General features: G+C 49.1%; 1 protein-coding gene across 2 annotated transcripts; it reads right to left on the bottom strand.

The window, feature by feature from the left end:
- Positions 1 to 9,438: 9,438 nt before the first annotated feature.
- Positions 9,439 to 75,459, bottom strand: LOC144826891 (uncharacterized). Of its 2 annotated transcripts, none has more exons than XM_078685350.1 (4): positions 75,326 to 75,459; positions 21,600 to 21,722; positions 15,947 to 16,123; positions 9,439 to 9,659 (listed from the first exon to the last, which is right to left on the bottom strand). In XM_078685350.1, the coding sequence occupies exons 1-3, from the start codon at positions 75,375 to 75,377 to the stop codon at positions 15,948 to 15,950; spliced, it is 351 nt and encodes a 116-aa protein (XP_078541476.1). In that variant the 5' UTR covers positions 75,378 to 75,459; the 3' UTR covers positions 9,439 to 9,659; position 15,947. The 2 variants fall into 2 exon arrangements, with proteins under 2 accessions (XP_078541476.1, XP_078541475.1); XM_078685349.1 differs by having other exon boundaries at positions 9,439 to 9,662.
- Positions 75,460 to 144,179: the final 68,720 nt, after the last annotated feature.

The following is a 144,179-nucleotide window of genomic DNA, read 5'->3' on the forward strand; positions in this document are numbered from 1 at the left end:
TAGTCTAAGAATACTGGGGATTATATGCCCACCGATGTAGTTTTAAAACAAGGCCATCCATACAATACTGAGTCCAGTTTGATGAGATCTCACTGACATGACATAAAAAGGGGGGGACGATGGTCTGATTCCTAAATGAAAACTCAGTTTTTAGAAGTTAATTGTCATTGTCTGAGACCCAGTTAGTCATAGGGTCGAGCCAACATGGGAGTATGTTATTTGGCGCAGAGGAGGTTGAAGAAAATTGATCATCGCAGTTGGCTCCATGGGATGGAGTCATTCAAACCCGTGGTGTCCGTGCCCAGACGGAACACCCACCTCTGTTCCTTCTCAAAAAGACCAACATCAGATGGCAGTTGTTCAATCACAGTCCAGTGTAGTTCATTTACACAATGCTGTGCCTCCAAAAAATGTGCTGCCATCTTTGTAGTCGATTTTTTGCATCTTACGTTGCTTTTATGCTCGTTTATTCTGGTCATTACGGCTCGTGTGGTCATACCCACGTACTCCTTGTCACACGGGCACGTGATGAGATAGACCATGTTCCTGCTGTTGCAGTTAGTGAACGCTCGTTGTTCCCACTTGGCGCCATTCTGAAAGGTGAGGGTCAGACTTTTTTTAGTCAGATGGCAACTATTGCAATTACCACATGGGTGGTGTCCATGTAGGCCTTGCAACCTGGTCTGTTGAGTCACAGTGGTTGGAGGTCTAGTATGTACAAGGATGTCATTTAAATTTGTTCCTCTCCTGTGGGCAAATAGAGGTTTTTCCAAGTCTAGAGTGCCACTTGTCAGAATGCGCCAATGTTTATTCACCAACTTTGAGACCTGGTTGGAGATTGAACTGTATGTCGTAACACAGACTGTTCTATTATTTTGAGTTTTCTCTCGGAATTCTATCTTCCAGAAGTCCTTCTCGATTGTTATTGCGAGCCCTTTTCATTGCGCTTTTAATGACTCTATCTGGATATCGTCTCTGTTTAAGTTTTTCACTCAGGTCTTGGGCTTGGGATTTATACTTTGCCACGTCGCTGCAGTTGCGGCGTAGACGTAGGAACTGTCCGTATGGTAAATTTTCTCTTAAGTGACGTGGATGGAAACTGTCAAACCTAAGGAGGCAGTTCCTCACCGTGGGTTTGAAATGAGTCTTGATAAATGTTTAAATCCAAAAACACCATTGATTCATTAGACGGTTGGTGGATGAATTTCAGAAAGGCGTTTTTTGTGTTAAGCCAAGTCATGAAATCCGTGATAGATTGGTCATCCCCTTCCCAGATGACCAGGACGTCATCAATGTAACGCCGCCAGGTGCGGATTTTGCCCCTGAAGGGATTACTGGGATGAAGGACTTTGGTAGCTTCCAGATGGTGTACGTACAGCCCTGCCAGGCTCGGCGCAAAAGTACTACCCATACTGGTACCATGACGTTGCAGATACAAAGTGCCTTCATACTCAAAGAAGTTCCTGGTTAGTGCTATGGAAATACATTCCATTACTACCCCTCGTGGGGTTTGATAGTTTTATGAATTTGGGTGGAGCACCTCCTCAATGAATAGAAGTGTTTCATCATGTAGAAGGCTGGTGTAGAGGCTTTCCACGTCAAGGCTCAGCAACATCTGAGAGTCTGGGTCAAACGGTTGGTTTTGTAATAGCTGAAGGACCGCTTTGGTGTCCCTCAGGTATGTGTCTGTTGCCTGTACCAGAGGCCTCAGGAAGGCATTGGCGAATTTTGATAATGGTTCAGGTATGGATGAAATGCCGGACACAATTGGACGGCCAGGAGGATTTTGTAGACTCTTATGGACCTTTGGTATTGTATAGAAGTAAGGTATACAAGGGTTTCTTTGTGTCAGAAAATCCGACTCCTTCTTTGTAAGCCAGTTGTGGGCCAGGGCTTCCTCAGTCATTGCCCCTATTTGTATACGTAAAGAGTCTGTGGGGTCCTCTGAGAGGATCCGGTAGTTTCTCCCATCAGAAAGGAGTCTCCTACATTCTTGGTCGTATGCAGTTGTTGTTTGAATCACCACTGCCCCGCCTTTGTCTGCAGGTTTTATAGTGAGTTGTTTGTTCTGCGAGAGTTCCCTTATTGCCTCGTTTTCCTGTTTGCTCATATTTTGAAAAACCTTCTGGTTGAGGTTTATTTTTTTGAGTTCAAGCATAATGGCCTTCTCAAAAGCCATCACTTCAACAGGGAGTTGATTGTCCAATGGTGTGAAAGATGACTTAGGCCTTAAACCCGTGTCCGAAGGATCCTGGGTAGGCTCTTGGTTCTTAAAAAAGGCTTTCAACTTGATAGTTCTCACAAAGTCTTGGATCTCTTTGTGTAAGCGGAACGTGTCCGGTTTGTCTGTAGGAACATACCCTAGGCCTTTGTTGAGTAACTGCTTCTGTAGGTCTGTTAAGGGCCAAGGAGATATGTTAATGACTGGGTTCCCCTCTTGCTTGTTGAATCTTGGTTCGCTGTCATGCTCCTGGTATGGACTCTGGGGTCTTCTTCGTCCACCGGTTGCCAGGTGACATTGTTCCCCTTCCTGTTCCTGCCCCTGCGGGGTCCTGGGCCCCACGATGAAAAAGGCTGCTGGTTTTGCGGTGCGGCAGTTGGGTCCTCCCCCCATTGTGGGTACATCGGTCCCATTTGCGGTGGGCCATATTGATATTGAGGGAACTGGTAAAGGCCTTGGTAGGGGTTGAATTGTGGCGGCCCTTGAAAGCCTCTCCAGCCTCCTTGGCGTGGGAATTGGGTTCTCTGCTGGCGGTAGCCTCCCCTTTGTTGTTTTCTATGTTGGAAACCACCCGAGTTGGTGCTGGTGGAGCTACCATCTGAGCTCACGCTGTCAGCATCACTCATGTCTGCATTGGCCACATAGTCAGCTTTTGTGTAAGGGTAAGCCCTCTCTGCCGTAAAGCAGTCTTTGTCTTTCTTTAGTTTATTGAACTTGCTTTGCTTTAATGTGGCCTCAAAGTCAGTCATTTGTTGATTAAGTTCTTCCAACCCTTTCTTCAGGGCTGCCGGTGAAATGAATGCTTTGAGTTGAACCTCAAGTCTTTGAATCTCTACCTTCAATTTTTGGGATTTTCTTGTGGCTGTGTGTACTATCAGTACCAGCCAGTCTCTGGAACAGTGCCAGGATATCAGGGACCAGGCTTTTTTAAACACAAGATCGTCTTGAAAAATGAAAGGTTCAGTTTTTACTATGAGGCCCTGAGGGGCCATCTTGTTCCTTAGGTATTCCCTCATTAGGAGACCGTGCAAGGCAGCCCTAATCTGGACTTTTCTTAGGTTGGTTAGTTCGTCCCAATCTGCCACTGCTGGGCCTGGGTCATTGTTGCTTAATCCTTCGAAAGGATTTACTTTCCGCAAGAATCCTGTCAATGTCGTCCTCACTGAAGGTAAGGCCGTGTTCATCCTCCATTGTGATGTCAGTTTAGGGAGAAGTGGTTACTTAGGCGTTGGATGTAGTGTGTGACGTTTGTCTATAGGTGTCCAAATTAATTGGGAGGGGCTCCCACAGCTGTGCGCTGTCTAGAACAAGAAATGAACAAAAGGGGGAGGGAGAGGGGGAAGTGGATTCTGTCTCCCCTAGCACTTTATCTAAACAAAAAGGAATCCACTCTGGTAGTGGTGGTGATCCCTACAGTGGTGGGGAGCACACAGTGTTGTTTTAAATACCCCTCACACACCAACAGGCCCCTTGGTGTCATGCTTCATCATCGGGGTCTTCGCACCCCTCTACGGGATGCGGCGTGCTGCGACTCACAACTACGTAGGAGCACTGAAGGTGGACTATGTGTTGATGTGTGTGAAGTTGATAAGTGTGAGTGGTGAAGTGGTGAAAAGTTAAAAGATACCTGGCTCGTAGAAGAAAAAATAAAAAACTGTTTATTAAGCCCTCGGCTGATATCGTTAAAAACGTGCAGGTGAGGTTGTATGTTACTGGTTAGGGTACGTCAACCTCAAAAGTGCGTCGACATGTTTCGGAGTTGGAAAACTCCTTCTTCAGGACGAGGATATGCACAGTGATCCTCACCTTACTCACATGAAAATGTAGATGTCAAAGTGTGCTATACAAAAATTAAAAGGTGAAATGTACCTAATCGTGTTATATTGAATGAAGTCTGTTGCGCCCAATTGGCGTTGATAGTACAGAACTGTGAATGATCAAAAAACATCATGAAACATAACATCACATATGGACATTTATTTATTTATTTATTTATATTCTTATAACGCGCCTGAATCAGCCCCGAAGGGATATCTCTGCGCGCGGCTCCTGAGTAAGAGGGATAGATCATATTAGGGGAATGACAGAGGAAAAGATCAAATTAACCAGATGTAAATAGGAAAGTTTTTAATTCCTTCCTAAAAGAGAAAAGATTGGAAATTAGTCTCAGCTGTGTAGGTAGAGAGTTCCACAGCAGGGGGCCTTTTAGGGAGGGTGCTCGACCTCCCTGTCTAGCTCTGGTAACTTTTGGTATATGTAGCAGCATAGTGTTGCTGGATCGCAGAGCACGTCCGGGAGAGTAAAGGAAAAAAATATCTTTTAAATATTTAGGACCAGACCCATAGATACACTTGTGCATAATGCAGCAGAGTTTAAAACTCACCCTCTGTCGCACTGGAAGCCAGTGAAGGTGGCAGAGGAGGGGACGGGAAGGGGTACGAGGGGGAGCATTCAGGATGAGTCTTGCCGCGGTGTTCTGCACCACCTGCAGTCTGCGTAGTTGTTCATGGTTGGCGGAGCTAAGGAGACTATTGCAGTAGTCTACCCGCCCAAGAATCAGAGCCTGTACCAGCGTTTTCCTATGGATGTTCGGTAGGAAAGGGAAGATACGCCGTAAGAGACCAATTGTGCGGAAACACGTTCCCGCAACCTGACTGACATGATCTTTCATAATCAGATTTTGGTCCAGTCGTACCCCCAAATTTTTGATGGTCTGTTTAGGCGATGGGACAGGTCCTAACTCAAGTGGCCACCAATCCGGCGACCATAGCAGGGTGGCCCCTCCAAACAACATGACCTCTGTTTTGGTCACATTGCACTGGAGGAAGTTCTGGGCCATCCAACCAGCTACCGCCCTCATGCCATTTTGAAAGGATTGCATGACTGCAGGTGTGATGGTTTGAAAGGGAAACAACAGCTGAGTATCGTCAGCATAGGAAATTGGTGAGAACCCGTAGGATCTAATAATCTCGGCCAGAGGGGCCACATATACGTTAAATAACGTAGGGCTCAGGCATGAGCCCTGTGGCACACCTTTGGTAAGCTTCCTGCAGACAGATTTATGGGGGCCTAGTTTGACACCCTGTTGTCTGCCTTCAAGAAAGCTTTCAAGCCATGCAAGAGCGGTCCCCCTTACTCCCGCTCCCTTCAGACGGTCGAGAAGAATTTCATGCGACACCGTATCGAAGGCAGCGGATAAGTCCAATAGCACCAGAATCACTGAGCTCCCCCTGTCCAGTGACATTCTGATGTTATCTGTCACTGACAGGAGGGCTGATTCGGTGCTATGGTTGGGCCTAAAACCAGATTGCGAGTGGTCTAGGCCACCCGCTGCCTCGATGTAATTCGACAGGTGTGCATTTACATGCTTCTCGACCATCTTGCTGTAATATGGCAGAAGGGAGATGGGACGGAGGTTGGAAAGTTCCGTCCACGGGAGAGCCGCATTCTTGCGAATAGGGTTCACCACTGCAATTTTCCATTCAGTTGGAACTTTCCCCTCTTTGAGAGACTGGTTAATTACATCCTGAATGTAGGGAGCTAACAGGGTAGGAAGGGAAGTTAAGATTTTAACGGGGATGAGATCATCCGGTGAGCCAGATTTTATTTGGGTCATTATGGTGTGGAGTTCATCAATGTTAACAGGAGGAAATGTGGTTAATGTAAGGTTGGCATTTCTGCTGGGGGGGGAAACATTCATAGTGGCACTATTTAGTTGGGATACTAGAATTTTTTCATGGATGGTCTCTATTTTGTTTTCAAAATATAATGAGACTTCATCACATAGACTTTGTGAAAAGTCATCAGGGCTTATGCAAGCCACAGGTTTTACAAATGTTTCCAGAATCCTGTACAGTTCTTTCGGAGAATTTCCGGCTTCCACGAGCTGTTGGGCAATATTATTTTTGCGTGCAGCTTTGATGTGTTTATAGTAATTGGTTTGAGCTGCTCGATGTGCCTTATTGTTCTCCTCCGTATGTGATCGCCGCCATCTCTTTTCTATCCTCCTACATTCTTGTTTCTCTTTCCTGAGAGCCTCAGTGTACCATTTTTCTTGTTTGGCCACAGGTAGTTGTCTAAAAGTTTTCAAAGGGGCGATTTTGTCTATGGCCACAGTTAGAGAATGCTGAAACATAGTTAACTTATGTTCTACATCCTCAGTATCTCTGATCTCAGGTTTTTCCCACACCTTTTCTAGCGACTCTAGCGTAAGTTTCTGCCACTGTCTACGTATAGTGGGGGGTAAAAAAGTCTTCTGAGGACCATTGTTAACTTTAAAAATAGTAAAGTGTAATAAAAAGTGATCTGACCAATTGACTTTAGTGGGTTTGTAACACAAAATATTATCAAAATTAGTGTATATCAAATCAATACAGTGTCCACCTTCATGAGTGGGATCCTGATTCCTTTGTGTAAGACCAATGGTAGCCATATCAATAAACAAACCATTAGTCCCAATGGAATCAGGTTGGTCAGTATGAATATTAAAATCTCCGAGGAGAAGAAAGTCTTCGTTGGCCCGTATATAGGGGCCTAACATCTCTAAGAGAGATGTAGAGAAGCTGGGACATGGAGAAGGTGGTCTATAAACAAGAGCACCTTTACTGGTCTTTCTGTTAGGGAGGGTAATTCTAAAAATCATGATTTCCATTTCCTTGCTACATTGTTTATCTAAAATGTCTAGTTTAAGAGAATCTTTATAGATTATAGCGATGCCACCGCCAGTTTTATCAAGGCGGTCAGAATGTTGAAGTTTGTAACCCATAGGCACTCCTACATTAATGGCAGATACCGTATGTGGCTTTAGCCAAGTTTCCGTAATGAAACAGAGATCTGGGGTCAAAGAGTGTATTAGGTCCCAGATCTCAATTTGGTGCTTGGGCATCGAACGAACATTAATAAGAATGCAATGCAAATCATGTGGTGACTTAATTGGTTCTTGGGAATCAGGAAATTGCATTGAAGAAAAATGACATTTTTTGCATGAGAATGGACCTCCAAAACACGGTCTATTATTCTCTGGATAGCATGGGGAGGAGAATTGCCTTAATGTTTTCAGCTGCAAAGCCTCATACCTGATATGGATGTTAGCACTAAGAGCCGGCATGATGTAAAAATACCGCCCCGGCGCCCCGTCCTGTCGCGGACGGGCGCAGACGGGCAGCTCTTTGGCATTGATGTTCAGAAAAGGCTATGCTGATACATAGGAGGGTAATGAAGAACTCAAAATTGAGGTCCAGGAACCCTGTAAAAGAAAAGGACATACATATAGACAAGGACACACATTGATTTACGATAATGTCGCCATTATGTTCCCTTAGATGAAAAAACACATATTTATACAGTGCTTACTTCTGGACAAAGGCTAACTGGCCTCATGAGCCAAAGCGTTGTTATTGGGGCCTTGGTGACCTCCCGGCTGGACTACGGTAATGTGCTCTACCTGGGGGTCACTAAGGCAGTTACCCGTCGCCTTCAAATGGTCCAAAATGCTGCGGCGCGTCTACTTTGTGGCTGCAAGAGAAATGAACCCATGACACGACATCTCAGGGAACTTCACTGGCTCCGAGTGGAGAATCGTGTGAAGTTTAAAGCTTTATGTTACATGCATAAAATAAAAGCAGGAACGGCGCCAAGATATCTCCAATCCCTGGTGTCAACGTACTTTCCTACCCGTACATTGAGATCATCCACCCTAGAATTTTTCTGTGTACTCAAGGTTAGATTTGCCAGGATGGGCGGGAGGTCCTTCGCCTTTATGGGCCCTAGGCTCTGGAACTCCCTCCCTCTGGTCATTCGTGCAGAACGCTGTCTCAACCGTTTCCGGAAGGCAGTTAAGACTTGGTTATTTAACCAATAATTTTCCTCTTACTGTACGCTACGCCAGCCTTCATTTTAGCGCCGGGAAACCCTTTTTGGGTAGCTGTCGCGCTTTACAAGCTGAAAAAATAATAAATAAATAAATAAATGAAACAACACCCTAGTAAGAGGGCACTGCTGGATTTTATTGAAGATAGACCTACTTACTTTCAGGAGGACTTGTACCCAGAACAACTGTAAGATGTAATAGTAAATCATTTCATATCATGCTATGAGGGGACAGTAGCCCCCACAAATGTGGAGGGGGGTTACACTTTGGGTGGGCGTGAAGAACCTGAAGATGGTCTACACATTAGCGAGTCCGTTGGTGAAAAATTCCCATGGATGGACAGAACAAGAGTTAAACAAAAAAAAAACGGGTCTCTGGATTAAGAAACAGTGGGGTCTCAAACACAAGGAATGTCACTGGGTGAAACCAAATGAATAACATTCCCAAAGCGACATGGGTCTGAAGATCATCTAGAGTGGGTGCGGTGGAGAGCCACCCTCACAGCAGATTTTACGATCATTTTACCGGTAAGGAGGACCTCAGGTTCCATGAACACAGGCGCTCAGGAAGCAGGAACAGGGGTGGGAGCACAACGCTTCACCTCCCAGCAAGGGCGTAGTTCGCGAAGTAGCGCTACGCGAAGCTACTCAAAGTGCACTTCGCACTACGCGAACTTCACGTAGCACTACGCGAGCTGCATAGTAGCATGTTCGCACTGTGCAAGATGCGTTTTCAATGATTGCACAGTGTGGACAAGCATCCGGCACTGTGCAAGCATTGAAAACGGCATTTTGCACAATGCGAGCTGTAGTTTTCTGCTGCTCGAGTAGATTATTACTCGAACAGCAGCTTTCTCAACGCGAACAGGTAGTTTCTCATTGAGAGCGGTCACGAGCATGCGCAAGCACTCACAATGAGAAACCTGACCTCCTCGCGTTGAGAATCTCGCCGGGACGTTATTTTGCTTGCTCGCGGTCACGAACATGACGTTCAGGACCGCGAACAAGCAAAAAATGACCGCTGCACTACGCTACGCTGCACTATGCATGTTCGCACTGTGCTACGTGCAGCTCGCGTAGTGCGAAGTTGCGAAAACTTCGCAAACTCCGCGAGCGTAGCGTAGTGCTTCGCCCAGGGTTAGTTCTCCCCTGGCATTGTGGTAAATGCAGTTTCAGTTCCTTTCTTGCTTCAAGAGTGTTTGAGTGTTTCCCCACTGTTGGCACAGATAGTGCTGCTCTCTAGACACATGTTTCTGGTTCGTTAACCATCATCAGTTGTGATTACAGTCTTTGGAGCTCAGGAAGACCAATGGGGAGGCATAAGTAATCACTCAACCACACAGTTCGAGGACATCTTTATTCATATTTATTCTTCATTTACCGATTTGGTGAGTGTCAGAGTTTGCATTTAATGATTGAATGTACGGATCTGCCGAAGGAGATGAGGGCTCCATCTGTCTTCTGATTGCAGCTGCTGTCAATAGCTCCCTCTTTCATGTGGCTTCGGTATGTTCAGTATGGCACGTGCAGCTGACTGAGAGTGATGAGCAGCCTGGAACCACCTCTACTCCTGCTTCAGAGACACAAGACAAGAACATTCAATATGGTCGCCAAAGTAATGTACGTTTCATACCGCAACAATATCATTCTTCTCAGAAGTTGAAACAAGCACCATTTACATGTTTTGACCAGAATCCTTAGGTTTCTCTGATTTCTTTTATTTTTGCATTTTATGCAAAGCTATAGTGGACATGTCTCTCTTGTCAGATGAACTGCTGACCTCCAGCCCTTATGGTACAGGCTACCCTGGGTCTTGTCCACCTTCCAATGAGTTGGTTGTAACTATCCTTATGTCACAGACCTCCTTAGTTCAGACCCAATCAAGGTTATTCCAGCGGAGCTGCGCCACGTCTGCTTCTAGCCACACCTCAAACTCCCAGAAGGAGATGATCAGGGACCTTGATTGAAAGTGAAAGGTGAGCTCTGAATCCGACCATTTGCAATTTAAGAATTTACCAATCCTTATACTTCGCAATAATGATGGTGGTTGAGTGAAAAATAATACCTTTCAGGATGGGCCCCATCTCTGGCTCTGACCTGGGACCCTTGCCTAGGGCTCTCTGCAGGAGACGTTTTAATAAGAAAAGGTTAGTTGGGAAAATGTCTACAAGAGAGTCTGTGGCTGCAGTGAGGGCTCTGCCGGAGGTTGTGGTGTGAAGAGGGGGGACTTTGAGGTAGTATATGAGATGACCCCTTCTCCCAAACCTTGGTCTTGGTGCTATTGTGTATTTGTGATACTTTGGTCTGGATCCTATCTTATATGTGTGATACCTTGGTGTATATGTATGACACCTTGGTTGTATGTGTGAACCCTTGTACTGGGTGCTGTCTTGTAGGTATCATAACTTGCTCTACATGTGTGATACTTTGGTCAGGATACTGTCTTGTATGTTTGATACCTTGACCTATAGGTGTGATACCTTGATTGATTGGCACCTGTTTACATATCATCATGCCTGGATGCTGTCCTGCCTGAATGCTCTTTGCTCTAGTGTGATGTGATGTGATGTGGCATTTTTATATAGCGCACTATCACTCCAAGGAGCATCTTGGCGCTGCGACTCCTGATTACCAGCAGATAACCACAGCTGGACTGCCCATGTTGGAAAGGAAGGATCATAACGGGGCTTTACAGCCTGTGTCTGACAGTGTGTAAATCCATGTTTCCAGTATTTTTCTGAACCAATGCTCCGTGGTGGCTTCCCGAAGGAAGTGGGGTAATTTGTTCCATGCTTTAGCGCCAATAACTGCTAGGGATTTTCCTCCTTTGGTTGTCAGCCTAAATCTAGGAACGGAGAGGAGATTCGCTGTAGAGGATCTAAGTTCTTGCGTCGGATGATATTGTATAAAGTGCCTACGCAGGTACAATGGGCCCTGATGATGACAGGCTCTGTAGGTGATAATAAGGACCTTGAACAGGATGCGCTTTTGTACCGGGAGCCAGTGTAGGGCATCTAATGCAGCAGAGGCCGAAGATTTTCTGGGCCGTCTGAGGACCATTCTGGCGGCTGCATTTTGAACCATCTGAAGTCTGTGCAGGGCAGATTTATTTAACCCTGCATACAGACTATTACAGTAATCTAGTCTAGATGTTATCAGCACCACTGCAACCGTCCGTCTGGCACTCTGTGGGAGCAGGTCGAAGAATTTCCTGAGGTTTCTAATGATGTTAAAGCAGACACCTGCCACTTCTTTTGCTTGTTGTATAAAGGACAGGGTGTTGTCAAATTTGATACCCAAATTTCGTACTGCATTGATAGTCTTAGGTGGAGCCTCTGTCTCCTTAGGCCACCAGTCGTGAGGAGAAAAACAGTTATTAGGTCCAAAAGGCAGAATTTCTGTTTTCGCAGAATTACACTTTAAATGATTGTTTGTAATCCACGTAAAAGTTGCCGATAGCCATTCCCTCAGGGTCATTTCCGCATTGGTTTGGTTCTTATCAAGAACCAGTACCAGCTGGGTATCATCGGCATATGCAATCGTACTTATACCGAAGGAGGAGATCAGTTTAATCAGGGGAACAATGTACAAGTTGAACAATGTGGGGCTCAAGCTGGAGCCCTGCGGAACCACTGTTTTCAGCACTTTCTCTTTGGAACAAAAATTTCCCAACATAATGATCTGGCGCCTATGAGATGGATAATTTTTGAACCATTCGAAAACGGTTCCCGCTATGCCAGCATTTGCTAGGCGATGTAGGATAGCGTGGGACACTGTATCGAACGCTGCAGAAAGATCTAACAGTGCCTGTCCTGTCTGGATGCTCTCTTGCTCTGGAACCTCTCATCTCTCGATGATGTCACAGCTTATGGTTAGCCTGCTCTGTTGCTCTTAAGTCTAGATTCTCTCAACTCTCGATGATGTTATGTCAGGTTGTTAGCTTGCTCTGGGTGCACTTGACTCTAGATGCTCTCATCTCTCGTTGATGTCACATCTGGTTGTCACTTGCTCTGTTGCTCTTGAGTCTAGATACGATCGTCTCTCAATGATGTGATGTCTGGTTGTTAGCTGGCTCTGTTGTTCTTGAGTCTAGATGCTCTCAACTATCAATGATGCCACATCTGGTTGTTTGCTTGCTCTGGCGATCTTGAGTGTAGATGCTCTCATCTCTCGATAATGTTATGTCCGGTTGTTACCTTGCTCTGTTGCTCTTAGTCTAGGTGCTCTCATCGCTCGATGATGGCACATCTGGTTGTTCGCTTGCTCTGGGTGCTCTTCTGTATAGACGCTCTCATCTCTGGTCGATGCCATATTTTGTTGTTAGCTTGCTCTGGTGCTCTTGTGTGTAGATGCTCTCATCTCTTGATGATGTCACATATGGTTATTTGCTTGCTCTGTTGCTCCTGAGTATAGATACTCCTGTCTCTCAATGATGTTATGTCTCATTGTTGAGTCTAGATGCTCTCATCTCTCGATAATGTCACATCCGGTTGTTAGCTTGCTCTGTGTGTTCTTGAGTCTAGATGATCTCATCTGTCGATGATGTCACATCTGAATGTTAGCTTGCTCTGGTGCTCTTGAGTCTCGATGCTCTCATCTGTCGATGATATCACATCTGGTTGTTTGCTTGCTCTAGTGCTCTTGAATCTAGATGCTCTCATCTCTCAATGATGTCACATCTGGTTGTTAGCTTGCTCTGGTGATCTTGAATCTAGATGCCCTCATCTCTCGATGATACCACATCCGGTTGTTATCTTGCCCTGGTGCTCTTGAATCTAGCTGCTCTCATCTCTCAATGATCTCACATCTGGTTGTTAGCTTGCTCTGGCGATCTTGAGTGTAGATGCTCTCATCTCTCGCTGATGTCACATCTGTTTGTTAGCGTGCTCTGATGCTCTTGAGTCTCGATGCTCTCATCTCTCGATGATGTCACATCTGATTGTTAGCTTGCTCTGGTGATCTTTAGTCTAGATGCTCTCATCTCTCGATGATGCCACATCCGGTAGTTATCTTGCTCTGGTGCTCTTGAGTCTAGATGCTCTCATCTCACGATGATGTCACCTCTGGTTCTTAACTTACTCTGGTGCTCTCAAGTCTAGATGCTCTCATCTCTCGATGATGTCACCTCTGGTTCTTAACTTACTCTGGTGCTCTTGAGTCTAGATGCTCTCATCTCTCGCTGATGTCACATCTGTTTGTTAGCGTGCTCTGATGCTCTTGAGTCTCGATGCTCTCATCTCTCGATGATGCCACATCCGGTTGTTAGCTTGCTCTGGTGCTCTTGAGTCTAGATGCTCTCATCTCTCGATGATGCCACATCCGGTCGTTATCTTGCTCTGGTGATCTTGAGTCTAGATTCTCTCATGTCTCGATGATGTCACCTCTGGTTGTTAGCTTTGTCTGGTGCTCTTGAGTCTAGATTCTCTCATGTCTCGATGATGTCACCTCTGGTTGTTAGCTTTGTCTGGTGCTCTTGAGTCTAGATGCTCTCATCTCTCGATGATGCCACATCCGGTTGTTAGCTTGCTCTGGTGCTCTTGAGTCTCGATGCTCTCATCTCTCGATGATGCCACATCCGGTTGTTAGCTTGCTCTGGTGCTCTTGAGTCTAGATGCTCTCATCTCTCGATGATGCCACATCCGGTCGTTATCTTGCTCTGGTGATCTTGAGTCTAGATTCTCTCATGTCTCGATGATGTCACCTCTGGTTGTTAGCTTTGTCTGGTGCTCTTGAGTCTAGATGCTCTCATCTCTCGATGATGTCACATCTGGTTGTTAGCTTTGTCTGGTGCTCTTGAGTCTAGATGCTCTCATCTCTCGATGATGCCACATCCGGTTGTTATCTTGCTCTGGTGATCTTGAGTCTAGATGCTCTCATCTCTCGTTGATGTCACATCCGGTTGTTAGCTTGCTCTGGTGCTCTTGAGTCTAGATGCTCTCATCTCTCGATGATGTCACCTCTGGTTGTTAACTTACTCTGGTGCTCTTGAGTCTAGATGCTCTCATCTCCCGATGATGTCACATCCGGTTGTTAGCTTGCTCTGGTGCTCTTGAGTCTAGATGCTCTCATCTCTCAATGATGTCACATCTGGGTGTTAGCTTGCACTGGTGACCGTGGGCCCGATTCACCGAACTAATTTAAGACAAAATCCTAAACTTACTACATGGATGTACTCTAAATATCCCTCGAACCTCGTCTACACACATCTCGCCACAACATTTGTTTCCTGAGTAATGTGGTACTCTAAGTTTGCCAGCGCTTCTTAATTCTGTGGCCCCTTGACCCATTGTAACTGCTCACTCACTCACTTTAGTCCACAAGTGTAGCAGCACCTGTGGAATCTATGAACAAAATGGTGCCCAGCACACGTTAATGCTGTACTTTACCGGCAATAGCATTACCACCAACATTTGTTGTGTTGGGACAGCAGAATCCCAGGCAACTGAAACAGTGACCCAACTGTCAATTCCCCCCACAGCAGTGAGAGACATTCATGCCAGTCTGACTGTCCCTAAGATGGCCGCCACGAGTGGACTTTCCACAATAGCACTCTTGTCTCCCCTTGTTGGCGAGGGATCCAGCATTTGTTCTCCAGGGCTAAAAGGACCTCTCCGAGAGTGACGACAGCAGCAAGGGAGACACACTCAGAAGAGGATTGGGAGCGCTCCCACTGCCACTGGCATCCTGCACAAATGCCAACATTCACTACTGCTGCTGGAAATGGGGAAGATCTGCAGACTTTGGAACTGTGCCTACCTACCACCTCTCGTCTCACCACTCTTGACCTGGGGGCAAGCTGCAAGACAAAGCGGATGGCGCTCCCCAGTAACACCTGGACTGGTGCTTTTAATGGAACTATAGAGATGCACCCAGGGAGGAAACCATAACTGTCTGTACTTATTGTGGAGCCCAAGTAACATTGCCGGATGCCCTGTGGTGCTGTCCTATACAGCTATAGAGGAGTTTGGCTCTGATTCCCCCCTTGGTCTTCATCTACCCAGCCGGACATCGGACATTGTTTTCCTCATCTCTCCCGTTGTGTTTCTTTTCGCTCTCACACCTCCTCCCTCTGTGACTCCCTCTCTTTGTATTCTTTCACTGATACTCAGGTCGGTTTTGTCTGTCTCCCACTTTGACCGCTGTGTTCCCCCTGAAGTACTTGTCCCCTTTGCCTGTCTGCCTGACTCTATCTGCCCTCCTTAACCCTGTTTACCATTCCCCCTCTCCCTTTTATTCCCCACAAGATGTGTGTCTTGTTATGCCAGGTGCTAATAAATCACATTATTGTGTAATCTCATTTTTTCTTCTTCTATGTCTATACTTGGCTCCTGTAATTGATGTAAGTATGTAACCTGTAATTCAATGATCCTCATGTATAGCGCTCTAATACCTCCGGGTCTAACCAGCGCTATGTAAAACTTTGCAAATGAATACATTAAAAAAAACTATGGGTTGTAAACGTGTATACCTTGAAGCACAGCTTTGAGTGGTAGGACACTGATCCCTCCTCACTGCCTGGCAGTAACTGGGGCGCAGGTTGCACCCCTATTTCCCTTACAGAACAGCTTTAGGCAGGAGGGCACTGGCCCCTTCAGAGAAAGCGCGGGAACCATTTGTCTCTGATGCCCACAGGTAGCACCCCTGAATAGCATGTACACAGACTCTTGTGGAGACTGGTGTGCCGGTTCTACCCCACACTGTACCTTACAGCATATCTCTCAGTCAGGGGGCACTGTCCACCTGCTGCCTGGGGGTGTCCTCTGGTTGTGTGCCCCCTTCCTGTGATACCACTGGAGACACCACAAAATCAGCATGTACATGTAGTCTGACAGTGACAGGTGAGTGCCTCCTGCTTACCTTACACAGCAGCTCTCAGTAGGAAGACGCTGACCCCTGCTGCCAGGGTGAGCAGAGGGTAGCTGATCTTCATGTTAGTGGCTCCATTGCAGTAATAATCTCCGCAGCAAGTAACGGTCATGGTGTTTGTGATAATGTCCGTACACGTGCGCTCACATGTCTTGGTGATGCGTCTCACTGCAAAGAAAAGAAGTAAAGGTTGCTGTGGTTCTACTTATAGGTTCCATGTCTTCTTGCCGCTATATAACAAACATGCACCCTCCTGTTGCCAGCAGTGGAGAGCTTGTAACATTGGTCTCAATTGATGACTGCGTTTAGAGGCCTCCAAGTGCTTAATTTCTGCCGGTGTTTGCCAGTGCTAGACATCTGCACTTATTTCACCACACTGGCACAGATTTATGACATTTCACCACATGATGGTGCTGTTCATCTATTTTTGAAAAAGCACATGAGCAAACGGTTTAAAAATGCAATATACAATAAACAAATAAACATACCAAGGTGCTCCTGCCTTTCTTACCGCTTTGTGTCACCTAGTCCAGTTCGAATTGTCACAATTGTTGGATTGTTGTGGTAAGTATGTGCCGTTGGGACTGGTATCAGGCAGCACTGACAAGGACCGCAGGTGGAGCAAGCTGCAGTGGCCTCCTGAGAAATATCTTGGGTGCTGGCACTTAGGCCCTTATTTCTGGGGATGTTCGCACAGGGAAGAACCGTAAGTTTTGCCACGCTGCTTTACGCCACTGTGGAAGGACAGGAATGCACCGTACGCCTGTGCCCAAACTGCTGCTTAGCGCCAAATGCAGGCACCCTTGAACCGTGGTGCAGGGGGGCCTGCATTGCAAGCTGGATTGTTTTTGTGCAGGAAGTGCCTCCAACCTGCACAAAAATAATACTGAGATGCATTTTCCTCTTTCTATGTGTGCTGCACAGTGCGGAACAGATGGAAAGAGGACAAAACAGGGAGAAATAAAAAATATTCATTCTTATTACGCCTGCTCTGGGGAGGGGTACGGTTTGGCGCTGCCCCAAGTTTACGTGATCGAGTAAATCTGAGGTAGCGTCAAAATCCATGGTTGCTGAGTGGGAAAACTCACTTGAATGCCCGTGGAACGCCGCATTGACGCAGAATAAGGCAACGCAGGGCTTTGCACTGACTTGTCTTACTCCATGGCCATGGATGTGAGAAGTTGGCCTGGTATATGCTGCTCACTAGTTCTAGTGATCACCTTGTACCATGCCAAGCAACCCTTATGATAATTGGTTGTAAGTCAACCTTATAGACAAGCTATCCTAGGGGTAGCATGGACAAAGCAGTCTTAGGCTAAACTCTGTAAAGGCATGTAAAGCAAGCTGTTTTACCATACACAATCCCCTTGAATACCAAATGAAAGGACATCACACAGATATATATTGAAAATATATATAGATTTCTTTCTACAAATATCCCTGATACTCTTTATGAGCACAGAAGCAAATGCGTTAAAACAAAACACAGTTTAAATATACAAAAGTTGCACAATATGGATGAGCCCTAGGGGCCACCTAAACCATATACTAAAATAGTGGTATAAGGACCACTAATCGAAAAGGAAATAAGCCTAGGGCCTGGGGAATCGCTGGAGCTGTTCGGGACTAGCAGTGAAGAAGTCGGGAAAGGCCCGCAGGACTCGGGTGCAGCGCTTAAATCACACGCATGCACCAATGCAATGTCAATGGTGTGTAAAAGTTATAGAGTTACTGTTTTAGGAACCTTCCGACTGACCTAGAAGGACAAAACTTTAGATCAAGGCACTAGAGGTGTGTACCAGTGTGGGAACACCGGCGTTGCTGAGTTACCTCACCCACAGGAAGCGGGTGCATAGGTGCCAAGTAGTGTCGGGTTTCGTCACGCAGGTCGATGGTGCCTGGAGATGAAGATGCTGCAGGCGGGTCGTCGAGGAGGATTCCGGTGGATTCAAGGATGGATCTGAAGAGGTGAAGACCTGAAAGCAGAGGGGACAATGTACAAAGTCACTAGCCAGTGACTACCGTGGAACCAGGATGGAACCAGGCGATGTTGGGTGCCAACAGGTGAAGAGGGGTAGCTTGTCTCCACAGCCACGTAGACACGAAGAGGCCGAGGACGTCCAGGAGTTGATCACGAGCTGTCCCACAAAGGCTCTAGCTGATGGCGGTGTCGGAAACGTGATTGGAGCAAACAGGCCTTGGCTAAAGCAAGCCACGCAGGAAGTGAAGAAAGCTTGTTACTCGGAGCAGCAAGGTCAGAGCGGGTGCTCCTTTTCAGGGGAGCGAGGGCCAGTGTGGTGCAACCAGACCAGTGGTGTTGTTTGTAGATTTCATTGCCAAGATGGCCACCAGCCAACGGGCTAGCGACCAGGATGATGCGTCAAGTGGCAAAGTGCAAAAGGGCCCCACGCAGATCGTGGAGATGCTGGGGGGCTGATCTTTGATGCAGATTCTGCTCGGTGGTGGGGCTTCCTAAACCCCAAAGCACAGTGTTGAGGGTGCCTCGGGTGCTACGCAGTCAGCTTCTCAGGGGTCTTTTAAGATGGCCGGTCCCACGTCTCTCGGTGCCTCCACGGGTCTCTTCTCTTTAGGGACTGTGGATCGGGCTGTGAGATGTTTGGTAATCCAGGTCTTGTTGGGCTCTGGGCTCCGGCTCCGGTGGGAGGCGGCGGTAAAGCAGACGTTGAGTTGCTGGTTGGTGCCTGTATTCACAGGGTGGTCACTCCTTGGCCACAAGGGAGATTCTCTCCAGTCTTCTGTGCAGCAGAATGACGAAGTCCAGTTTTCTTCTTAGTTTCAAGTCGAGTTCAGGATGATCTGAAGTCTTGGGACACAGCTCCTACTCTTATTCCAAATCTAGGGTACCGGATTACCTGCTAGGTCCCTCCTCTGGGTGGGACCAGGAAGGGGGGTGGTTACACCCCTTTCCTTTGTCCAGCTTCGCGCCAATACTGGGGCTGGAGAGCCCCAGCACCGGTTTGAACTGGCATATGCACGGGGACACCTTGTGTGCCCCAGGCATGTCTCATTCTATTCAGCCCTGTCCTACCCAATACACACAATCCTGTCTGGGGAGGTGCTAGCACCTCCCAAGGCAGGTAACCCTTTGTCCAAGCCTCCCTCGCTGGAAGGACTCCCAGCAGCAGGAGGTCAGACTTGTGTCTGGCGTGTCAGCATCCATTTTGTGATGCTGAGGCTCATGTTTAACTTTAACCGGGGTTCAGGTTAGGTACATGTCGTGTCCCTCTAGAAGGGTGGAATGCTACCCCCGTCGCCAGAACTGGCGAGGGGGTAGTATTCCAATTTGCATGACACCTTACTCAACATTTTTTGATAAAGCCAAACCAAAGATAGCATTTAACCGCGAGGTTCATAATGCACTTAAGAGTATATGGTATGGCAGTATCATGGAACAGCTAAAGGACGTGGTTCCGAAAGCTGCAGACAGGCTCGGCTCATGCCAGAGCACCATCTCACATATTTCCAAGCACTCTGCCTCCAGAATTGATGAGGCCTACCATAGGAGTGACTGATAGGAACATATGTGTCCATTTTAGGTTAGGTATAGGCATACTATACCTAAGTAAGGGGTGATTACACCGACTTACCCCAGCTGAGAGATCAGCCAGTTGTGTCAAATATGGAGGCCAGGCCAGGGGTGGCATAATACCTGCTGCAGCCCCTGGTAGGCCTTGGAAGCACCTATGCCCTGGGTACCTGGGGTACACTGTTACAGGGGCCAATAAGGTGAACCAGTTCCAATTTCGTAAAGCACCTAGGGTGCATTGGTATTAATTTAGAGAGAGAACAGCAGGCTGTGGGTCTGATTAGCAGGCCCACAGCCACATTAAGTCATAAACCAGTGAAGCAAAAAGCAAAATTTTGGGGTGACCATAGGATAGCAGACCCTACTCTCTTACAATGGAGAGTCGGGCAGGGTGGCTTTTTGTACCCTCACAGATATAATTAAGGGTCTTGCGTTGCTGGTTTATCAAAAATAGTGACGCTTCGGTGGTGCAAGCCGCTCATAAATAAGTACTGTATTGTTTCACAAACTAAGCACTGAGCTCACTCCCGGGAAAGGCACCCCCAAGCCAGAGTTTATAAGTCTATACTGGTGAGGTGTCCGGAGGGCAAACAGAATCACCCATGAAACATGGTTACACATAGCTGCACTCTCCCGGTCCCCAGTGCCTGCTTCTAATTCGTTGCCCCCTTGTGTAGAGCTGGGTGAAATTTCAGGCATGGTGAATGTGGGGTTGGACTGAAAACTAATCTCAGCCCCATGTTTAAACCAGCCCCAAACTACAATAAACCACAGTTAGAACGAGGTGATGGTGGCTTGGCTGGGACATGGACACTCGTCCTGTTCTGAGAGCTCGGCTTGCCTGCAGGCTACCTAGGACATGCCAGAATGGTCAGCTTGTCCTCTCCCCAGGTATGTCTTCCTGAGTGCAGGGGGAAGCCTCTGTAGCTGCAGCAGGTGCAGCTGCACCAGGGCCCAGAGCCCACCTGAACTCAAGTTGTCACAGAAGCCAGGGGAGACCTTGCCTCCCTTCCACTAGGGCCCAAGGCACACTGGCTCGGCCACTACCCTTCCCTGCATGGCTTAAAGCTTCCTTCTCACTTCACAGACCACTGGTCTGTAGAGAGGACTCCGCTGTCGGTATACCGGGGAGGGAGGTGTTTGTCGTGCAATGACTTTAGCTGTAGCTCCTACATTTGTTGCGTAGAAGATGCAGATCCCCTAAGTGTTGGGGGACTTCTTGGTCCTATAGGGGGGCACTCAGACACCTTTCATCTTCAGCCCCTTATGTTTGTACACCTCTGCACCCCTGCTGCTACTTTCCACACCTCTCAGCTACTGTTACACCCCTGCTTCCCAGAACCCTTAGTTGTTATTGCACCCCTGATTCCAACACCCACTCAGCTTCAGTTACACCCCTGCTTTTCTGCCCATTGTAAGGTTTCATTTCACCTCTGTTAGCTAGCTACTACTCCCAACTCTTCTCATTACACCCAACCTTACTAACCTTACTAGCCTCCATTAGCTTTGGTTACACCCCTGCTTAAAAAGCATGTCTTTGATTTAAATAAACGCCTGCTTACTAGCCCTGCCTCAGGATTCGTTACACTCCTGCTTCCCATTCCGCTCAGTTGTTGTTACACCTTTGCTTCCCAGGCTACACTTCCCAACTCTATCATATTTCATCACACACAGCCTTACTAGCCCCTGGCAGCTTTCGGTTCACCCCTGCTTGCCAGTCCTGCTTCAGGTTTGGTTACGCCCCTGCTTCCCATCCCCCCTAAGCAGATGCACACCCCTGCTTCTCAGCACCCTTTCAGGATTACATCTCTGTGTCCTAGCCCCCAAACACACTCAAGTTTTGTTAAACCCATCCTGCCAAGATCCCCTCAGGATTTATTATATCTTTGCTACTCGTCCCACTGTCAGGGTTCGATGTATCCCTGCATACCAGGAACTCCTCCTACCCAGTCAACTTCACTAGGTTTCATTACACTCCTGCTCTGCAGCTCCCTCTGGTTTCATTACACTCCTGCTCTGCAGCTCCTCAGGTTTCATTACACTCCTGCTCTGCAGTCCCCTCAGATTCTTTTACCCATGATCCTGTGCACTGCTTACCATTTGTGCTGCTGTTGGTAATCATGGTCTGGCAGAATTGTGAGGAATCCGGGCACTCAAGAGGATCCATGCAATTATCAGATATAGGCCGGTCGGTGCAGGTGAAGCAAGCCAAGTTACAAGCTGCAAAACACAAAGAGAGAAGGCATGTAATTAGGTCTCACCTCACACACAGGGTGGAACTGAGCACCCTTGGATCTTTGTGACATGTAGGTAAGGTGCTTGTTTGTTCAGCATCCCTCTCTCACACAGGCATGCATAGATCACTCTGAACCATGCAGGTGTGCTCCAGACTCCACTCTCACACAGGGCATGCATAGATCACTCTGACACATGCAGCTGTGCTCCAGACTCCACTCTCACACAGGCATGCATAGATCACTCTGACACATGCAGGTGTGCTCCAGACTGCACTCTCACACAGGCATGCATAGATCACTCTCACACATGCAGGTGTGCTTCAGACTCCACTCTCACACAGGCATGCATAGATCACTCAGACACATGCAGGTGTGCGCCAGACTCCACTCTCACACAGGGCATGCATAGATCACTCTGACACATGCATGTGAACTCCAGACTCCACTCTCACACAAGCATGCATGGATCACTCTGACACATGCAGGTGTGCTCCAGACTCCACTCTCACACAGGGCATTCATGGATCACTCTGACACATGCAGGTGTGCTCCAGACTCCACTCTCACACAGGCATGCATAGATCACTCTGACACATGCAGGTGTGCTCCAGACTCCACTCTCACACTGGCATGCATAGATCACTCTGACACCTGCAGGTGTGCTCCAGACTCCACTCTCACACAGGGCATGCATAGATCACTCTGACACATGCAGGTGTGTTCCAGACTCCACTCTCACACAGGGCATGCATAGATCACTCTGACACATGCAGGTGTGCTCCAGACTCCACTCTCACACAGGCATGCATAGATCACTCTGACACATGCTGGTGTGTTCCAGACTCCAATCTCACACAGGCATGCATAGATCACTCTGACACCTGCAGGTGTGCTCCAGACTCCACTCTCATACAGGCATGCAGAGATCACTCTGACACATGCAGGTGTGCTCCAGACTCCACTCTCCCACAGGGCATGCATAGATCACTCTGACACATGCAGGTGTGCTCCAGACTCCACTCTCACACAGGGCATGCATAGATCACTCTGACACATGCAGGTGTGCTCCAGACTCCACTCTCACACAGGGCATGCATAGATCACTCTGACACATGCAGGTGTGCTCCAGACTCCACTCTCACACAGGCATGCATAGATCACTCTGACACATGCAGGTGTGCTCCAGACTCCACTCTCACACTGGCATGCAGAGATCACTCAGACACATGCAGGTGTGCTCCAGACTCCACTCTCACACAAGCATGCATAGATCACTCTGACACCTGCAGGTGTGCTCCAGACTCCACTCTCACACAGGGCATCCATAGATCACTCTGACACATGCAGGTGTGCTCCAGACTCCACTCTCACACAGGGCATGCATAGATCACTCTGACACATGCAGGTGTGCTCCAGACTCCACTCTCACACAGGGCATCCATAGATCACTCTGACACATGCAGGTGTGCTCCAGACTCCACTCTCACACTGGCATGCAGAGTTCACTCTGACACATGCAGGTGTGCTCCAGACTCCACTCTCACACAGGCATCCATAGATCACTCTGACACATGCAGGTGTGCTCCAGACTCCACTCTCACACAGGCATGCATAGATCACGCTGACACATGCAGGTGTGCTCCAGACTCCACTCTCACACAGGCATGCATAGATCACTCTGACACATGCAGGTGTGCTCCAGACTCCACTCTCACACGGGGCATGCATAGATCACTCTGACACATGCAGGTGTGCTCCAGACTCCACTCTCACACAGGCATGCATAGATCACTCTGACACCTGCAGGTGTGCTCCAGACTCCACTCTCATACAGGCATGCATAGATCACTCTGACACCTGCAGGTGTGCTCCAGACTCCACTCTCATACAGGCATGCATAGATCACTCTGACACATGCAGGTGTGCTCCAGACTCCACTCTCACACAGGGCATGCATAGATCACCCTGACACATGCAGGTGTGCTCCAGACTCCACTCTCACACAGGGCATCCATAGATCACTCTCACACATGCTGGTGTGCTCCAGACTCCACTCTCACACAGGCATGCATAGACCACTCTCACACATGCATGTGAGCTCCAGACTCCACTCGCACACAGGCATGCATAGATCACTCTCACACATGCTGGTGTGCTCCAGACTCCACTCTCACACAGGGCATGCATAGATCACTCTGACACATGCAGGTGTGCTCCAGACTCCACTCTCACACAGGCATGCATAGATCACTCTGACACATGCAGGTGTGCTCCAGACTCCACTCTCACACAGGCATGCATAGATCACTCTGACACATGCAGGTGTGCTCCAGACTCCACTCTCACACAGGCATGCATAGATCACTCTGACACATGCAGGTGTGCTCCAGACTCCACTCTCACACAGGCATGCATAGATCACTCTGACACATGCAGGTGTGCTCCAGACTCCACTCACACACAGGGCATGCATAGATCACTCTGACACATGCAGGTGTGCTCCAGACTCCACTCTCACACAGGGCATGCATAGATCACTCTCACACATGCTGGTGTGCTCCAGACTCCACTCTCACACAGGCATGCATAGATCACTCTCACACATGCTGGTGTGCTCCAGACTCCACTCTCACACAGGCATGCATAGATCACTCTCACACATGCTGGTGTGCTCCAGACTCCACTCTCACACAGGGCATGCATAGATCACTCTGACACATGCAGGTGTGCTCCAGACTCCACTCTCACACAGGGCATGCATAGATCACTCTGACACATGCAGGTGTGCTCCAGACTCCACTCTCACACAGGGCATGCAGAGATCACTCTCACACATGCTGGTGTGCTCCAGACTCCACTCTCACACAGGGCATGCATAGATCACTCTGACACATGCAGGTGTGCTCCAGACTCCACTCTCACACAGGGCATGCATAGATCACTCTGACACATGCAGGTGTGCTTCAGACTCCACTCTCACACAGGGCATGCAAAGATCACTCTCACACATGCTGGTGTGCTCCAGACTCCACTCTCACACAGGGCATGCATAGATCACTCTGACACATGCAGGTGTGCTCCAGACTCCACTCTCACACAGGGCATGCATAGATCACTCTCACACATGCTGGTGTGCTCCAGACTCCACTCTCACACAGGGCATGCATAGATCACTCTGACACATGCAGGTGTGCTCCAGACTCCACTCTCACACAGGGCATGCATAGATCACTCTGACACCTGCAGGTGTGCTTCAGACTCCACTCTCACACAGGGCATGCATAGATCACTCTCACACATGCTGGTGTGCTCCAGACTCCACTCTCACACAGGGCATGCATAGATCACTCTGACACATGCAGGTGTGCTCCAGACTCCACTCTCACACAGGGCATGCATAGATCACTCTCACACATGCTGGTGTGCTCCAGACTCCACTCTCACACAGGCATGCATAGATCACTCTCACACATGCTGGTGTGCTCCAGACTCCACTCTCACACAGGCATGCATAGATCACTCTCACACATGCTGGTGTGCTCCAGACTCCACTCTCACACAGGGCATGCATAGATCACTCTGACACATGCAGGTGTGCTCCAGACTCCACTCTCACACAGGGCATGCATAGATCACTCTGACACATGCAGGTGTGCTTCAGACTCCACTCTCACACAGGGCATGCATAGATCACTCTCACACATGCTGGTGTGCTCCAGACTCCACTCTCACACAGGGCATGCATAGATCACTCTGACACATGCAGGTGTGCTCCAGACTCCACTCTCACACAGGCATGCATAGATCACCCTGACACATGCAGGTGTGCTCCAGACTCCACTCTCACACAGGGCATGCATAAATCACTCTGACACATGCAGGTGTGCTCCAGACTCCACTCTCACACTGGCATGCATAGATCACTCTGACACATGCAGGTGTGCGCCAGACTCCACTCTCACACATGGCATGCATAGATCACCCTGACACATGCAGGTGTGCTCCAGACTCCACTCTCACACTGGCATGCATAGATCACTCTGACACATGCAGGTGTGTTCCAGACTCCACTCTCACACAGGGCATGCATAGATCACTCTGACACATGCAGGTGTGCTCCAGACTCCACTCTCACACTGGCATGCATAGATCACTCTGACACATGCAGGTGTGTTCCAGACTCCACTCTCACACAGGGCATGCATAGATCACTCTGACACATGCAGGTGTGTTCCAGACTCCACTCTCACACAGGGCATGCATAGATCACTCTGACACATGCAGGTGTGTTCCAGACTCCACTCTCACACAGGGCATGCATAGATCACTCTGACACATGCAGGTGTGCTTCAGACTCCACTCTCACACAGGGCATGCATAGATCACTCTGACACATGCAGGTGTGCTCCAGACTCCACTCTCACACATGGCATGCATAGATCACCCTGACACATGCAGGTGTGCTCCAGACTCCACTCTCACACAGGGCATGCACAGATCACTCTGAACCATGCAGGTGTGCACCAGACTCCACTCTCACACAGGTATGCATAGATCACTCTGACACCTGCAGGTGTGCTCCAGACTCCACTCTCACACAGGCATGCATAGATCACTCTGACACCTGCAGGTGTGCTCCAGACTCCACTCTCACACAGGGCATGCATAGATCACTCTGACACATGCAGGTGTGCTCCAGACTCCACTCTCACCCAGGCATGAATAGATCACTCTGACACATGCAGGTGTGCTCCAGACTCCACTCTCACACAGGGCATGCATAGATCACCCTGACACATGCAGGTGTGCTCCAGACTCCACTCTCACACAGGGCATGCATAAATCACTCTGACACATGCAGGTGTGCGCCAGACTCCACTCTCACACATGGCATGCATAGATCACCCTGACACATGCAGGTGTGCTCCAGACTCCACTCTCACACTGGCATGCATAGATCACTCTGACACATGCAGGTGTGTTCCAGACTCCACTCTCACACAGGGCATGCATAGATCACTCTGACACATGCAGGTGTGCTCCAGACTCCACTCTCACACAGGCATGCATATATCACTCTGACACATGCAGGTGTGCGCCAGACTGCACTCTCACACATGGCATGCATAGATCACCCTGACACATGCAGGTGTGCTCCAGACTCCACTCTCACACAGGCATGCATAGATCACTCTGACACATGCAGGTGTGCTCCAGACTCCACTCTCACACAGGGCATGCATAGATCACTCTGACACATGCAGGTGTGCGCCAGACTCCACTCTCACACATGGCATGCATAGATCACCCTGACACATGCAGGTGTGCTCCAGACTCCACTCTCACACAGGGCATGCATAGATCACTCTGACACATGCAGGTGTGCGCCAGACTCCACTCTCACACATGGCATGCATAGATCACCCTGACACATGCAGGTGTGCTCCAGACTCCACTCTCACACTGGCATGCATAGATCACTCTGACACATGCAGGTGTGCTCCAGACTCCACTCTCACACAGGCATGCATAGATCAATCTGACACATGCAGGTGTGCTCCAGACTCCACTATCACACAGGGCATGCATAGATCACTCAGACACATGCAGGTGTGCTCCAGACTCCACTCTCACACAGGCATGCATATATCACTCTGACACATGCAGGTGTGCGCCAGACTGCACTCTCACACATGGCATGCATATATCACTCTGACACATGCTGGTGTGCTCCAGACTCCACTCTCACACAGGCATGCATAGATCACCCTGACACATGCAGGTGTGCTCCAGACTCCACTCTCACACAGGCATGCATAGATCACTCTGACACATGCAGGTGTGCTCCAGACTCCACTCTCAGACAGGCATGCATAGATCAATCTGACACATGCAGGTGTGCTCCAGACTCCACTCTCACACATGGCATGCATAGATCACTCTGACACATGCAGGTGTGCTCCAGACTCCACTCTCACACAGGGCATGCATAGATCACTCTGACACATGCAGGTGTGCTCCAGACTCCACTCTCACACATGGCATGCATAGATCACCCTGACACATGCAGGTGTGCTCCAGACTCCACTCTCACACATGGCATGCATAGATCACCCTGACACATGCAGGTGTGCTCCAGACTCCACTCTCACACAGGCATGCATAGATCACCTTGCAAAGACCTCAGAGCCCTGCTGGCGCTGTCGCGGCTCGTCCTCTCTAAGACCTCGGAGCCCTGCTGACGCTGTCGCGGCTCGAGCTTGAACTCGCTACCATCTGAGCCCTGCTGACGCTGTCGCGGCTCCTCTCGAACTTCTCCGGATTGAGCAGGGCTCAGGTGGTTCAGTTCCGTGTTGCGAAGAAGGAGCAGCGACAGCGTCAGCAGGGCTCAGCGATACAAGGTTGAGTTCTTCTTAGGGTCAGCCACGATCAGATCAGCAGGGCATCAGGTCCAAGATACAACTGCCCGCTAGTTGTCGGGCGGGCCCTGATATAGTCCATTCGCCCTTTGATGTCCGGACCCTCGCAGGCGGAGGTCTCATGCCTTGGGGGCTGGTCGTTGGAGAGGTCCGGCGGTTGGCTCTTTGATCCTTTAGAAGATGCGTCCGGGAATTTCCAGAAGCCCAGCAGGTCTGGAGCCAGCACTCAGGGAGGCCGGAGGTGCAATCAAAACTGGCCCACAGGGGGAGGCTAAAGGTGTGATCGAAACTCCCTGGTTTATCTCACTCGGGGAGCCCCTTACCCCCCAGCCGGGACTGGCGCACTTTTGGAGTCTGGGTTGTGCTGGGGCCGGTGTCACGCTAGGCCCTGGGAGTCAGGGATCTTGGGAAGGGAAGATGACTGCCGGGCCTTATGGGGCATGCAGGGTTTAGGCGCACGGAGCCGGGAGTGGGACGGGACACGTGGGACTGGTCGTCGGTTACGGGGTCTGGGCGTACAGGAATCAGGACGACCAGGGAACTCGGGGTGCAGGCTATGCTAACGGGGTGCTGCACAGGGAACTCTGTGTGCATGGCTATGCTAACGGGGTGCTGAGGAACGGGGGGAACCACGCCACGAGGCCATGTCCAAAACCCTAGGTATCCGGGGTACCATTTACCAGGAACATAAAGGGATAGCAGAAGTTGTGCTAAACGTAATACAGTGTTTGGGGTAGAGATGTGGCATTGGGAACCTGGCAAGGCCATCTGCATTGGCATGGGCAGTCCCTCGCCTGTGTTCCACTGTAAAGTCCATTCCCTGTAGGGAGATGGACCACTTTAGCAATTTGGGATTTTCTACTTTCATCTGCATGAGCCATCTGAGAGGCCTCTGGTCAGTTTGGACAAGGAAGTGAGAACTAAACAGGTTTGGTCGCAGCTTCCTCATGGACTAAACCACAGGAAAGCCTTCCCTCTCAATGACACTCCAATGTTGCTCCCTGGGGAGAAGTCATCTGCTGATAAAAGCAACAGGTTGGTCATGGCTATCATCATGGGTCTGGGTTAGGACCGCTCCTATCCCATGTTTAGAGGAATCAGTCTGCACCATGAAGTGCATCGAGGAATCTGGAGATTTTAAAATGGATGCTGAGCGCATCACTTCTTTCAAAGTGTCGAAAGCCTTTTGACAGCTCACTATCCACTTCAACTTTCTGGACACTTTCTTAGAGATAAGTAAGTAGGTAAGTAAAACAAGTAGTAGAGTGCACAAATGCCGAGGCATCTTGGTGCTGAGTGTAGCAAGGACGTAAGTGAAAATAGGGAGATACCGCATGGTTCCTGTGAAGGGGATAGCCGTGTCCTATGCATCTTCCTAAACAGGGGTCTGGTAGATCGAAGCCTGATGATGCCGGCAGCAGATTCCAGAGTTTCGACGCTCGATAGGACAGGATTCTACCTCCCTATCCAGCTTTATGGATTTTTGGGACCTGGATTAGACCTTTATTGGCAGATGTAACATTCCACCGAGGGCAATACGACTGAAAAGGTTTCTATAAGTCAGATGACCCTCCACCATAACCAAGCTTTATGCACCAGGCCAAGCGCCTTGAACTCAATGCGCTGCTTGACCGGTACCCAGTGAAGCTCCCTAATGCTGCTAGAGATATGGCGGTATTTCGAATACTGAGCAGCACTCGCGCTGATGCATTTTTGCAGTGATTGAAGTTTTAGTAGCTGGTGATTATCTAAGCCCAGAAAGAGGGCTTTACAGTAATCAATCTGGGAGAGAAGTAAAGCGAGTTCAACAGTTTTTTTAGGTCAAGTGGACTAAAGTGCAAAATTTTGCGCAAGGATTTTAGTCGAAAAATTATGTCAAAAGGTAGATGTGTCCTGCAAAGTTGATTTGGACATCAAACAGGAGTCTCAAGGCTCCTCGCTTTAGCCGCAGAATTTGGACAGTGACCTGGTTCCATCATCACCAAGATGGGTTCCAGGGTGGTGGTCCATTCCCAAACTCCATGACTTCCTTTTGTCTGTGTTAGTTCCGATGCATCCAACCCATGAGGTGTTTCGAACAGATAATAATCTACGTGATATCGGCATATGATACCAGCGAGAAACCGTGAGCCCTTATCAGTTTGTCCAGAGTCGCAAAATCGATATTAAATAAGGTTGACGATAGTGCTGAGCCTTGGGGAACACCACAGAGGTGAGTTCTGTGAGGGGAACACCGTGGGTCCATATCCCTGCTCACACCTCCTCAGGTATGCTCTGGAGCAATCACAGGCTCTTGGAGTACCTCTGTCCCCGGAGTGCACAAGAGCACAGTTTGCAGATAAAATAGAAACATGCTCTACCTGCGGTTTCTGTTTCACACCTAGACTGGAAATCAAAAAGGATAAACAACATTCCAGTACTAATCAATTATCCTCTCAAAACAAACTCTTCTCTTTCATCAGAATAAATTGTCGTTCCCTCCCTAAACACAAATTTGTTGTATTTGACTTGCTAATTAACCATCAACGTGACGCAACCGTTCTCACAGAAACCTGGCTCAACGAGGGCTCAGGTCCTGACCTTGCTGCAGCGCTTCCCACCAATGATGCAATAGTCAGGAAAGATCGCAGAGTAAAAACAGGAGGCGGAATAGCAGTTGTTTTTAGGAAAGACTACCAATGTGTATTTGAACATCTCCTTTTCCCCAACTATGCGGCAGCCCTTTTCAAGCTATCCCTCACCCCAAAAGTTTACCTTTTCAGGGATACTTGTCTATCGTCCTGCCACCCCCTCTTCTTCCGGGACCTCGACATTTCCTGAACTCATAGCTCCTCCGGCTATGAAAACAGCCAACTTCTCACTTTTTGGAGATTTAAACCTTCACTTTGAGAACACAGCATGCAAAAATAGCTCTCATTTTATTTCTGACTTGGCCTCCATGAATGTCCATCTATTAAATCCTGGGCCAACACAGGAGGCAGCCCATTTCTTGGATCCCATATTTTCTAGCCTTGCAGAGATCAATTTCCTTCTGGCTCTTCCAACATGTTGGTCGGATCATTATTTAATTAGGTTTAACCTTACACGCCGGGATCCAAGAGAAGCCCCTGGCCTGGACCACATCCTTCCTCTATGGCAGAACCCAGAGCGTCTGCCTCCCACCCTTCCGCTCCAAGACCACCGAAATCATCTGCGGCGTTCCACAGGGATCCTCCCTCTGCCCAACGCTGTTCAATATCTACATGGCACCACTCGCCCATGTCGCAGGGCAACACAGCCACAATATCATCACCTATGCCGACGACACACAGCTGATCATATCCCTCACCGAAGACCCCCACACCGCCAAAGCCAACCTCCACAGAGGAATGAAGGCCATCGCCGAATGGATGAAGGACAGCAGGCCAAAGCTGAATTCAGACAAGACGGAGGTCCTCATCCTCGGCCCACCCCATCAGCCTGGGATGACTGCTGGTGGCCTACTTCGCTAGGAACAGCCCCAGAACCCACCGACCACGCGCGCTACCTTTGGGTCATCCTTGACTCCGCCCTCTCAATGAGCAGGCAAGTCAACGCCGTCTCCGCGTCTTGCTTCAACACCCTCCGCATGCTCCGCAGGATCTTCAAATGGATCCCACCCGACACGAGAAAAAATGTCACCCAGGCCCTCGTTACCAGCAGACTGGACTACGGGAATGCCCTATATGCAGGAACAACAACTAAGCTCCTGAGACGGCTGCAACGCATACAGAACGCCTCGGCACGACTGATCCTCAACGTCCCCCGAAGCAGCCACATCACACCCCACCTGAAAGGCCTGCATTGGCTCCCCATCGACAAGAGGATAACCTTTAAACTCCTCATCCACGCTCACAAAGCCCTACACAACGCCGGACCAGCATACCTCAACGATCGACTTAGCCTTTACACCCCCACCCACAGCCTCCGCTCCGCCAACCTCGCCCTCGCCACAGTTCCACGCATCCAGAAATCCACCGTTGGTGGCAGATCCTTCTCCTACCTCGCCGCCAACACTTAGAACACTCTCCCTACTGACCTACGACAGACCAATGACCTACTGGCCTTCAGTAGACTTCTTAAGACCTGGCTTTTCGATCAGTAGCAGTCCCCCCCCCCCAGCGCCTTGAGACCCTCACGGTTATGTAGTGCGCTCTACAAATGTAATGATTGATTACACTTTCTGTATACTCTGTAGCCACTTCCTCTGCTTTAGAATCACAAATCAGGAATTGGAAAATATTAGATATCTTTGCCCTCAATACATTTCTGAATACCCATAGACCTTTTTCTAAACAACAGACAAATCCCCGGTCATCCTCAGTGCAGAAATGGCTTTTTGATGTCATCAACACGTGTTTACCTCTCTCCAGCAAAAGAAGTAACAACCATCGGCCACCTGCTCCTTGGTTTGCCAAGTCACTGAAATCAGAAAAAGCTAACTGTAAAGTCATGGAACGTAAGTGGAGAAAAAACTATACGCTCAAATCGAAAACTGACTATAAAAACACCTTAAAAAACGTTCACAAATTTTGCAAAAGCGCCCGAGCAGACCATATCTCCATCACCATTTCGGATGTTCTAAATTGTACCAAGACTCTTTTCAACACAGTCAAGGAACTCGCTGGTTCCAAATCCCAAGCGTTGCCTCCTGCACTCAATAAACAGAAATGCGAGATTCTGGCCTCCTTCTTTGTCCAAAAAGTAGATAAGATATATCAAGATATTGGGCTGGCACAAACAGAGAATCCTTCCCCCACCTCTTTACTTCTTTCACCCCGTGAAACGGATGACGCATTCTCAATCAAGTAGAGTCACCTGATATTTCTGACCACCTCCTCGAAACCTGGCCTTTGTTGAATATAGATACTTTAGTTAAACTTCTCAATAACACAAAATCAGCATCACCTAAATATCCGCTGCCCATTTCTGTATTAAAGCAGCTGGATTCACCTTCACCATCCGTGATAACTGACCTTCTACATGCCTCTCTGCAGGAAGCCTTTATCCCATCGGAATGGAAACATGCCATGATACACCCCCTTCTCAAAAAAGCAAAGGCCGACCCCGATATCCCCTGCAACTATCGGCCCATATCACTATTACCTGCTTTCTCTAAAATTCTGGAAAACCATATCCATATACATCTATCTCAGTTTGCGGCAGCCCAAGGACATCTTCACCCTTCTCAGTCAGGCTTCAGAGCAGGTTTCTCCATCAAAACCACCTTATTAGGAGTAACGGAAAACATACGTCACCCCTTCGACAAGGGAGACACCGTAGCTCATATCCTGTTAGATCAGAGCGCTGCATACGGAGTCTCACTATGTCCTAATCAAAACTCTTAGGTCATTAGGTATCTGTGGCTCAGCTCTGGATTGGCTCATTGCATTCCCTACTAACCGCACCTTTCAAGTTTTCTCACGTACAGCCTCTTCAGAAGTCCATTCCTTTGTTCATGGAGTGCCGCAAGGCTCTATCCTCAGTCCGCTACTTTTTAATATATATGTAAGAACTCTAGCTGATGTGGCGGAGGAATCTGGGCTATCTCTATTCTCATATGCCGACGATTTCCAAATAATTATTCCTCACAAAACAAGAATGCTCCTTTCTCGCTTAAAACTGGTCTATACAAAATAGCATCATGGATGCAACAAAATGTTCTCAAATTAAACGGAGAAAAAACAGAGGTACTTCTATTGGGCAAAAATAAAGATCTCTGTGACTCCCAACACTGGCCTCGCGACATGGGCACTCTTCCCTCTCCTTCCACCAAGTCCGCAATTTGGGCATTACGTTTGATGATTCACTCAACATGCATTCCCGAACAGTTAAAGTAGCAGCGATATGCTTCGCTATTCTCAAATGGTTAAAAAAACATGTGTTGGATGTTACCAGAGTCCACTCAGGAAACCGTGGTCAATGCCTTCATAACATCAAGGCTAGACTACAGAAATGTGCTGTATTTGGGCTTAAACAAAACGGTAGTCCATAGACTACAGATGGTGCAGTCCTGTGCGGAGTCCCGAGGGCCACCTCCATTGCTGCAGATCGACATAACTTGCACTGTCTCAGGGTGGAAAACCGAGTAAAGTTTAAAGCCCTGAGCTATATGCACAAAATCAAAACTGGTCAGGCTCCACAATATCTTCAATCTCTGGTTAGTCCCTGCTTTCCCTCTTGAAACCATTTCTCTGCCACTCACGGGAGGTTCATTGTCCCCAAAATCAAACTAGGTCGGACGGGCGGAAGGTCTTTCTCCTATCTTGGTCCCAAACTTTAGAACACATTGCCCACAGCACTATGCAACAAAACGGACTACGTTACTGGCTACGTTAAATTCCGCAAGTCCTTAAAGATGTGGCTTTTTGATAAATAATCGGCCTCTCTAGTTTTCTATTTAAATCCTGGATTTGCACCCTGCGCCGGGAAACCCTTTTTGGGTAGCTGTTGCGCATTATAAATTTAAAGTCATAATTATAATAATAGTACCCAGTCCTGCCAAGGAATGCCCTGACTTGGGTCTCAGTGGTTGGAGCTGCTCAATCAAGAATGCTCTGGATTTTGGGCTGTAGTATCTGGACTTAAGGTCGCATAACAATATGTGTATCATAAGGGCGGTATAATCATCACTGGTTTGCTATATATTTCCTTTATCTAAATCTGTTTATGTATTCCCTACGAATAGCAAACGAAATTATATGTAGGGGTCCCCATTTTTCCAATCAGTATCTGGACTTGAGCTCCAGCCACAAGGTGACTGAAGTATCCAACCTTGCCCGGCCCTATGTGGCCCTTATTTGCCTCGATAGTGAGGCTGGCCCTCTGCAGAGCCTTCATGACCTATTGGAAATGGGTAATGTCATTCAGATAAGCTTCCCTAAGGATTGTAATCCAGCAAGGACGTTATTCACCAGCCTGTGATGGATGCTGAGGTAAGGAGGGACGGCCACTTTGCGCGCTCTGTCCTCCAAGATTTCCTGGTATAACAGAGTGGACACCCTCCTCCGGGAGTGAGGACTGCTGTGGGACTCTATTCACAAGGTGAGGAATCCACACGGCAGATATATCTATCAGAAAAACAAGTTACTTACCTTCGGTAACGCTTTTTCTGGTAGATACAGTATCTGCCTGTGGATTCCTCACATGCCCACCCGCCTCCCTGTTGTCCACTCTGCTATACCTGGTTTTATGTATTTATATTTTCTGGTTTTTGATTCCTTTGCTATGCACTTTGTGTGTAGTTTTGATTTGTATGTACTGTGTACACTGTATATATGTATATTTACTGGCGTTGGTCCGTCCAGGTGCCTCGAAGTGTTAGAAAGGCGATCCCGGGGGAGGCAGAAGATGTCTGACTGACCACCCCTAGGTCCACCCCGCCTTCTTGGAAGTGGCAGAGTGTTGTCGAGAGGCCTCCGGCGTGAGGGCCCTCTCCTATAATCGTACAGCAGAGCAATCACACCACTACGAATGGACACCACACAATGATAATTTCTTTAGGCTTTATCAAGAATAAAGGGGTAATAGCTTTGGTAATATGTACAAGCGGATCGAGAGATCCGTAAAGTCTCGTAACAGGGGATAGGGTAGCGGGACAGTCTTAGTACTTGTGGGGCGAAGGGATACCCTGCGCACAGCTCTCAATCCTCGAGCTGGGGGGTTCCGAAGGGTCAAGCCGCGACAGCGCCAGCAGGGCTCGAGTCAGGTTCGGCGAGGTCGGGCCGCGTCAGCGCCAGCAGGCTCCGAAGGTGGTTCGGCTAAGATGGACCGCGGCAGCGCCAGCAGGTTCCCAAGATGGTTTCAGCTACGATGGACCGCGGCAGCGCCAGCAGGTTCCCAAGATGGTTTCAGCTACGATGGACGGCGGCAGCGCCAGCAGGTTCCCAAGATGGTTTCAGCTACGATGGACTGCGGCAGCGCCAGCAGGTTCCCAAGATGGTTCGGTTACGAGCAAAAGAGTTCTTCACAGGGTCAGCCGCGACAGCGTCAGCAGGGCTCTCGACTCCAGAATACAACTGGCGTCCTACTCCAGGGCGAGCCCAGATATAGGACTTTGATGTCCGGACCCTCGCGTCTGGGGGTCAGAGGGGCCGGGATGATAGTGTCCAGACACCCAGCAGGGGGGTGGAGCTAGCGCCCAGGGAGGCTGGAGGGTGATCGATACCAGGCGTCCGGGGATGGCTGGAGGGCCATCGAAACCCCCATCCCCTTTGGATTCGTTGAGTGGCCACTCTACCCCCTGGGAGGATCTTGGTGCCTCGATGTCGGGGCTTCGCTGGGGCCTTGGCCGGGGTCGGTCCGAGGCCACGTGCTCAGGACGTGATGGGCCCAAGATGGAGTCGGGCCTGAAATGGGGGTCGGGCGTGGACGCCGGACCGGCAGCGTTGCGGCGTGCAGGATTTGCCGTGTTCGAGGGGGGAAGAGCCGTGAGTTGCCAGGGGGGCGGCTCTTGTCGGTAGTCCGTGTAGGTCGTGCCATGGGCCGACCGGGGCTTGATGGAGGGCCGATGTCATCCTGGGCCCACCAGGTGGGAGGGGTAGGACCACGCCACGAGGCGGGGTCCAACACGCGTCCCCCCCAGCTGAAGGCAGGGGAGAGTCACCCATCTTCTTGGGGGTTCTCCTCGCCGAGGCGGAAAAAACCGGGACAGGCCATCAGCATTGGCGTGGTCATTGCCAGGGCGATGCTCCACAGTGAAGTCCATCCCTTGGAGGGAGATGGACCAGCGCAGCAGCTTCAGGTTCTCGCCATGCATCTGCATCAGCCACCGCAGGGGCCGGTGGTCGGTCTGTACCCGGAAGTGGGTGCCGAAGAGGTAGGGCCGGAGTTTCTTTAGGGCCCATACGACGGCGAAGGCCTCCCGCTCGATGGTGCTCCACCGCTGTTCCCTAGCCAGCAGGCGCCGACTGATGAAGGCCACGGGAAGGTCGACTCCCTCAGGGTTGACTTGGGATAGGACCGCCCCAATGCTATGCTCCGAGGTGTCGGTTTGGACCACAAACTCTCGGCTGTAGTCACGGGCCTGGAGCACAGGGGCGGTGCACATGGCCGTTTTTAGTGTCTCGAAGGCTGCTTGGCACTCGGGGGTCCAGCGCACTTTCTGTGGTAGTTTTTTGGAGGTCAGTTCTGTGAGGGGTCCCACAATGCTCCCATAGTCTTTGATGAAGCGCCGGTAATATCCAGTGAGCCCCAGGAAGGCTCAGACAGCTGTCTGGGTGACCGGGGGCTCCCAGGCCACGATGGCGTCAATCTTTGGTTGGAGGGGAGCTACATGGTCGCTCCCCACTTGGTGTCCCAGGTAGGTCACTGACCCTTGGCCTATCTGGCACTTGCTGGCTTTTATTGTCAGTCCGGCCCGTCGGAGGGCCGTCAGGACCTTCCAGAGTTGTGTCAGGTGTTCGCCCCAGTGGAGGCTGTATACCGCAATATCGTCCAGATAGGCGGCACTGAACTCTTCTAGCCCCGCCAGCACTCGGTTCACTAGTCTCTGGAAGGTAGCCGGGGCGTTCTTCATGCCAAAGGGCATCACCTTGAAGTGGAAGTGGCCGTCGGGGGTCGAGAAGGCAGATCGCTCTTGGGCACCAGGGGTGAGGCCGATCTGCCAATACCCGGCCGTGAGGTCGAAGGTGCTGAGATACTTGGCGGCCCCCAGGCGATCGATCAGCTCATCGGCCCGGGGGATGGGATGGGCGTCAGTCCTGGTGATGGCATTCAGCCCCCGGTAGTCGACACAGAACCGGAGCTCAGGGGGTGTGCCGGGGGCGGCCGCTTTAGGGACCAGGACAACCGGACTGGCCCAGGGACTGTTGGAGGGTTCGACTACCCCCAGAGCTAACATCTTGGCCACTTCGGTCTGAATGCAGGCCCGAACTCGGTCGGGAACTCGGTAGGCCCGGTGTCGCACGGGCGGGCTGTCCCCGGTGTCGACATCGTGGACACACCACTGCGTGACCCCGGGGGTCAGGGAAAAGAGGTCTGCAAATTGCCCCAGCAGCTTCCGGCAGTCTTGGTGCTGGTCTGGGGTTAGGGTAGAGGAGAGTCTGACCCCTTCGACGGAGCCGTCCTTCTTGGTGGTGCTCAGGAGATCTGGTAGGGCCTCGGAGTCGTCTTCCGCTCCGTCGTCTGTAGCTAGCAGTAGGCTCAGTTCAGTGCGGGCAAAGTGTGGCTTGAGCCGGTTGGCATGTAGAACCCGGAGGGGGTTTCGGGGGGACTCCATGTCCACCAAGTAAGTGACGGGGATCTTGCGCTCCACCACCTTGAAGGGCCCCGTCCACTTGTCCTGGAGGGCACAAGGTTCGACCGGGGACATGACCCAGACCTGTTGGCCCGGCTCGAACTCGATGGACGAGGCGTTCTGGTCATACCAGCGTTTCATCTCCTCCTGACTAGCCTCCAGGTTGGCCTCGGCCAGGTCCCGGAACTTCCGAGTCTGGTTGCGGAGGGTCAGGAGGTACCGGTAGACATCCGGTGGAGCATCTCGGACAGCCGTCTCCCAGCCTTCTTTGACCAGGCTGAGGGGACCTCGGACAGGGTGCCCATACAACAGTTCGAAGGGGCTGAACCCCAAGGACTTCTGGGGTACCTCTCGATAGGAAAACAGGAGGCAGGGCAGTAGGACGTCCCATCTGCGTCGTAGCGGTTCTTCTAGGCCCTTGATCATTCCTTTCAGTGTCCGGTTAAACCGCTCTACAAGTCCGTTCCCTTGGGGGTGGTACGGGGTGGTGAACTTATACATGACCCCGCACTGTTGCCAGAGGGACCGCATATACTTCGATATAAAGTTTGTGCCCCGATCACTCACGACCTCTCGGGGGGAGCCGACTCTGGAGAAGATCTCCATCAGCGCTCGGCCCACCACGGGGGCCGTGATGGTTTGGAGGGGGATGGCTTCTGGATAGCGGGTGGCATGGTCCACCAGAACGAGGATGAAGCGGTGTTCTTGAGAGGTGCGGGGGTCCAGGGGCCCCACAATGTCGATCCCCACTCGCTCGAAGGGGGTGGTTACCACGGGAAATGGTTGGAGCGGGGCTTTGACTTTCCCCCCGCTCTTCCCGCTAGCTTGACAGGTTTTACAGGTTCGGCAGTGATTGCTCACGTCGTTGCGCATTTTTGGCCAGTAAAAATGGGTCACCAGGCGGCTGTAGGTTTTGTTCTGCCCTAGGTGCCCGGCGAGGGGCACGTCATGTGCCAAGTTCAGGAGGAAGTCTCTGAATCGGAGGGGGACGACCAGTACTCGGCTGGCTCCTAGTTCGGCAATCTTCTGTTCGCTGTAGAGGAGGTCTTGGTCCCAATAGACCCAGTGGGACCCCGAGGGGTCTCCGGCGGCTTGTGTGGCGGCTTGTTGTTGGATTCCCTCGAGGGAGGGACACGTTTTCTGTTCTTGGCGGAACTGCTCGCGGGTGGGGCTACCTTCTTGGCGCCATTGGGCTAGTTCGGGAAGGTGGCCGAGCTCGGTGAGGTCTTCCTGGCTGGGCCCCTGGGGCTCGAGTTCTGGGCCGGCGTCCTCGGGGACGGCGGGCGGTGGAGGTGCGGGCCACTCCGGTTCTTCAGGGGGGTTGGCTTCCTTCGGGGCAGGGGCCAGGGTGGTCATGGATCGAGTCGTCGCGCAGACCCACTCGGGAAGTCCTAGCATCCCCAGATGCTCTCTCCGCTGGACGTGGGCCCAGGGGGAACTTTCCAGGTCATTCCTAAGGAGGCAGTCCACGGGGGCGTCGTCTCGGACGGTCACCTTTAGCATGCCCGACACCACTCCCCATTCGAAGGGGATGCGTGCCATCTGGCACAAGCTCTCGGAATTGTCCAATGACCGTACTGGGCACAGGACGTTGAGTAGGATTTGTTCAGGTGTCACAAAATGGCAGCGGACCGCCGTTACGCTGGCCCCAGTGTCACAGGGGGCCTCAGCCCGGTGTCCATTAATGGTGACCCACTGGCGGTACTTCTGTGTGTTGCCTGGGATCGTGTCTCGGGGGATCATGTCTCGTTCGCCCAGGCATGCCAAGATCATAGCGGCGGGCTCCCACTCAGCCTGCTCGGGGTCGTCGTCCTCTTCTTCGCCTCACTCTTCCCCCAGGGCGGCGGCCGCGATCTGGCGGTTGGGAGGACCGGTGGCGCCGGGTCGCTGATTCATCGGGCAGAGAGGATCACTGGCATAGTGACCCGGCCGCTGGCATCTGTGGCACGTAACGTTTGGGCGGGGCCCCGGTCGAGCTGGAGGGGCCCCCCTTCGTCCCAGGGCTGGTGAAGTGGAGGTGGGGGAGGACCCCGTGGGGGCGTCTCGGCCTCGGTTCTGGCCTCCTCTGCCTCGTGGTCGGTGGTTCCCCGGGGATCCCCGGCCGTAGTCTCCCATCGGGCTCCGGGGTACTCGGGTGCTCACCCATCTATCAGCCTCGACAGCGAGTTTTCGTGGCTCTGTCAGTTTGCTGTCGAGGAGATGCTGCCGAAGTTCGATGAAGCAGTTGTTGGAAAGGTGTTCCCATATAATGAGGTCGACCAACTGCTGGTAGGTGGTGACCTGACTGCCCTTGATCCACCCTTCGAAGGCTCTGCTATAAAAGTTCACGTACTCCACCCATGTGGTACCGGGGATCTTTTTACAGTCTCGGAATCGCTGCCTGTACATTTCGGGGGTGAGTCCGTAGCGAGTGAGGAGGGCGGTTTTCATGTGTTCGTACGAGGTCATCTCGGCATTGGGAAGCTCTAGGAGGGCGGCTCTCCCTTCGTTGACGAACTTCCCCCACAGGCCGGCGCCCCAGTCCTTGAGGGGTACTTGATGGGCGGTCATGGCGACTTCATACGCTTTGAACCACTGTTGGATGTCGTCTTTCTTAAAGTATTCTTTGACGACATCCTTGGGTATGTGCACCTTCGTGTCCGCAGGAGGGGGCGAGGTCTTACCCCCGGAGGCGCTGGCCTCACCCGTTCTGGCTTTAATTTCAAGTTCCTTTAAGCCACGTTCGTGTTCGAGCATGAGTTTCTTTTCTTCGAGGTCTCTTTGTCTTCGTCTTTCCTCTAGGTCTCCTTCCAGTCGTAGTTGTTCGAGGGGTATTTTTCTTTCTGCCAGCTGTAGTTCTCTGTCTTGTCGGAGTCAGGCGAGCTCCAATTCGTGGAGCCGGTTCCTCTCCCGTTCTCGGGCGTCTTCGTGGGAGAGGCCCGTGTCTAGGTTTGCGGGTCTTTCCCCCGCCGGGGACGCGTTGGTCTCCGGGCGTCCGTTCGGGCCCGGGTTATCTTCATTCTGGGGTGGCGTGTCTCCGGCTTCCACCCATGCTTGCAGGGCCAATTTAAAATCTTCCTTGGTGCTTAGGCCAGTGGTAGCGATGCCCAGGTCTTTGCAGAATTGTTTCAATTCTTTATGACTGTACTCCTCCATTTTCTCTTTCCGGAATTCTGCAGTCGGTGTGGTTTCTTGAGTAGTCATGGTCGCCGTGTGTTTTTCTCGGTAGCGGGTAAATCACTCTCTGTACGATTTGCGTGGGCTCGGATCGCACCGCCTGCCACCAATGTTAGAAAGGCGATCCCGGGGGAGGCAGAAGATGTCTGACTGACCACCCCTAGGTCCACCCCTCCTTCTTGGAAGTGGCCGAGCGTTGTCGAGAGGCCTCCGGTGTGAGGGCCCTCTCCTATAATCATACAGCAGAGCAATCACACCACTACGAGTGGACACCACACAATGATAAGTTCTTTAGTCTTTATCAAGAATAAAGGGGTAATAGCTTCGGTAATATGTACAAGCGGATCGAGAGATCCGTAAAGTCTCGTAACAGGGGATAGGGTAGCGGGACAGTCTTAGTACTTGTGGGGCGAAGGGATGCCCTGCGCACAGCTCTCAATCCTCGAGCTGGGGGGTTCCGAAGGGTCGAGCCGCGACAGCGCCAGCAGGGCTCGAGGCAGGTTCGGCGAGGTCGGCCGCGGCAGTGCCAGCAGGCTCCGAAGGTGGTTCGGCTAAGATGGACCGCGGCAGCGCCAGCAGGTTCCCAAGATGGTTCGGTTACGAGCAAAAGAGTTCTTCACAGGGTCAGCCGCGACAGCGTCAGCAGGGCTCTCGACTCCAGGATACAACTGGCGTCCTACTCCAGGGCGAGCCCAGATATAGGACTGGAGTCCTTTGATGTCCGGACCCTCGCGCCTGGGGGTCAGAGGGGCCGGGATGATAGTGTCTAGACACCCAGCAGGGGGGTGGAGCCAGTGCCCAGGGAGGCCGGAGGGCGATCGATACCAGGCGTCCGGGGACGGCTGGAGGGCCATCGAAACCCCCATCCCCTTTGGATTCGTTGAGTGGCCACTCCACACCCTGGGAGGATCTTGGTGCCTCGATGTCGGGGCTTCGCTGGGGCCTTGGCCGGGGTCGGTCCGAGGCCACGTGCTCAGGAGGTGATGGGCCCAAGATGGAGTCGGGCCTGAAACGAGGCCGGGTCCAACACGAAGGCACTGAAAAAAGGGCAGAACTCACGTCATCACACCGACGTAGGTCTAATAAGGAGTCGGTGACGTCAGACGGAGTCGCGCGCGGTGCCGTGCTCCTATGACGTCGTCCACGCCGGCGTGCTATGAAGAAAAATTCCGAACGTTGCTGACACAAGGGGGATATTCAAACCAAAGGGCATCAGGGGGAACTGGAAGGGCCCATCTGGAGTGGAATATGCAGATTCATCTTTGGCTCCAGGGGTCAGACATCTCTGCCAGTACCCAGATGGGAGATCAAAGGTACTCAGATATGTGGATGCCCCCAACCTGTCAATCAGCTCATCAGCTCATCACCTCTTGGAATCGGATTTGCCTCTTTCTTAACGTAGAAAAGTGCCTCCTTTTGCATGGTGAGCTTCCTCTCTTTTGCTTGCTGCCTGATGTGATTTTGAATGGAAAGTGCACCGGGTCCTTGCTAACCAGGTTCCCAATGCCAGGGGCCAGATATACGACCATTCTTTGTGGTCGCAAATGGGTAATCGGCCCATTTGCGACCGCTGAATTGGTCTGCCCTATGTAAAGTCCAGATAGGATCCGGGTTCCTTCTACCCCTTTAGATCTGGGGCCCTTCTGCCTCTTTGGATCTGGGGGCCCATCTGCCCATTTAGTTCTGGGGGCCCTGATGCCCCTTCAGATCAGGGGCCCTTCTGCACTTTTACATCTGGGGCCCTTCTGTCCCTTTACATCTGGGGCCCTTCTGCCCCTTTAGTTGTGGGGGCCCTTCTGCCCCTTTAGATCCCGGGCCCTACTGCCATTTAAGATCCGGGGCACTTCTGCCCCTGTAGTTCTGGGGGCCCTTCTGCCCCTTCAGATCCCGTGCCCTACTGCCATTTTAGATTCGGGGCCCTTGAGCCCCTTTAGATTCGGGGCCCATCTGCCCCTTCGGATTCAGGCCCTTCTGCCCCTTCGGATCCGGGGGCCCTTCTGCCACTTTAGATCTGGGTTCCTTCTGCCCCTTTAGATTTGGGGGCCCTTCTGCCCCTTTGGATCCGGGGGCCCTTCAGTTGCTTTAGATCTTGGGCCCTTCTGCCCCTTTAGATTTGGGGGCCCTTCTGCCCCTTTAGATCTGGGGCCCTTCTGTCCCTTTAGATCCGGGGCCCTTCTGCCCCTTTTGCTCCTGGGCCCTTCTGCCCCTTTAGATCTGCATCCCTTCTACCCCTTCAGATCCGGGGGCCAATCTGCCCCTTTAGTTCTGGAAGCCCTTCTGCCCCTTTAGTTCTGGGGGCCCTTTTGCCCCTTCAGATCCCTGGCCCTTCTACCCTTTTAGATCCAGGGCCTTTCAGCCCCTTTAGATTCGGGGGTCCTTCTGCCCCTTTAGATTCGGGGGCCCTTCTGCCCCTTTAGATCCGGGGCCCTTCTGCCCCTTTAGATCCGGGGCCCTTCTGCCCCTTTAGATCCAGGACCCTTCTGTCCCTATAGATCCGGGGCCCTTCTGCCCCTTTAGATCCGGGGCCCTTCTTCCCCTTCAGTTCTGGGGGCCCTTCTGCCCCTTTAGATCCGGGGCCTTTCTGCCCCTTTAGTTCTGGGGGCCCTTCTACCCATTCAGACCCCGGGCCCTTCTACCCTTTTAGATCCGGAGAGTAGACAGCAGTTGTGGAACAAAAAATATACAGCCATTATCAGGAGTAACAGAGTTTGGTCTAAGCTGAAAGATGTATGATAAAACAGTCCCCACTTACTGACACCAATTCATATTGTTTTATGTTTCACAGTGAGGCCACCTCCAGTCCATGTCCTGAGGAGAACCCCAAAACAGAATCAGGGTTCGAAACGCGTTGACCTTGTGCTGGTATTCAAACTGTATCGGGCGCTACAGGAATGCAGTTTCAAAAAATCTCTCCAGAAAGCTGACACCCCCTTTTTTTTAAAAAACTGTTTCCAGCACAATTAACAAGCTAGCCGATATGAAATAATAATTGGCCGCTTGTTTATGTATCTTACATTAGGACTGGTGCCCCATAAATGAAATGAATTGAGGCATCCTTACCCCTCCCCCACTTTTGTTTATGGTGTCTATATCAATGTTGTTTATTTATGATTGTGTGTAATGTATTGTTGTATTAATGGTGTAAAAAGTCTTGACAAGTGTGTTTTGTTTTTGGTCATATGTAAATGTTTTTCTAAAAGAAGCAAAATAAGTAAAAAATGACTCAAATGAAAAGGTCGCCCGCTTAGGATTTGTTGGCTAGGTGTGGTGTAAAAACGTCAAATGCATCTATCTGGCCATCTTTTTGTTTACTGAAGTAGTGGGGTCTAAGCCAGGTAGTAACCAGACCCAAGCCTTTATTGGTTCCACCATTTCCTGTATCTTATGCAGTGTGAGGATGGCATGGCACACAGGGCCGTGTGCCATGCCCACTAAGTTTTCTCTGCACCCAGACACGCAGTCCAAGATAGCAGCACCACCTGATCCAGTCAAGGGGTCCCAAGGGGACCTTCATCTGTCCTCATGCCCTGGGCACCAGACGTGCAATGCACTGGGGGCTCACAGAGGAAGATATGGCAATCGTGGTACAATTTTACGCAAATTAGATCTGGCACTGGGAGCCTGGGCAGCAGGGACTTAGTGCACTTACAGTTCAAAATTACATCCTACATAAGGGAAAGAGTGGGGGGGCTAACCATGTCAAAAGAGGCACTTTTCTACAAAGAGGCAACAGGTGGGTTCATAATCGTATAATGAGTAGTGCACAGTAGCTGAGGATGAATGCACAGTGTGAGAAGTTGGCCTGATATGTAGTGCTCACTATTCTAGTGATCACTTTGTATCATTCCAAACAACCCTTATTGATGATTGGTTGTAAGTCAACCTTATTAGACCAGCTATCGTAGTAGCGTGGACAAGAGCAGTCTTTAGGCTAAACTCTAGAGGGCGTGTTAAGCCAGCTGTTTTACCATCACATATACCCCTTGAACACCAAGTGAAAGGACACCACACAAGTTGTTATAAAAAAATAGGATATTTATTAATAACAAGTCTACCCTGATCTCTTTATGAGTCAGGGAGCTAAGCACAATACAAAACTCTTATGAAAATGCTATAAGTTGCACAATTTACACAAATGCCCGAGGGGCACGAAAAACCATATACACAAAAAGTGGAATGCGAAATACTAGCAGGTAAGTAACAAGATCCAGAGGCTTCAGGATCGCTAGGACTACACTACTGAACCCTAAGGTTAGGAGCAGGAGGCCTAGGGAGATCGGGTGCAGAGTGTGCACTCTCATGCGGGATGCGGGAAGAAGTCTATGGATACTAGATTTCGTAAAGTTAGTGTTATCGGACGAATCCGACTAGTTAGGCTGAAAATGAAAAAGGATCTGGACACTTAGATAGTGAACCTACGTTGGAGCACCGAAATGCTCGAGTTACCTAGCCCAGGGGCTGCGGCTGCATAGGGTTCAAAAGACGTCATGAATCCTCATTACAGTCTATGGAGCCTGAAAGAAGAAGTTGCTGGCAGGCGACCAGTGATGAAGTTCGATGTGATCCAAGCCTGGATCAGAGTTGAAGATGACCTGAAAGCAGAGGGGACTCAGTTGTTGATCACTAGCCAGTGATCAGATGGGCACCAGGATGGCACCGGATGAAATCACCTCGACCAGGTGAGTGGGCGACGCTGGGCTCTGCAGTCTCTCGGACCAGGAGGCGTTGTCGGCGACCAGGATGAAGGGGCGAGCTGTCCCACGAAGGTGTCTGCTGTCGGCGCTGCTGAAACCAGGATTGGAGCAACAAGCCTTGGCAAAGTCAAGCCCGCGCGGTGGACTCAAGATGGCGTCTGGAGTGGACCAGGAGAGTCCGGGGTGCTCCTCTGTTGGAGGGGAGCAAGGGCCAGTCTGAAGCAACCAGACCAGCGATGGAAGTGTCGTAGTTCGTCGTCAGGAGGGCCACAAGCCAGTAGGCAAGTAGCCAGACAACGCGGTGAGCAGCAAAGAGCAGAAAGGCCCCACGCAGATCTCGTGGATGCTGGGGGACTGGACTTCGGTGCTGGAGCTGCTCAGGGTTAGGGCTTCTCAAACCCCAGTGCACTTACTCAAGGGTCTCTCGGGGGTCGTGCTGGTGAAGCGTCGTGCAGGTCTTGAAGATGGCCGGTCCCACGGGTCTCGTCACACCCACGAATCTCAGCTGGGCTGGATGATGTAGGTAGAGGTCAGAGATGGCAGGGAATCCGGGTCTCGTCGAGGTGAGCAGTCTTGATCCGGAGGATGGACGTTGCAGCAAACCACAAGAGCTTCGATGGTGCCTGCTGATGCAGGGTGGCTACTCCTTAGCCACAAGGGAGAGTCTTCAGAGGAAGTCAAGAGTTCCTTTCGTGGAAAGTAGTCAGGATTCAGAATTATCTAATTTGGGAAGGGGGCCTGCTCCTACCTTTATCCTAAGAAAAGGGGCTGGCACACGATTAGGTCCTGCCCTGTGGGTGGGACCAGGAGAGGGGTGGTTACACCCCTCTCCTTTGTCCGGTCTCTTCCCAGCTCAGGGGGGCTGGGGTGCCCCTGGAACTGGTTTGAGCCGGCCTATGCACAGTGAGCACCGGGGTGCCACTTGCAGTCACCTTCCTTTCAGCCCTGCCTACCTGGGATACACAAAATCCTGTCTGGGATGGTGCTAGCACCGCCCCTGCCAGGAAACCCTTTGTCCAGGCCTCCGTTGCTGGAAGGACTCCCAGCAGCAGGAGGGCAGACTTGTGTCTCGGTGGCAGCATCCATTTTGTGGAGCTGAGGCTATGTCTGACTTTAACCGGGGTTCACAGTTACATACATGTCGTGTCCCTCTAGAAGGGTGGAATGCTAACCCCGTCGCCAGAATTGGCGAGGGGTTAGTATTCCAATTCGTATGACACCTTACTCGACATGTTTTGATAATGCTATACCAAAGTTAGCATTTAACCGCTAGGATTATAATGCACTTAAGAGTATATGGTATAGCGTTATCATGGAACAGCTATTAGGACTTGATTCCGCAAGCTGCAAACGGGCTCAGCTCATGCCAGAGCACCATCTCACATAATTCCCAGCACTCTGCCTTCAGGATTGATAAGGCCTGCCATAGGAGTGACTGATAGGAATGTATGTGTCCATTTTAGGGTTAGATATAGGTATACTATACCTAAAGCAAAGGGTGTTTACACCACCTTGCCCCAGCTGTCGTGCAGCCAGTTGTGTCTGTTTGGATGGCCAGCCAGGGGTGGCATAATACATGCTTCAGCCCCTGGTAGGCCCTGGATACACCTATGCCCTGGATACCTAGGGTATACTGTACAGGGACTGATAAGGTGGCCCAGTACCAATTGGTAAAATGCACCTAAGGTACATGGTTGTAATTTATAGAGAGAACAGCTAGGTTGTGGGTCTGATTAGCAGGCCCACAGCCAGGGAAAGTCGTAAATCAGTGAAGCAAAAAGCAAAAATCTGGGGTGGCCATGGGATTGCAGACCCCACTCTCCTACATAACCCCCCCAAACTTAGGGACATTAAACTAACCATGACCAGGTGAGTCTTCTTGCTCTAAGTGGAAGTACCTGGAGAGACCATCTGCATTACCATGGTCAGTCCCTGGGCGGTGCTCCACTGTAAAGTCCATCCCCTGTAGGGAAATGGACCACCTAAGAAGTTTGGGGTTTTCACCCTTCATTTGATTTAGCCATAAGAGGGCTTATGGTCGGTCTGAATCTTGAAGTGAGTACCAAACAAGTATGGCCTCAACTTCTTCAGGGCCCAAACCACAGAAAAGGCCTCCCTCTCAATAGCTGACCAACGTTTCTTTCTAGGGGTCAACCTTCTGCTTATAAAAGCAATGGGCTGGTCATGACCATCAATATTCAGCTGAGATAGAACAGCTCCCACACCCAACTCAGAAGCATCTGTTTGGACAATGAAGATTTTGGAGTAGTCTGGACTCTTGAGAATAGGTGCAGTGCACATGGCCTGCTTTAGGTCATCGAATGCCTTCTGACAGCTAACTGTCCACTGAACTTTCTTTGGCATTTTCTTACTTGTCAGGTCATTAAGTGGTGTCACAATGGACCCATAATTTCTGACACATTTTCTGTAATAACCAGACAGGCCCAAGAAAGCTCTGACCTGTGTCTGGGTGGTTGGAGGAGCCCAGTCCTTTATGGCCTGTATCTTGCTCTCCAGAGGTTGAACTTGGCCTCCACCTACAAGGTGGCCCAAGTATACAACTTGACTCTGCCCTATCTGGCACTTAGTAGCCTTGATAGTGAGGCCTGCCTTTTGCAGGGCCTCTAAAACTTTCCTCAGGTGGATCAGGTGATCCTCCAGGTGGAGCTAAAGACAGCAATATCATCTAGATATGCTGCACAGAAGTCATCCAACCCAGTGAGAACTTGGTTCACCAACCTTTTAAAAGTGGCAGGTGCATTTTTCAAACCAAAGGGCATCACCACAAATTGGTAATGACCTCCTGGGGTAGAAAATGCTGTCTTGGCTTTGGCATCCTCAGCTAACCTGATTTGCCAATAACCAGCTGTCAGGTCAAATGTACTTAAGAAAGTTGCAGAAGCCAACTTGTCTATCAGTTCATCTGCCCTAGGTATTGGATGGGCATCTGTCTTAGTGACAGCATTGAGACCCCTGTAGTCTACGCAAAACCTCATCTCTCTCTTACCATCCTGGGTGTGAGGTTTAGGCACTAGAACTACAGGACTAGCCCAAGGGCTCTCTGAGGGTTCAATGACTCCCAATTTCAACATCTTTTGTACTTCAGTTTTTATGCAGTCCCTGACGTGGTCAGGTTGCCTGTAGATTTTACTCTTTATAGGCAGACTGTCTCCAGTGTCCACCTCATGTGTGCACCAGTTTGTCTGACTGGGGGTCAGATAAAACATTTGTCTGAAGGATTGAAGGACCTGCCTACAATCCTGTTGCTGAGGCTCAGAGAGGCTGTCAGAAAAGACTACACCATCTACTGACCCATCATCAGGGTTCTGAGTGAGCAGGTCTGGGAGAGGGTCACTCTCTTCCTCCTGTCCCTCATCTGTGGCCATGAGCAAGCCCATGACCTCCCTGTCGACAAATGCTTTGAGCCTATTCACATGAAGTACTCTGTGAGGGCTCCTGGGAGTTCCCATGTCAACCAAGTAGGTGACTTCTCCCTTTTTCTCAATGATGATGTGGGGTCCAGACCATTTGTCTTGGAGAGCTGCTGGGGCCACTGGCTCCAACACCCACAGCTTCTGTCCTGCATGGTATACAGTTCGGACAGCCCTTTGGTCATGCCAAGCTTTTTGGAGTTCCTGGCTGGCATCAAGGTTTTTAGATGCCTTCTCCATGTACTCTGCCATCCTGGAGCGGAGACCAAGTACATAGTCCACTATGTCAAGTTTAGGCTTTTTGAAAGGTAACTCCCATCCTTCCTTCACAAGACATAGGGGTCCTCTTACAGGATGTCCAAACAAAAGTTCAAAAGGGCTGTAACCAACCCCCTTCTGTGGGACCTCTCTGTAAGCAAACAGAAGGCAGGGTAAAAGGATGTCCCGTCTTCGCCTAAGCTTTTCAGGTAACCCTTTTATCATCCCTTTGAGGGTCTTGTTGAATCTTTCAACAAGCCCATTGCATTGTGGGTGATAGGGTGTGGTGAATTTGTGATTGACACCACATTCCTTCCACATAGCAGTCAAGTATCCTGACATGAAGTTTGCACCTCTGTCAGAGATCACCTCCTTAGGGAACCCCACTCTGGAGAAAACTCCAACCAGGGCCCTTGCCACAACAGGAGCTGTAGTGGTTCTAAGGGGAATAGCTTCTGGATACCTGGTGGCATGATCCACTACCACCAGTATAAATCTGTGCCCAGATGTTGTTGGGGGGTCCATTGGTCCAACAATGTCAATCCCCACTCTCTCAAAGGGAACCCCCACCACAGGTAGTGGTATAAGGGGGGCCTTTGTGGTACCATCTGATTTGCCACTGGCTTGGCAGGTGACACATGAACGACAAAAGTTCTTGGTGTCCTCAGACATATGAGGCCAGTGAAAGCGTGGGGCAAGCCTGTCCCAAGTCTTGTTCTGGCCTAAGTGACCTGCAAGGGGAATTTCATGGGCCAAGGTGAGAAGGAAACCTCTCAGAGTCAAGGGGATGACCAGCCTCCTGGTAGCACCAGGCTTGGGGTCTCTTGCCTCAGAGTAAAGGAGTCCATCGTCCCAGTACACTTTATGGGCACCTGTGGCATTCCCTGCAGCCTCAGCAGCAGCCTGCTGTCTGAGGGGTTCAAGAGAGGAACAGTCTAACTGTGCCTGCCTCAAGTCTGCCCTGGAAGGGCCCCCTGTCCCAAGAAACTCAATCTGTTCAGGCTCAAGGTCTTCTAGAACAGTTCCTTCTGGGGTCTTGGGGTCAGTCTCCTGAGAGAGCTGATCCTGTTCCTGAGGCAGGGGGGAAGAGTCAATCTTACCCCTACTGCTCTTTCTCTTGGGTAGTGTCTGGTCCATTGTTCCAGGATGCAGCACTAGTTCAGCTGGGCATTTCTTGGCCTGTGACCTAGTCACAGCAAGGACATGTGCTGACAAACCTAACATTTCCACATGAGTCCTATACTCCACATCTGACCATAAGGAGGATTCCATATCATTGCCCAAAAGACAGTCCACAGGGAGGTCTGAACTAACAACAACCCTTTTGAGGCCATTTACCCCTCCCCAGGAGAAGTTAACAAGTGCCATACTATGGGAGGTAGTGGCATTGCTAGCACTGGTCACCAGGTAGTCTGCTCCCAGTATTACCTGGTCAGGGTCCACAAAGTTAGGTGTCACCATGGTGACACTGGCACAAGTGTCCCTGTAGGCCTGAGCCATTTTTCCATTTATCAAAGGCGTCTGTCTGTACTTGCCCAGAGTACTGGGACTTAGTGTAGGGGTCATATCCATGTCTCCAGTACAAACAAGAACAGCCTGAGTAGGTGTTCTGACTAAGTCAGAGCCCGCCTCAGCTCCCAGGGTTAACCCCACTATAGCCTTAGGAGGATTACTACCCCTACTAACTGTACTGGAGGTGCAGATGCCTTAGGGGCAGTAGTGGTAGGAGTTGGGCCTTTCTTGGTGCACTCACTAAACCAGTGAGTATTACTTTTACAGTACTGGCACCATGGTTTCTTCTGACCATTGTTCTTCTTCTTTTGGGAATTCTGGGAATTCTGGGACCCACCCTCTTTAGGTTGTTGGGGCCCTGTTGAAGACTTCTGGTCATTTTGTTTATTCTCATTACCCTTGGGATCTGCTTTCTTCTGGCCACCACCCTGGTTCTGGTTCTGCTGCTTGACCCTTGTCCTGACCCATTTGTCTGCCTTCTTTCTCAATTCTCGGGGAGAGGTCAGATCTGAGTCAATAAGGTGCTGATGCAACAACTGATTCTGACAATTACTTAAGATTTGTTCTCTCATAATTAGATTATACAATCCTGTGAAATCAGTAACTTTACTTCCCAGTAACCAGCCTTCAAAAGCCTTAGTGGCACAATCTACAAAGTCAGCCCAATCCTGAGACTGAGTTTTCTGGGTGTCTCTGAACAGCAACCTGTACTGCTCAGTTGTTAGGCCAAACCCATCAATCAGTGTATTCTTCAGGACTTGGTAATCATTAGCATCCTCAGCTCTAGTAGTGAGGAGCTTATCTCTACCTTTGCCTTCAAAGGAGAGCCACAATATAGCTGCCCACTGATTTGGGGGGATGCACTGGACAGTGCAGGCCCTCTCCAAAGCAGTCATCCACTTGTGGATGTCATCCCCTTGTTTAAAGGGGGGCACTATCTTACTCAGGTGTCTAGTATCTAAACTCCTGTCTTTATCCTTAGGGATAATGCTGCCACCAGTGGGGACAGTCCCACTCATCTGCTGCTCTCTAGCAAAGGCAAGCTTCTCTTTGGCAAGGGCAAGTTCTTCCCTCTCAATCCTCAGTTTGGCCTGCTTCATCCTTGCTTCATGCTCTCTTCTCTGAGGGAAAGTCATTCTCCTCTGGGGAGAAGTCCTTCTCCTCTGAGAAGAGACATGAGAGTGCATAGATCTATTGGAGTCCCTTGAAGGAGACCTATCTCTTCTAACTCCAAAGTTAGGCCTGCTTAGGGTCAGCACTGGGGGTCCCCCAGTTCCTTCCCTATGTAGGTCTAAGTTGGCCCTAGTAAGTCTGCTGACTAGCTCAGGACCTTTGTCTGCCTCATCCCCAGAGTCCTCCTCTTCTTCCTCCGCCTCTTCTTCTTCAACTGTTTCAGTGAGGTCAGGATCACCAAGGGTACCTTCTAAGGCTGGCATGCTCCCATCTGTCTGAGTAGCTCTTCTAGCATCATAAGTCTCTAAGAGACCTAACAGAAAAGGAGTGGTAGGGTTAGAACCCTGTTTTAGCTTCCTGGAGGTACACAATTGTCTCATCTCCTGGAAGCTAAGGGCTGCATATCTGGAAGTGACCTGTGGAGGGTCAACAACCACAAGGGGAGTCTCTGAAGATTCTATATGGGTAGACATGCTTCTAGTGTGGTGTAAGTGATGCACCTACCTACACTATGGGTTTACCTACTGATCCCTTGCTAAGAGTTGTAGTCAGGGTGTGCTAAGCCCTGTTACACTACAACAGCTGGTTCAGTAGAACTCAGAGTATTCTAAGTTAAGTTATATGTACCTGGGTACTTATGTGATCTTTCAATCGATATTCTTAGGATACGTGCGAGGAGAAAAAAAAACCAGCAAGCTCAAATCCCAAACGCTGCACACCAATGTGAGAAGTTGGCCTGATATGTAGTGCTCACTATTCTAGTGATCACTTTGTATCATACCAAACAACCCTTATTGATGATTGGTTGTAAGTCAACCTTATTAGACCAGCTATCCTAGTAGCATGGACAAGAGCAGTCTTTAGGCTAAACTCTAGAGGGCGTGTTAAGCCAGCTGTTTTACCATCACATATACCCCTTGAACACCAAGTGAAAGGACACCACACAAGTTGTTATAAAAATATAGGATATTTATTAATAACAAGTCTACCCTGATCTCTTTATGAGTCAGGGAGCTAAGCACAATACAAAACTCTTATGAAAATACTATAAGTTGCACAATTTACAGAAATGCCCGAGGGGCACGAAAAACCATATACACAAAAAATGGAATGCGAAATACTAGCAGGTAAGTAACAAGATCCAGAGGCTTCAGGATCGCTAGGACTACACTACTGAACCCTAAGGTTAGGAGCAGGAGGCCTAGGGAGATCGGGTGCAGAGTGTGCACTCTCACGCGGGATGCTTGAAGAAGTCTATGGATGCTAGATTTCGTAAAGTTAGTGTTATCGGATGAATCCGACTAGTTAGGCTGAAAACGAAAAAGGATCTGGACACTTAGATAGTGAACCTACGTTGGAGCACCGAAATGCTCAAGTTACCTAGCCCAGGGGCTGCGGCTGAATAGGGTTCAAAAGACGTCGGGAATCCTCGTTACAGTCTATGGAGCCTGAAAGAAGAAGTTGCTGGCAGGCGACCAGTGATGAAGTTCGATGTGATCCAAGCCTGGATCGGAGTTGAAGATGACCTGAAAGCAGAGGGGACTCAGTTCTTGATCACTAGCCAGTGATGAGATGGGCACCAGGATGGCACCGGATGAAATCACCTCGACCAGGTGAGTTGGCGACGCTGGGCTCTGCAGTCTCTCGGACCAGGAGGCGTTGTCGGCAACCAGGATGGAGGGGCGAGCTGTCCCACGAAGGTGTCTGCTGTCGGCGCTGCCTAAACCAGGATTGGAGCAACAAGCCTTGGCAAAGTCAAGCCCACGCGGTGGACTCAAGATGGCGTCTGGAGTGGACCAGGAGGGTCCGGGGTGCTCCTCTGTTGGAGGGGAGCAAGGGCCAGTCTCGAGCAACCAGACCAGCGATGGAAGTGTCGTAGTTCGTTGTCAGGAGGGCCACAAGCCAGTAGGCAAGTAGCCAGACAACGCGGTGAGCAGCAAAGAGCAGAAGGGCCCCACGCAGATCTCGTGGATGCAGGGGGACTGGACTTCGGTGCTGGAGCTGCTCAGGGTTAGGGCTTCTCAAACCCCAGTGCACTTACTCGAGGGTCTCTTGGGGGTCGTGCTGGTGAAGCGTCATGCAGGTCTTGAAGTTGGCCGGTCCCACGGGTCTCGTCACACCCACGAAACTCAGCTGGGCTGGATGATGTAGGTAGAGGTCAGAGATGGCGGGAATACCGGGTCTCGTCGAGCTGGGCAGTCTTGATCCGGAGGATGGATGTTGCAGCAAACCACAAGAGCTTCGATGGTGCCTGCTGGTGCAGGGTGGCTACTCCTTAGCCACAAGGGAGAGTCTTCAGAGAAAGTCAAGAGTTCCTTTCATGGAAAGTAGTCAAGATTCAGAATTATCTAATTTGGGAAGGGGGCCTGCTCCTACCTTTATCCTAAGAAAAGGGGCTGGCACACGACTAGGTCCTGCCCTATGGGTGGGACCAGGAGGGGGGTGGTTACACCCCTCTCCTTTGTCCGGTCTCTCCCTAGCTCAGGGGCTGGGGTGCCCCTGGAACTGGTTTGAGCCGGCCTATGCACAGTGAGCACCGGGGTGCCACTTGCAGTCACCTTCCTTTCAGCCCTGCCTACCTGGGATACACAAAATCCTGTCTGGGATGGTGCTAGCACCACCCCTGGCAGGAAACCCTTTGTCCAGGCCTCCGTTGCTGGAAGGACTCCCAGCAGCAGGAGGGCAGACTTGTGTCTCGGTGGCAGCATCCATTTTGTGGAGCTGAGGCTATGTCTGACTTTAACCGGGGTTCACAGTTACATACATGTCGTGTCCCTCTAGAAGGGTGGAATGCTAACCCCGTCGCCAGAATTGGCGAGGGGTTAGTATTCCAATTTGTATGACACCTTACTCGACATGTTTTTATAATGCTATACCAAAGTTAGCATTTAACCGCGAGGATTATAATGCACTTAAGAGTATATGGTATAGCGTTATCATGGAACAGCTATTAGGACTTGATTCCGCAAGCTGCAAACGGGCTCAGCTCATGCCAGAGCACCATCTCACATAATTCCCAGCACTCTGCCTTCAGGATTGATAAGGCCTGCCATAGGAGTGACTGATAGGAATATATGTGTCCATTTTAGGGTTAGATATAGGTATACTATATCTAAAGCAAAGGGTGTTTACACCACCTTGCCCCAGCTGTCGTGCAGCCAGTTGTGTCTGTTTGGATGGCCAGCCAGGGGTGGCATAATACATGCTTCAGCCCCTGGTAGGCCCTGGGTACACCTATGCCCTGGATACCTAAGGTATACTGTACAGGGACTGATAAGGTGGCCCAGTACCAATTGGTAAAATGCACCTAAGGTACATGGTTGTAATTTAGAGAGAGAACAGCTAGGCTCTGATTAGCAGGCCCACAGCCAGGGAAAGTCGTAAATCAGTGAAGCAAAAAGCAAAAATCTGGGGTGGCCATGGGATTGCAGACCCCACTCTCCTACACACAGGATCTCCTCTGCGGCCAGCACCGGCTGACAAAACTCGAATCATCACATTCTTAATACCCAGCCACAGCAAAGGAAACTTAATTGTACTAGATTCCAATGTAGATAAACAATGCTGGCTAAAAATTCAATATAACACATCTTCCGTTCTCCCAACAATAACCTAAACGTGTACACAAAAACACCACAATGGGGAAGTAGAAGGACCACACAGAAGCACACACAACAAAACGACACACAGGTAAACAAATACGCCTGAAACCTAGAGCATACAAATATGCAATGCAGTGAAGAATATACATTCAATATGCTGAGCCTTACTATGTCTCTTCTACTTCTAAGTATCACCGTTCTCTGGAAATCCCCAGAAATGTCTTGATCACTGCTCAGGTGTTGACTAACCTGAACACGATGAAGGGTGCCAGAGAGGACAAATAAATTATGCCAATCATTTTCACCATCTCTCTTGCTCTCACAACGCTTACCCACCTTATAACTGTTGCTAGATTCCACCAGTGTCCACCATTTACCATAATATCATTTCCACAGATTTGTTCCACTCTCGTTGGCTCACTGAACTGACCTCTGGTCACCCCACTTGCCGCATGCCTCCCCCTGTGCCTCCGTGACCTGCTTCTGCTGCCTGGAGCCCGCCGCTGGTGTGCCCCTGCCCCTGGGACTGGTATTGTTGGCATTGCATTTCTAATTGTGCTGTTCCTGTCGCCGTATTTTTTTGTCATCGTATTCTGTGGTTTACGGCTTCCCCTTGACCCCCCCGCCCCACGCTCACCGCCGTTGCTCCCCCGCCCATTTTTCCTTTTTGTATCCCCTTCCCTCGCCCAATAGCTGCCCCACTCCCGCCTCCCAGCTCCTCCTCCCTCCCACTTTGCCTCTTATGGAGGTAGCAGCGCAGAAGCGCAGCAGACGCACGCAGCGGACGCGCCGCTGGCGCAGTGAAGGCACGCCAAAGGCAAGCCCGTCTGCGCCCGTCTGTGCCTGGACCACGCCCAGCGCCATGACTCCTGTCCCCTGATGATGCCAGCCCACACAACGGACTTACGATACCACCACCCTCAATGCACTCAACCCTGGCCGGAACCCCGCCTGCTACCGAGCCACTCCGAAAGGCACCCACGGACCCTTCACCTGCAAAGCCTGCAAATTCACCTGCCTCCGGACCTACACCGCACCCGCAAGGCCAGGCACCTGCAACAATCACCTCAAGTGCATCCTGCTCAACACCCGCTCCGTCCACAGACACGCCATCGAACTCTGGAACCTCCTCGACACAACATCACCAGACGTCGCCTTCCTCACAGACACCTGTATGAACGCCTCCTCAGCCCCCGACATCGCCATAGCCATCCCGCATGGATACAAGATCACCCAGAGGGACTGCGACAACCAAACCGGAGGAGGCATCGCCATCGTCCACAGAAAAACCATCCGCATCACGACTAAGGGTGGGCGTAGTTTGCGAAGTAGCGCTAGGCGAAGCTACGCGAAGTGCACTTCACACTACGCAAACTTCACGTAGCACTTTGCGAGCTGCGTAGTAGCATGTTCGCACTGTGCAAGATGCATTTTCAATCATTGCACAGTGCGAACAAGCATCCGGCACTATGCAATCATTGAAAACGGCATCTTGCACAGTGCGAGCTGTAGTTTTCTGCCACTCGAGTAGATTTTAACTCGAGCGGCAGCTTTCTCAAAGCGAACTGGTAGTTTCTCATCGCGAGCGGTCACGAGCATGCACGACCACTCGCAATGAGAAATCTGACCTTCCCGCCTTGAGAGTCTCGCCGGGATAACATTTTGCTTGCTCGCGGTCGAGAATATGACATTGAGGACCGCGAACAAGCTAAAAATGACCGCTGCACTACGCAACGCTGCACAACGCGTGTTCGCACTGTGCTACGTGCAGCTCGCGTAGTGCGAAGTTGCACAAACTTCGCAAACTACGCGAGCGTACCGTAGTGCTTTGCCCAGGGTTAATCATGACCACCTCCGATGACACCCTCACCGCCGCCGAGCACCTTCACTTCCAGATACACACCGACCCCAAGCCCACCCTCAGAGGCACTCTCATCTACAGAACCTCGGGACCATGCACACAATTCAGCGAAGCCATCACAGACTTCATCAGCCCGCACACCCTCACCTCCTCAGACTATATCCTCCTTGGAGACCTCAACTTCCACCTGGAGAACAACAATGACAGCAACACCACCGCCCTTCTGGACAACCTCGCCATTCTCGGACTCAAGCAACTGGTGAACACTCCCACCCACTACGCCGGCCACACGCTTGACGCCCTCTTCTCCTCCAGCAAGCACATCTCCTTCAGCCACTCCACCGGACTACACTGGACTGATCACAGCTGCGTCCACTTCAACTTCAAGAGAACCACGACCCACCACACCCCGCAACAGGCTAGAGCAAGATCACCGCCGACCAGCTCACCACCTCCCTCAGCAAGAACCCTCCCACCAACACAACGGATCCCAACGAAGCAGCCCGCAACCTCACACAGTGGCTCACCAACTGCGCCGATGATGTCGCACCACTGAAGAACCCTCCCAGCAGACCCAGCAGCAAGAAAGCCTTGTGGTTCACCAACGACCTCAAAACCTCCAAGAAAAACTGCCGCACCCTCGAGAAAGCCTGGCGCCACGACCAGACTACAGAAAACATGACAGCCCTCAAGAACGCCACCCGCACACACCACCAGCTGATCCGCACCACCAATAGGACAACATTCAAAGAACGGCTGGACAACAACACCCACAACAGCAAGGAACTCTTCAGCATCGTTAAAGAGCTCTCCAACGCCAGCGCCTGCAACAACGACATCACACCCTCGCAAGACCTCTGTGACTCACTCGCCTCGTTCTTCCACCGCAAGATCGCCGACATACACAAGAGCTTCGGCGCACAGACCACGCACCCAACCACCGAACCAGCGCCCCCCGCCTCCACTCTCTGCAACTGGACCCCGTTCAGCACTGAAGACACCACCCACACGATGAACACCATCCACTCCGGACACCACCCGCATGATGAACACCATCCACTCCGGATCCCCAACCGACCCCTGCCCTCACCACGTCTTCAACAAGGCCGACTCCATCATCACACCCCAACTCCAGGACATCATCAACATCTCCTTCGCCACCGCCACCTTCCCGGAGAGCTGGAAACATGCCGAGTTCAGCGCTCTCCTGAAGAAACCCACCACGGACCCCACGGATCTCAAGAACTTCTGCACCATCTCGCTCCTCCCTTTTCCTGCCAAAGTCATCGAGAAGACCGCCAACAAACAACTCGCTGCCTTTCTCGAGACAAACGGATCCCTCGACCCCTCACAGTCTGGTTTCCGAGCTAACCACAGCACCGAGACCTCCCTCATCGCAGCTACCGACGACATCAGATCCCAGCTTGACAATGGGGAAACAGCTGCCCTCATCCTCCTGGATCTCTCAGCAGCATTCGACACATTATGCAACCGCACACTAATACAGAACCTTAGCAACACAGGAATCCAAGGGAAGGCACTGGAGTGGATAATCTCGTTCCTCACCGGAAGAACCCAGAGAGTGCGCCTCCCCTGTTCCGTTCCGCGGCCACCGAAGTCATCTGCGGCGTACCTCAAGGATTCTCGCTCAGCCCCACCCTCTTCAACGTCTACATAAGCCCCCTCACAGCCATCGCACGCCAACACAACCTAAACATCATTTCATACGCTGACGACACCCAGCTGATCCTCTCCCTCAACAACGACCCCGCCACCGCCAGAGCCAGCGTCCAGGAAGGAATGAAAGATGTCGCAGAGTGGATGAAGACCAGCCGCCTGAAGCTGAACTCAGACAAGACGGAGGTGCTCATCCTGGGATCATCCCTCTCCGCCTGGGACAACTCCTGGTGGCCCCCTGCCCTGGGCACCGCCCCCAAGTCAACGGACCACGCACGCAACCTGGGTTTCATCCTGGACTCCTCCCTCACGATGACCAAATAAGTCAACGCCGTCTTGTCATCCTGTTTCAACACCCTGCGCATGCTCCGAAAGATCTTCCGGTGGATCCCCACCGAAACCAGGAAGACGGTCACCCAGGCCCTCGTCACCAGCCGACTGGACTACGGGAACACCCTCTACGCGGGAACCACAGCCAAACTACAGAAAAGACTCCAGAGCATACAGAACACCTCTGCACGACTCATCCTGGACATCCCCCGCCATAACCACATCTCTGCCCACCTGAGAGACCTGCACTGGCTCCCCGTCAGCAAGAGAATCACATTCAGACTCCTCACCCACGCACACAAGGCTCTCCACGACAGGGGCCCCAAGTACCTCAACAACCGCCTCATATTCTACACTCCCACCCGCCAGCTCCGCTCGACCAGCCTCGCCCTCGCCACCGTCCCACGAATTCGCAGAGCCACCCCCGGAGGAAGATCCTTCTCCTACCTGGCGGCCAAAAGATGGAACTCCCTCCCCATCCACCTTCAACTGACCCAGGACCATCTCTCCTTCAGGAAACAACTCAAGACCTGGCTATTCGAGCAGTAGCGGATCCCTCCACTCCCAGCGCCTTGAGACCCTAGCGGGTTAGTAGCGCACTATATAAATATGACTGATTGATTGATTGACTGAACTTACTTTTCCGCTCCTGCACATTAACAGCAACCATATCACCACCCATATCACAAAATGCTATCTTGATCCGGTTAACACCTTTCTTTTTTTCAGACAGGCCTTTTTCCTTCTCTTACTCCTGACTAACATTCATTTTAACCAAGCCCATCAATTGCTCCACATCAGATTCCCTTTTAAGCCATCCATCCATCCACACGGGAAAAAAACTAGTATCGTCTTTACGGCCCCTGAAGAGTTCAAAGGGAGACACTTTAACAGCCGAAGGTCAAGCTGTTCTGTACAACCATAACTATGCACAGATTTCACAACACCGTGGTTCCCACTTTTTGCACACCTGATACACTCACCAACCACCTGATTCATCCTCGCCTCAAGACCATTCGTTTGTGGATGATATAAGGGTCATATAAGGTGTCGAACACCACACGACTCAAGGAAAACAAATCATGAATTAGGGGCATATTATCAAGAACGGAGTTAAGATTATCGCCGCTTTAGCAGCTGGAAACTTCAGCTAAAGCGGCGATAGTGGTCTTGATAAGATGCCCTTGAGAATTCCCAATGAAGCCCATGTTTACACCCGAACCTGGGCTTCTATTGTACTTCACAAGCGCATAATATCAAGCATAATATCAAGCCCATTATCGCCGATTTCGCGGCAGTTTCCTGCTGCTAAAACAGAGATAATTTTAACACAGTTTCTTGATAATATCCCCCTAGGTGCTCTTGTCAGAGAGGAGAAATTCTGGTAAACATTCCCTTAAGAAATTCTATGACAGCACCTGCATTTGGCACCTTCAACATCTTGAGTTCAGGCAATTTTGAACAATAATCTACCAGGACAAGGCGATACGTGCCACCACCGGCAAGGAGTCATACCGACCCACGCTATTGATTCCTACCTTGATTCATGCACCTAATGGACCCTCAATCGTCATGAGAGGAGTAGGTGAAGAGCCCTTTAAGCTTTTGTCAGCTGATTTGGACACACAATAATTTTCTACCACCTCTTCCACTTCATTGTCCATTTTGGCCACCATAAGTATTCACAATCCCAGAGTTTTTTTAAATTGTATTGATTACATAGTTAATACTTCTTATTTCAACTGTTGGTCGACACACATAGAAGGATCCCTCACCGTGGGGTTTTCCCTCTCATGTGTGTCCTTTGACACTGGGATATTAAAGTCTTCATAACCAGCCAGCTGTACTAAATCATGTAGAGCTTCTATTTCAGAATCTATGTCTGACTCAACAAAACATGCAACAGTCTTTTTTGAGTTTATCTTTTTCTGGCAAAACATCTAAAAAAAATGGCCAACTTTTTTGCAGTAACTGTAAGGGACACCTGTTCCCTTTAATATGTGGAGCATTGCGGCAACAGAGGAAAATGTAGCTGCACGCAGGGAATGAATCTTCCCCTTTCATAGGTCTTAACCCCTTCGCTGCGGCGGCAATTCCGCCACAGCGCTATGGGGGAGGGGGGCCGAGCGGCGCTCGCATGCTCATGACGGAGCCGCTCCATCATGAGCCTCGGTTCAGCTGTGCTCATGACGGAGTGGTTCCGTCATGGCCCCGCCCACTTAATGGTACGTCCAGCGCAGGCGCGGAATTCACGCCGCGCAGGTGCGCCGAGCGGGCCATGACGGAACCGCACTTTCATGAGCACAGCACAACCGAGGCTCATGACGGAGCGGCTCCGTCATGAGCATGGAAGCGGTTAAACCCCTTGTTCTCAAACTGTAGTTGACAATGTGACCTGATTTGCCAGAACCTATGGTGTTAACCACCTGAATTGGTTTCTCATCCAACTCCTGAACACTTCAATGTCCATTTCTGCTAATCCCCTGTGCCGTGCATGCACGGGTTCATATCCCATCCTCATCGCCAATAATTTTGTAGTAATTACTCTTGAGATGACAAGAGTCCACAGAGAAGTTTATTTTTAAGTACAGAAATGTACTTTTGTGGTGGACAAATGCACATTGTTATTACTGCATCAAATGAATCTTAATAGCACTAGATTCCAAGATATAACAATGTCTCGAGGAGGCCCGCCCTACAGAGAACCACACAGGTGTTCATAGGAGGCCTGTCACACAGAGGTCAACGTAGATGTCCCTAGGAGACTTGCCCTACAGAGAACCACACAGATGTCTGTAGAAGCCCTGTCCACGAAGATCCTCACTGGTGTCCACAGTCGGCTCTTCCTACAAAGGTCCACACCGGTGTCCGCAGAGCTGGCCCATGCTCAGACAGCTCCCTGGACAGAATGGAGTTTGGCACCCCTGCTATTGCTACTAATTAAAAGAAAGTATGGCATTGAATCAAATTTGCACCACTACAGCTGTCTGGTAGATTGAATTGTAATTCCACAAAAAGGTCAGGTCATTATCCTTACAGAATATTAAATATACAATAACTGATGAACTGTGCTTCATTTGTCTTCTCCCAGCCAAACCTAAAAGTGATAAACTCAGAAAGGGTTCTGCTGCTATTGGACTTGGCTCTCCCTTCAGGGTCACCCCAAACCTTTTTCCTTCACCCCCCCTGATTTTCTGATTTTTTTTTTTTTTTTTTGGCATCATTACTCTGTTCACTTTACCATTGCTGACCAATGCTAAAGTGCTTGTGCTATCTCCTTTAAGCATGGTAAAAGTGCCCTAACCCTGATTGGTGAACTTATTTGTTGAAATGTACCTAGTATTGTGCTACAGTTAGAAGAGATCGAGATCCGGGCAAGGGTGGAGGCATTGCTATAATTTATTATAAATCTTATCAACGCAAGTTAGAAGATCTACCTTTTTTAAGTTGTGAGGCAGCTCTATTCAAAATCACGATGACCCCGCAATTTACTTTATCGGGCATTCAATAAAGTGGAACAAATGTATTCCACACTGCACAATTTTCAGTCAGTGGTCCGTGCCCGTTGCTTTCCATTCCTGAGTCTGCCCATATGGAGGACTATAACATCAAACTGAAAACTTGACGTGACATCAATTCCTTTAAAAAGATTTTAGGCAGCATTAAATCCGGCTCCCCTTGCGATCTCCTTCCGGCCCCAGTGTTGCAGCAGCTGGATCTACCATCTTTGATGTTAATTATGCATCTGCTCAATGCCTCTATTCTGTCCTCGTGCTGTTAGATTTATCCACTGCCTTCGACACGGTGTCACATGAGATACTTCTCGGTCATCTGAGGGAGATGGGCATAGGAGGCGTGGCTCTGTCCTGGTTGGAGAGCTTTCTTTCGGGCCGCTTACAAGGTGTCAGATTGGGCTCCCATCATTCCATCTCAAAGGAGCTCACCAAGGGAGTGCCACAGGGCTCATGCCTAAGCCCCACACTTTTCAATGTGTATGTGGCCCCCTTGGCAGACATTGTAAGATCACATGGGTTAACCCCTGTGCCGTATGCTGACAACACTCTGCTTTTGTTCCCCTTTCAGACCCTGACGCCCGCAATACAAAAATCTTTTGCGGACGGAATGAGGGCAATATCGGACTGGATGGCTTTAAATTGCCTCCAGTGCAATGTAGGCAAGACAGAGGTCATGCTGTTCGGGGAGGCCACCCTTCTGTGGTCTCCAGAATGGTGGCCCCCAGATTTGGGACCAGCACCAAGTCCCAAACAGACCATAAAAAATCTCGGTGTGCGGCTAGACAAGGCACTTTTGCTCAAAGAACACACAAATCAAGTAGCAGGATCCTGTTTTCGGATCATTGGACTGCTACGACTTGTCTTTCCATTCCTATCTGACACCTATAGGAAAACACTTGTCCAGACGTTGGTAATCAGTAGACTAGACTACTGTAATGCCCTGTTCATCTCGGCCAATGAGGAACAACTACAGAGACTACAAGTGGTCCAGAATACCGCAGCAAGACTTGTTCTCAATGCCCAGCCAAGGACTGCTTCACGTCCCCTCCTGGACAAACTCCATTGGTTGTCGGTTAGGCAGCGTATAAAATTCAAAATCTGCTGCACAATACACAAATGCCTGCATGGCAATGGACCTAAATACTTGAAAGAAAAATGTGTCCCCTATAATCCTGGTCGCACTCTGCACTCTAGTAGTCAGCAACTGCTCCAGGATCCAAGGATTAAAAAAGCTAGACAGGGAGGTCGAGCCCTTTCCCACAAAGGCCCCATTCTATGGAACTCACTCCCCTCACCTTGAAACAAATCACCAACTTTCAATCCTTCAGGAAGACCCTAAAAACGTATCTATTTCCGGCCTGTTAAGATATCACCACACTGATTCCCCCACAGTTCATGACCATGTTTAGGTTCCTTTGGTAAAGCGTAAGCGCGGAGATACCCCTTAGGGGGTCGAGTCCTGCGCTATATAAGAATATAAATAAATAAATAAATTCAAGAGCCTATTATCATGTCAGCTTGGAAACATGCTATGGTCCTTCGCCTCTTGAAGAAGGCCAATACTGATCCAGCCCAGCCATCAAATTTTAGGCCCATTTCTATACTCCCAATTTATTCTAAAATTCTGGAAAGGCATATAAACCTGCAATTAACTCAGTTTGTCGAATCTGTTACTTTCTTCACCCCTCTCAATCCAGCTTTAGAACTGGTTATTTAACCGAGACAACTCTCCTTGGAGAATCAGAAATGTTACGACAGCGTTTGGATTCCGCGGACACCGTGGCCCTTACATAGCTCGATGTGAGCGCTGCATTTGATACGGTGTCCCATACCATGTTAATCAATTCCCATTACCTACAGTCTCTGGGCATATCTGGTTCAGTACTCGTCTGGATTTCATCTTTTTTAGCTAAGCGGACATTCCAAATCTTTTCATCCAGAGCCACCTCTAAAAACTATTCTTCTTATGGGGTACCCCAAGGTTCCATTCTAAGTCCTCTTCTGTTCAATGTGTATGTAAAACCTTTGGCGACAATGGCAGAGGAGGCTGGGTTGTCCCTTTTCTCTTACATGGGCAACACCCAAATCATCTTTTCCCTTTCCACGGAAGGGATGTCTGGGCCTTCAGTTCTTCAAACCGATTTGAGTAATACTGCATCTTGAATGCAAGCCAATTTACGTTAGCTTAATGGTGAAAAAACTGAAGTCCTACTTTTGGGAAAAAAATAAATTTCTGGGGCCCCCAGCATTGGCCGATTGTAATGGGTGCTTTACCCCAACCACTGGGAGTCGTCATTGATGACAAACTATCTATGAAGCAGCAGGCAGTGAAGGTAGCAGCCACTTATTTCACCATTTTAAAATGGTTGAAAAAAGTCATCTGGAATATCGCGAAATTGCGGCAAAATCCGCGAATCTGCAAGCGGGATGAATTTTGTTCAGGAAGCACTTACAGGGTTACAGCAGGTGCCGAAGTTGAAGCTAATTTCTTTGTAACCATTTACAAAAGGGTTACAAAGAAATTAACTTCAACTTGGGCACCTGCTGTAACCCTGTAAATGCTTCCTGAGCGGCGCCTCGTTGCCTACTTGCAACTTTTCTCTGACCCTGCTCTAACCCTCGAAGCAGGGTCAGAGAATAGTTACAATTAGGCAACGAGGCTCCTGTCACAAAAATTAAACCTCAGCAGGAAGCACTTACAGATATAAATAAAGCAGGTGCCCGAGTTGAAGCTCAAATTCAGTAACGCATTTATAATCAGCCCAAGAATCTAGTGAGCACGGTCGATGCTAGGCAGGTGTGCTTTCTCCCCAAATCTACCGTCTACAAATAGCTGTAATCCGTGATGGAGGTCTAGGTATCCACAAGTTTCTCGAGCGCCATCCCCCTGTACTTCCAGTGACCAGGAGGCTGCTTTCTCCTCATCTACTGCGCTGATCGGTCTCTGACCATTATAAACAAGAGGCATGTGAACTCGCACAGAAGCCCAGCCCCACACACACTAGGCTATGCAACCTCTTCCCGCCCTTTCCCCCACTGTGATGGACAGCTCACTCGAGGGACCTCGGTGCCTATGGGCGCGGTGGCAAAGTTACAGACACACGGGGTCACTGGAGACAACTCTTCTGGGCCTTTACACAGCTGTAGTATAGGAAAAGCACGATACATTTACCCAACGAGGTAGCACTTACTGCTTTCTCCTCATCTGCTGCTCTGATCGGTCTCTGACCTTTATAAACAAGAGGCATGTGAACTCGCACAGAAGCCCAGCCCCACACACGCTAGGCTATGCAACCTCTTCTCGCCCTGTCCCCCACTGTGATGGACAGCTCACTCGAGGGACCTCGGTGCCTATGGGCGCGGTGGCAAAGTTACAGACACATGGGGTCACTGGAGACCACTCTTCTGGGCCTTTACGCAGCTGTAGTGTAGGAAAAGCACGATAAATGTACCCAAAGAGGTAGCATTTACTGCTTTCTCCTCATCTGCTGCTCTGATCGGTCTCAGACCTTTATAAACAAGAGGCATGTGAACTCGCACAGAAGCCCGGCCACCCACACACACTAGGCTATGCAATCTCTTCTCGCCCTTTCCCCCACTGTGATGGACAGCTAACTCGAGGGACCTTGGCGCTTAAGGGCGCGGTGGCAAATTTACAGACACATGGGGTCACTGGAGACCACTCTTCTGGGCCTTTACACAGCTGTAGTGTAGGAAAAGCACGGTACATTTACGCAACGAGGTAGCACTTACTGATTAGCCAGTAGAAAGTACTCCAGTTGAGTATAGTGGAACTGCCCAAAAATCCGCGGTTTCGCTGGGAAATCCGCGAATATGCAGATTTTTTTGCGAATTCGCGCGATGTCGCGCACCGCGAATTCGCAAAATTCGCCCATACTTAATCTACATTGGCTTAGGGTCGAAGACCGTGCAAAGTTTAAAGCCCTGAGTTACACTTATAAAATCAAGGTCAGCTAAAGAACTATTGATGGACAGAATGCAGAACAATGTCATACATTCACCCCAGTTCAGAGATCTGGGCCTAAAGCCATAGTTTTGTGCTCACCATGCCATTCCAGTGTGGACCCAGTCATATGCAAATCAGTCTTGACCCTGCGCCCAATAGGAACAGTCCATCTCGAACTGCCAGGCCAGGTCCTCCCTAGACTAGAAACGAGCATCCTAGGACCGGTTTCGGGGTTTCACTCCTCTAAAGTCAGGATGACTTCATTCCAGTTGCATGGAGAGCACGGGACTCACGTCTGAGCATTCCCGTCCCACTCGGGGTGACAAATGCAAAAAGAACTATTAATGGACAAGGTCGGCTCTGCCCCTAAATACCTGCAAGACCTAGTCCACCCCTACCAACCTTTCTGTCAATTATGATTGACCACTCAGGGAAACTTCTTGGTTCCCAAGATTAAACTTACAAGAATGGGAGGTTGTTTGTTTGCTTACCTTGGCCCATCCCTGTGGAATTCTCTTCCCATTGCGCTTCATAATGAAACTTCATGCATGAATTTTTGCAAACTTTTAAAAACCTGATTCCTCAACCAATAATTCATGATCCGTTTTTTACTTTTTGTTTTTCTTCTTTTCTGCTCCTTCGGGCTTTGCGCTGGGAAACCCTTGTTGGGTAGCTGTGTGCCGTACAAACCTAATTTAACATAACATAACAACAACATAGTATATGGTATGAGATATACCCAGGACCTTTGAATGACATGCTACTAGTGGGTCTGCAGCACTCATTGTGCCACCCACTGTGTCACCCAATCAAGTAGCACTTTTAAACATATCTCTGGCCTGCCATTGCAGCCAGAAATACAGTTTTAAACTGCTATTTCGAACAGGCAAAATAAACATTTTGCTAGGCCTAAACCTTCCTGTTAGACCTGTCAGCCCTAGGGTGGTCTTTCCCTATTTATTTCGCCCTTGCCTCATTTTTCCCACCTTCTTTTTTGTTGGCCTTAGGTCTCCGAGCACCTTCGCATTGCTAACCAATGCTAAGGTGCAGGTGCTCTCTACTTCAAACATGGCTACCATAGGCCCTGCTACTGTAGCATGGTCTTTTTGTGTAGCACCCTAGTTGCCAAGAGCTGGCTGGAACCCTTAAACATTGTTGCAATACCAACCTGCCTTGCCTGCCCATAGTTAGAGTAGGGAAGCTCCTGGAACCTTCTAGAATAGGGGGCAGGGTCTGCTTTTGCCGCCTTAGAGAGTGGTCACCTGACTCTCTTACTGCTATATTGCGGGAGCCCTCTGAGCCGGCCTGCCCCCGCTGTGGCCCCGCACTCTGGGAGGTGCCGACATCATCATCATCTGCCCTCGGCGGCCCCCGGTGCCAGGAGAGGCCCGCCGCCGTGTGCCGTGTGGCGCGCCAGGCCCGGAAGAGTAAGCTGAAGAGGCGTCGTAATCCGGCGCACCCAGGGGCCGCTATCACCGCCGCAGCCCAGCCCAAGAGTGAAGAATCCCCGCGGCAGCCCCCAGAGCCTGAGGTAGGCCGCCGCGACTGGGTGTAGGCCGCGCTAGGCCCTGAAGCCACTGTACTCCCCTCACGTGACGGCGGCGCCAGGCCGCGTCATAGGCCGTGCCCCAGCCTCTACTGCGATTGGTCTGCTGGCCTCCCCCCCTCGAGACAGGCCTCTGATTGGCCCAGCTCCAGAGAAGCCACGGACTGGTCCGAGATTTGACCCGGAGGGGGCCGGGAGGAGGGAGAGACCCCCTCTGACCGACTACACCCTCAGGGCCGGCCCTACCACCAGCGCGGGGCCCCGTGCAGCCCTACTGTGGCCCGCGGCCAGCCCCTGCAGCACGAGATACCCTGGAGGGCTCTAAGAAGAGCCAGAGCCCTCCCACAGCCAATTAAACCTCCGCAAGGGCCGAGGGGGCCGAAGAACAAAGTAAACCCCCGGGGAGGCCCCGAGATCGCCCCTCTGCGAGGAAAGACTGTTGTTGGGCCCCGTTGGCCCCTGTGACCTGAACTGGGCCAGAACATCCAGCACGCTGCCGGGTAACTGTGGTTCACTGAGTTCACCCCTGACTAGGGGTCTGTTACTACTAGACGGCAGGAGCAGCATAGATATTATCGAAGGGACAGGATGCTTCAGTGCTCTTGCTGAGGTTAAGGTGATGTTATGCCACAGATGGTATTGTGGTAACTGCATTGGAGACCTGTTAATGCAAACATTGATTGAGTTCCCCTTTAATGAGCTCCTTGACTGTGCTCCCATGAAGAAGGGTTTACATATGCCTAATGAAGTGGTTATTCTTGCGCCATGAAATGTTTATCCTTACCTGAGGAAATGGTTATTCTTACCTAATGAAATGTTTTGCCTTCAATGAAAGGCTTTACTCCTGCTTAGGGGGGGGCCTTTTCTACTCCTGCCTGATGCCGCATTCCTGAATGCCTAATGTTATATAATGAAATGTTTATTACAGAGTAATGAAATGTGTAACCCTTTAATGAAATGGTTATGGTGATATGCTACAGTGAATTTTGAATTGCTCCCCTCACTCCCCTCTGATGAAATGCTTTGCCGAGACATTGATGCTTTGATTATTGATTGCCCTAAACCTCGAACTTAGATAAAACGTATTGATTTCTACTCAAACCTTACTGGTGTGGTCTCAGTCATTGTGTGCGTAACTTCCTCAGTGGATGTGTGTGCTGTATAGTCACTTTACACCTAAGCTTTCGGGTGCCTACCTGCTCGTGCCAGGCTACCACCCGGGGAACTGGTGAACCCAGTTCCTACACTTCCTTTTTAATAGTTATTTCAGCCCAAAGTAGAAAAAGCCATGGGGCAAGGAACATTGTGTTTGAAAAGTAGGACATGTGGGCTTTAGTTTTAAATGTCAAGATAGTGGAGAACTCCCAAATTTGTTCCTCACTACTGTAAGGCCTATCACTTCGACTGAATAACATTGGGTTACCTTATTGCATTTAATATGTGCTAACCTTTGATTGGGACCTGAAAGGGATCTCAAGTTTGGACTGCAATGCATTGTAATTTAAAATCTTATTCAATGGTAAGGTCTGATTGTAAGTCACAACTCTGAAAATGCCACTTTTAGAAAGTTGCCATTTTCTTCTCCTAACCATGTGTGCCTTCTGCCAATATCCTGGGTCCTATGACTGTGAAAGGCTCTGTTGTTAGTGTTTGTGTATTCCTGTCAGACTGTGAGACAATGGGAACCGGATATAGGCAGGATGTTCCGTCCTGCCAGGATGGATGTGGGTGGAGCTGTTCCCTTCCCACTTACACTTCAAAGTGATAGCTTTCAAAGGACCCTGACACCAGCCTTTTTTCACTCCAGACTTGTTGGAGCCTTGCAAGGGGAAGGGAAGAACTTTCTAGAACTAGATGTGGGAATAGTATAGAGAATTGTACCACTTCAAAGGCTGGCACCAGGTATACATATTGGAGCCTTACAGCACCTCTTCAGTCCACTCCTGGACCTGTGGATTACAGAAGAAGGACTGCCTTGCCCCAAGAGGATGGTCCTACTGCTTAGGCCTGATTTGTTTCCAAGAATACTGCCTTGCTACTACCAGCTGCCTGCCTTGTTCCCCAGATGATTTCCCTGTTTCATTGAGGCCAGCCTTGTTCCCCAGAGGATTTTCCTGTTTCCTTGAGCACTGCCTTGTTCCCCAGAGGATTTTCCTACTCCTTGACGCCTGCCGTGCTCTCCGAAAAGGCATACTGGGCCTGCTCCTTTCATTTTAAACTAACCTGAGTGCCTCCAAGGGTCAGTAAGCTGACCTCATTTTCTGAGCTACATGGATACAAAAAGCTCCAGAGGCCTGCCTACAACTGATCAGCTGACCTGCTATAACTGGACCTGCCTGGACCTGCAATTAGACCTGTCTGAGCTCTGCTGGCCTCTGCTAGACTTAGTGCCTGATCCCCAAGTGGTGCCTCTCCAGGACCTGGATACTTGGGGCCCAATTCACAAAGGTAAAATGAGTCCAAAAGTCTAACTTAGTCAAAGAGTCTAACTGTACTACTTTTTGGCATTCACAAAGATAAAATTAGTCCAAAAGTCTAACGTACTCCAAAAGACTAACTATACAACTTTTCGATATTCATAAAGGTAAGCTACTACTAGTAAAGTTAGACTTTTGGTCTAACTGTACCTTTGTGAATACTAAAAAGTAGTAAACTTACACAAAAGTGTAAGTTTATCTTTGTGAATCAGGCTCTTGGGTGCCATCGGAGTACACTCCTCTTCAAGAAAGAGAGAAATCCTAAACTTTTGCACTGTTCCCAAACAAGAATGGGCACATTCGCACCAAGATACTTCAGCCTGCAATGACCAACAATGTGTAGCTCGGGGAACTTGACTCATTGCGCTACAGTGGACCCCAGTGACGACCGCCAATGCGAGATCTACACTTCGTGCTACAACAACTACATCCCACGGTGACCGCCACACGAAGCGTGAGCCATGCCTGCCCATGATGCTCGACCAGATCTTTGTGCTACAGAAATGACAGCCCACACCACCTGACCTGTTCTTCACTCTACACTCTACAGCGACGAATATCCACGATACTCTTCTTGCTCCTCTCAGTCTCCTCCACCGTGGAACTCGACTCTTCTCGGCAGACTTTGAGCAGGTAACTTTATTAGTGAGGCTAACCTGATCCCTGTCTCTGGCCTGCGATCCATTGCAGCTAGCAAGAACTTGAGACTTTCCCCCAGTCCAGCACGACTAGATGACCATGAGTAGTGTTTGTGCTTGCCTTTTAGGCGCTATTTTAATCTAAAATCTTGAAAGTGCCTGTCAACAATTCTACTGATTGGATTTTTGCTATTTTGGTCATATTATATTTATTAACCACTGAACGTAGTATATATATGGACCCAGAAGGTGCTTTTAAAAGACCCCTCGCACACCAACCTAGTTGGTGTCATGCTTCATCATTGGGGTTCCAACCGGGCGGCCGAGTGCCCCTGGTTGTGCTACGACGATGATTACAGCAGAGCTGGTGTGGTACGTGAGTGTGATGTGTGGTGGTATTTTACAGTTAAAAATATCTCTGAGAATCCTTGCCTTTAATTTTAATGTTGGCGGCTCAGGATATATGAAGGACTAAAATAAGCGATGCAACTAATCTGGTGTTATTACCATTTAGTTGGCTATTTTGGAAAGTTTCATAACCTTTCTATGCTGAATTTGAATTAAGGAGTATGATTTATCCTATCCTGATGAAGTCCCCAGCCAAACTACCTACAATCTAAGGGTCAAAACATCAACACATTTTGATAAATGAACTGATGTGTTTTGTGTCTTAAAACAATTCGGTGGAATTTAACAATATTAATCCACCTAGAAAGTACAGAGATTCTCGAGGTGGCCATAATATATTTTAAGTACATTCGAGATATGTTTAATTTCTATTCCTATTTCCACAGTGAGGAGCACTGCGGGTGCATTTAGCATGCTTATATTTAAGCACCTTGATTGCTCACAATATATTTAGTATTCTATCGGGATAATGACATGACTATTATGTGGAATTACTTTTGACTCTAGCAGGCAGATGAAGTGGTGTGAATTTCCTTCAATGCAGGCCTTTGTTTGTATGACAGAATTGTAGACTCACTTTCAGCGAACACGCCACAGGAAGGCTAATTTTGATGGTGGGCTGAGTGTGGTGGATGGAAAGCCTGACCGCCATCGGTCAGACAGTAGCAATCTGCCTGTCGGACCGTTCCGCATCCCCAGAATAGTAGCACTGCCATTGCTATTAGGGTGGTCCATCCCTGCCAGTCTTACCATGGAGGTTCACCCGCCATGGAAATGCTGCCGGTGATAGCCTTTTGGGGCCCAAAACGGGCTCCCCTTAAGCAGGGGCATTCCAGTGTGGCACTTGGGGGCACCTATGGTGCCCCCTACATTTCCCTGCACAATGTGGCAGGCACCGCATGGTGCCTGCCACATAGTGAAGGAAAGTGCAAAAAGTGCTTTTTTTACATTGAAGCCAGCAGCACCCTCCTATAATGGAAAAAATGGCACATGTGGCCGCCCTGGTGGTGGCTGCATTGTAGTCCTACCTGTGGACAGATGCTTTGTAGGCGGGTGAGCCATATCCCTGGGATGATGGTGGACTGACAGAAGAAATCAGCCCCTTAGTTTTTCACAATGCTTCACATCCCAGGTTCTGATGAATACAGAGCAGTACCATATATTTTACAGTAAACAAATGAGGCAACATCCGGCCCATTTGTGCTCCCAGGTCAATCCTTGGCATATTACATCAGAACAGTGACTGGCCTCTAAACACAAACATCTCTTAACCTCCCCCAACTCCCCTAAATGGCTCACTGCTGAGCTCCATCAAACTAACGCCACATTGTTTGTTTTGGATATGGAGGGTGGTGTTTGGTGGCTGGGGGTGAAGATAGGAGACCAGCCCTTCAGAGATCCACATTGGTGGCCCGCCCAATAGAGCCCCAAAGATGTTTCAAAAGTGACCAGCCCACAAGAGGGTTGCAAGTTATTCCGAAGATTTCTAGACCCACAGTGATGCACACTCATGTGTATAGGAGGCGTGTCCTACAGACCCCCACTGGAGTCCACAGGTGGCCTACAGTGCCCATCGGGTGTGCATAGGCCACCATACTTGACTGCCCCTGTGGGATCTCACTAGTCAGAGATAGAGTTACACAGGTATTCATAGATGGCCAGCCCCACAGGTTGCCACACATGGCCTACAATGCCCCACTGGTGACCACAGGTGAAGAGACGTTCAAGCCCCTCAGACAATTCCAAAGATGATCAACCATACAGAGATCTTCAATGGTATCAATAAGTGGCTAGCCCCGCTGAGCCCCACAATTGTCCGCAGATAATCAGCACTACAAAGCCTGATGGGTGTTGACAGGTGACCATCACTCCAAAGTTCCACACAGATGTCCATATATTACCACTGTTTCAGAGATTCACACAGGTTCAGTCTCTAACAAGATTCACACAATTGTTTACAGGAGGCCAGTACTGCTGCGCTCCACCGGTATCCATGAATAGCCATAAAAACAAAACCTCACGGGTATCCAAAGCTCCATCACTAGACAAAAGTGATGGAGCTGGTCAACAGTAGATGACCACTTATGTATAGGGTGTACAGGTGCAGCCTCTAAAGAGGCCTACAGTTTACTCCCCAGGAAACAACATCTGCACAGACAAACACAGGTTACCATATGAAAGACCAGCCCTGCAAAGCCCCACACGTAACTTCAAGGGAGGCCAATCCCACAGAGACCCATCCAGGAAGCTCCATATCTGTCTGACCATGCAGACCCTCCAACAGCCTCGCAGAAGTAGGTTCATAGGGATGAACCAGACACAGCTCCACACAGATCTAGAGGTGAGGGACCACTAACAGCTCCACACCCTTAGGACCACAGGAGACAAGCCACTAGCAGCCTCACACCAGCAGGTGCATAGGGAGAAACCTGACGAAGATCCACACAGATCCAGAGGCTAGGATTCCCTTAAAGCTCCACACCCTCTGAACATATCTGATAACACACAGGGAGCCCCACACAGGTAGATCCATAGGTCATGAACCCAACAGAGCTCCACAGAGATTCAGAAGTGAGGAGCCCCTCAAAGCTCCACACTCCATGGACCACAGCTGAAAATTCTCAAGGAGTCCCACACTGTTGCATCTGTATGCAAGGAGAGTCTTACCGATGCCAGTGAAGAGGGAGGCAACCAGGAGAGAGATGAACCAGTTCTTCATGTCTGCAGAGAGCTGTCGCTGGCACCGTGCGGGATGTTCTACTGAGAAGTACGAATGTGTGCCCTGCTGAGTGCTGGGTGGATGTGTAGTTCATGCTCCTTGAAGTCACACCCTTTGGCCTCCAGCCAGAAGTACACAGGCCTATTTATATACATAGATATGATTTCTGGCAATTAATAACGTTTGGGTAAGGCACAATTGTATGCAGAGTGTGATGCCTTTTACTGAGGCAATGTCGAAGAAGTAGGTCTGCGTTATATTATGAGTATGTGCAAATTCTGTGTCTGTGTGTTCTTCTCCACTCCACACCACTCCACTCTATTAACAACAGCTCTACACCACTCCACTCTAAACCACTCGTCTCTGCAACTCTACTCTACCCTATGACACTCTCTTTACAACATTCTGTGCCACTCTACTCCACTCTATGTCACTATACTCCATTCCATTCTATGACACTTTACTCCACTCTATGAACCTCCACTCTAAGACACACCACACCCCTCTGACACTCTCTGTCACTCTATGACCCTCTACTGTATGCCCCTCCACGCTTTGCCCCTACACTCCATTCCATTCTATGACACTTTACTCCACTCGATGAACCTCCACTCTAAGACACACCACACCCCTCTGACACTCTCTGTCACTCTATTACACTCCACTCTATGCCCCTCCATTCTTTGCCCCTTCACTCCATTACACTCAATGACACTCCACTCTACACAATATCCCACTCTACAACACTCTATGCGCATCCACTCTATGACCCTCCACTCCACGCCCCTCTATGAGCCCCTCTGCCCCTCTATGTACATCCAATGTTTGACCCTCCACTCTAAGACACTCCACGCCCCTCTATGAGACCCTCTCCCACTTTATGCACCTCCACTCTTTGACCCTCCACTCTAAGACGCTCCACGCTCCTCTAAGACACCCTCTGCCAATCCATGCACCTCCACTCTTTGGCCCTCCACTCTTTGACCCTCCACTCTAAGACACTCCACGCTCCTCTATGACGCCCTCTGCCACTTTATGCACCTCCACTCTTTGGCCCTCCACTCTAAGACACTCCACGCCCCTCTAAGACCCTCCCCGCCACTCTATGCACCTCCACTCTTTGACCCTCCACTCTAAGACGCTTCACGCTCCTCTATGACACCCCCTGCCAATCCATGCACCTCCACTCTTTGACCCTTTACTCTATGACACACCTTGCCCCTCTATGACACCCTCTGCCACTCTATGTACCTCCACTCTATGGCCCTCCACTCTAAGACACTCCATGCCCCTCTATGATATGCTCTGCCACTCTATGCAACTCCACACTTTTACCCCACTCTATGCCCCTCCACTGTTTGCTCCTTCACTCCACGCCCCTCTACAAGACACTCTGCCCTTCTATGTACCTCCACTTTTTGACCCTCCACTCTAAGACACTCCACGCCCCTCTATGTCACCCTCTGCCACTCTATGCACCTCCACACTTTGACCCTCCACTCTAAGACACTCCACGCCCCTCTTTGACACCCTCTGCCACTCTATGTACCTCCACTTTTTGACCCTCCACTCTAAGACACTCCACGCTCCTCTATGACGCCCTCTGCCACTTTATGCACCTCCACTCTTTGGCCCTCCACTCTAAGACACTCCACGCCCCTCTAAGACCCTCCCCGCCACTCTATGCACCTCCACTCTTTGACCCTTTACTCTATGACACACCTTGCCCCTCTATGACACCCTCTGCCACTCTATGTCACCCTCTGCCACTCTATGCACCTCCACACTTTGACCCTCCACTCTAAGACACTCCACGCCCCTCTAAGACACCCTCTGCCACTCTATGCCCCTCCACTCTTTGCCCCTTCACTCCATTACACTCAATGACACTCCACTCAACACAATATCCCACTCTACAACACTCTATGCACCTCCACTCCATGACCCTCCACTCTATGCCCCTCCACTCTTTGCCCCTTCACTGCATTAATCTCAGTCACCCCCACGCTACACAATATCCCACTCTATAACACTCTATGCACCTCCACTTTATTTCCCTCTACTCTATGCCCCTCCACTCTTTGCTCCTTCACTCCACGCCCCTCTATGACAACCTCTGCCACTCTATGCACCTCCACTCTTTGACCCTCCACTCTAAGACACTCCACGCCCCTCTATGACACCCTCTGCCACTCTATGCACCTCCACTCTTTGACACTCCACTCTAAGACACTTCACGCCCCTCTATGACACCCTCTGCCACTCTGTGCACCTCCACACTTTGACCCTCCACTCTAAGACACTCCACACCCCTCTATGACACCCTCTGCCACTCTATGCACCTCCACTCTTTGACCCTCCACTCTAAGACACTCCACTCCCCTCTATGACAACCTCTGCCACTCTATGCACCTCCACTCTTTGACCCTCCACTCTAAGACACTCCACGCCCCTCTATGACACCCTCTGCCACTCTATACACCTCCACTCTTTGAACCTTTACTCAAAGACACTCCACGCCCCTCTATGACACTCTCTGCCACTCCTTGCACTTCCACACTTTCCCCCCACTCTATGATCCTCCACTCTTTGCTCCTTCACTCCACGCCCCTCTTTAAGACACTCTGCCTCTCTATATACATCCACTTTTTGACCGTCCACTCTAAGACACTCCACGCCCCTCTGTGCCACTCTATACCACTCTATGCACCTCCACTCTTTGACCCTCCACTCTAAGACACTCTATACCCCTCTATGACACCCTCTGCCACTCTATGTCCTTCCACTCTTTGACCTTTCACTCTAAGACACTCCACGCCTTTTTATGACACCCTCTGCCACTCTATGCACCTCTACTTTTTGACCCTCCACTCTAAGACACTCCACGCCTTTCTATGACACCCTCTGCCACTCTATGCACCTCCACTCTTTGACCCTCCACTCTAAGACACTCCACGCCCCTCTAAGACACCCGCTGCCGCTCTATGCACCTCTACTTTTTTGACCCTCCACTCCAAGACACTCCACGCCCCTCTATGACACCCTCTGCCACTCTGTGCACCTCCACACTTTTCCCCCACTCTATGCCCCTCCACTCTTTGCTCCTTCCCTCCACGCCGCTCTATAAGACCCTCGGCCCCTCTACGTACCTCCACTTTTTGACCCTCCACTCTATGCACCTCCACTCTTTGACCCTCCACTCTAAGACACTCCACACCCCTCTATGACACCCTCTGCCACTCTATGTATGACCCTCCTTTACGATGCTGAAAAGCTCTTTGCTGTTGTGTGCGTTGTTATCCAGGCAGTCTTTGAAGGAGGATCTCTTGGCTAATCTGATGAGGTGGTGATGTCTGCAGATTGCGTCCTTGTGGGCTCCGTGGTTGTCCGGAGTGCGTTCGTGGAGCCATATCTTCTCCAGTTTCCGGCAGCTCGTCGGTGAGCCAGGTGGCTCTCTTGCTAGCATGGTTGTTGGAGGGTTTCTTCAGTGGGGCAAGGGTGTTGGCGCAGTCGTCGATCCACTGTCTGAGGTTGCAGGCTGCGGTGTCTGGGTTGGTGGGGTCGGTGGGTGGGTTTTGGGCAAGGGTGGGGATCAGCTGGTCTTCGGTGACTTTGCTCCAGCAGCGGCGAGGTAGCTGTTGGGTACGGTGGTGTGTGGTTGTTTTATTGAAGGTGAAATGGATGCAGCAGTGGTCGGTGCAGTGGAGTACGGTGGTGTGGTCGAAGGTGACGTGGGTACTTGTGGAGAAGACGGGGTCCAGCGTGTGGCCAGCGGCATGGGTGGGTGCAGTGACGAGTTGTCTGAGCCTGAGGTTGGCAAGGTTGTCGATCAGGGTGGCGGAGTTGGCGTCGTTGTTGTTCTAGAGGTGGAAATTCAGGTCCCCAAGGAGGATGTAGTCCGTAGAGGCAAGTGTGTGGGTGCTGGCGAGGTCGGCGATGGATTCGCTGAATTTAGCTCGGGGTCCGGGGAGTCTGTAGATGAGTGTTCCTCTGAGGGTGGTGTTGGGGTCGGTGTGGATCCGGAAGTGCATGTGTTCAGCGGTGTTGAGGGTGTCATCTGCGTGGGTAGTGACCTTGAGGGTGGACGATGGCTATTCCTCCTCCGGTTCCATTGGCGCGATTTCTGCGGGTGATCTTGTAGCCGTCTGGGATGGATATGGCAATGTCGGGTGCCGAGGAGTCGTTCCACCAGGTCTCGGTCAGGAAGGCCACGTCTGGGGAGGAGGTGTCGAGCAGATCCCAGAGCTCGACAGCATGTTTGTGTGCGGAGCGGGTGTTGAGGAGTATGCAGCAGAGGTGGTTGGGTCTAGTCTTTGGTTGTTTGGTGGCTCTGTCGCAGATGAAGCTGCAGGTGTGGCAGGAGAAAGGTCAGTGAGTCCGTTTCAGGGCGGCTTGGAAGCAGGTGTGGTTTCGGCCGGCTTTGAGTCTGTAGAGGGTGCTGGCGTCATAGTGGAGTCTGGTGTTGTTGCGCTCGCGGGGTCCAGGGGTTCTGGCGCTGGGCGCGGTCCAGGCACGGACAGGCGCAGACAGGCTTGCCGCTGTGCAGCCTTCATAAGCGGGGGATAGGGAGGGAGGAGCAGCTGGGAGGCGGAAGCGGGGTGGTCAATGGGGAGCAGGGGGTGGCAGCGGGAAGGAGCAGAAAACGGTGGGAAAACAGGCGGGCGGCAGGGAGCAGGTACGAGGCAGCTGGCGGCCGTGTGGTGGCGTGGGGAGCGACCTGCCTGCAAGCAGGGTCAGAGGTTGCAGGGAGAGATTTGCAGTTAATTGTTTTGGACCTTTAGGAAATGGACATCATCTCATGGTAGTCATAGATGAATATATATGTTTTCGTTTAGTGGAAGACATGTCATCAACAACCCATGAAAAGGTCATAGAACGTCTTGATGATATCTTTTCAACAGGGGGCATTCTTGAAATCCTCAAATCTGACAATGGCCCACCCTTCACCACGGAAGAGATCAAAGGGTTCCTTGTCCATCTCAACATCAAACACAAAGGAGCACACCTCTCTGGCCCCAAACCAATGGTGTAGTTGAACGATTCATGGGCTTCCTCAAGAGAATTATCCAACGAGCGTTCATGGAAGGAATGGAATTTAACCAAGCCATGTGCCAGGCTGTCCAGGCCTATCAACTGGCTTCTCACTCCACAACTGGTGCGAGTCCAGCATCCTTGGTATTTTAGAGAGCCATAGGAACAAAATTACCTCAGTGGACCTTGGATTGATCAGTGAATAATGACCCTGTTTGAGACCCTGACGTTACTCGAAAAAGGAAAATAAAAACATATGCCGCTCAGCGTCATCATGCCCAGGAGATGGTGTTCGACAAAGGAGAGTGGATCTTGGTTAAACAGAAACAAAGATGGAAAATGGATAACCCTTTTGCCACTAAACCTCTACAGATTCTGGCCGACAAGTGACATATAATAACAGCACATCGTCCGGGGAAATCTATCCCTCGGGACATTTCACATTTCAACCACAACCGTGACAGTTGTCGAGTCTTGAAGCCATCTGTGAGAGAGCCTGCCATCAAGTATGCCTCCAACACCTGAGCCTATGCCCTGGCTGTCCAATCAGGTTCATCCTCAACCATCTCAGATCACAGAATCAGGCCTACTAGTGCGATCACCTCACCGACTAATTGACGAAATGTGATTTTCATGATGTCCAGCACTTTTTTTTTAACAAAGGGGGAGATGTACCATAATGGCCTTATGCACACTGAGACCCTCGTCGTTCTAGGGCGGGCTCTGAATAGGCACTGCGATATATGTGGGAGGTGTTAGGATGTGGTTCATGTTGAGTATGAGATAATGCACAGTGCGTGAGTGTGTGCAGAGGCATAAAGACGTGTTTAACTAAAGCTCCTGTGTGGTGTACTTGGTTTGCATGCTCCAGGACTGGGGAAGGCACTACAAATGGTACCAGAAACATTAAGTTCAATTCCAAGTTTGCCTACTCCACCAGATAGTATGACCCTGTGCAAATGTCTTTATTTCACTGCCTCGTGCGCATTGTGGTGGGCGTAATGCTCGGTGGCTGACGTCATCAGCCTGCGTAGCCACGGACTACAATCCTTAAAACAGCTGTAACTTTCTTCCCTCACCTATCTAAACAAATCCACATGCAAGACTTTCCGAACTCCCAGCCTCCCTGACTGCACTTGGAGCAGGGGCTCCCTCTGCCTTATATGCACTGAAGGAATGCACTGAGGGCTCTTAGAGCACTCACTCATTGCATTCCCTCATTGCAGCCCCTCAATGCTTCTTCAGTGCACTCCCTCAGTGCGTTGTGGGTGGGGCGATGTGTGACTAGAGGCCACCGCAGCACTTCTTCAGGGTCTGACCTCTTGTGCAGCCGCAGCTCCCCACCTAAGAGTGGCTGCCTTCCTCTAGTCTCCGGGAGCTCTGGGGGGAGGACACCCGGACACTTAGGGACTCTAAGGGTCACTTTGGGGAGACAGGGTAGACCGCACAGCAGGTCTCCTCAGTCCCACTGACTTGACACATCATTGTGCCCCTGCTGTGGAAGCTAGTCATGAACAGGAAACTCATCCTCAGCCAATCTATCACATATTGAACTCAAACCTTCACCCTCTTCCCATTTAAATGGAACTTCTCATGCGTCTGAGACCCACAGATCCTGCCCAAGGCCTGGTTCAACGAGTTGTTCCACTCATTCGACAGTCTGTCGCCCGGTAGCGTAGCAAGGGCGCAATGCTGGGGCCCTAATGCACGCCAGGACAATGGCCCAGGTGACTACTGTTGGGGTAGTAAAATACTGCAATTATCAGGTTCAATGGATACCTGAAGGCTCTGGGCCCCGGTGTCACTGCACATGCTGCGCCAATGGCCATCCAGCCTTTCTCCTGTGATCCGCCCTCTTTCATTGACAGTTAAGGAGCTGCTGGTTCAAGTTGCCCCTCAATTTCCTCCACTGTGCACCCTCCTCCATACAGACAGCATCCTCCCCCAGCACACATCTCTTTGCACATCCTGTAACCCAGTCAGTCCTGCAGCAAACACCCCCTCTCAATTTACCCCTTGTCTTCATACAATATAGGCTAAGTTACATAAAATATAGGCCTGGTTTTCTGGTAATTACAGGTGGTTGGAAAATTCCAGTCCGCTGGCAGATGTTTGCAGAGATTTACCCACTCCGAGTTCAGCTTGAGAATTTGCACCCCCTAGCATGTTTCTTGGGCCCTAGAACGCCTCCTGGGAAGACTTCTCAATGCGGGCAGTTGCTGCAGGCCTTGAGCCTTCACGTTGGGAAAGCTGGCGGTCAAGTAGAAAATCTCGAGTGGCCGAAAGAAGCGGCGCCCTCTGGTGCATGACATGGTGCTGTTCATGCGGATTTAACAGCGCGGAACAATGGATCCTGCTGCTAAAAATCAGCATGAGCAGCGCAACGTGTTAAACTCTGCCCGCTCGCAAAATTCCGCTGAATTAAGCAAAGTTTTTATGTAACTCTGTGGAATTCCATGGAGTGAAACTCTGCGAGTTCCGCCCACCCCTAATGGTAATGAGGTCGTTGGAGGGTGAGGAGCAAGTGCACTGCCTAGAAAGGCTTGTTTAGTGGTGCGCCTAATAAACCTGTGCTCGATTTTAATGCTTTTTGAGGTCTGGTTTTGGCCAAGACTTTTTGATTTTACTAAAATAATATGTATAATACACTTACATACCGGGGCTTTCAGCCACCTCTCTCCACTCATTGGCCAGTTGTTTTGTCATTCTCATTTTGCTTCTGCCCACTACAGCAAGGGGCAGCGTGTCAGCCTACTTAACCAAATGGTTAGCCGCGCACCTGCCACAAGGTGCACATCCACCAACAAGTAGTTCCCTTTAGTGCCTGTGTTGCCTGATGTGATTGCAGGACACTTTTGAAGTGAGCGCAGGGCACATTCCAGCTTTTTCAGTTCCTGTCTCCTCCCAGTGCTGTTGCAAACTCCTTTTCAAGTGTACGGCTGCTATTTCACAGCACGCCATTAGGTGTTCCTAGACTCAGTTTTACCACTGGCTCTTTGATAAGCTTCGCCCAGGAAAAAAATCTAGGGGTGGGTGAAATTCATGGAATTTGACTCTGTGGAATTAAACGGAGTTACAAAAATCTGTGGGAGATTCCATGTAGCTCTGCCAATGGGCAAAAAAAGGCACGTTGCATTGCTTGAACTGTGATCTAGCTCTGGAAGCTTGTTGCATTGCTTGAACTGTGATCTAGCTCTGGAAGTGCGTTACATTGCTTGAACTGTGATCTATCTCTGAAAGTGCATTGCATTGCTGGAACTGTGATCTAGCTCTGGAAGCGCGTTGCATTGCTTGAACTGTGATCTAGTTCTGGAAGCGTGTTGCATTGCTTGAACTGTGATCTAGCTCTGGAAGCGCGTTGCATTGCTTGAACTGTGATCTAGCTCTGGAAGCGTGTTGCATTGCTTGAACTGTGATCTAGTTCTGGAAGCGTGTTGCATTGCTTGAACTATGATCTAGCTCTGAAAGTGCATTGCATTGCTGGAACTGTGATCTAGCTCTGGAAGCGCGTTGCATTGCTTGAACTGTGATCTAGTTCTGGAAGCGTGTTGCATTGTTTGAACTATGATCTAGCTCTGAAAGCGCGTTGCATTGCTTGAACTGTGATCTAGCTCTGGAAGCGCGTTGCATTGCTTGAACTATGATCTAGCTCTGAAAGCGCGTTGCATTGCTTGAACTATGATCTAGCTCTGGAAGCGCGTTGCATTGCTTGAACTGTGATCTAGCTCTGGAAGCGCGTTGCATTGCTTGAACTGTGATCTAGCTCTAGAAGCGCGTTGCATTGCTTGAACTGTGATCTAGCTCTGGAAGCTCGTTCCATGCTGAAAGATCAGCACGAATGTGGTGTTGGGTTCAAATCAGGCCTACATACCCTGCTAAACTCTCGAACACCTTAGTATAGAAGTTGGCACGGACACTGGAATAGGTAAAAGGTAAAAGACAAGTTTATTAAGACCCCATGGGGTGGTGATACATTCCCACAGCACCCTTCGGCAATGTAAGAAGTAGCACCCCGAACATCGATGCGCGACCTCTTTTATACAGTTTAATAGCAATAAAAGGATAGGCGGGTACAAGTTACACATTTTAGGTACATATAAGGTCATTTTTGGAACACAGCCAACATGTGGGAGGAGTTTCAACAGCACTGGTCAGTTAGTGTGAACATTCCTAAAGAGTGACCAATTGGTGCGTAGTGCGCATGTGTGCTTGACCAGTACTAAAAATAGCCTGTTGCCGAGCAGACTAGTGACCATGGGTATCGAGAAAGGACGAAAGGGCACACTGACCACGAGGCAGCGTTCATAGGAAACGGAAGTCAGAGGGATTCAAAATGGCCCCCGTTCGTTTTGGTCAAGTTAACAGAAAAGACCGTGTAGCTGTGCTAAACGCTAACTCAGGAGCTGCCAAAACACGACAGACGGCCCTTTTAGCGTTTAGCAAAAGCTACCTCATAGTGAACGTAGTCGGAATGTTCATCCTCAATGTCAATAGCCATTATTTTCAATACTTCATCATTGATCATTTTCTCTTGCTTGACAATAGCTCGTTTGGACGGAATACAGGCTGTGATACATACAGAACATAATGTGGGGCCACATTGAATACATAAACAAAGGAAAAATAGTACTCCAATAAAAACACAGAGAATCGTTAATAATTTCCAACCCCAAGTACTAAGCAGGGTCCAGAACCAACCAGAAAAGGTCCATGTTCCATTTTCTGGGTGGATCTCAGCAGCTATCTTATGTAATTTTGTAATCGAATCATATACAGAAGGTGAGTTATCTGGCACGTAAACGCAACAACTACTTCCGATGACGCGGCATGCTCCACCCCTATCAGCTAGTATCACATCTAGAACCATTCGATTCTGGAGCGCCACAATTCTGGTAATTTGTAATTCCTCAGTAATATTCCCTAAAGCAGAGGCAGTTTCATTAGCGACGGCTTCCACCACACGTGTAAGCCGCCTTATCTTCCTGCTATTCAGTGCAGCTCCTACGAATGAAAATAACCCCAAATTGAAATCTACATATTGTTGTAATGTGGTATCAGTCTGGTCTATTTCATCAAGATCTATTGTTCGTTTTACTCTGTTCAGTATGAAATCATGGTACAGAACATAATCATTGTGGTACATGGGAGGAGCAATAAATACAGGTGGTAATACAAAAGCTATATAACACGTTCCTAACCATCCCAATGGTAGACGATGGTATCCCTTATTTCCACAAATGAAATATGTGTTACGTGAAGCTACAAATGCAATTCCAATTGGTGTATCAAAGGTAAGTGTAATATTACATTCACTACGGCCTACAGGGATTGTACCTTTATTTCTAATACACAAATCTGCTTTTGTATCGATAACGGTTATTATATGCATGCTCGTCACATTTATAAGCCTTTGATTCGTATATACACGAGGTGTAGAAACATTGTCCGGACGATATTCTTCCCATTCGAATTTAGTTCCTTCAGCGTGTGGATAGCCATCTTTATCGTTATAGCATATTTTATTCAACCGAAAAAGTAATCCACCTTTCGTTGGCCATCGCAGAGTAAAAAGAAGAGTGTACCAAGCATGACAAGAACCATTATGAGAAAACGGGAGAGGAATGAGTGGTGTTCCTCCCTTCTTCTGGTGTCCGGGCAACATTCCACATACCCAACAATTGGACGTGTTGGTCATATTATGAGTATGATGCAAAATCTTAATAAAACTGTTGTTCAAATAAGTCTGCCTATGTCTTTCTTCGTGAAAAGGCAGAGTGAAATGAAAATGTTCAGATGGACTTGGAGTGGTGGGCAGCAAATGTTCTCGTACAGGAAACAATAGTTCTATAGTCCAGGCTAATACTGCGATCACCACTACGGTCAAGACAAACAAAACAGCACCAAGAATTCTCCCTTTTTGTGTCGAAGGAGATGCCATAGTTCACAAAACAATACTCTTCACAAGCAACACTAAGCGAGAAAAAATAAAACGATGGTTCTGAACCGAGGCTGCCGTTGATTTGTTCTCCGGGATTCAAGACGGGTGTCGCTACACTGGGCAGAACTGATCCCCCCCCCTTGATATTCCCGGCTTCCGTTTCACAAACCTCAGAGCGGTTACCAACCAGTTTCAAAAACACAAAAGGAATCTTATTTCCTGGGGCGTAGATTGTACTTCACTTTATCTGAAACAACGTGGTCCGAGAAGGCTCCCTCCAATTCATCAGGCGTGACAGCTGGGCTCTTTTCTGTATCCAAAATCTTTCTGTAGTCGGATAGCACCACAGGGCTCACCAGATCCGGAGAGACACGTCGGCAATGCGTTGAATGTATCCACCGCTTCTTGTTGGTGACTCTCACAGCAGTTCGCGTAGCCAGCAGCACTTGCTCAGGGCCATGCCATCTCGGTTCCAAACTGCTGGATCGCTCAAATACTTTGACCATCACGTGGTCTCCAGGGCGGAGATCGTGAGCCTCACCAGTGGAGTTATCAGGGAGCGCCTCTCGAACCTGTTGATGAATAGAAAGCAAATCATTTGTTAATCGCGCCAGATAATCGTTCATCATTATACAAGGCATATCATGTATCAAACGAGGCTTTGGAACCCCCCAAATATTCATAGGCCTTCCAAACACCACTTCGTAGGGTGTGAGGCCAGATCGAGAATGTGGCACTGACCGAATGGAAAGCAATGCCGGAGGCAAAGCGTCCGGCCATTTCAGAGATGTCGATGCCACTATCTTTGCTAACTTCAGCTTCAGAGTTGCATTGTATCGTTCTACTAAACCTGCTGATTGCGGATGAAAGACAGCATGGAATCGTTGCTTGATTCCCAATCCCTTCAGGACATATTCCACTACTTTTCCAATGAAATGAGGGCCATTATCACTCCACATAAGTTTACAAACTCCGTAGCGCGGGAAGTATTCCTTGAGTAACACCTTAGCTGTTGTCAATGCTGTATTGTCTTTCGTAGGGTAAGCCTCAATCCATTTGCTGAAGGCACACACCACTACTAGGACATACTTGAGATTATTACAGCGCTCCAGCTGGATGTAATCCATTTGTAGTACTTCGAATGGTGCAGTAGGTGGAACAAACCCACCTTTAGGAGTGTGAGTCCCTTGTCCAGGATTGTGCTGCAAACATATCAGACAGGTCTGCACTACTCTCTTAGCCGTGCTAGCAATGTCAGCATTTTCCCAAACTCGTGTAAGCAATTTAGTAATTGCGAGAGCTCCAATGTGTGCCAGCCCGTGTGTCATTTGCACCATTGTTTGTAAATAGGCCATGGGTAGTTTCCATCTCTCCATATCTTTACTACGCCAGCAACCCTCGTCATCCAATACTCCTTCAGTGGCCCATTTCACAAGTTCTGCCGCTGATGCTGACTTCTGTATATCTAGTATTTCTTCTCTAGCATCATGCCACCGTTCAGCTTGTGATTTCACCACATACATGGGGAAATTATTTTGCAGCGTAGCGGTCTCTCTTGCAATACGGTCTGCAAAAGCATTGCCTTGTCCTATTTTGTCCGTCACCTTTTTGTGTGCACTGCACTTGACTATTGCAACTTTTTCTGGGCATAACAGTGCATTAAGGAGATCGCGTACCAATTCTCCATGCATGATGTGTACTCCGTGTGAAGTCAGGAATCCTCGTTCCTTCCAAAGTAGGCCAAAATCATGCACTACTCCAAAAGCGTAACGACTATCCGTGTAAATGTTCACACATAGTCCAGCACTTAACTCACATGCCTTCGTTAAGGCTATCAACTCAGCTGCTTGAGCCGATTTTTGGGGTATCCGTGCTGCTTCTACCACAGTCTTAAGTGTCGTGATCGCATAAGCTGCGGAAGTCGTACCATCCGGTAACCTCACGCACGATCCATCAACCCACAGTTCCCCATCTACATCTGGAAATGGCGTATCCTGTAAGTCGATACGACCCTTTGTCTGTTCCTCAGTCAGAAAAACACAATCATGTTGTTCTTCCTTCTGGGTCTCAGCAACAGGGTCCGGCAATAAAGTAGCAGGATTTAGTGTTGCACATCGTTTTAGTGTGATGTGAGGCGCCAACAACGTTAGCTCATATCCTGTCAGACGGGCACTGGTTAGATGCTGCGTTTTCGTTTGATTCAGTAACGCATCTACCGCATGGGGAACTAGCACCAACAATTTGTGTGACAAAACTATTCCCTCACTTTGTCGTATCGCAACTGCTGTTGCCGCAACTGCTCGAAAACATCCAGGCAATCCTCGAGCCACAGGGTCGAGTACCGCCGAGAAGTATGCACAAGGCCTCTGTTTGTCTCCGTGTGTCTGCACTAAGACTGACAATGCGCACCCATCCTTCTCATGTACATATAATGTGAAAACCTTCGTGTAATCAGGTGTACCTAACACTGGTGCAGAACAAAGAGCTTGTCTCAATTGTTCAAAAGCATTCTGACATTCATCCGTCCATTCAATGGGAATCGGTGTATCTTTAGACAATAATGCTAACAATGGTTTAACAATATGTGAAAAACCCAATATCCATTGCCTACAAAAAGACGTCAAACCTATAAAGGCGCGAACATCCTTCTGAGTGCGAGGGACTGGAGTATCTAGAATTGCTTGAATTCGATCTGGTGTCAATGCACGGCCCTCCTTAGACAAAAGATGACCGAGGTAGGTCACCTTTGGTCTACAATATTGCAGCTTTTTCTTCGAAACTTTATGATTATGTTTGGCCAGGAAGGAAAGCAAGGAAAAGGTACTCTTCTCACATTGTTCTGGCGTGTCTGCAGCAAGTAAGATATCATCTACATATTGAATGAGAACCACTCCCTCCTGTAAGTCAAAGGAATCAAGCTGTCTTTTTAATGCCTGACTATAAATGCTAGGACTTTCAGTATAGCCTTGAGGAACTCGACAGAATCTGTACGATTTATTATTTAATGTAAAGCCGAATAGATATCGACTGTCAGGATGTACAGGGATCGAAAAGAAGGCATTCTTCAAATCGATGACTGTAAAAGTAGTTGCCGTCGGTGGAACCAACGTAAGCAATGTGGTGATGTCAGACACCACCGGATACTGAGGCACTACTATCTTGTTTATTTCCCTCAAATCAATAATGAAACGGTAAACCTTAGCATCTGTATCCCTTTTAAGGATTGGTAAAATTGGGCTATTACAAACATTGTAGGGGACTTCCTCAACTACTCCTGCCGAAATTAAATCATCTACAATGTGTATCAAAGCAAGTTCACCTTCTCTAGAAATCTTATATTGTGGGACACGTGGCAGAGATACTCCCTCCTTTACAGTAATACGCACTGGAGGAATTATCATCTGCCCTACATCCGTATCGGAAGTGGCCCACAACGTTTTCGGTAAGGAGGCCAGAACTTCAGATTCATGGAGAAAACACACTCGCTCTAATTCCGGGTAATTCTCATTCAACTCGCACTCCTTCTGGGGCACAGCGAATAGTAGCTCGAAAGTGCTTTAACATATCGAGTCCAATAATATTATCTGGTGTATTTGGAGACAACAAAAAGGGACAAGGGGCAGCGAATTTATCAACATGAAATGTAACTGGTTGAGACAGTGGGCTAGAAGTAGGTGTTCCATCGAACCCTATTGCTGTAATTACCTCGCCAGACAGGGGAGCCCTTGGAACCAAGTATTTGGACAAAGCGCTACGAGTAGCTCCTGTATCGACCAGAAATTGATCAGTGGAACCCAGAACATGTGCTTCTATGTATGGACCCCTTAGATCAACTGGTACCTCAACCGATTCCACACCCCATCCTACGCAATCCTATGCGTAATGCTCATCCCGTAGTTCAGCAGGACCACCCTCATTTATCTGATATTGATTGCGATTATCAAACGTATTATAATCTGACTGACCACGACCCCTTGCTCCATATCCCCCACGATCATTCGTGCCATAACCTCCTCTTGACCCTCCATAATAACTTCTAGACCTTCCACTTCCTCGTCCCCTCAAATTACGCTGCTCTCGAAACACCGGACAGTCTGCAATCCAATGCAGACTGTATTTCTGTATTTCTGACGACGAACGGTCGCGACTGTCTGCATTAAGAAAATCTTTTGGTATGTTTTTCTAATACACGGAGAGACTATCGTTTTCTACTCTCTGCACTCGGAGGGTACCACGTGTTTAACAACACGAAAATTATACTCATTGTGAGTTTGATACACATTTTCTATGGAAATCGGCGGATCTCCGCCTTTGATTAGCAAATTGTTCAACGCCCAGCGAAAGCGTGGATAACAACCTTCTCTAATTACACTGGTGAAAGCGGTGGATCAGTATAAACTTAAGCTTCCGCTTATGACCCGATTTTACCTTAGCCATAGCCCTGAAGAAGTCATTGGTTACCATACCAAGACGAAACACGTGTTGGCAACGGCTTTTTTGTTTTGTTATCTGGGTGAAGATTGAAGTCTCTTTCCTGATCAAATTGGAAATAAATGAAGAAGATATAAAAAACTACTACTTTCTTGGATTGAATTTGATGGACTAAATAATTGTTGTCTTTTTTCAGCCTATCGAGCTCAGGATATATTATTGTGTGTCTGTTTTACAATAGTGATTGGCTCCTCTTATCACATTGTTTGGTCTCTGTTAGGTGACTGGGACCTTATCCTTAGAGTTCGGACAAATATTGATCCACACTTGTGTATCTTCCCAGCGCTATCTAAACTCATTCACCTGTCTCGCTTTGTGTCTAGGCGGGTACAAGTTACACATTTTAGGTACATATAAGGTCATTTTTGGAACACAGCCAACATGTGAGAGGAGTTTCAACAGCACTGGTCAGTTAGTGTGAACATTCCTAAAGAGTGACCAATTGGTGCGTAGTGCGCATGTGTGCTTGACCAGTACTAAAAATAGCCTGTTGCCGAGCAGACTAGTGACCATGGGTATCGAGAAAGGACGAAAGGGCACACTGACCACGAGGCAGCGTTCATAGGAAACGGAAGTCAGAGGGATTCAAAATGGCCCCCGTTCGTTTTGGTCAAGTTAACAGAAAATACCGTGTAGCTGTGCTAAACGCTAACTCAGGAGCTGCCAAAACACGACACGAAGAGCAGCACGCTGTGCGCCAGAGGGCACAGTTACTTGAGCAGCAGCTTTCTGACGACGAACGGTCGCGACTGTCTGCATTAAGAAAATCTTTTGGTATGTTTTTCTAAGTATCGGAAATCATGCTGGGGGTAGACTAATCTCACTTGTGCTCAAAAACCTACAGTTCAGAACCCCTTGCGAGAAACATTCCCACCAGGTGGGGATTGGTGGAATTTGAAGTGAACTCCACATTAAAAAAATAATGCAGGGTTGACAAAATTCTGCCAATTCTACCAGTGGAACAGAATATTCCACCCAACCTTGATAAAAACAACTTCATGGTTTTTAATTTGCAGCACAATTAGGTGGGCTGTAATCTGCATTTTAGTGTCCAATATTCTTTACTATGAACCCTCATCCCTTCCTTATGTCCTTTAAAATTAAATTTTACCTTCTTTTTTGCCTTTTTTATTTCTTTTGCTGTGTCTTTCTTACATTCTGTCGTGCATTCTTTAAATTTTTCTTTCCTTTTTTCCTTTATTTTTTCCTTCTTATTATTTTTTTTTCTCCCTTTCTTTCTTGGTACCTCCTTTTTCTTTCTTTTTGCCTTTTTTACTTTATCTTGCTGTCTTTGTTTTTTCTTTCCTTATTTTCTTCAGTCCTTCTTTCCTTCATTTCCTTCTTTTTTCCTTCTTTCTCTTTTACTTTCTTTTATTCTTTCAATCCTTCTTTTGTACCTACTTACTTTTTTGTTTTCTTCTTCATTCTTTGCTTTTCCTTCTTTTTTGCTTTCTTTCCTTGTTTTTTCTTTCTTTCCTTCCTTTTTGTCTTTATTCCCATTTCTTTCCTTCTCTTTTTTCTTTTTGCATCTCTGTTTCTATTATTCTTCACTTTTTGCTGTTTCTTCCTTTCTCGCTTTCTCTCTTTCTTTCTTTTTTTGCCATCTTTCGCTCTCACTTTCTTTCTACCTTCTTTCTTCCCATGCTTCTTTTTTTGCTTTTTTGCTTTCTTTCCTTTCTTTCCTTTGTTTCATTTTGCCTTCTTTCCTGTATTCTTTCATTCGTCCATTTTTAATTCTTTCTTTATTTCTTTCCATTTAGTTCATTCATTCTTTTTCACGTTTTTTCATTATTCTTTCCTTCTTCTTTAGCCCCTATTTAAGTAGAGCCTAGACAGTACTTACGCTGTGAGGATGATTTGTTGTATGTACTTTGTGGGCTTTCACTCCACCCATCGCTATTGATTTGTCTAATCAATCACGCACGCATTTGCCACAATCTGACTCGCCTGGAACTACTGCCACGGACTTGCCTGTTGTCGCCCCTGGAACCAGCACCTCGCCGCACCCGCTTTGCGGGTGCCGCAGCGCCTGAGGGTGAGAGGGGTTGCACCAGAAGGAGGAAGGAACTTGCGGACAGGGCTGTGATTTCCAGCGGGGCTGCGAGCGTAGCAGGGACTCCATTGCCCAGGAGTCCCTGCGTGACCTTTTGACACCTTCCGGTCCGCTCTCCCTGCTGGCCCGCCTACCGCCCTAGACGCCTCCTATATCCAGGGGTCATACTCCCGCAGCGCGGGACGCAGCTCGGGGCGAAGACCGGGCTAAGAGCGGGCCGTTTGAGGCCTTTCGAGTACGGTAGAGTCCGGTCCGGGCTACTTCCCTTAGTACCAATTGATCGTACTGTGGAAATCTACCATCCGTCATCTCTCCCAGGTACCTACACAATATAATGTCTGTACGAGAGTATAAACGCAGAGCAGCAAAGGGGAAATTAAAAAATGGCACTCTTGATGATTTTCTCCATAGAACAAACACGGTTATAGACTTGGAAATCAGTAAGATGCAGAAAAGGGTTTCCATTGAACTCGATGCTGCCAGAAGGCTTTCCCAGGAACTGGCTATCGCTAAGAAATCCTCTCTTGGGCACTTTGCTCACGCTAAAACACCGGATCGCACTTCTGGACCAGCATCGCTTTTAACACAGGCATTGATCCATTATCCACCAGCCTCACCCCCTATAGCCCCTGCTGTAAATGTAGGATTTTTATGCCAAGCAACCCCCACTTTTAACATACCTTTAGACAGGGCGGGAGGGGAAGAGGGGCCTGTATTATTATCAACAACACCAACTGCTGACTGTAAAGTTATGAGTGCGAGTATCCCCCCAACCCAGATTAAGGGTTCCAATCATAAGCGGAAGCACAAGACTACAAGTGCATACTCCAGGAAAAAGGCTAAGGTAGCGAAGGCACAGTTACTTTCCCAGGTTTTAGCCCACCCACCCCCTCCTCCCCTATCTGCAGAAAATAATTGCCCTTTAGCACTTGAATCTAGTCCACTGAGGTCGATGGGGGAGCACGAGAGTTTGATAATTGAAAGTAAGAATGATGGGGTTCCACTCTGCATGATCCAAGGAAAGGATGTGGATTTTTTAACGATTGTGTGGGAAATACTGAAAAAACTTCTTACCCCACTGGAAGTCAGACTGTCTCAAATAGAAACTCAGCTTCTGGAGACGGAAAAAAGCATTTTAAATCTGGCCACCGTGACCCTATCTGGTAAAAAATCTACTAGTATACCAGCTGCGAGTCATACTCCAATAGCAGCTGCCGTCACTATACCATCCTCTCCGGTGGTAAAACCTGTCCCTAAACCCCGGCAAAAGGCCCCTGCAAGCACCATGAGTAATAATAAAGCATATGGAGGTATAAATCAGCTTCCGGCACCTCCTGTGCCAGCTCCTGAAGTGCAGGCAGCCCCGAGGCACAAAAATCGCGACATCCATAAAGCTATTCCACAGAGAGATAGATCTATTAAAAATCACTATAGGGGTTATGTTGATCTCCCCCCTGATGTTAGACCCTATGTATCAATTCTCACAGGGGTACCAGAAATCCCACACCATCAGCAGGAGGACTTTGGGTCACTAAAAAACAAGGTCACCCATTGGCTCAATGTGAACAGACCATTGCCCAGTCACTTCAGAAGTAACATCCTTATGGTGCGACGGGTTCCCTGGATAGGGACCACGCACAAATCAATCTCAGGTGACTGTGTAATAGTATTGTTTGAAGATTCTAACACTGCACATTTTATCCACTCATGGAGCGGCCATGGTGCCTATTCACCCATAGCAACCAGACCACTTACCTATTTTTATCCACCGCGGACCCACTCCCACATGGGGGCAAACAAGAATTGGAACACGATCCCAGAACGCAAATTTGTGCAGGGTGGGCAATCCATTCACTGGCAAGATAATTATGGAGGGTGGAATGGGGCTCCCACCTATAACCGATTTGGATGCCTCGAGGACGTGGACTGACTCCACCATTGGGCTTCTGACGTCTCCCCCCTGACTGATTTAAATTATTCTCCTGTTTATCCCTCACCCTGCTCTCCCATACTAACACTAATGCCAGACAGGGTCATTGAAACACCGGCACCATCGCCGTATCTCCCGAGAGACTGTATCCAATCCTTGGGGGAAGCTAAGCATACAGAGAAACAGGTTGCTGACTATCCCACCATTGATATACCAACTCATTACAAAGAAGAAGTTGAGCTTATTACCCCCTGCGTAGTTGACACGCCTCATGTAATCTGCCCGTTGGCTCCAGAGGGTATGCAGCTACCTAAACATTGTCAGGACAGGGTAAACAGGCGACCACTGTCCTCTAATTCTATCGAAGAGACCGGGACGCAAAGTACACTCTCGATATTGTCCTGGAATGTGGCCGGGCTTGGTAACAAACTTGACTCACCGGACTGGTTGGAGTTTGTTGAGGAATATGACATATGTCTATTCCAAGAAACATGGGCTAGAGAACAATATTCCCATACTGGGTTTGCTATCTTTGAGGTTGCGGCAAAATGGGGTGGGAGGGGACGTCCGTCCGGTGGCTTGTCAATCTGGGTAAGTTCCCACCTTGGTTGCAAGGCAATAAATATGGTAACAAACTCACCGGACCTCCAGTGTGTTGTCCTGGAGTGGGCGTCCGGTGTTAGAGTAGCATTAATTAATGTATACTCTAGAACGGTTGGAATCACAGGCACATCAGGAACAATTGAGGAGTTGGCCGCGTTCCTTGATTGTGCGACCCTTTGCCCTTCACTCATAATGGGGGGGACTTTAACATCCAGTTTGAACCCCTCCCGGACTATCTGGATGGGGCACTCAATGAAGAAGACGAACTCTGGGAGATACCCGACCTAGTGGGACCCCCGGTTAAATCATGGTCGCCTCTAGCCACCCAAATAATGTCCCTAACCTTATCCCACTCTCTAAGGGCTTGTAACGGGCGGTTTAAAGGCGATGTCCCACCCCAGCATACCTTCAATAGACCAGGGCACGAATCAAGGATCAATTACCTCCTGGTTCGAACTAAGGACTGGAATAAAGTCAGGGACTTGACTATACTGAGAAGGTCTGACAGTTATCATAATGCACTGACAATGAGGTTCATTGCACTGGGTATGCCAATTCCAAATACAGATAATAACTCGCTGCCACCTGAGGGCCTTGTTGCATCTAGCAGCAGAACCCAATAAACACTCAGAGACTATATGAGCTAGTGGTCCCTGCCTTAGAAAAAGTAAGGGACTTTTTCCTTCAATCATCAATCCCTGATAATTACAGAGTGCTGGGGGATATCCATTCTGAGCTCTGCACCAATCTGGCAGAAGTAATGAACCCAGTGGCCAGGAGGAAAAAGGGAAAGGAAAAGAGAGCTACATGGTTCAGTGCTTCTTGTAGAAGTGCAAAGGCTGCCCTCCTAGAGTCTCTAAAAAATCGGGACACTTCTAGCGATATCAGGTGCAAAAGGATGGCTTACAAGTTAACCATCCATAATGCCAAAATAGAATGGGACCAGCATAACTGGTCGGAAATTACGGCTGCCTTGGCATCTCACGATGCCCGCAAATTTTGGCAGATCGTCAAGTATGGTTCAGCCGAACCTATAGCCGCAGTAGAGGCTAATATTGCTGCCACACTATGGGAAGAACATTCCTTTGTATAGTGTCACCGACTCTGGCCAACTAAGGAACCCACTTGACAAACCAGGGCCCCATTTTCAAGAAAGTGTAGCCAAGATGGACGGGTTCACCCTGGGAGAACTCAATAGGGCAATCCTTGATCTCGCGCCCGAAAAGGCACCTGGTCTGGACAAAATTCCAGGTGACCTCTACAAGCAGGAGGTCAAGATCTGGGCCCCCTATCTGAGGGAGCTGTTCAATGCAATCTTGAACGGCATGGCGATCCCCCCGACTTGGCTGGGGGCAGAGATAGACCCTATATTTAAGAAGGGTTCGCCTCTGCTCCCAGCCAATTACAGGCCACTAAGCCTGATAGATGTTTCTCAGAAACTCTTTACCAGGCTGTTATTGGATCGTCTACTGGATTGGATGTCGGATCATGATACAACAATGAGTCCATTCCAGGCGGGATTCAGAAAGAAGATCTCCACCATAGACCAGGTCTTCCGGCTAGCCCTCATATATTGGAAAACGGTACAGTTGGAGGGTGGCAACCTCTATACTGTATTCGTGGACCTGAGGGCGGCCTTCGACCTGGTCCCCCGCAGAAAACTCTGGGAGGTGCTGACCAAATTGGGGGTCCCCGGGGGTCTGTTGGAGATGATTATGCGTCTCCATACTACCAATTATGCCCAGGTGAGGTGTGGAAAGGTGGGGGGTTTGTCAAACCGGTTCCCCGTTGACAGGGGGGTTAGGCAGGGTTGTGTGCTTGCACCAACCCTGTTCTGCCTCTATGTCAACGGGGTAATCGCCCACCTCAATGGGATTGCCAATTCAGATGCCCCAAAGCTGGCAGGTGGCAGGGTGCCGGCGATAATGTTCACCGACGACACCCTGCTCCTCTCAAAATCCCCAATGGGGCTACAGCGTGTCCTAAATGGTTTTGTGGAATTTTGTGGGGAACACGGCCTAGAAGTTAATACTTCAAAGACCAAATTTATGGTCTTTAATGCCCCACAAGGACTACGAACTGCCCCTACCATCGGTCAGACCAGACTAGAAAGGGTGCGTACTTTTGAGTATCTTGGGCTTCTGTTAAACGAGAGTATGACCTGGTGCACACACCAACAGAAAGCACTACTGAAACTGACCCAGTACTCGGGAGGGGTTCTGAGGCTCATGGGAAGTAATAGGTCATCTATTAAACCTGTTGGCCCACCACTCCAGATTTACAAGGCACAGGCAAGGGGGGCCGCCATGTACGGTTGCGAGCTTTGGGGGCACGTATCTTCCTCAGAACTATTGAAAGAGGAGAATAAGTTCATAAGGCAGGTGGTACAACTCCCATCTAGCACGCCTCTTGTGCCACTAAGGTTAGATCTAGGGCTGCGACCCCTAAGCGACGAATTGGCACTGCGTCCCCTTCTTTACTGGCGCAGGTTGTGGGCAGTTCCAGAACTGAGCAGTTATAGGCAGGGTCTGCAGGAAGTTCTAGCTATGCCTAATGTTGGGAAAATTAAGTGGCTTAAACATATTAGAACTGAGTTGGATGGATTGGGTCTTCTGTCACTCTGGTCTGACCCCCTATCTGCATGTCCACTAATCTCAAAAAAGGGTCTCTCAAAGGCATACCATGATAATAAACTAGCGGTACTCTGTCAACAGGAAACTCTGGGTACACATACAGAGTTATTCTTATTTATCAAGGACAGCTATAGATTTGAGCCAGTCTTGGATAAAATATATCCTCCACTTCAAAGGAAATTATATTTACAATGGGGGCATGGGACTCTTCCTACCAGAGCTTTAACTAGTAGGTGGAGTAAATCAACATCTAGCAAATGCCCGGCCTGCGGGGTGGACAACGAAACAGATCTCCACATAGTCTTTTTCTGTCCAGCTTATCATGCCTCCCGCAAGAAATGGATTGTTCCCGTATGCAGAAGCCTGGGTTTCGTGGAGTGCTTGGCTGCGTTCCGAGTTCTTAAATCAGATTTGACTGATCACATTGTCTTTGCTGTTGCCAAATACCTGGGAGCAATGTGGTACTTGAGAAGCAAATACCTTAAGGCTGGTCACTGACTACTAACTGACTGTAGATTAAACCCATAAATTTGTTCATGGCAAATTATTATGTACCCGGATGGACTATGATGTTTTACTATTCTATGTTTTAATACTTTGAAATGAACTATGTATATCTTTTATGGTGATATAATTACCGAAATAAAGATTTTGATGATGATGATTTGTCTAATAGGTTGTCTTGTAAAATTCCTTGCTTGCAGTGGTTATTTTGTCTTCCTGGTCCCTCCTTTTTGCAAGTTGCTCACTGCCCTGAAGTATCGCCTCAGCAATTGTCGGCTTCCCCTTTTTTCTATGTTACTATCTCGAAAGCAAACTTTTCAAAAAAACATTCCAACAAGTTTTTCCCTGGCTCAGTGTGGTGCCCAGAGGTTGCATTACCCGCCTCTTTAAATATGCACACAGCAGAACAGTAATGAATGGTTAGGATTTACAAGGCGGGTGTGCGCGAGCATTTCCCAGAAGTGTGCACACTTCATTTTCCTTGTATTTACCTGGGACCCCTGGTCTTGTTTTTCCTTGGCGTCGGCACGTGCTATCATCCGGATGTGAAAGAGAGACCCTGTAAGGGCTGATGCGAAATGCAAAAGTAATCTCAGTGGGCCGTCACTGCTGAATCTCCTAGAGTCTCTTCAGCACTGCCACAGGGGTAACACGGGAGTGCAGTTGGCTCTGCTCCGTGTTTGCGACAGCTTCTATCCTCTATCCGCCACTTCGCCTGGCCTTATTTCAAGGACATCTCTAAATGGAACAACTGGATGGTCCTCTAGATGTTTTCATACCAGACCAATGACCTGGCGGTGGTTGCCGGCGTTTTCATGGTGGCGGGGTGAATATGTTTCTTGGGCCAGTATGCAGCATCTTCTACAAGATGCTGCAAAACATGGTGGCCACAGTACTTACATGGACTTGGGTCCCCTACTAGCAGTATCAAGATGAGAGAGCCTGCCCTGAGCGAGTCAGTCACCATTATCTGTATTTATATACCACTTAGAGGGAGCCTGCTGGGTACATGGCCTGTGTACCACCCCCTTTGTACCGCTTTGTTCACCATAAGTTGGCAGGGTATGCTCAGACGTGAGTCCCTTGCTCACTTTGCCACTGGATTCAAGCAAGCCGGGCTGAAGACGGCTGGAATGCCAGAAACCGGTCCTAAGAAGCTTGAATCCGGTCCAGGGAAGGCATGGCTTAGCAGTTCGGGCTGGACTGTACCCATGATGCACAGGGTCAGACTGATTTGCATATGGCCATGTCTGAACTGGGGTGGTGTAGTGAGCTAAAGAACGGTGATGGATTAAACCCAAATCTGTTGACTGGGTGTGAGTGTTTGATTGATTCAGATGCTCGGTCCATCACCACCCCCTTTTGTACCGCCATATTAGTCAATAAGCATGCTTGTATGTCCTAGGATCTCTCCTTAGTTTTATGCTGATTATGTAACAAATGCATATATATATAAGGCCCCTGTTCTCTGTACTCTTTAGACTGGGTCCTACAGTGGCCTCAGGGTACCGTATGACGCAGTCTCCCTCATGTGAGGTTAATAAATGCATAGTTTTTATATTACAGCTTCTGTGCCAATTTCTTCTTTGTTGGTTTAAAGGATCAGGTGTATCAGTGAACCCCTTAGAAGGTTTTAATTTCTTCATATCTATCTATCTATCTATCTATCTATCTATCTATCTATCTATCTATCTATCTATCTATCTATCTATCTATCTAGTGACTAACTATCTGGGGGCTTCTAAGGGAATTCACAAGGGCATATTATCAAGCCCATTATCGGCGCTTTAGCTGCAGTTTCCTGCCAGTAAAGCGGCGATAATGTATCACTTTTTCTTGATAATATGGCCCTGGGTCTCTAGTTATCTATGTTTATCTATCTTTATCTACTTCCGCTCTGTTTCTGTCTGTGAGTCTGTGTTCATACAACATCCAGCCACCAATTCATAATATCAATATTAACACCTGCCTGGTATTGTTTCCTTTCTGTCATACCCCCACCTTTCCTACTCCACCTCTGCCGTAACCATACGTGGTATCTATCTCCCTATTTTGCATCGTCTTTGTTGGACTCCCAAAGGCAAGGAATATGAAGGTGATTTATCAGGAAAATGTGTTAACAAATTGTTCAGGGATTAACCTGTAATGAAACCATCCAGGATAATGTGCTGCACGGCTAAATACTTACTTGGTCCCAAAGGCTACAAAAATTGGCTATGCCATTGCTTGTTTCTTTTTGCTTTCTTTATTCCTTTGCTGCCCTTTGTTTACTTCTATCAGTTTTGTATTTATTTTTTCTCTATCTTTCTTGACCCTTTTCCTTCCTTCTTTCCCTCTTACTACAGTGCTTTCTTTCTTTCCTTCTTTCTTGCTTTCATTTTTCTTTCATTGTGCCTTCTTTCCTTCTTCCCTCCTTTTTTCCTTTTTACCTTTCTGCTTTCCCTTTTTGCCTTCTCTTTTTTCTATCCTTTTTCCTTCCTTTTTTGTCTGCCTTCCTTCCTTCATTTTTTTTAGGAGTTTTATATAGCGCAAACCAGACCCAAAGATACCAGCTATCAGAGCTCTTTACATCAGTAACCTATGGCTGCTGGTTGCATGGAGGCATTCTTCCGACAGCCAGGAAGAATACCTCCATGCAACGTTCAGCCATAGGTTACTGATCAACCTTGGCCTATCCACCACGAATACCTGTGCTCACTTTGACCATAGGTTACTGATCAACCTTGGCCTATCCACCACGAATACCTGTGCTAACTTTGACCATAGGTTACTGATCAACCTTGGCCTATCCACCACGAATACCTGTGCTCACTTTGAACATAGGTTACTGATCAACCTTGGCCTATCCACCACGAATACCTGTGCTAACTTTGACCATAGGTTACTGATCAACCTTGGCCTATCCACAACGAATACCTGTGCTAACTTTGACCAAAGGTTACTGATCAACCTTGGCCTACCCACCACGAATACCAGTGCTAACTTTGACCATAGTTACTGATCAACCTTGGCCTATCCACCACGAATACCTGTGCTCACTTTGACCATACGTTACTGATCAACCTTGGCCAACCCACCACGAATACCTGTGCTAACTTTGACCATAGGTTACTGATCAACCTTGGTCTACCCACCACGAATACCTGTGCTAACTTTGACCATAGGTTACTGATCAACCTTGGCCTATCCACCATGAATACCTGTGCTAACTTTGACCATAGGTTACTGATCAACCTTGGCCTACCCACCACGAATACCTGTGCTCACTTTGACCATAGGTTACTGATCAACCTTGGCCTATCCACCACGAATACCTGTGCTCAGTTTGACCATAAGTTACTGATCAACCTTGGCCTACCCACCACGGATACCTGTGCTAACTTTGACCAAAGGTTACTGATCAACCTTGGCCTACCCACCACGAATACCAGTGCTAACTTTGACCATAGGTCACTGATCAACCTTGGCCTACCCACCACGAATATCTGTGCTCACTTTGACCATAGGTCACTGATCAACCTTGGCCTATCCACCACAAATACCTGTGCTAACTTTGACCATAGGTCACTGATCAACCTTGGTCAACCCACCACGAATACCTGTGCTAACTTTGACCATAAGTTACTGATCAACCTTGATCTACCCACCACGAATATCTGTGCTCACTTTGACCATAGGTCACTGATCAACCTTGGCCTATCCACCACGAATACCTGTGCTAACTTTGACCATAGGTCACTGATCAACCTTGGCCTACCCACCACGAATATCTGTGCTCACTTTGACCATAGGTCACTGATCAACCTTGGTCTACCCACCACGAATACCTGCGCTGACTGTGAGAGCCCACAAGGCCCACACATCTAATTCTCAGCCTGAAGGTTTCTTGCTGCAACTGATGCCAACCATCCCCCTACCTCGGTCCTGATGAAGACCCCACTTTCAAGGCACGACGTCTGCTGGTTCATATAGGGGTCGAAACGTCGACATTGTTTTATTTTTTGTGTCAAACTTAGATGACAGAAAATATATATCTGCATCTTTCTCTTTTGTTATGATCTGTCATTCATGCATATGCCAGACATCTGGCAGGATAGGTTGTCATCACTGATTGTTGATGTATATATGCACACTACCTTCCCTTTGCACATCACCTGCACTTATCCCTGCTATGCACTCGCCACTTTACATTGTGTGCACCTGCTTTTCATAAATGCGTAAATGTGAAATACATTATATTCTATAGATTTGATTCATTTCAATCCTTGTGATATAATTAAATCATAATCATTGTTGAAATGAGTTTTTTGGTGTTGTCGTACTTTGTATACTTAGATCATTTGTTGTTTTTCAATGCACTGTAAATGCTCTAAACTGTGACATTATTTTATGTCCCACATATTTACCCAGGTCCAGTGGCCTATTGGCTTACCCCATTATTACATACCTCTATCGGACACATGGTAGGCAATAGAATGCGCAGCTAAACCTTACTTAAGCGGTCATTAAAAGTTAAGAGCTGAATCCGATTCCTGTGGAAACAAGAGTTTTCTCAGGGAACAAAATTATGCGGAGTGAGCTACTTACCACGCCCTCACAGTTCTTGCTTTCACAGGGAACAGAGCTGTGAGCTGTGAGATGCTTACTACGCCCTCACAGTTCTTGCATTCACAGGGAACAGAGCTGTGAGCTGTGAGATGCTTACTACGCCCTCACAGTTCTTGCATTCACAGGGAACAGAGCTATGAGCTGTGAGATGCTTACCACGCCCTCACAGTTCTTGCATTCACAGGGAACAGAGCTGTGAGATGCTTACCACACCCTCACAGTTCTTGCTTTCACAGGGAACAGAGCTGTGAGCTGTGAGATGCTTACCACACCCTCACAGTTCTTGCTTTCACAGGGAACAGAGCTATGAGCTGTGAGATGCTTTCCACGCCCTCACAGTTCTTGCTTTTACAGGGAACAGAGCTATGAGCTGTGAGATGCTTACCACGCCCTCACAGTTCTTGCATTCACAGGGAACAGAGCTATGAGCTGTGAGATGCTTACCACGCCCTCACAGTTCTTGCATTCACAGGGAACAGAGCTGTGAGATGCTTACCACACCCTCACAGTTCTTGCTTTCACAGGGAACAGAGCTGTGAGCTGTGAGATGCTTACCACACCCTCACAGTTCTTGCTTTCACAGGGAACAGAGCTATGAGCTGTGAGATGCTTTCCACGCCCTCACAGTTCTTGCTTTTACAGGGAACAGAGCTATGAGCTGTGAGATGCTTACCACGCCCTCACAGTTCTTGCGTTCACAGGGAACAGAGCTGTGAGCTGTGAGATGCTTACCACGCCCTCACAGTTCTTGCGTTCACAGGGAACAGAGCTGTGAGCTGTGAGATGCTTACCACGCCCTCACAGTTTTCCCAGTTGGCCTTGACCCTGACTTAAATATGCAGGTAATTATCACACGTTAATAATGCATGAGGTTACTCGCCTGTTTGATGAGGATTTAAAAACCAGAGGTTATATTTGCCACATGTGATAAGTACAGTGTGTGCCTTCTCGGAATGCATTGTTTGCTCATGGGCATGAGATATTTATTGCATTCAATAAATATACCATGTGTGAAATTAAACCCAATTATAAGTATGAAAGATCCTTGGAAACCAGAGACAAACAGCAGCTGAAATGAAAAGGAGGAGGTAAATACTCCTGGAAGTTCATGAAAGGAAGGAGGAGCTGGGAAAACAGCAGCAACAAAAACCATAGAGTAGCACAACAAAGCATACAAACAGAGTTGTAAATTAGCATCATACACCGGTGTCGAAGGCCAGAGCTGGACTAAGAGTGGTAAAGCACCAACGTTTCACACTCCCACTCTGCAGTCCACCACCATGAGTGCAGCACCGCGAGGCCACAACATCACGCTATGCCAGGCCCATGCTCTGCTACAGCAAACCATGCAGCATGGGGATGGAACCTGGACCATGGTCCACAGATGTAAGGAGCGCAGGAACTCAGAATGGGTGGACGGAGTGAGGCTGCAACCTCTAAACATGTGTCAGGCTGAGGTCCGAGGACATACAGGCTACAAGGACACGCTAGGTCCACTCTCATCTCCTGTTCCTGAGAACGCTAACACCACTTGAATTCATTGCTACAGGCACCAGACAACGGGTAGTAGGATTGGTGGATTGTATAACTCAGCCAACGTTACGGTAAGTACTCAACAAATTGATGGAGCCACTGCTGCGAGTGAATGGGCGGCATATACAATATCCGCTGGACATCCGCACGACCAATCACAGCTAAGCAAAGTTCTGTGTCACGGCGAGATGTCCTATCATCCTAGGGTCAGTCGACTGCACTCAGTTACCCCACAATCATAGGATCAAATATCCTGGCTCAAACCCATTACCCATGTTCCTGTAAAAGTGCAGCATTGGTCATGCTATGTTTACAGATGGCACTTTATATACTTGGTTGATTGTGAGTAGCAAACAAATCAAACCTTCATCAAGAAGATACCAATGCATTATGGCTGTTGTAGTCCAAACCCAAGAGATGACAGAAATCCTATCAGAGACTTGTGGAAGCACAGATATGGATCTAGGAGACACATTAACATCTGTCGCTCTTCACAGTGGCGGTGCTCCTCAGCCAAGTAAAATGTTAACAAGTACATGCACCGCCGCCGTTGCAACAGAGTTACACCTATAAGCACTTACGCAATTGAACTGCTCACACGCATGTGCCCCTTCATTGTCAGTAAGGTCATATTCCCCTCATGCCTCAGCTGATGACACCAGTGTCGGAACCCAGTAATGTCCATGAGGAAGGACATAAGCAAGCACACTTGAGGACCAGGAATGCAATAGTACACACCCTTGGCCTCCTACAGTGGAGCCGTAGATGTCTGTGTTGTAATGAGGTGTCCTATAGAACCCATCAGATAAGGTTTGACACATCGCACTTGTATGGGCCATGCTCCATGGCCCTGTCATCTGGTGATGCCTGAGGACACTGAAGATGGCTGGAATAGCAGAGACGAAAGGGAACATCAACAACCGCAACAAAGTCAACAGATTGTGGTGGGGACTGATATCCCACACAATATCTTTATACACTTTGTGATAGTGAACACATGCGTCATGCTGATACATGCTGAGCGCTCTACTCTCCCTCAGACTGATGTGGCAGGTGAGCAGGGTGAATTAGGAAGCTTCTGACAGACTGGAGTATGTTGTTTGAACGTGATTCACTTATCACAATCAATAGGTTATGACGTAAGTCATCGCATGCTCTGCTATGGGATGATATTGTTTCTGTGCATCAATAAATCCTTCATCAATGTAATGACTGTTGTAAGCTCTGCAATTGGGAAGGCAGTTGAGAGTGTTCAATTGCCACTTGTGAATGCTTTGGACACTATTCACACGAGAGATAATGTCACAATTTTCTAATGGGCCCCTCACTCTCATGACGCTGGTGCATACAACAGCGACTCCACCATCGCTCCTCTGTTGTCTCCTATGATGGGTTACTCCAAATGCTTGGCTTCACTGATGCTTTCCACGCCGGATATATTAAGGATGGTCTTACGCTTTTCTTCCCATGACACATGAACGAGCTGGGATCCAAAACCACCCCAGTTGCTAAGCTTTTGTTCTTGCGCTTAGCTCCTAGCTTAAGTACCTGGGGCATATTTACTAAGAATTGGTGTCGGCCGGCACCAACAGTCATTTTGCTGTGGTGCCCTACGCCAATTCAAAATGACAGAAATGCACCGTCTTTACTAGATACAGTGCATTCTTGTCCTTTCAGCCAGTGTCAGCACAAAAAGTGCATCCAGGCACCAATGCAGGCACCCTTGCACCATGGTGTAAGTATGTCTGTGTTGTTAGCAAGATTATTTTTGTGCAGGATGGGGCCCCACCCTGCACAAAAACAAGCACAGTAGTCATTTTCCTTGTTCTATGTGTGCTGCAGAATGTTCCATCTCTGTGGGGAGGTTTTCCCACTTAAACAACCCATCTTTGTGCTCTACCAGAGTGTAACCAATAACTCCAAGTGCACAGGAGGATACAGCAATAAAAAATCATTTATGCTCACCTCTAAAAGCCCTGAATGAATTCTCTCTCTCTCTCTCTCTCTCTCTCTCTCTCTCTCTCTTCCTCTCTCGTGGCCTTTGCTCTTCTCCCTTTTCTCTCTCATGCCCTTTACCAGCCCTCTCTCTCTCTCACGTCCTTTGCCCTCCCCTCTCTCTCATGCCTTTTACCCTCCCCATTCTCACTCCCTGTCTCTCATGCCCTTTACCCCTCCTTCTCTCTCTCTCCATCTCTTATGCACCTAACCCACCCCCATTCTCTCTTCCATGCCCTTTGCCCTTCCCATTCCCTCTCACTTCCACCATGCCTCTACAACAGGAATTTGATGTGGTAAAAAGGGGTGGGGCTTGTGGAAACTGCAGATATAGGGGGCAGGCAGGTCTCTTTACTGTAGTGTTGTGAGACTCTGTGCGCCTCGACCCTCGCAGTTCTGGGCAGACTTAATAGAGAAAGGACTTAGCTAGTTGGGAGGTTTTAAGGTGTGGTAATTAATGGTTATTAATGTAATCAGAGAACATAATGTGATTGTATACTGAGGAATGAAGAAGTACAATCCAGAGCTTTGTGTGAGGCGTATTCATTTCCATGCTCCCGGGTTGTGGAGTAAGTGACAACCGGCGATGATTGTGGGATCTGTGCCCCGAAGAACCAATTCTGCTCTCCTTGGAAGTTTTCAACACTACAGCAAACTGCTCTTGTGTGCCACGTGCAGCTATGTTGATGATAATCAACTCGAAGCTGCCATTTGTGAAATCGAAGACCCGCTCCTGCCCATTTACGGCACTGGAAGAAATTGAAGGCGCGGCAGAGGAGCGCATTCAAAAAGAGAGCCAAACACCCACTGTTAAGGCCATCAAAAGAGATACTACGCCACAACCTAACACAGAGCCATCATCGATACAAAGCTTAGTGCTAAAGGCAGCCACAAACAGGTCCAATGCAAAAAGTTGAGAGCAATGATGAACAAACCCAAGAGATGAAACCCACAGTTACTGCCAAAAAAGAAGACGGCACCGTACGTCCTCCAATCCGGCGTGATGGCCCAAGTATGGGCATATGACCAGTGCTTGCAGGAGGCACCAGCCCGGAAGAACAGCTGCCGTCACCTGAAGAGCATATACTCTTGATGACAGCAGAAAAGAGTGCGAAGTACGATGCTGCTGTGTTTCTGAAACCACCACCAACATTTGACACCACCAAAGGGTAGAATAATGGCGCCAGATGGACTACATGGATGTTTACATAGTTGCCCTAGAAGAGGTAGGTGAGAAGAAAATAATTAAGGGACATATCAACAAGAGACAGAACGCCGCTTTCCCGGCACGTAGCGCTGGTAAAGCGGCGATTGTGGCATTCAATCCATCATGTTTTGCCGTAACAACATGTAATCTGGAACAGCAAAAAGTGAGTCAGCGTTGGTCATGAAGTGTAAGAACAAACCCTGTATCGGCGCATGCACGTTGCTGTCTATAAATGGATACCAGAAAGTTCCAGAAGGTTTCTTGCCAGTTCCACAATAAGGAGGCACCAGTCAGGACAAGTAGAAGCCAGACAAATGTGATTGTTGTCAAGTTCATCCTACAGAAGCTCATAAACGTCATCATCAAGCACCAGTGAGGAAGATGGATGCGTGCTGATGGCATCAACCAACGAGCGATAGGCACATGGAGGACTGGCTACTGGCGAGAAAGAATCATTCATAAACGCAAACTACCAAACGAAACAGCCAAACGCATTCAGAAATTGCCCTCAGATTACAATTAAGGTCAACAGTTGACCCATAACTTTCATTATAGACAGAGGTTCAATAATTGACATTGTGCCAGTTGTAAAGTTCAACAGACTACACTATCTCCTGTGCCACGCCTCAACCAATCAAACACGAAAGTATACATGTGGGTCGCTTCTAATCCATGACAGAGTCAAGGGTCATTCTCAGCGACTTTGAGACATAAAGCTATCTCAATGCAAGTGCCAATTCATCTTCTTCAAGGAGCTTCATCCAGTGCTTTCCTTATCAGTTTTGCCACCACTGCAGATATGGGGTTGACACATCTATCAATCACAACCTCCACACTCAACCTTAAGTTGTGTGTCAGTTCCTGTTCTTTTTTCACAGCATGGTCAGGAACAAGACAATGAAAGCACAACTTCACATCAATGAGGATAATTTCCCTGTTGCCCAACGGCATTGCAGAGTCACTTTCCACCTACAAGAAGCAGCTAAGAGAAACTAAAACAGGTTGTTAAATGATGACATTATTGAGCACTCCACTGGGCCTACGCCATGGGTGTTCCTCATGGGTGTGGTGCCAAAAAAGATGGTGAGGGTGCAGTGCACATCTGTGCTGATATGTGCCAGGCAAACAGAGCAGTTACGAGAGAAAGACATCCTGTTCCACACATAGCAGATATGATCATGCATCTGAACGGTGCCAAAGTCTTCTCCAGCCTTGACCTGAACAATGGATACCATCAACTAGAGTTGGGAGAGGATTGCAGGTGCATCACTACTTTTCTGACTCATGCTGGTTTATTCAAATACAAAGGTTTTGGAGTATCATCAGCAGCAGAAATATTTCATGATGTAATACATCGAGTAAATCAACCTGTCACAAATGCTTTTAATTATAGAGATGACAAACTGGTATTTGGAGGAACTCAAAAGTAGCATAACAAGTCTCTTACACAGGTGTGCCAGTTAGTTGCTGATGCAGGTCTCACTCTGAACGCAGCATAGTGTGACTTTCACAAGACCAAATTCAAATTCATTGGACATATATTTTTCTAATGGGGGAATGACTCTTGAACCTGATAAAGTGAAAGTGCTGTCAGCTACCTGCCCTCGCAAGAAGTCCCCATGCTGTGATCCTTTTTAGGCATGCCCGGTTTTTGCTCAAGGTTCACTCATATTTTGCTATTGTAAGTGCCCAATTAAGAAAGGTGACAAAACAAAATGTCCGGTTCCAATGGTCTGGCGAATATGATCAAAGTTTCAAAAGAATAAAACAAGCAATTGAGAATGCAACCAAGATGCCTATTTAGACCTCACATTACAAACTGAATTCACAGTAGATGCAATCCTTGCTCAGTATAAAGGTCGACCAAATGTCCAGAGACACATTGTGGCTATGCCAGCCGGAGCCTGTCTAACACAGAATGTGCCCATTCTCAGCTGAAGAAGGAGAGTCTGGCTGTAGTGTGGGTCTGTGAACACTTTCATGTGCTTCTGTACGGAAAGCATTCACTAACATAACAGAACAAGTGCTTACTCACTAACTTCAGAAATCCAAAAGCCAAGATGCCCCTTGCTTTGAGAGGTGGGGTTTGAGACTGCAAGAGTACGATCATGAAATTGTACAAAAGCCGGGTAAAGATTAGAATCCCACTGATTCGTTTTTTTATGCGTACCGTTATATCGTCATAGTTCGACTTCAACTTCACTGTGAACTGTAGGACACCAGCGGCCATATCAATCAAACAGATTATTGGGACCACTTGTGCTGACAAGAATATTCAGATGCTCAAAATCATCCTTGTGACTCAATCCTGGATTGTTCGACCTCTTGATAATGATGTTGAATTTCAGAAATTCAAAAATGTGCCGGATGAACTGTGTGTGACAGAAGGTGTTGTATTGAGAGGTTCAGGAATTGTTATACCGGAGAGCCTAAGACAACAGTTCATAGAACTTGGCCATAAAGGACCTAATGGCATTGTGCTAAAAAAAGAGCCATAAGAGATCGTGGGGCATATGTGTAAACTTAAAGTGATGTTGTAGTGGATATGGGGGCCTTGCATTATGTTCAAGGCACGGTAATCGACTTAACATGGCTTAACGCTGCCTTGTACATAAGGACCCCTTTCGCATTATGGTTAGCGTGAAAGGGATGTGCAGTGGGTTTCGTGGTGGGCGTTCCGCCACAACACCCATTATTTATTATGGCGTACATAGGAGGCAGTGCCAAAATTAAGGTCAGGGAAAACCTGGTCTTAAGTTGGTGAAACGAGGAGAAATGCATTATTCATCCTCATTTTTGCTTTTTCCATGTGTGCTGCCTTGTGTCACTGTTTTATTACGTACGGGAAGGTGTCACTTCCTGTACCTAAACAAACATTTCTTTTTTTAATGCCATTTTGTCACTTTCATGTCTGCTGCATGAAGCAGTACACATGAAAGTGACCAGGAAGGGACACCTTCCTACACACAAACAATCAACAATCCTTCCCTGCATGCAGACACCCTTGCACCATGGTGCAAGGGTGCCTGCGTTGGTGCTGAGTTGTTTAACTTAGGGCCATCGCAGGGGGAAACTCAATGCTGCACAACATTCTTGTAAATAAAGTGCAGCTTTGCGTTTTGAAGTGGCGGAGAGAGGCGTTAAGCCAGGAAGGCTAACGCCTCTCTTCGTCACTTCACTGTACATGTGGCCCGAGTGTGGTTCTCATGCTTAGATGAATAAGTAAGGAGGGAACTAAAAGAGTTTCATCTTTATAACTGCCTTTCCCCCATAGTAAATCAACATCCACTGACCATGTCAATCAATCAATCAATCAAAACCATTTATATAGCGCACTACTCACCCGGAGGGTCTCAAGGCGCTGGGGAGGGGGGGTCCGCTACTGCTCGAACAGCCTGGTCTTGAGCTGCTTCCTGAAGGCGAGGTGGTCTTGGGTCAGGCGGAGGTGGGTCGGGAGGGAGTTCCACGTCTTGGCGGCCAGGTAGGAGAAGGACCTTCCTCCTGTTGTGGCTCTTCGGATGCGGCGGACGGCGGCGAGGGCGTGGCTGGATGATCGAAGCTGGCGGGTGGGCGTGTAGAAGTTGAGGCTGCTGTTGAGGTATCTTGGGCCTTGGTTGGGTAGGGCTTTGTGAGCGTGGGTGAGGAGGCGGAAGGTGATTCTCTTGTTGACCGGGAGCCAGTGCAGGTCTCTCTGGTGTCCGGAGATGTGGCTGTGTCGGGGGATGTCGAGGATGAGTCTTGCTGAGGCGTTCTGGATCCGCTGGAGTCTCTTCTGGAGCTTGGCGGTGGTTCCGGCGTAGAGGGCATTTCCGTAGTCTAGTCGGCTGGTGACGAGGGCCTGGGTGACCGTCTTCCTGGTCTCGGTGGGGATCCACCGGAAGATCTTGCGTAGCATGCGCAGGATATTGAAGCAAGACGAGAAGACGGTGTTGACTTGTCTGGTCATGGAGAGGGAGGAGTCCAGGATGAAGCCCAGGTTGCATGCGTGATCTGTCGGTTTGGGTGCGCTGCCCAGTGTGGGGGGCCACCAGGAGTCATCCCAGGTGGAGGGTGAGGAGCCCAGGATGAGAACTTCCGTCTTGTCTGAGTTCAGTTTCAGGCGGTTGGTCGTCATCCACTCGGCTACGTCTGTCATCCCTTCGTGTAGGTTGGCTCTGGCGGTGGCGGGGTCGTTTGTGAGGGAGAGGATCAGCTGAGTGTCGTCGGCGTATGAGATGATGTTGAGGTTGTGTTGGCGTGCAAGGGGCGCAAGGGAACTCATGTAGACATTGAAGAGGGTGGGGCTGAGCGAAGAGACCTGAGGAACGCCGCAGATGACTTCGGTGGCTTCTGATCTGAACGGGGGAAGGCGGACTCTCTGTGTCCTTCCGGCGAGGAAGGAGATAATCCACTCCAGTGCCTTCTCCTGGATTCCGACGTTGCTGAGGCGCTGCATTAGGGTGTGGTGGCAGACAGTGTCGAATGCCGCGTAGAGGTCCAGGAGGATGAGGGCCGCTGTTTCTCCGTTGTCGAGCAGGGCTCAGATGTCATCGGTGGCAGCGATGAGGGCGGTCTCGGTGCAGTGGTTGGCCCGGAAGCCAGACTGCAAGAGGTCGAGGGATCCATTTGTCTCGAGGAAGGCGGCCATCTGCTTGTTGACGGTCTTCTCGATGACTTTGGCCGGAAACGGGAGGAGCGAGATGGGGTGGTAGTTTTTGAGTTCGGTGGGGTCCGCTGATGGTTTCTTCAGTAGGGCGCTGAGTTCGGCGTTCTTCCAGCTCTCAGGGAAGGTGGCGGTGTCGAAGGAGGTGTTGATGATGTCCCGCAGGTGGGGTGCGATGACAGCGTCGTCCTTGTTGAAGACGTGGTGAGGACAGGGGTCGGTGGGAGATCCGGAGTGGATGGTGTTCATCGTGCGGATGGTGTCTTCGGTGCTGATCGGGGTCCAGGCGTGGAGGGTGGTGGTGGGGGGCGTAGGTGCGGTCGTGGGGAGCGTTGGTTGTGCGCTGAAGCTGTTGTGAATGTCAGCGATCTTGTTGTGGAAGTAGGAGGCGAGGGAGTTGCAGAGGTCTTGAGATGGGGTGATGTCGGTGTTTCCGGCATTGGGGTTGGAGAGCTCTTTAACGATGTTGAAGAGTTCCTTGCTGTTGTGTGCGTTGTTGTCCAGTCATTCCTTGAATGCAGTTTTCTTGGTGACGTGGATCAGTTGATGGGGTTTTCGGGTGGCGAGCTTGAGGGTGGTAATGTTGTCTGGTGTTGGGTCTCTGCGCCAGGCTTTCTCGAGGGCTCGGCAGTTCTTCTTGGAGCTCTTGAGTTCGTCGGTGAACCAGGGTGCTTTCTTACTGCCGGGTCTGCTAGGCGGGGTCCTCAGTGGGGCGAGGTCGTCTGCGCAGCCGCTGATCCACTTCGTGAGGTTGTCGGCGGCCTGGCTGGGGTTCGCTGAGTTGGTGGGGGGGTGCTGGCTCAGGGATGCGGCGAGCTGGTCGGCCGTGATCTTGTTCCAGCTTCTGTGTGCCACTTGTTGCTGGTGGTGGTGGACCGTTGTTCTTCTGAAGCTGAAGTGGATGCAGCTGTGGTCCGTCCAGTGGAGTCCGGTGGCGTGGCTGAAGACGATGTCCTTGCTGGATGAGAAGACGGGGTCGAGTGTGTATCCGGCGTAGTGGGTGGGGGTGGTCACTAGCTGCTTGAGACCGAGGTTGGTGAGGTTGTCCAGCAGGGTGGTGGTGTTGCGGTCGTTGTTGTTCTCCAGGTGGAAGTTGAGGTCCCCGAGGAGGATGTAGTCCGCGGAGGGGAGGGTGTGCGGGCTGATGAAGTCGGTGATATCTTCTGTGCGTGGTCCCGTGGGTCTGTAGACGAGGGTGCCTCTGAGGGTGGTCTTGGGGTCGGTGTGGATCTGGAAGTGCAGGTGTTCGGCGGTTGTCAGGGTGTCGTCGGTGTTGGTCGTGATGCAGATGGTGTTCCTGTGGATTATGGCGATGCCTCCTCCGGTCTGGTTTCCGCGGTCCCTCCGGGTGATCTTGTATCCGTCCGGGATGGCGACGGCGATGTCGGGTGCTGAGGAGGCGTTCATCCAGGTTTCCGTGAGGAAGGCGACGTCTGGGGATGTGGTGTCGAGGAGGTTCCAGAGTTCAACGGCGTGTCTGTGGACGGAGCGAGTGTTGAGCAGGATGCACTTCAAGTGGTTGCTGCTGGTGCTCGGCTTGGCGGGTGCGGTGCAGGTCCGGATGCAGGTGAACTTGCAGGAGTGGCAGCTGAAGGGTCCGTGGAATCGTCTCGGGGTGGCTCGGTAGCATCCCGGGATCCGGCCGGTGTTGAGTGCGTTGAGTTCGGTGGTGTTGTAGGTCCGGCGGGGGGGCTGGTGTCGACGGGGGTCAGGGGTTCGGGCGATGGGCGCGGTCTGGCTTACCTTTGGTGCGCCTTCGGCGCTCTTTGGGCACGCCCGCTGCGCGTCAACGCTGCGTGTTTGCCACTCTGCCATATGAGGAGAGTGGGGGGGCGGAGCGAGGGAGGAGCAGCTGGGAGGCGGGAGCGGGGCGGCGAATGGGAAGGGAGAGAGAGGGAAGGGGGCGGGGCCGCAGGGGGGCAGCGGCGGGGAGCGGGCGGGAAACGCGACCGGGGCTGGCCACACCAGAGGGGGAAAAGAAAACGCAAATCAGAGGGCAGGGGGACAACGGAGAAAGAAACAATACAATACAATGATGCTAAGTGCGCAGTGACAAAACAAAACGCAAATCAGAGGGCAGGGGCACAACGGAGGAAAATACAATACAATACAATGATGCTAAGAGCGCAGTGACAAACAAAGGAATTACCACAGGGAACAGCGCAGAGACAGGGTGAAATTAATTACAGCAGGAGCACAGCTGCGGACAGCTGCGGGCAGCGGCGGCACTCGGCGGGATCGGGGCAGCCTTGGCTCACTCGCAGAGAGTGTGCGCGGTGCATGGGGTGACCGGCCCGGAGGGTCAGAGGTCACTGCCCACCACCGTGTGCACTCTGCAATATATCGCTCAGTGGGAGGGAGGAGCAGCTGGGAGGCGGGGCGGCGAATGGGAAGGGAGAGAGAGGGAAGGGGACGGGCCGCAGGGGGGCAGCGGCGGGGAGCGGGCGGGAAACACGACCGGGGCTGGCCACACCAGAGGGGGGACAGAAAAAGCAAATCAGAGGGCAGGGGCACAACGGAGAAAGAAACTATACAATACAATGATGCTAAGAGCGCAGTGACAAAACAAAACGCAAATCAGAGGGCAGGGGCACAACGAAGGAAAATACAATACAATACAATGATGCTAAGAGCGCAGTGACAAAACAAAATGCAAATCAGAGGGCAGGGGCACAACGGAGGAAAATACAATACAATACAATGATGCTAAGAGCGCAGTGACAAACGAAGGAATTACCACGGGGAACAGCGCAGAGACAGAGTGAAATAAATTACAGCAGGAGCACAGCTGCGGGCAGCGGCGGCACTCGGCGGGATCGGGGCAGCCTGGGCTCACTCTCAGAGAGTGTGCGCGGTGCGTGGGGTGACCAGCCCGGAGGGTCAGAGGTCTCTGATCTTTCTACAAAAGCTTGGGAAAGGATTGCAGTTGATTTCTTTGGGTCCTTAGGGAACGGACATAATCTCAAGGTAGACATTGATGAGTATTGACGTTTCCCTTTGGTAGGGGAGTTATCATCAACCACCCATTATAAGATATTTGAGCCGCTAGACAGCATCATTGCTGTGTGGGGTATCCCCGCCAGTCTCAACTCTGACAATGGTTTGCATTTAACAAACAAAGAGGCAAGTGAATTCCTAATCAGAATGAAAATCAACCATAAAACGAGCATCCCTCTCTAGTGCCAAGCAAATGGTGTCGTGGAAAGAATTATGGGTACACTCAAACGAGCTATCCAACTAGCATCAATGGAGAGGATTGAATTAAAGCACGTCCTGTGTCAAGCCCGCAATGCTAATTGTTCATTCCTCACTCTGCCAGAGGGGAAAGTCCTGACTTCTTGCTATTTGGGAGAGCCGCTGGAGCCATACTGCCACAATGGACTGTAGAGCGTTCCTTGACTGCTGACAAAGTTCACGTCATCAACACTTCTCAAAGGTGCAAGACTAAGACATACAGATGAAAAACAGCTGCCTACAACGGAACACCAACAAAACAGAAGTATTCATCATGGGCCAAAACCCCAACGCCTTGATCAACACCTGGTGGCCCCCGCCCTTGGAGCCCGCCCACCCCCACGGACCACGCATGCAACCTAGGAATCATCCCAGACTCAGAGCTCAAAATGGACCACCAGATCAACTCCGTATCGTCCTCCTGCTTCGACACCCTCCGGCTCCTACGTAAGACATTCAACTGGATCCCCTCGAACAGAGAAAGACCATCACTCGCGCCTTGGTCACCAGCAGGCTTGGCTACGGCAACACACTCCGGAATAAATAAAAACCTCACTCGCAAGCTACAGAGCATCCAAATCGCTACCACAAGACTAGTACTCAACCTGCCAAGACACGGCCACATCTCCCAGCACCTGTGCACATTTCACTGTCTTCCCATCGAAGCTAGAGTCACCTTCAAGATGCTCACCCGCGCTCACAAGGCCCTCCACGACACTGGACCAGCAAACCTGAACAGCCGGCTCAAATTCCACGCACCCCAAAGTACCCTACGATCAACCCAGCTCTCCTATGCCATGGTCCCCTGCACCAGAAAGACCAGATTGGGAGGCTGCTCCTTCTCCTTACGTGCAGCCTGAGGCTGGAACGACCTTCCGCTCCACCTCAGACATCTTCGCAAGAAACCTCAAAAATTTGCTCTTCGACAGACCCCCTCTTTGATGGACTGGATCCTGCAACCCTCCCCCATCCCCTAGCGTCTTAAGACCCTTACGGGTGAGTAGTTGTGCTTAACAAACACCTGATTGATTGATACACCAATTGGTGTCGGAAAGCTCAAGAGACAGTCTTCAAGGGTGAGTTAGCCCTAGTCAGTCAGACGTTCCATTTGCTGTCAAACCTCCAAGGGTTGTCAAGTGCAAAGAACATATGGTGACTGCACATCATCCCGGGCAGTCCATCTCATGGGACTTGTCACATTTCAAGCATTTAACCCTGCGATCGTCAGCTTCTACACTGAGAGATAAGGCCGTCCCACCTGACAGTTCAGATCAAGCATCAGAACCTGTACCCTCGGTGCTTGAACCGAGTGTATCTCAACCACTTCATGGCACTTGATCTGGATTACGAGTTCGAGCACCTCAATGGTTCATCAAATGCATTTATTATAGCTGTTGCTTTTTACTTTTTATTTAACAGAGGGCGAGATGTAGTATTTTGAGACTATGTGTGCTAGGACCCTTACGGTTCCGGACTGACTCAGTATAGGAAGTATGCAACTAGTTGGAAGTTGTTAAGGTGTGAATTCTAATGGGTGTGATGTAATCAGAGAACAGGACATGAGTGTATGCTGTTGAATAAAGATGTACAATCCAGAGGTGTGTGTGTAGCATATTCATTTGCATACTTCCGGCTGTGAGCACTTTAAACGTACTGCTAGCAGTGCAAGACAGACCTCTTGGCTCTTCCAATACTATAAAGGAACCTTATTTGAGGGGCTGGAGATGTGGGGTATATTTACAAAGAAATGGTGGGGCACTGAAAGCAATCCAGATGTGCTGCATCATTAGAAAATGCAGGGATGCACCATGTTTACAAGAATGCGAGGCAACCGTGTTTTCCCTGGCGCTGGCACTAAAAAAATCTGCCTAGCTCCAAAACAGACACGCTTGTGCCATGGTGCAAGGGTGCCTGTGTTTCAAGGATGAATGTTTATGTGCAGAAAGGGACAATAGTTAAAGGCTTGTGCTCCTTCTTTGAGTGCTGCAGGATGCCGCACACATAGGAAGACTAAAAAATGAGGACAAACAAAATTATTTCTCCTCGTTGAGTCAATCTAGAGCCTGCTTTCAGTGATATGAAGGTAAAACAGTATCCCAGTAGGTATAAATTTCAAGACAATTTACACAGTATGCAAAAAGCATTACATAACATATTGAAAGGAGACACCTACTCAAATAGTTTCTGAAAAAATTACTTTTTTAGTTGTTTTATATTGAAGTAACAATTTTTTAGAGACATAAAGTTATCTGCAGCACATTTACCAAACTTCAGGGTGACAACCCTAAAATAAACTTGGTGCACGGTATGTACAAGTGATAGTGGCGACTCAAGTGAAAGCGTGTGCAGCGGCGGACGGCGCAAAGTGAGCAAGGTGCAATATATACAATGAGTGGCTCAACAGTGACATAAAATCAGTGACAATTTATAATGCAGTCTGTAATTGCAACAAAAACAATTGGGATCACAATAGTATGCGCCTGAAATTTGCACTGGAGGGTCGACGACGTTTCGGTCCTTAGTCAATGTGGACCATCTTCAGGACAGGGTTGTCTCGATTGGGGGTGCTGCGCGCAGAGGATCACGGCCGAGAGTGAAGAAAACCGGCACGTTGTGTCTAGTCGCCCAGGGACTGAATCCTACATCTGATGAAATCGACGTATCAGGAAGTCGAATAATTGTGCAATCACCTGAGTTATATAATTCCCCTCCGCTTTCATCAGGGCAGTCGGAAGGCTGGGAGTACTTGGTGCCCGGGGACCTTTTAATTAAGAATTCTCCCCTAGCGAATCATCAGGGAAGCGGCAGTAATGGCAAATCCCTCTTGGTGGCCAACCTCCTGTGTCTTAGGGGAAGCGCTAGACCCATTCAATGAGGTCTGGCATCGCTTGTCAACGATCCGGGTGGGTGCTTCACAGCTTTCAGTGGCATACGTTTGTGGTGCTGCCTCCGATCCCACAGAAACACACATTTCACGCTCCTTTCACTCAGATACCTGCATGAAAGTGTACGATATTTGCAAAACGGAGTAAAGCTATGCAACCTGGCTTAATGCCACTTTGTAAATATGGAGCATGGTATTGCACTACTGGAGCATCCCAAAAAGAGGCGCTCCGCTGGTGTAATGCCCTTGTAAATATGCCCCTTGTTTTGTGGGAAGTTGTTCCCGTTTCATGCTTTCTTCCTGTCATATTCGAGGCTCAGCACTTGAGCAAAGTACCAAGCTGACAAAAGGACAGAACATGCCTGAGATTGAGGGCCCAGGCGTCTGAAACGCCCACAATGCATTCCATATTTGACCAAGCAGCCCATGTGAGGCTCTTCCATCACAACGCCTGTTCATGCGTGCTTTGTACAGATCTTTCTTCAGGGTACATGACTGTGAGAGAGCGCCCCACATTACCTCCCAAACCCATGAAGGACACTGACAGAAGATGGGATGAGCACGCGTAAGGTGACTGGTGCCATCAAATACCCAACAAAGCACTATAGTGCTTCTCAAAGAATGCAGCCCCTCCTTAATACCCAAGGATGGCAGGCCAACCCTCCAGCAGAACCCACTGGGTGCTGGAGGGACATGTCCAAGGTTTGCACGCCACCCCTCCAGTGGAACCCACTGGGTGCTGGAGGGACATGTCCAGGGTGTGCCGGCCACCCCTGCAGTGGAACCCACTGGGTGCTGGAGGGACATGTCCAAGGTTTGCAGGCCACCCCTGCAGTGGAACCCACTGGGTGCTGGAGGGACATGTCCAGGGTTTGCAGGCCACCCCTGCAGTGGAACCCACTGGGTGCTGGAGGGACATGTCCAAGGTTTGCAGGCCACCCCTGCAGTGGAACCCACTGGGTGCTGGAGGGACATGTCCAAGGTTTGTAGGCCACCCCTGCAGTGGAACCCACTGGGTGCTGGAGGGACATGTCCAAGGTTTGCAGGCCACCCCTGCAGTGGAACCCACTGGGTGCTGGAGGGACATGTCCAGGGTTTGCAGGCCACCCCTGCAGTGGAACCCACTGGGTGCTGGAGGGACATGTCCAAGGTTTGCAGGCCACCCCTGCAGTGGAACCCACTGGGTGCTGGAGGGACATGTCCAAGGTTTGTAGGCCACCCCTCCAGAGGAACCCACTGGGTGCTGGAGGGACATGTCCAGGGTTTGCAGGCCACCCCTGCAGTGGAACCCACTGGGTGCTGGAGGGACATGTCCAAGGTTTGCAGGCCACCCCTGCAGTGGAACCCACTGGGTGCTGGAGGGACATGCCCAAGCCCCACAGCCCACCCATAGAGGGGCATGTCCAAGATTTGCATGACACCACTGGAGGAATGTCCAAGATCTCAGGGGTGGTAGAATCCCCAAATGTAGTTTTCTGCATCATATATGCTAAGAAAACGAGAACTCGTCTTTGGTATTCTTTTCTTTTTCTTTGAAGTCATGTGCTGGAACAGAAAGACAGCCGACACGTGTTTGCCCAGGGGCTGAAAATTGGGTTTGATTGTTTAATTTTACCCCACTGAGGACTTTAACTGCCACTGTGGGCCAGCATTCGTGTTTCAGTTCATGTTGTATCGAGCATCGCTGGCTCGAGTGCTTTCTTTGAAGAGGCCCCAGCGGGAGCGAGCTTGGGCGTGTGCCTCTTGAAAGAAAATGTTTTACGTGTGGGAGCCAGAATCACTTGGCTTTCCACAAAGAATGTCCAGCACTAAAAACCATGTGCAGGAATTAATGTATTTTTTATTTAATTTATTTAGGACTTGTATTGCGCAACAAATCATCCCAGCAGGGATCTCTCGACACATTTGGTAAACACAGTGCTGAGGACTAGGACAGGGCTTATAGCACTTAGAAGAGCCAAGTCTTTAGGAGCTTCTTAAATTGTTCCACACTATGACAGGCCCGTTGCTCATCTGGCAGACGATTCCAGTTGAGAAGGGCAAGATATGAAAATGCATCTCCTCCCGATTTGGCTTTCTTGATTTTACAGGGGGGAAGCAGATTCCGGTTGCTAGATCTTTGTGCACGGACCGGGTTGTAAGCTGTTATTTTCCTCCTTAGATAGAGCGGACCGATCCCTTGTCACGGTCTAAACACCATCACCAGTAGTTTAAACACGGCTCTCTTTCTCACAGGTAGCCAGTTCAATTGCTGTAGCAGAGGGCGGGAGGGGGAACATCTAGGTTTATTCAGGACTAACTCATCCAGGTGGCGATTTGTAGCATACTGGACCTAAATTTGCGGCTATACTTTTCTGGGTCCTTCTCGATGGGGACTATCACCTGCGTGTCATCCGCATACAAGATTGTCTCAAAACCACAGGATCTTATGATGGCTACAAGCGGGGCCACATAGATGTTGAATAAGGTGGGGCTAAGAATTGAGGCCTGCAGCACCTCCTTGTCCACTACTGTGGTTTGAGAGACGAAGGTGTCTAATTGGACACATTGAGTTCTGTTGTAAGAAAACTCTGCAAACAGGCCCCGGCTCGACCTCCGACACCAATCACCCGCAACCTGGCCAATAAGACATGGTGGGAGATGGCGTCGAAGGCCGCAGACAGATCTAAAAGCTCTAGCATAGAGGGGGACACTTTATCCTGTAGCATCCTGATGGTGTCACCACTTCTACAGAGTGCCGCTTCCATGCTATGGGCCGGCCGGAATCCTGACTGCGAGGGATCCAGTAAATTATGCCGTTCTAAGTATCCCATCAATTGCCTTTTAAACAATGTCTCCATGGCCTTTGAGCTGCTTGGGAGGAGAGAGATCGGTCTATAATTTTGCAGCTCTATGGGGTCTGACAGTGCCTTTATAAATAGAGGTTTTATATGCGTCCTTCTCCAGCTTCTGGGAAAGGTGGCTGTGGCCCAGGAAATGTTGCACACCTCGGTTAATGATGGGGCCAGGATAGGGGCAAGTTCAGCCATTATAAATGGCAGCATTGGATCCGAAGTGAGCACCAGATCTTGTGTTCCCCAACAGGCTTTGCACTCGCTCTGTGGTGATGGTGGTAAAAGAGTCAAGTCTGGGAAGCGAGGGATCTCTCTCAACCAGGGTTATCTCCTCAGAGACTATTCCTACCGCTAGGGATCGGTCCATTTTGTCTATCTTGTCCTTAAAAAGGTTTGCCAAATTATTGCATAGCGTTTGTGTAGGAGTGATAGAGGGAGTGTTTGCTTTAGGGTTTGTTGAATTTGAAAAACCTCCCTGGAGGAGTTCTTTGCCTCCCGAATTTGCAAACCCAGATGATCTCTTCTGGCTTGGTTACAATTTTTTAGGTATACTTTATGTAGTGCCAACAATTCCTCCTTGTCCTGTGATCTCTTCATTTTCCTCCATTTCCTTTCTCGACAACTACACTGAGTCCTTTTTTTAAGACTCCGAATACCAGGGGGTTGCACTGGCTCTTTCCTGTGTACGTGTGACTCCAAGTGGCGCGATGAGATTTAAAGTGTCTTCAAAGGACGCCTCCCTTATTTCTACGGCCTTATCACTTGCCTCTGCTATGTCAAGAGGGAGGTTTGAAAACTTGACTAAACGACCCCAGAGTAACTTTCCTCCATGCTCTCCGAGGGGTCAGTCTACATTAGGGCTGTTTACCTCTCCCAATCACCTTAGTGGTAAATTTAAGAGCAAAATGATCAGTCCAGGACAATACCCGTGGGGGATCCTCTGAAAGGGCCATGTTGGCAAAAATTTTGTCCAGCGTGTGCCCTGCTATATGGGTGGATTCATGGATCATTTGTGTGAGCCCCAATGTTTCCATGGCCGATACCACGCATTTCGTATCTATGTTTGCAGGGTCATCTAAGTAATGGTTGAAATCGCCCACAAGGAAGAAGAGTTCTGATTGTGGAATATATGGAGCGAGAGACTCCAATAGTGAGGTGCAGAAGACTTTGTTACTTTCTCCTGGAGGGTGGTATACTGCTGCCCCTGTCACACTCAGACCTTCCTGTGAGTGTAACCGGAAGACCAAGAGTTCCAGACCGTCGGTCATCACTGTATCGAGTAGTTTAATACGATAGGGGGCCCAAAATACAATTGCCAGGCCACCTCCCATCCCGTTCACCCTGTCTAATCATAGAATAGTGTAATCCTCAGGCAGTGCAAGGGTTAGCACTGGAGTAGTATGACTCTGTAGCCAGGTCTCTGTGATAAGGCATATGTCTGGCTTTATATCTTCTAGTAAATCCCAGATTTCTGCAAAGTGATTGGGGATGGATCTCGCATTAAAATACAAGTCTTGGAAGGGCTCATCTTTTGTTTTACACACAGAGTTATTGCCCATCCTGGGGTCCTTGATAGATCTATTGCCTGGCTTGCCATAGGGATGGTGCTGGGGTAAGTCAGTCCTATGCCTGCATTGTATACCTGTCCACCACAATGGCCACACCTCTTGTCTCGTGGTCCCCTCCCCCCTGAACGGTCTATCTTACTGCACCTTCTTGAACTGCTGCCCCTTAGGTCCAGTAGCCTTTCCTTAGAGTATTTTATACCCGTCATATCTGCCAGTGAAAATGAGAAGAGATCCCTGGCAACCGGCAGCGCCCAGGCGCGGATGCGCACAGATGGGCTTGCCTTAGTTGCGTCAGAGGTACGCCCGCTGCGCGTCCGAGCCGCGCCTGGATGTATGCGCCCGGGGATTGGTAACTAGACTGCTAACCTGTGTAAGATGGCTGCCAAAGTCAGGTAGCCCCTTTCCTGCAAGCAGCCTCTCTCCACTCAAACGGCCGCTCAAGAGCCCGACCGCGGTGGACCGGAGAGTTACCCCCCCTCCCCTTCTTTCAATTCCCCTTTGAAATCAGCAGGTGAGTGCAACAGCGCAAAGTTAATAAAAGAAGTTAGCACACACAGTTAGTTTTAACACCAAGGCGCCTACTGGGCTCTAAAACACTTAGTAATTTTTAAAAAGAGGCTGGTCGCACATAAAGTACCGTCCATTACCTCAGCATATATGATACCGTCTGCACTTCCGAGAGCGCCTGTATTTATGCCCCCTGAGATTAGCAACTAGACTGCTAACCTGTGTAAGATGGCCACCAAAGTCAGGTAGCCCCTTTCCTACAAGGCAGCCTCTCTCCACTCAAATGGCCGCTCAAGAGCCTGACCGCGTTGGACTGGAGAGTTGCCCCCCTCCTTTCAATTTCCCGGTGAGATCAGCAGGTGAGTGCAACAGCGCAAAGTTAAAAAATGAAGTTAGCACACACAACCAACCAAAGCGCCTACTGTGCTCTAAAACAGTTAGTAATTTTTAAAAAGAGAATGGGCGCACATAAAGTACCATCCGTGACCTCAGCATATATGATACCAGAGGGAAGTAAGCCAATTTCAGCATAAAGGCAAAAGTAAAGCGGGAAAAACTAAAGTCAGAGAAGTGGTTGTAGAGCAAGACGATGATGAATCTGACTTTGAATGTGGACAAATTGTTTTTCAAGTGTCCTATTGATGAAATCCCAGTGGAAGGAAAAGAAACAAGTTTGTTGTTTGACTTAGTGGCCCAGATAACATTCATGATTAACGCTTTCTTCAATCAGTAGATGGTGGAAAATTTAAACGTAGGAAATCAGACTGTATGCCAATGCAGGGGAACAAATAAAACTAAAAGGTTATTTTGTAAGCGTGATGGAGTACAAGAAAAGGTATGTAACTGGCAAGATATATGTTTCTGCCAAATGATTATGATCTTAAGCTGGTTCTGTCAAAGAGCTCTGGAATTGATGCTGGATCCAAACAATAGATAGTTATCAAAGCAAACATGTTAAAAAATGGAAGGTGTGATAGAAGAAGTAGAAGGTATAGAATGGCTGACTCCAGTGGTAGTGGCAAAGAAGAGCAGTGGTCATGGCAAGGAATAGCTGTGTGGACCTGAGGGAAATGAACAAAGGTGTTGTGGTGGATAAGTATCCCATTCCAAATATAGCATACTAACATCTTTGCAAGATGCCAGAATATTTTCTTCGATTGTTCTGAAGTCGGGATACCACCAGTTAGAGCTGGATACGAGGTCCAGTTATGTCACAGCCTTTGTGACACCTTTTGGCACTCTTTGGTCTCAGAGAATGCTTTTAGGGGTAGTGCCAGAAGTGTCAGTTTTCAGAGGCCAATGGAGAGGGTTCTGAAAGGATTAGAAGGAGTCAAGATATATCAGGATGATGTACATATGTGTGGCTCCATCATAATTGAACATGAGGGGAGGGTGATAGCGCTCCTCAGAAGGTTGAAAGCAGTGAATGTAACCATAAAGAGAGCCAAATGTAAATTCAGGCAATCACACATTGAATATCCGGGGCATGAAATTTCAGCTAAAGGTATACAACTAAAAACTAGTCTGGTTGGAGGGATCAGTGGGTTATCATCACCTAAAAACAAAGAGGAAGTACTCCAATTTTTAGGGAAGGCTAGATATTATTTCACGTTTATAGCCAGTTTTGCAATGTAGAGTGTGAAGATGAGGGGACTAATAAAAAAGGGTGCAATTTTGAATGGGACCAAGATTGTGAAAAGGAGTTCAAGTCGATAAAACGTGAACTAGCTGCAGCCGCCCACCTGGGAAGCTTTGATCCTAACATGAAGTCTGCATTAATCACGGATGCAACTGTGAAAGGGTTGAGAGCGGTACTGATACAAGAAGAGAGGGATATGGCAGAGACCATTATGTTTGCATCATGGAGCTTAAAGGAAAGAAGATACTCGATGTTGAGGAGGAAGCCCTGGTTGTATACTGGGAAGGGGGAAAATGAGGATTTTTCCGTGGGGTTTCGAGTTCAAGGTTAAGATGAATCAGAGCCTCTGAGGGGGGGTTTCTATACCAGAGGCATCATTGCTGTGTCACGGAGGATCACTCAATGAACAATGGCATTATGGGAGTATAATTCTGTTGTGAGATGCATCCCAGGGGATGTTGTGGCAGATGCTTTGACTATGTTGCTGGCAGGTGAAGATGAAATCTTAAGTAGAGATGATGAACTGGAAGAAGATGAGGGTGTGTGAGTGTGAGACGTTGGCGTGGCACATGCTGTCCACTATTCTAGTGGGCCCCTTGCACCAGTCCAAACGACCCTTATTGATGGTAGGTTTAAAGACAACCTTTATAGAAAGCTATCCTAGGTGGTAGCTGTGGAGAGCAGCCTTCAGGCTAAGTCTTGAAGGAATGTAAAGCTGCTTGTTTTACCACTCTATAATCTTGTGAATGACCAAATGAAAGAAGCACCACACCAGGTATATATATAAAATATATGTATTTATTCTAAACACATCCCTCTAGTCTCTTTATGAGGCAAGAGGCAAAAGTACATTCTGTAAACTTAATTAACACACAGTAAATTAGCACAATATACGTTGAGCCCTAGGGACGTACCAAACCATATACTAAGAAAGTGGTATAAGAACTACAACTGACATAGATGCAAGGCCTAGAGCATTTAGAACCGCTGGGGCCACCAGGAACCACCCAAGGTAGTGACACAGGGGACCCAGGGTGGAAGTGTGCAGTGTCTAAACACAGCCGCAAATCACCATTAATTTCTATAGGGAAAGATGCGGTTGGAAAATTACAGATAAAGGACACTTAGAAGAGGACTTGGAGCAAATCCCTTTAGAACTCAGAGGTTCTAGAGTCAATACCCACGGGAGCACTGTAGTACTCAAGTTACCTCACACAGGGAAGTCGGGTGCATAGGTGTCTTTTTGTGTCAGGCTTCGTCGTTGATTTCAATGGCGGTCTGCTAAAAAATGCTGCAGGGGACCAAGTGCAAAGTGTCCGGGTGGATCCAAGGGTGGATCAGAGATGTGAAGAACCTAAAAGCAGAGGGGAAAGTGTATGGGTCACTAGCCAGTGACCAGAAAGGTGATGAGAAGATGCCCACCGATGTCGGGTGATTTCAAGTGAAGAAGGTGAAGCTTGACTCTTCAGCCACGAGGACCAGGAGGCGTCGAGGATGACCAGGAGCTGGACTCATGATGTTCTATGGAGGACATCGAGTGCCACAGTGTCGGTTTCCGGATTAAACCCATCAAGCCTTGGCAACAGCAACCCACACAGAAAGCAAAGATTGGTTTCGGTGCAGACCAGCAAGGTCTGATGGACTCACCCCTTGGTGGGAAGTCAGGGCACATCTGGAGCAACCAGGGAATCCCAAAGGAATGGGGACCCACCAGTTGACGGACCAGGGATCGCGAAGGGGTTTCGAGCAGAAATGCTACAATCGGGTTCACGGAACACTCGTGGAGTGTAGGCCCACAATCTCCAGTGCAGATGGTGCTTGGGGTTTGGACTATAAGTACCCCAATGCACAACTTCGGGAAATCTCGGGAAGTTGATGCACTTGCAAATGTGCCCAGTGTCCAGGAGTTCCAGTCCCATGCACTTGTGAGGGCTGCGGATCTCAGCTTTGCTGGGATCTCGTGTCGGCTTCTGAGAAGCCTGGAAGTCCATGTCCTGAGTCACAAATACTTCGGGGTCTGGCGGGAGCCTCAGAAATGCAGACTGGCAAGATGCTTCCTGATGCCTGCTTGAGCAGGGGAGTCACTCCTTGACCCCAAGGGAGATTCTTTCGTCTTCTAGTCATGTAGAATGTTGAAGTTCCAGGATATATGTTGCAGAGTTTTGTCCAGGTGTAATCTGAAGTCCTAAGGACTGGGGTCCCATACTTATACTAAGTTAGGGGGTTGTGTATACTCTGGGGACCCACCTATGGGAGGGTCTGGGGAGAGGGATGGTTACACCCCTTTCCCTTTGTCCAGTTTCACCCCAGAACAGGGGCTGAGTGCCCCTGCAACCGGTTTGAACTGGGGTATGCACAGGGACACCAAGTGTGCCCCAAGCACTGTCTGAAAAGAATTCTATGATTGCACCCACCCAGCCACAATACACTAAAGCCTGTCTGGGTGGGGGTTACACCTCCCTGTGGCTGGAAACCTATTGCCCAGGCCTCTCCTGCCGGAGTTTCATCCAGCAGCAGGAGGTCAGACTTGTGCCTGTGGCTGCCGCATCCTTTTTGTGATGCCAGGGCTCTTTTAAACTATTACCGGTTAGGTAAGTGTACATGTCTTCTCCCTCTAGAAGGGTGGAATTCTACTCCCACCACCAGGACTGGCAGGGGAATAGGATTCCAAAGTGTTTGACACCAAACACGGCATGTTTATGTGCTGCCATTCCAAAGTTAGCATTTACTGCAAGGTTATAATGTACTTAAGAGTATATTGTCTGGCTGCAACACAGAACAACCTCAGTGAAAGAATTTCGAAAGCTGCAGAGGGGTTCTGCTCATGCATGGGCAACATCTCACACAAAACCAAGCACTCTGCCTTCAGGATTGATAAGGCCTGCCTTACGAGTGACTAATAGGTTTATATGTGTCAGTGATTTAAAGGGAGATATAGGTTACCTGTATCTTAGTAAGGGGTGCATGCACCACCGTACCCAGGCTGCAGTAGCGGACCTGTGCTGCCATTTTGGAAGGCTTCCCAGGGGTGGCATAATACATGTTTCAGCCCATGGTAGACCTCTGTGGTACCTATGCCCTTGGTACCTAAGATACTATATACTTGGGACTCACAAGGGTAACCCAGTAACCTTACTGGTGTGTATCTAAAGTACAGGCAATCAATTTAGAGAGGAAGCAGCTAGGCTGGGGCCCTGAATCCCAGGGCCCCAGCAGACTAAAGTCGAAAAACAGTGAACCACCAGCAAAAAGTGGGGGTAACCATAGTAAGCATATCCTACTCTCCTACAGTGTGCGCCAAAGGGATTATGACGATTTCAGCAGAGGAGTGGAGAAAAACAACTGTTGGGGATGAAATAATGCAGGTGGTGTTGGAACCGAAGGTCTCTGGTTGGCACAGGTATGCACTTGTGACAAGCAAGGACCCTCAGCTCCACGTCAGGGTAAGGGAACTACTCCTTCGAATAACCCCTGCTCACCCTCTAGGTAGTGTGGCGCGAGCAGACAAGGCTAATCCTCAGGGCGATAGTAAGTTAAGCATTTATGATCACACACAGTAGACCCTCTGACCCACCACAAATGGACACCAGTCGTATGGTTGTATCAAAAATACGTATGCTTTATATAAAAGATAGATTCAAGCAGGATTATCACAAGACCAAAATAACGTTTAGCGATTGGAGGCCACCAGATTACAATAGGCAAACTTAGGGGCATATTACCAACCAATAGAGATCATTTTTGTCTCTAACTTGTTTAGAGACAAAAATTATCGCCGCACATCGGCGATTTTTATCGCAGATAAACCTTGCTATTAGCAAGGTTTATCGCAAATGCGATAAAAAACGGCCGCAATGCATGAATATCGCTGAAAAGTCAGCGATATTCATGCATTATCGAGCAAATTCTCTTAGCCATGTTATCCACCTCCCATTGGATAACATGGTGAAGAACTGCTCAGGGCAGGTGTTAGCTTTTGGAGATATTCGCGCTTAGCGCGAATATCTCCAAAAGTTGGTAATAGGAGATAGCGATGTTAGCGACTGTTTCCAGTCGCTAACATCTTGGCACGCCCACTTTGCATGTCATTAGTGATAAATATCACTGACATGCAAAGCGGGGCCCAAGATGGTCGCTATCTCCTATTAGCTGTCGCTAACTGGTGTTAGCGACAGCTTGGTAATAGGGAGATCATTTTATCTCCGCTTTCTTGGCTTTTAAAGCCAAAAAAGCGGAGATAAACCCCCTTGATAATATGCCCCTTAGTCTTTAAATTTTCGTTGTTCAGCAAGGTACGATGACAGGGAAATAAGAACGTTGCGGACCCTGGATCGGATCTGAACTCCGGACGAAGTTCAAGTGTACCTTGCTTGTGGAAGTCCGAGGCGTTTCAGGCGCGGCTACTGGTGAGGGCGGACCCTGGACGAGGCCGACGGTTCTCCAGAGGATCACTCCGTGTAGGAAGGTGGCTACCTGACTATGGTTACCCCAGATTTTTTGCCTGTGTTTAGCTGGGTTTTTGACTTAGTTGACCTGGTTCCCTGCTAATCAGGGCCGCAGGCCATCTGCTCTCTCTGTAAAATGGATTCCATGTACCCTAGGTACATACCATAATTGGAAATGGACTCCTTGTCAGCCCCTGTATAATGCACTATAGGTGCCCAGGGCATAGGGGCCACCAAGGCCTACCAGGGGCTGCAGCATATCTTTTGCCACCCCTGGCTGGTTCTTAAATTGACACAACTGGCTGATCACTCAGCTGGGGTAAGGTGGTGTAATCACCCCTTACTTAGATATAGTAAACCTATATCTAAAACCTATATCTGGACACATATAAACCTGTGAGCCACTCCTATAGAAGGCCTCATCAATCCTGGAGGCAGAGTGCGTGGTTTAATGTGAGATGGAGCTCTAGCATGAGCTGAGCCTGTCTGCAGCTGCCGGGAACAACTCCCTAAGCTGTTTCAGGATAATGCCATACCATATACTCTTAAGTGCCTTATAATCCTCGCGGTTATATAGCAACTCTGGTTTGGCTTTATCAAAACATGTCGTGTAAGGTGTCATACGATTTGGAATACTATCCCCTCGCCAGTTCTGGCGACGGGGATAGCATTCCACCCCTCTAGAGGGGTAAGACATGTTACTTTACTTAAATGCAGTTAATTTCTAAAAGGACCTTAGATCCCCAAAATGGATGCCTCTGCCACAGACAAGAGTCTGACCCCCTGCAGCTGACCGAAACTCAGTCAAATGGGGCCTGGACAAAGGGTTTCCTGTCGCAGGGGGGTGTTACCACCCTCCAGACAGGAGATAGTGGATTGCAGCAGGGAGGTTTGAAAGAAACCAGACACTGCTTGGGGCGCACAAGGCTGCCCCTTGCATAATCCGGCCAAACCGGTTCTGGGGCACTCCAGCCCTCGTGCCAGGGCGGCCTGGATCAAAGGAAGGGGGTGTATCCACCCACTTCCTGGGTCCCACCCATAGGAGGGGACCTAGCAGGTAATCCCGCCCCCCAGATTCGAATAAGAGTGGGAGCAGTGCCAATGCACTTCAGATTTCCTGATGAAACATAAGAAACGAAACTCTGGACCCTTCGACATCCTACTCAACGTAGAAGACTGAAGAATCTCCCTTGTGGTCAAGGAGTGACCACCCTGTGCAAACAGGCACCATCCAGCCATCGACGTCTGCTTTGTCGCAGTTCCCGCCGGAACTCGAGCGACAGAGATCAACAAGATCAAACTTGCCTGCCTTCCTACAGCCCGATCCACAGTCCCTGCAGAGCTGAGACCCGTGGAGGCGACCGGAAGCGTGGGGCACGCCATCTTGAATTGACCACGAGACGCTGACCGTGCAGCCCACGAGTGACCCTCGAAGCTGTACACCGGGGTTTGAGAAGCCAAACCCTGAGCCACTCTTGCACCGAAGTTCAGCCCTCCACACTCGACGAGTGCTGCGTGGGGCCCTTCTGCTCCATTTGGCTCAACGCATTGGCCCGGTCACTTGCCAGCTGGCTAGTGACCCCTGTACTGACGAACTTTGAAATTCGACCTGCAAATCTGGTTGCTCCAGATCTGCACCAGCTCCCCTGAAAAGGAGCCCCCACTCTGACCCTCCTGGTTCGAGTGAGAAGCAATCTCCCGGTTCCGCGTGGATTGCTATTGCCAAGTGTTGTTTGCTCCAAACTTGAATCCGACTGCGCCGACGGTGAGAGCCCTCGTGGGACAGATCGTGACCCGCTCCTGGACGTCGCAGATGCCCCAGAGCCCACGTGAAAGCGGAGAGAATCTCCTCGACGACCACCTGATTGCGCCCGACATTGCCTGGTTCCGTCCTGGTTCCACCCTGGTCACTGCTGAGTGACCCAGACTCTGTCCCCTCTGCTTTCAGGTACTTTTCGACTCGAGTCCACCCTTGGACTCCACCGGACACTTCTCTTTCACCCCGCCTGCAGCCCTTTCAGCTTCAAGCACCAAGAGCCTGCGTGACGAAACCCGACTCAACTTCGACCCTGTGCACCCGCTTCCTGTGGGTGAGGTAACTTTGCTCCGCCGGTGTTCCCACACTGGTACACATCTCTAGGGTCTGTGTCTTAAGTTTTGTTCCTCTAGGTTCAGCGGAAGTGTCCTTAAACTTTAACTTTACAACTTTTACGCACCATTGGTTAACATTGGTGCATGCGTGCGCTTTCCGCACTGCTCCCGAATCCCGTGGGCCTCTCCCGACTTCAGCATTGCTTGACCCAACTGCTCCTAGCGATTCCCTAGGCCCTAGGCCTAACCACTGTTCGATTGGTATCTCTTATACCACTTGTTTAGTATATGGTTTGAGTGGCCCCCCGCCCTCATCCATAATTGTGCAACTTTGTATGTTTAAACTGTGCTTTTGATTTAACGCTTGTGCCCCTTTATTCATAAAGAATACTGGGGATTGTTTTTAGTAATAAATACATATATTTTTATAATATATATATTTGTGTGGTGTCCTTTCATTTGATATTACAGGATTGTATGTGGTAAAACAGCTCGCTTAACACGACCTCTTAAGTTAAGCCTTTAGGCTGCTTAGTCCATGCTACCCCTAGGATAGCTTGTCTAACAAGGTTGACTTACAACCAGACACAATAAGGGATTGTTTGGTCTGATAACCGGTGGTTCCAGAATTGGAAACATCACCTATCAGGCCAACTTCTCACACTCCGGCTCGGTCCCCCTCGAGGAGCGACTGTGGAAGGTTGCGCCGATCTGGGATCGACGCAGCTCACGGGGCGAGGCGCCGTTCAGGCCTGCGGGGCGTACTACTTCTTAGCACGCCGGTTCGTACTCGTGGATCTGTGAGGGGCGTCGCGTTCTCGGGCAGACCGGTGCAGCACCAGGCTTCCAGTAACACTGTACGGGGAGGCCTTTCTTGAGGCGCGGCACGAGCCTTGGTATGCAGGAGGGCAAAGCAAGACAGTTGGGTACGTTATGACGTACGGACCGTCCGAGGATATGGAATGCTCTCCGTGCAGATTCCGGCTGGAGGAGATGAGAGGCACAAAACGCGCTCCTGTAGCGGCGAGGTGACAGGAGAGCGGGTGGCCCGGCACTGAAACGGAGAGTGACTCAGGGATGAGCGGGGCTCTCTACGGCGGGGCGACAAGGCTCCGAGCTGTTACGACCTGGGAGGGGGCAAAAGCACCCGAGTCACAACTCTGGAGAGGGAATAAGAACTAAGGCCCAACAGCAGACGGGCACAAGTATATAGAACCCAATGGCCCTGGGGTTCCGTTCAGGGGGCAAGGTCTCGATCAAGCCCTTGGAGATCGTTTCAGGCACTAGTCTACAAAGTCCTCTCTGGTCCTTTCCTCTCCGTTCTCAGCAAGGCACCACTGCAGGCCAGTCTAACAGGATACTGACTGGTTTCCGTCCTTCAGCTTCTCTGGGTCCTTCTAGTCAGGCAGAGGTTTGTCGTGGTCAAAACTGGATCTGATTTGTAAGGAGGGGAGCTCCTATATTTATACTGCGTTTCTTTTGTCTTTGCAGGCCAGAGGGCCTGAGCCTGATTCAACTCGGTCCTGGAGTACTTTGTTGAGAGAATGCGGCCGTCTTCTTTCAGGGTGCAGGGCAGAGACATAAGACGCTCCGCAGGAGGTGGAGCCAGCATTGTGGTGGTGGAGCACAACCCTATTCAGAGTCAAGGACTACTCCGCCCACCCATTCTGGTGTAAGCACCCCATTCACCACCTGGAGCACTCGACTATCCCCGGGAATCTCCCAGCCCTGTCACTCACGCAAACCCAGACAGCAGATACACATCCTGGCAGAGGCGGCGGAACAGTTAGGCGAGCAAAGGCTAACTTTCTAAAAGTAGCATTTGCAAGCACAGGATAGTAAAATAAACCTTACTAAAGGAAGTATTTTATTATTCTGAGTTCAGGCATACTAAACTCGACCTGCTACCGTGTTCCCTGAGCCTGCCGGGACTATAGCGTGTAATAGCTCCGACACCTCATCTGGCCTAAGAGAACAGGTAGCCCTTCAATAGTGAAGAACCAAAAAAGGGCGGTCATTCACTACTAGGACATGCCACACTCTAGGCTTGTCCTACCTTACGCTTACAATGCACCCTGCCCGTAGGCCTACCATAGGGGTGACTGATATGGAGGTGAGGGAAGGTTCCGGGACTGGCAAGTGTGGGCACTTGCGCAGTCAGCGTGACAGTACGAGACTGTATGTGGGGTCAGCAATGGCGGACCGAGATGTATCCTTCTGTGGGTTGCGCAACCAGCGCTGCAGGCCCACTAGCGGCATTTGTATCTACAAACCCCGGCACTCCTCGTGCACTTTACTGGGGACTGACAGTAAACCAAATAATCCAATCGTGAAAATCAATTATACATACACTTTACATTGGGAGCACTTGCACTGCGGCCCGAATTGGCCGTGGCGCAGTGCCCTGAGCATCGAACACCAGCAAAACATCTGAGGCACATCAGCAAAACGTGGAAGGGGAACTCACGAAAAGGTGCCAGGTCTAACAGGTGGTATTTAAGCTGTTGAGGTCTGGTTGCTACAAGATTAGTGGTGACAGTAGAAATGCCAACAATCTGGGTAAGTAAGGGAGGAATTTTAGGAGAAGTGTGGTTCTGAAAATCTGGACCCTACCGTCATCCCAGTATCGAGATCCAATACCCGTGCCACTAAATATCAACGTACCATGACGAATTTGGTGTCGACGGACCGATAATGATTAGGACATCATCCCTATACATTTGCATCATGATTGAGGGATGCCAACACCCCTAAATCGTAGTTTCCGTTCCGACCCCTAAGACTCCATTTTGTAAACGGCATCCATCTTGTGTCTTGCCCTCATGATAAGTCAATTGAGTAAGGTCGAGCTTGATCTAAAAGGACACGTCCACCTCTCCCTGACTTCCCCCTGACCTGTCCCAACTGACTCCCTTGCCTCCAGCCAAACCTGTTTGGGCAGCTTCTCGCCCAGTGGCCGAATACGATAGCATCAATGCATAACATACCACAAACCATTCACCGCGTACAGATCATGTTTTCTACACACACACACACCTGTCCGCGTTCCTTGTTTATGGCCAGTTTTATGACTAGGAGGTGCCCTTCTTTATTGGGGTTTCATCGATATCTGATGGGAGTTCCGGGACTGGCTGGGTAATCTATCACGAACGGGACGTCCAAAATATGGGCTTGCCTACATGACTTCGCTCTTTGTATTGTTGTAGAAATATATGTACAGCCATATCATAAACTCAAGAATTCTTGCTTGCAGCTATTATTTCTGTATATAAGGAGAAGGCTTGTTCTGTAAAAACGAACAGTCTCCTGAGAACACACGATCCGCGTGGTCGTGCTTCTCGGACACATGTTACTTGGTAGCTGCCAATAAAACTTGATCTCTGACTGCGACTAGAAGACTCCGTGTTTCTGTGGTCCGGAACAAGGGAGAACTCAGAGGTCTTCGGGTGTTATTCCCTGGCACCACCGGGTTCTTAAAAACCCGGCACCTCAGTTGGCGCCCCACTCGGGGCGGTATCAAGCGGCAACGGTCCAAGCCAGATGTTCGTGAGGAGCTTCGTGTGAAAATTCCAGAGGACGGCCAGCCACTTCAGCGACCCCTGTATGTCGACGTGGTTCCGAAGGTCTTTGCTGCGAGGTTCCCCGCGTCCCGACGGCTACGAAGGACTGCTGCCCTGACTATCGCCTTGTTTTGGACCCAGTGATCCTTGGTAGAGCGAAACGATAGATGAGTCTTCTAGCGACGTCACCGATCTTCAAATACTTCAGTTAAGTATAAGTGGAGCGTCTCCCAGTCCTTAGTTTGATCCTTAGTTTTTGGTATCCTTGAGATACGCTTTGATTTGGTACTTGCAAGCCCCAAAGCCGAAGGACTCGTGTTTTCACGAGAAATATCGTAATCGATAATCCTTTGAAGTTTGAAGCTAAACGAGTGAGCAAAGATGCCTTGCTTTAGCAGACTTGGAAACTTGTTTTGTCTTGGTTGTAGTAAGGACTCCCGATTAGAAGATTCTTGTCCGGTTCCTCCGATTGGAACTCCAATGTATGAACTCTATGTGAAGCATGGCGTAGGTCCTATCACATATAATGAAGTGTGGATAAAATACACCCGCAAGGATGGTGTTTTAAAGTGGCCCCAATATGATAGTTTTGACCCAGAAATCTTAGACAACCTAGAGGTCAAATTGTTCAAGAAAAAAGCCCGGCCGGCGATGTTTGACTCTTTTCGCTTATGGCGCAAAGAAGCCAAACAGAAAGAAATAAAATTAGCAAAAAGGAATAAAAGAGGTATGTCAATGGTGCAAGCTGCCGTTGCATACAGGGATAACGAGGAAGAGCAAGAAAGCGAACAAATACTTAGGAGCAAGAAACTAGCAGTAGATAAATGCTACCCGATGTTACCAAATAAGGGACGAGGTCAAGAGGAAAGATCCGAGAAAGATCCATTAATGTCCCAATTATTGAGCTCACCTCCACCGTATGCGTTAGACGCTACCGCACCACCAAAGCATTTTACTATACCGCGCCCCGGCGCACGTAACCCAGCTCTTGCACGAACGCCAGCTCCTCTCCAGCTGGTTTCTACTTCTCCGGCGCAGCCTTCTCAAGGGCCGCCATCTTTGCTATATACTCCATCTACTTCTACCACTTTGCCTACAGCTCCAACTGTTCCCTATGATACTACGTCTGCCACTGTTTCAGCTTCCTCTGCTATGGCCTCGATTTCTTCTTCGCCTCAGCCTGTTTTTTCTGATGCATTTGCCCCTCCGCAAGCTTCTCCTTCTATTAGACAAAGAGTGACAGGTACCGTCACTGGTCTGCTTTCACCTTTCTTTGGGTCGCCTAAAACGACCCCTAAAACAGAAGATAGACAGTTACGTAGTCAACTGCCTGATTACGAGGAAAGAAAAGTGCTGAATGAACTAGCACGCCAATGGATTGCGGATACTGTTAGATATGATGTTCAGTCTGTTATGGAAGTTTTCCGTCGATGGAATACACCCACACAGAGATAGGTATTCGAAGAGATGTGTGTATATCTGTGCGAAGATTTGGAGACGAATGATCCCAAATATACAATGGACGAACTATGGCGTACGCGTTTTAAGTTCCATGAAGGTATGATTACAGGTGCAGATGTTGAGAAAGCGATAGAGTTGTTGCTCTCTTATAGGAGTAAGGGAAATGTCTCTAGATCACTGTACCAAGACGACGTATCAGGTAGGAAAAGAGCGAGACAGTACCCCATGAGAGAGGTTCCTCCGGTTTGGAGGGAAGGCGATGCGAATGTAGTACCGCCAATTCTGCCACATTTCCAGCGTGTATGGGTACATGTCCCCTGGAAAAGATCAGAAGTTTTAGCGCTCAAGCAGACACTACCTGATCCCCGTAAAAACCCGACTGGGCATTATAAGGAGTTATCGCAGACTGCAAACTCATGCATAATGAATTTAGCGGATATAGACATGTTGTTTGGGAATGTTGTCCCACATCCTTTATGGAGTAAAATTCGTCATACGGACCATGACCAAGAACTAGGTGATTCATGGGCTAATATTACCGCTATAGATGCTAGACAAATTGGTGGTTCTAAACCTGAGCCGTTAATAGCCGAACTTCCCGGTAGAATTATCACGTACATGAAAACATTAATGCCTGAGTTACGGGTAAACTGGGACAAGCTATCTGCGTGCAAGCAGAATAAGGATGAGAATGTGTCTGACTTTTTCACGAGATTTGAGGAGACTTTCACCGATCATAGTGGTCAAGATATGGCTACCGAGGGAGGTCAAAGATTGTTTGTAGACAAATTCGTACATAATTTGCTTCCTGAACTGTGTACTAAACTAAAAGATTCAGAGAGTGCTTGGGCTGTCTCTACGTCAGCGCAGATTTTAGCTACAGCCCAGTACTATGAAAATAGGCGCAAAGACGAGCTAGATAAGGCAGACAAAAAGACGAAAGATTTAAAAACTAAAGTTCTTCTCCAGCAGGCCTATCCGCCTCGCACGGCTAGTCAGCCCAATTATCAACCACAACAGCAGTATTCGAGAAACGCGCAAGGAAACGAGTTTTCCCATCAGCGTCTTCCGTATGGCCCGAATCAATGTGCGTATTGCAAGGAAGAGGGTCATTTTAAAGGTAATTGTCCGGCTCTTGCGCGATGTTTAAACGGCGTTTCAGGTGTAAGGGGAAGAGGTGTTCAACATGCCCCTAGAGGTAGGAGCCGTGGAAATTTCACCCAGAATACAACTTCTTTTCCACCTCAGAATTCCATGAACAGCTTTGACCAACAGAATAATGCATCGTCTAGGTCAGCTCAGTACTATGCTGACGATTATTACACCGAACACGAAAATGAGGGTAACGATTGCTAGGACAGCCATGGACAAAGAGAGGGAGTCGTTTCAGTTCCAGTAGATCAGAATGGACCTTATGTCGAGGTGATTGCCTCAGGAGTGTCAGAGCCATTTCTGCTGAATACTGGTGCTACAAAAAGTTCTATTATGCACTCAAAACTTCCTGGCGCACCTTTGTCTGGCGAAATGAATGTCTCAGTAGGTTTCTCTGGAGCCCCTGTTAGAAACCCGATCTCTAGTCCTATATCCCTTTCTGTTGGCCCATGCGAATTAGAAGCACCCCTCATTTTGACAACAGGTTGCGGTGAAAATTTGTTAGGTTTGGATTTACTAAAGAGATTGTATGCGACTTTGTACTGTTCTCCCTTGGGAGTACAGCTTACTTTAGGTAAGAAAGTCGTTTCTCCAATGTATGTGTCAAAAGAAAATGTTGCAACTGAATTGTCGTGTCTTCCTGATGTACTCTGGGCTAATGGTTCTAATGATATAGGTCGTTTGGAGATAGCACCGTATGTCATAACATTGAAAGCCAACGTTAGGTTGTCACGTATTCCCCAATATAAAATATCTAGCGAATGTGAAAAGGCGTTATTAACGATTGTTTATGACCTGATTGATAAAGACGTCATCGAAGAAACAACAGGAAATGTTTGTAACAGTCCAGTTTTACCGATCTTAAAGCGTACCGATCCTTCACAGCCCCCTGTGTACAGGTTCGTGATTGACCTCAGAGAAGTGAACAAGGTAGTTATCCCACAGTTTCCAGTTGTCCCCGACATTACTGCCTTGTTGACGATGGTTCCAGCTTCAGCAGATTGGTTCTCGGTGATCGACCTGAAGAACGCTTTCTTCAGCATCCCGATTGCTGAGGAGAGTAGAGATATTTTTGGATTCAATTTAGGAGGACGAAGCTTCCGCTTCAAGTGCGCTCCTCAAGGCTACTGCGAAAGCCCATCAATATTCAGTCAGGCCCTGAAAACACAACTGGACACAATTGTTCTACCAGATGGGTCAACTCTGATTCAGTATGTAGATGATCTGCTGATCGCTGCAGACACTGAAGAAATTTGCAAACAAGCTACGCTGTCATTATTGCATCACTTATGTGACATGAAGCACAAAGTCTCTCTCTCCAAACTACAATTTTGTCGACAAGAAGTTACCTACCTAGGTCACATCTTGTCGAAGGAGGGAAGGAGACTGACACCAGAAAGAATACAGGCAATAGCAGAGCTGAGTGCCTCAAAGACACAGAGAGAGGTTCGAGCCTTCTTGGGCATTACATCGTACTGTAGACAATGGATACCGAATTTCTCACTACTAGCCAAACCCTTACTGGCACTACTCTGTAAAGACACGCCCAATCCTATGCCCTGGTCTGAATATTGTCAGACGAGTTTCCACGAGTTGCGTGATGCATTGTGTTCGGCTCCTGTGTTGGGAAACCCCAACTACAGTAAGCCTTTTACATTATACGTCCATGAGAAGGAAGGTTGTGCATTATCAGTCCTAACACAACACTTTGGGGACAAACAGCGCCCATGCGCGTATTTTTCGGCAACTCTAGACCCTGTGGCTAAAGCCCTACCAAGTTGTCTGAGGGCTACCGCCGCAGCAGCTGTCTGCATCCGACAGTCTGCTGGATTAGTCATGAATAATACTCTGATCGTTATGGTCCCGCATGCAGTAGACATTTTACTAAACAGGACGAAGACACAACATCTTACTAGCGCTCGACTATCCAGTTACGAACTTACACTGTTAGCAAGTCACATCCACATAAAGAGGTGTGATACACTCAACCCCGCTACGCTACTACCCATCCTGACAGAAACAGACGAGATTGATAAACATGACTGCTGCTTTAGGACAGAAGAAGAGACAAAAGGGAGAGTAGACTTACAGGACACTCCCCTTCCTGAATGCAATGATACTTTATGGGTTGATGGTTCATGTTTCAAGTTGCCAAATGGTGATACGACTGCAGCCTATGCCGTAACAACATTACACACCATTATAGAGACCGCGCGCATTTCCCACAATTCTACACAAGCTGCAGAGCTAATTGCACTTACAAAAGCATGTGTGTTGGCGAAAGGAAAGCGAGTGAATGTGTACACTGACAGCCAATACACCTTTGGTGTGGCTCACAGTTTTGGGAGATTGTGGCGTGAACGTGGATTCCTTACGTCACATGGTGCAAAGATACAGCATGGTCAGCTAGTTAATGAGCTCCTCGAGTCACTGACCTTGCCACTACAAGTTGCCATTATGAAATGCAGTGCACACAAAAAGATTCAAGACGATATTGGCCGCGGGAATGCATTTGCAGACGAGGTTGCGAAAGAGACTGCAAGGAACACAATGAGTCGGATGTATGTTGTAGGTCCCGCTAGATGGATTACTGATGTGGGAATGTGTGAGGACACCATCGAAAGCGTGAAATCTATACAAGCCGAGGCAACTGAGAAAGAGGTGAATGAATGGAGAGAAAGTAAGCGTAGGTTAGATGCGAATGGTTGTTGGGTCGAATTGTCAGAACACCAGCGATGGCTATTACCTAACGCATATGTACTTGCAGTAGTAACAATGGCTCATGGATTTGCGCACATCAGTTTGAAAGGAATATGTAAGCTATTGGCCCCAGTTAGCAGAATGGCAATATCCCAAAATATGCAGAGAACGTGGTCAGAAAATGTATGGTGTGTTTGAAGCATAATCCCGGTAAGAGAACCCCAACTCCAGCTGGTCATTTTGCGCCTCCAACGTATCCGTTCGAGGTTTTGCAGCTCGATTTCATCCACATGGAGAGGTGCAACAATCTGAAGTATGTGCTCGTTGTTGTTTGCGCTTTTTCAAGGTGGGTGGAAGCATACCCCCTTAAGGACAATACCGCCTTGTCAACTGCCAACACCCTTGTCAAAGAATTCTTCCCTAGATTCGGCATGCCTAGAATGATCTGGAGTGATAATGGAAGTGAATTCGTAGGACGTGTGATGAGGAGAGTGTGTGAGTGTCTAGGCATACGCCAAAAGTTCCACGCTGCAAACCACCCCCAATCAGCTGGATTAGTGGAGTGCTACAATGGCACATTGAAACTCAAACTAGCCAAGGTCCAAGCCAGCACAGGTCTTAAATGGCCTGACGCCTTGCCTCTAGCACTCCTGTCGACCAGAATGACCGTCCATTCTATATTAGGACTTAGCCCCCATGAAATAGTGTTTGGCCGCCCAGCCAACGTCTGGGGCGTGCCAAGGCCAAAGAAACTCAGCAAAATAGAACACCCCGTACTGCTTGACTATTTGTGCGAATTGACAACTAAATTGCGTGTTTTACACCAACAGGTTCACAGTTCCTCTCCGCCAGCCTCTGACGATCCAGGTCACTCCATCGAACCCGGCACTTGGGTTCTGGTGCGGAATTTTTGGCGCACAAACAACGAACAACCCAGGTGGACCGGACCGTACCTTGTGCTTCTTTCCACGAGATCAGCCGTTCGGGTGGAAGGAAAGAAAAGTTGGATACACGGGACCCACTGCAAACGGGTCCCTCTGCCCCTTCCATACGACCGGTGGGTCAACGAAGGAATTGCCGACTCCGAGACAGAATCCATACCTCGCTTCATCCCTTTCAGCGATGCACGTTTAAAAGAAACTGATACCGAAAAGGAGAGTGATCATATTTTACAAGGACTTGTGCCACCGTCAATGCAGTTGGACACTTCAGAACCTAAGACATTGTTTGAAGACCACACCGTACCTGGGAAACAAAAATATAATCTAAGGTCAAGACAAAGAGACTAATAAAAAGCAAATTAATGTGATTTCCCTTCCCCCAAGAACTATTTTTGATTTTTCAGCTCTCTCACTCTCAGGAAACTTGCTCATTTTTGATTTTCGAACCGCCATCCGGTTCTGCTGCTAGGGTCGCGGTTGAAGTCTGGGGAGTGCAGCTGGGGACGTTTAGGTCAACGGTTCTGGTTGGTCCAAGGGAGTTACCCCGGACTGAACAGAGTGCACTCCCTTGCAGAATCAATCTACCACCGCGGGCAGCAACTAGAGGATGGAGTGTCCTAGGGTAAAGAGACCTGCCAGATTCACGAACATTGAAAGACAACTATGCACTGTACTGGCCAAAAGAAGGTTTTTGATAACATGTATTTTAATGTTGTGTAGCATAACGATGTTTTTGACTGGTTATACTCTATTCGTATTGCAAGTTACTTTTTCAAATGACACCCGGCCACCACCTCCTCCTACTATCTCTCCACACTACTTTCACCCTCTACCTGAACACGAGTCTGCCAGAAGACTCGAATTTGTAAACAACTCATTAATTCAACTCCTACACCAACACCAGTCCATAATGAACACATCGAACTGTTGGATATGTGGACTCATGCCACACACAACTGATAAGGGTATCCCATACTTCATCCTGCCATTCAGTTATTATGGTTCTCTGTGGGCTTTCCAGACCATGTTCCTGTTCGCCCTAGAACCATACCCAACCCGTTCCATTGAAAGCGATTCCAACAACAAGGCACTAGTGGCAGGGATAAGAAATATGAGTAGGGAGTTCGACACATATCAAACGATCCCAAAGATGAACTCACTCCATACAGTCGTTGGAACATAACTAAGAATGGGATTTCCCTGAGTAAGGGACAGACAGGAAAGAAATCCCGCCCAGTTTGGATAGTACCCCACCGAGGTCACTTATGTTTACAAGGTATCGGTAGGGATCCCAAAGCACAATTAGGAAAGAGCATATGCACGGAAACATATGTGTTCGCTTCCCGAACTTCCCCTATATTCTTAGCAGCCAAAGGCACGTATTTCGTCTGCCACGACCAAGCCTATACATGGTTGCCCCCTGACTTCTCAGGCACGTGTTTCATCTCATTTCTGCTGCCTCCCACCTACACGGCCAGAGCAGATTACCATCGGACAAGGACAGCTAGAGGTGTTGTGAGTAAAGACGACACCACGAGTCAGGAATTTGCAGACTTCGCAAAGGGTTTTCTGCCATTTTGGGGGCCTATGGTGAACAGCAGGAATATTCGCCAGTTATCGAGGATAGTTGAATCCGCCGTGATTACAACGGCCGGAGCCCTTGACAACTTGACAACCGAGCTTCAGTCGGATCGACTTATGACCCTTCAGAACCGAGTTGCCCTAGATATCATACTCGCCGATCGTGGTGGTGTATGCAGAGTGATCCAATCTAGTTGCTGTATTTTCATCCCTGATAACGCACCGACAGTGTACCAGGCCATCTCCAAACTACACCAAATATCTGGTTCCCTTCACGTGGAAAAAGGAGATTGGTCCCTTCTAGGGTGGTTCTGGGGCCTGATCACTGCCTGGGGATGGAAAACACTGATCTTCGTTGGGATGATCTTAGCGCTTCTGTTTATGTTCTGCCTGTGTGTACAGTGCGCTCCTGCACTATGTGGCCTCTGTGCTACCCCATGTGTAAGGAAGCCTGTGTCAAGGGACGAACTGAGCAACAGAATGATGCTACAGCAACATCTCCACGAATTCATTAATACAGATTTGGACTCAGATTAACATGAGTTATTGCCTTATATGAGGGCAAAAGGAGGGTCTGTGGTTCTGAAAATCTGGACCCTACCGTCATCCCAGTATCGAGATCCAATACCCGTGCCACTAAATATCAACCTACCATGACGAATTTGGTGTCGACGGACCGATAATGATTAGGACATCATCCCTATACATTTGCATCATGATTGAGGGATGCCAACACCCCTAAATCGTAGTTTCCGTTCCGACCCCTCAGACTCCATTTTGTAAACGGCATCCATCTTGTGTCTTGCCCTCATGATAAGTCAATTGAGTAAGGTCGAGCTTGATCTAAAAGGACATGTACACCTCTCCCTGACTTCCCCCTGACCTGTCCCAACTGACTCCCTTGCCTCCAGCCAAACCTGTTTGGGCAGCTCCTCGCCCAGTGGCCGAATACGATAGCATCAATGCATAACATACCACAAACCATTCACCGCGTACAGATCATGTTTTCTACACACACAAAGACCTGTCCGCGTTCC

Source organism: Lissotriton helveticus, chromosome 4_1 (assembly GCF_964261635.1).
Source record: "Lissotriton helveticus chromosome 4_1, aLisHel1.1, whole genome shotgun sequence".
NCBI classification, from domain to species: domain Eukaryota; kingdom Metazoa; phylum Chordata; class Amphibia; order Caudata; family Salamandridae; genus Lissotriton; species Lissotriton helveticus.

Coding starts and splice junctions, on each gene's coding strand:
- LOC144826891 (XM_078685350.1), bottom strand. CDS start 75,377: ATGAAGAACTGGTTCATCTCTCTCCTGGTTGCCTCCCTCTTCACTGGC. Junction 21,723..75,325: donor CTCCCTCTTCACTGGCATCG/GTAAGACTCTCC, acceptor TGTGTTTTGCAG/CTTGTAACTTGGCTTGCTTC. Junction 16,124..21,599: donor TACCAACAGCAGCACAAATG/GTAAGCAGTGCA, acceptor TTTTCTTTGCAG/TGAGACGCATCACCAAGACA.